At 44.0% G+C, this 135,005-nt stretch overlaps 1 protein-coding gene and 1 long non-coding RNA gene across 3 annotated transcripts; one reads left to right on the top strand and one right to left on the bottom strand.

Moving 5' to 3' along the window:
* Positions 1-14,513: 14,513 nt before the first annotated feature.
* YWHAQ (tyrosine 3-monooxygenase/tryptophan 5-monooxygenase activation protein theta) lies at positions 14,514-61,933 on the bottom strand. Its single transcript, XM_054474423.2, has 6 exons — positions 61,662-61,933; positions 60,875-61,250; positions 21,947-22,070; positions 18,716-18,879; positions 17,964-18,059; positions 14,514-15,882 (listed from the first exon to the last, which is right to left on the bottom strand). The coding sequence occupies exons 2-6, from the start codon at positions 61,166-61,168 to the stop codon at positions 15,823-15,825; spliced, it is 738 nt and encodes a 245-aa protein (XP_054330398.1). The 5' UTR covers positions 61,169-61,250; positions 61,662-61,933; the 3' UTR covers positions 14,514-15,822.
* A 7,630-nt stretch (positions 61,934-69,563) lies between these two features.
* On the top strand, positions 69,564-80,133 carry LOC134737822 (uncharacterized). Of its 2 annotated transcripts, none has more exons than XR_010123151.1 (7): positions 69,564-69,705; positions 75,336-75,394; positions 75,907-77,397; positions 77,939-78,033; positions 78,408-78,480; positions 79,174-79,813; positions 79,919-80,133. It is a non-coding gene; the product is annotated as an uncharacterized LOC134737822 (long non-coding RNA). The 2 variants fall into 2 exon arrangements; XR_010123152.1 differs by having other exon boundaries at positions 69,568-69,705; positions 79,663-79,813.
* Positions 80,134-135,005: the final 54,872 nt, after the last annotated feature.

The raw sequence follows: 135,005 nt of genomic DNA, 5'->3' as shown, positions 1-135,005 counted from the left end.
GCCTGGGCAACATGGCAAAACCTCATCTCTACAAAAAACACAAAAATTAGCCATGTGTGATGGTGTTAGCCTGTAGTTCCAGCTACTCGGGAGGCTGAGGTGGGAGGATCACTTTAGTTCAGCGGGTGGAGGTTGCAGTGAGCTGAGACAGAACCACTGCACTCCAACCTGGGTGACAGAGCTATACCCTGCCTCAAAACAAACAAAAAACCCTGGCCCGGCACGGTGGCTCACGCCTGTAATCCCAGCACTTTGGGAGGCCAAAGCGGGCAGATCACTTGAGGTCAGGAATTTGAGACCAGCCTGGACAACATCATGAAACCCCATCCCTACTAAAAATACAAAAAATTAGCCGGGCATGGTGGCAGGTGCCTGTAATCCCAGCTACTCAGGAGGCTGAGGCATGAGAATCGCTTGAACCTGGGAGGCAGAGGTTGCAGTGAGCTGAGATCATGCCACTGCACTCCCGCCTGGGTGACAGTGAGACTCGGTCTCAAAAAGAAAAAAAAAAAAAACCCCAAAACAAAGTAAAAAAAAAACAACAAAAAACCGCAGAAAGTAGGGGGGTGGCGCAGCTTAATTTGGGTATATAAGCTCTCTTCATCTGATTTTAACCTATAAAGGACTCAGAAGAAAATCTTTAGTACCCATTATTACATAAGAAGTAATATCTCCCCCCAAGCAATCAAGAAGTTTCTTCGCTTAGGACAGAATAGGTTAGCAATAGGCTTTCCTTCACTTTAGGGAAGCTGCTCATTCTGCTATCTGGACAGCAGGAAGGAATTCTTGGCTGAAAATTCATAAGTCAAGGGCAAGCCAAATCTTCCAAACCCTTTATCACTTAGGCCTTCTAGTCATGCACAAAAGGAACCAATTCACACTAAGCAGAAAAAGAGCTTACTGGAAGACTATCTAGCAGTTCACATAGTTGATGAGAAAGCTGAAACACCAGACGCAGAAAACAGGAGTCATAGGAAATGTGTAGTGGAGACTCAGCCAAAGCCATGCCCAGTGGTCTGGAAGGACATCACCACCAGCACTGCTACCATGAAATACAGCCTTCTAGACACCACTGGACTGTCCATATCACCAAGAGTATATCCTCAAATATTCCTGCATTTTTTATCCCTTCCCGTCAGGATTCTGAGTCCTGGGTGGGAGCATCCAGTCAGCTGAACTTAGTTCACAAGCCTGCATTCCAATGGCCAGGTGATGAGACTCTGGCTCTGTCTCCTGCTAAGACTCATACAATGGCACGGGGGAACAAAGTTTTCAGATGTTCAATAGGCAAATATCAGCAATGTCCACTAGAGTTCCTTCTAACTTTAAGTCCTACAGCCAATTGATCTGAAAACAGGAAAAGGATGCAAAATAACTTGAATAGCACTACAGGCACCAAGCTGTAAAGAATCAAATCCTATCTCTGGTGAAGCCCTCCAATCATTTCCTAAAGATCTTTAATTTTGCAAAACCATCACTAGTAAGGGAGACTAATATCAAAGTGAATTTCATGAGAATCCATTTCTCAGGCATTTCTTTTTGAGGCAGGGAAATGCATCAATCTAGCTATTTTTTTTTTTTTTTTGAAATGGAGTCTCACTCTGTTGCCCAGGCTGGAGTGCAGTGGCATGATCTCAGCTCACTGTAACCTCCGCATCCCGGGTTCCAACAATTCTCCTGCCTCAGCCTCCTGAGTAGCTGGGATTACAGGCACATGCCTAATTTTTGTATTTTTAGTAGAGATGGGGTTTCACCATGCTGGTCAGGCTCATCTCGAACTCCTGACCTCGTGATCCACCCACCTCAGCCTCCCAATTTATTTTAAGATGGAGTCTTGCTCTGTTGCCCAGGCTAGAGTGCAGTGGCACGATCTCGGCTCATTGCAACCTCCGTCTCCTGGGTTTGAATCTTGACTCTTCATAGTTGAGTAACTTTGGACAAGTCCCCTAATCTGTAAACTACGCATAATGCTTCAAAGGATCGTTATAGGACTATATGAGATCATTTATGCATTTTGCATGCAACAAATATTTGATTACTCTATGACAGACATTAGGCTAGGTGAACAAAACAGAAGGACCTTGTGCCTAGCACATAATAGGAACTCAGTAGATACCTCCTAAATGTACCTGGTTGTTTCATGCCTTTATAGTATTTTAATTTTTTTTTCTTTTTTTCTTTTTGAGATGGATTCTTGCTCTGTCGCCCAGGCTGGAGTGCAGTGGTGTGATCTCGGCTCACTGCAACCTCCACCTTCCGGATTCAAGTGATTCTCCTGCCTCAGCCTCCCGAGTAGCTGGGATTACAGGTGCGCACCACCACGCCCAGCTATATAAATATATTTATATACATATTTGTTTCACCATGTTGGTCAGGCTGGTCTCAAACTCCTGACCTCAGGTGATCCACTCAGCTTGGCCTCCCAAAATGCTGGGATTACAGGCGTGAACCACTGTGCCAGGCTGCATATTTCTTTAGCAATGTATGCTGAATTATGTAGTAATGAGAAAACATAATGTCTGTTACTTGCTTTGAAATATTTCAGCAAAGAAAAATACATTATCGCATAATAAAGAATTAAAGGCCGGTTGCCATGGCTCACACCTGTAATCCCAACACTTTGGGAGTACGAGGCAGGCGGATCATGAGGTCAGGAGTTCGAGACCAGCCTGACCAACATGGTGAAACCCTGTCTCTACCAAAAATACAAAAATTAGCCGGGCGTGGTGGCACACGCCTGTAATCCCAGCTACTTGGGAGGCTGAGGCAGGAGAATCTCTTGAACCCGCGAGGCAGAGGTTGCAGTGAGCCAAGATCACACCACTGCACTCCAGCCTGGGCGACAGAGCGAGAATCCATCTCAAAAAGAAAAAAAGAAAAATAAATAAAAAGAACCAAAATACTATAAGGGCATGAAACAACCAGATACATTTAGGAGGTATCTACTGAGTTCCTATTATATGCTAGGCACAAGGTCTTTCTGTTTTGTTCACCTAGCCTAATGTCTGTCATAATCAAATATTTGTTGCATGCAAAATGCGTAAATGATCTCATATAGTCCTATAACGATCCTTTGAAACATCATGCCTGTTTTACAGACTAGGGGACTTGTCCAAAGTTACTCAACTATGAAGAGTCAAGATTCAAATCCAGAGACATCTGACCTCATTTCCCTTCATAACAACCATCTAAGGAAGTTCCTATTACTTTGGGAACTCCTATTAGCAGGTGGTTAAAAAAAACTCCTGGACAACATACTATACTATTTGAATCATCCTACTTCTTACGCGTTCCTCCAGGATGCACTCTTCTCCCATTCTGAAACTGACCGTTCTCTTTACAAACTGTGTATGTTTCATTCCTGGATTCCACCTGAGCTGCCGCCATGGAACGGGCATTGTGTTTTAGCGTGTGTGATGTTCCATGTGTTCATTTTGTCTTCCCACGCTATAAACTTGAGAGGCAAGGCCAGCTCTTTTATGTCTTCAAATGCTTTGCTACCAAACACAGGATTGGAAATGGCCAACAAAGACTTAAATGCTACTTCTCTACCCTTTTCACTATTCCATCTACTGGAAATTTAAGCAAGACTTGCAGAGATCACTTCAGGTTATCTGTTCCCCTACAAGAAACACTTGTGGTTTGGCCTGAAATAGTTTTCTGCTGATTCTTTCCCTACAGCCCTGAACCCTAAAAACAAATGAAATGCATCAACACAATACTAAATGCCTACATATTATTTCTATTATGTCTTTAAAAAAAAGAGTGAAAGCTTTTTCATGTTTGCTTGAAATCAACCATGTAGAAACTGGAGGGACTGGTGAAGAGGAATAGAGGGAATGAACTCAAATGCTCTAACTTGCAATAGGACGGTTGGGCTCTTACTTTGACTCACCTAACCTTTACAACCATTAGCCAGCTCACATGATGCCCAAACAAGTTGCTGAGCCTCCTGCCCATCCTCGGGATGTATCCCTGGTTTCCCGTCTCAAGCTTCAGACCAATCTCCATCAACACTGACCTCACGTGAATACTAAATGCAGACGTCTGACCTCATATTTCTCTGCCAGTCAGATCCCTGGCCTCTTTACTACAGACCTTAAGGACCAGTTCTCAAACTCATCTCATTGGCATCTTTTCACATCATGAAACCTATCTGGGCAGGATTCGAATAAAACTGTATTTTTACTTTAATACAAAAGAGTCAACATGGGCAGTGACTAAAAGGGGGTAGGGACAGAGTTAACACGAGCCACCTATGCTGTTACATATATATATATATACACACACACTAAATATATATAAATATATATATAACATATATAACATATATATTACATATACATATATATATATATATATATAAAAACCCGATTAATTTCAGTTGGTGAAGAGGAAGACCCTCGGGCACAGATTTCAACACTGTGCTGGACTCAGACCCAAAATCCTTTGACTTATTTTTATTTTTTGGGATGAGTTCTCGCTGTGTTGCCCAGGCTGGAGTACAGTGGCTATTCATAGGCACTATCATAGTGCAGGGTAGCCCTGAACTCCTGGCCTCATGATCCTCCCACCTCAGCCTCCCTAGTAGCTGGTAGCTGGGACTACAGACACAACCAGCCCTCTGACTTATTTTTACTACTCTGCTGTGAAACTCACCCGATCTTTACTTTGGCCTTCATTATTGAGGCTTCCTTAAAGCAGGGGTTCTCAAAGTACCAGGTCCTAATCAGCAGCATCAGCATCAATTTGTTAAAAACACAAATGCTCTATGGGGCCCTACCTCAGACCTACCAAATCAAAACTCCTTAGTCAAGACTTAACTGCTGGTAAGTGACTGAGTTTTTGGTCAAAGGCATTTCCTTTTAGCACTTGTTCTCTGGGTCCTGATTTTTCTTCACTTATTTCAACAGAATGACCTTTCCCATTGTATGCCATCAGAGAGTGCTAATTAGAAGCAAAAACACGGCTTAATTGTTTTTTTTTTTTTTTAACTTTGCATTCCCAAGTTACACTGTCATTTTCTTTTTGTGACTATGTCCTTGAAAATCTAGGGCAATAGGTCTGCTCAGTGTTGTTGATTTTCTTATCCACAAGACTGGTTTCACTTTATTAGAACTTTCTAGTTCCAAAATTAGGCTATCCTGCTAACTTCCTTCCCATTTGAGTGTTCCACTACATACATTCCACAGCCCTTTACACTTGGAAATACTTTCACACATTGGCTTGCAGGCTAGATAGATTGTCCACCTTTTGTCTGTAAAAGGTAAAACAGAAACTCAGTGAGATTAAAGCCATAGCTATAAAGTAGTGAAGTTTAAAGTTCTAGTACCTACTTCAGTCCCTGACTCATAACAAGCACTCAATATATTTAACAAGTACGTGAATGACCACAGAAGCCAGATCTTTGACCTCTAGGCTGGTTTTCTTTTTCTTTTTTTTTTTTTTTTTGAGATGGAGTCTCGCTCTGTTACCCAGGCTGGAGTGCAGTGGCACGATCTCGGCTCACTGCAACCTCCGCCTCCCAGGTTCAGGCGATTCTCCTGCCTCAGCCTCCCAAGCAGCTGGGATTACAGGTGCACGCCACCATGCCCAGCTAACTTTTGTATTTTTAGTAGAAACGGAGTTTCACCATGTTGGCCAGGCTGGTCTCGAAATCCTGACCTCAAGTGATCCACCTGCCTTGGCCTCCCAAAGTGCTGGGATTACAGGCATGAGCCACTGCACCCAGCTTCAGGCTGGTCCTTTCTGTCTCTAGATCACACAATGTCTCATGTTACATAGTTGTGGGAATAGACAAGTCTAGCTCCAAAAAGCGTTAATAATCTTGTCCCACGTATTTTCCTAGCTCCCAAGTTGTGGTGTTGCCACCAGTATTAGAACACAGTGGTCTCCAAAATCTTGCCAATGAATCCTCCAAGGTGCATACCAAGTTCCAGAATAACTGAAAGAACATCACATACACAGGCTGGGTACAGTAGCTCACATCTGTAATCCCAGCACTTTGGGAGGCCGAGGTGGGAAGACTGCTTAAGGCCAGGAGTTCAAGACCACCCTGGCCAACACAGTGAGACCCTGTCTCTACCCTCCTCCCCAACCCCCCAAAAAAAGCACCACCTGTCAAGGAGAATGGCATGGCGACATGGCTGAAACACAGAGCCTTATCTAAAGACCCACGGGGCTAGAATGGAGAAAGAACTCTCAGAACAAATTTCAGATGGGTAAAAAACCTGGTAATGGCAGTAGAAAATGAGAAACAAATAGTCTGGCTTCCTTCAAGGACTAAAGGACCTGAGTTACTCCCATAAAATGGTGGAGAGTAGAGCCCACAAGATTACTGAATGGCAGAGATCTTTGCAATGAATGCCAGCTTCCAGTACACACTTCCACAGGAAAGTGAAGGTTAATCTAAGCCTAATTAAGTGCTTTAACTCCTCTACACCTCTGATAGGAGAAAGAAAACCAGGCTACACTGGAAGTTAAATCTCAGTTGGACTTACACTTTTTCTAGTTTTCTTTTTTTTGGAGACGGAGTTTCACTCTTGTTGCCAGGGCTGGAGTGCAATGGCACAATCTCAGCTCACTGCAACCTCCACCCCCCGGGTTCAAGCAATTCTCCTGTCTCAGCCTCCCAAGTAGCTGTGATTACAGGCACTTGCCACCACGCTGGCTAATTTTTATATATTTTTTTAGTAGAGACGGGGGTTTCACCATGTTCGCCAAGGCTGACCTCAGGTGATCTGCCCGCCTCGGCCTCCCAAAGTGCTGGGATTATAGGCGTGAGCCACCGCACCTGGGACTTTTTCTAGTTTTCAACATTGTTATCTATACATCCTCAAGTGTAAGCTGTCACAGGAAGAAAAATGTGCTTTTTTGTTTTGTTTTGTTTTTGAGACAGTCTTGCCCTGTCACCCAGGCTGGAGTGCAGTGGCGTGATCTTGGCTCACTACAACCTCCACCTCCCGGGTTCAAGCAATTCTCCTGCCTCAGCTTCCCGAGTAGCTGGGACTACAGGCGCCCGCCACCATGCCTGGCTAATTTTTGTATTTTTAGTAGAGACAGGGTTTCACGATATTGGCCAGACTGGTCTTGATCTCCTGACTTTCTGATCTGCCCGCCTCGGCCTCCCAAAGTGCTGGGATTACAGGCGTGAGCCACCGTGCCCAGCCAATTCTTTATTTCTTTCTTTTTCTTTTTTTTTTTTTTGAGGTGGAGTCTTGCTCTGTCGCCCAGGCTGGAGTGCAGTGGCGCGATTTTGGCTCACGGCAAGCTCCACCTCCCGGGTTCACTCCATTCTCCTGCCTCAGTCTCCTGAGTAGCTGGGACTACAGATGCATGCCACTACGCCTGGCTAATTTTTGTATTTTCAGTAGAGGCGGAGTTTCACCATGTTGGCCAGCTGGTCTCGAACTCCTGACCTCAGGTATCTGCCCGCCTCGGCCTCCCAAAGTGTTGGGATTATAGGCATGAGCCAGCGTGCCTGGCAAAAATGTGTAGTTCTTTTACATGGGCAAGTTTTTACTATTAAAAAAAAAAATAACCATGACAGGGCATCCTAAGTAGCCTAGCTAGCAGTGGCAGCTACTGCCCTCAGTAGCACGTCATAAGCAAGAGCAAAGTAAACATCCAAATAAAATGAACTAAGCCAGCTTGCCACAGCCTAGCATTGCAAGTCTACAGTATGCAATTTCACGTCAAATCAGCAAGAAAATTCCTAGTCTTTAGCTAAAATTACAGTAATTAAACAACTCTTTTGATAAGCACTTGAGTAAGAACCCCAGATATTCCTGAAGAAACTGTGTTACAGCTCAAAAGAATTTAGGAGCCTAGTGTAGTAAGGCCCGTTGTATTGCCTGACTTTTACTCAGGGCTCAACCCAGTTTCAAGCCTACTTAATAATTCGTATCCCAAGAAAGCCCCTATCAGTCTCTTTGCTAGCTGAATAAATTGTAACTCCGCCATGGCTTCTGTGGAGGCCCAGGCTATGATATGTTGCAGAAATAGTGTCTGAGGACAAAGAACAGATAAGAAAGTTAATCTCTTCGTAATCCATTCAGCAATGTGTGATGAAAATATCACTCTCAAAAGTGGAAGTCTCCCCTTTCTTCTAAAGGGCATTAAGGGATACTCATGGCTCAGCAAATTCTGAAGTAGAAATTGTCACAGTGCTGTAGGTAGAAGAGACTCAACAATGCCATCATGAAAAAAACTTCTGGAATTATTCACAACAGTAAAATTATGACCAACTTACAGTCCTAGCACATGGACTGCAGAAATCTTGAAGACCATCCATAAGAAATGGCTTTCAAACTTATTTGAAATCAATTTGACATCACAACCCACTTTTCATACATGTATAAATTGAAATTGGTTTCACAAAGTATTATTTCCCTTATAACATGCTACATATTTTCCCTTCTATTAAAAAAGTTGGCTGTCACCCATGAAGTTTGTTACCAGTTGGTCATGACTAGAGTTTAAAAAGCACTGATCAATTGCTTTAAAAAAAAAAAAAAGGCAACATAACACAGTTGCTAAGAGTACCAACTTTGAAGTAGGACTGCCCAAGTTCAAATTCTGACACCGCTACTTGGCTATGAAGCCCAAGTCCTAGGTCATGTCACTAACTTCGGTGCTTCAGTTTCCTCCTCCAGAAATCAAGAGAAACCTTCTAATAAAACTTTGTTATCAAACTGAGTTTTATTTGTGAAGATGCCTAAAAAACACGCCTATTAAGGAGTGAAGATGCTGGCCCCAAGATTCCATGCAGCTTGCCAGTGAGTGGGAAGCTTGGCCCGGGACCCTGGCTGATGGTCTTTCCACTATATTGCAGCATTGAGCATGCAAATAACATTGATTATATAAGGGCCTTTGGTGTAAAGCATGTAAAATAAATGTGACAAGCAATGCTGGATGATAAATGCTTATTTCCTGACTTTCAGAAAGTAACTAGAGGGCTCAGGCCTTAAAAAAAAAACAAAAAAAAAAACTTACCAGATAAATATGAACTTAAAGCCTTCATTTTCTGAGTGGCAGGGAAAAAAATAATTTCATTAAGAATTCTTTTTAATTTAGCCAGCATTGATTGAGATTTGGAGTTATTTGCCTCTGATTCTTGTCTATTTTAGGCCAAACACTAGCTAGTTGCTAGGACCTTGGGCAAGTCTGCGGTCTCTTTGGGCTCATTTCTATAATCGTAAGATGAGAGTTAGGCCCAAGATGTTGTAACATTGCCCCTTTCGAGGTTTTCCCCAAAGGGCAAAACTGACAGACTAATGGGAAAGTCAAAGAAAATAAAAATAAAAATCATCTCCAAAGATGCTAGGAAAAAAAAAAGGATAAATAGCGTTATTTACTTGCCATAGTAAGGACGGTGACGTACTCACAGCAGGCAATAGTGGCACAGAAATGAACTTGGTATGGCGTCTTGAGTTCAACCTCTCGTTGGCTACTTAATAGACACATACATAAATGTTTTTGTTTTAGGACAGGGTCTCACTCTATCACTGGGGCTGGACTACAGTGGTACAATCAGGGCTCATCACAGCCTTGACCTCCCGGGCTCAGGTGATCCTCTCACCTCAGCCTGGCAAGCAGCTGGGACTACAGGCGTGCATCACCATGCCTGGCTAGGATTTTTGTAGAGGCAGGGTTTTGCCATGTTTCCCAGGGGTCTCAAACTCCCGGACTCAAAAGATCCACCTGCCTTGGCATCCCAAAGTGCTGAGATTATAGGCGTGAGCCATGGCACAAGGCTCACATATATAACTTTGAGCTAATAATTTCATTTTTTTTTTTTTTGAGATGGAGTCTCGCTTTGTCGCCCAGGCTGCAGTGCAGTGGTGTGATCTCAGCTCACTGCAAGCTCCACCTCCCGGGTTCACGCCATTCTCCTGCCTCAGCGTCCCGAGTAACTGAGACTACAGGAGCCTGCCACCACACCCCCGGCTAATTTTTTGTATTTTTAGTAGAGACGGGGTTTCACCGTGTTAGCCAGGATGGTCTCGATCTCCTGACCTCATGATCCGCCCCCCTCGGCCTCCCAAAGTGCTGGGATTACAAGTGTGAGCCACCGTGCCCAGCCATAATTTCATTTATTTCTGATCAGATGTTCTGTCACTTAAGGGCACTTGAGATGATTAAATATGAATGTGCATAGTACATGACCAGGTATCCAAAGACTTCAATAAATGTTGGTTCCTTCTAACTAAAAGGGCTGTATAAACATGCTCAGGTGTAGTAATTTTAGGGGCAGTCTCTACCATTTCCTCCCGGGTATTATTACTTGCCCCTCTAAAGCATTAGCTCTGAAGGAATAACGTTTTTTTTTTTTTTTCTTCTGAAAGAGACAGGGTCTCTTTGTGTTGCTCAAGCTGGAGTGCAGTGGCTATTCACAGGCATGATCATCAAGCACCACAGCCCCAAACTCGTGGTCTCAAGTGATCTTCCTACCTCAGCGTACCTGGCAGCTGGGACTACAGGGTCATGCCACTGCGCCTAGCTGGCATAGAAATTTTATTTTTTGAGACACTGTCTCATTCTGTTGCTCAGGCTGGAGTGCAGTGGCGCAATCACTGCTCACTGCAGCCTCAATCTTTCGGGCTTGAGCAATCCTCCCACCTCAGCCCCCTGAATAGCGAGGACCACAGGCGTGCACCACTACGCTCCGCTAATTTTTGTATTTTTTGTAGAGACGGGTTTTGCCATGTTGCCCGGCTGGTCTCGAACTCCTAGGCTCAAGCAGTCCACCCACCTCGGCCTCCTGAAGTGCTGGGATTACAGGCACAAGCCACAGTGCTTGGCCAGCATAGCCACTTTAAAATGAGGTGTGAGTTAAGGAGTAAACTGGCAAGTCTGCCCCAAATTGGATTTCATGATGATCTTCACATCTACACAGCGGTGTCACTTAACAGGAGTATGTTCCGAAAAACGCCTTGTTAGGCGACTTCATCGTTGTGCAAATATCACAGGATGTACTTACACAAGTACATGGCAGAGCCTACTACACACCTAGGCTATGCAGTAAAGCCTATGTTCCTAGGCTACAAACACGTACAGCACGTTACCGTACTAACTACTGTAGGCAATTTCAACAACACTAAATATTTGCTAAACATAGCTAAACACAAAAGACACAGTAAAAATCACTGCTGTATATGCAGTTCTTGCTACATGTAAACTGTTTAGCTAAATAACATTAATTCCAGAGAAGGCAAAGCTTACCAAATACAAATTCTACATGGGAGAGTGATAGAGATATAAGGCAGAATAAAACATGCAAAATTGTGGCCGGGCGCAGTGGCTCACGCCTGTAATCTCAGCACTTTGGGGGGCCAAGGTGGGCAGATCACCTGAGGTCAGGAGTTCAAGACCAGCCTGGCCAACATGGCGAAACCCCATCTCTACTAAAACTACAAAAATTAGCCATGCGTGGTGGAGGGCACCTGTAATCCCAGCTACTCAGGAGGCTGAGGGAGGAGAATCGTTTGAACCCATGAGGTGGAGGTTGCAGTGAGCCGAGTTTGTGCCATTGCACTCCAGCCTGGGCAACAAGAGCGAAACTCTGTTTCAAAAAAAAAAAAAAAAAAAAGTAAACATGCAAAATTGCCTTCATCAGTTTAAAGTGGAAGTCTTTCTAAACCATAAACAATGATTGTTACTTTTAAAATATATCTAATGACATGAACCTACAGTGAGACTCATCATTGGACAAAAAGTCACGTCTGTTCCTGTAACAGGCCTAATATTTCTGAATGACTCAGCTCCTAAAAATTAGCCTATCTCAAAATCAGTGACCAAGATTCTGATCTTCTCAAATTATTTTACTCTTCAGTTGTAGTTTTTATGCATCTTTAAATGGCCTTCCTAATATTTTCACCACTTTTTAAGAAGTCTCTACTGATATATATTTAAGCTACAAGGTATGAGTATATTCTACCAACCGTATCAAAAGAACTTACTGATCTTTGCCAACCAAAGATTAACAAATGAATGTACAAATATGTTGAAATAAAAATCTCTCGATTCTATTCTCGTGTTAGAATGCAATTTAAAAAATTATTTTGTTATTAATATCTACCTAAATGCCATTAAGAAAAGCCTGCCAAGTTCTAACTACAAAATAGGTGCAATATTTAAAATTTCTGATCTCAGAAAGTAATTTAAAAACTTAAAGACAAAGCTGATAGATTTAAATCCTCCCCCCACCCCAAAACTTTACTTACACTCTTTTTCCTCAGGAAAGGTGTCCTCTCTCCTACTGAGTTCTTAGCGGTGTTCTACATCCTCTTCCTCTAGTGCAAGGAAGCCCAAAAAGCACAGTCAAAAGGAGATACCACAGGCTGAGCCCGCTTTTAAAAGATGCAGAGCTTTTCTAAAGCAAGGAGACGTTTCAAGTTGGGACTAAATGTTGAGAATAATCTATTTTTTTTTTTTTTTGAGACAGAGTCTTGCTCTGTCACCCAGGCTGGGGGGGGTGCAGTGGCGTGATCTCCGCTCACTGCAACCTCCGCCTCCCAGATTCAAGCGATTCTCCTGCCTCAGCCTCCCAAGTAGCTGGCATTACAGGCCTATACCTCCACACCTGGCTAATTTTTGAATTTTTATTTTCATTATTTTTTGAGACAGTCTTCCTCTGTCGCCCAGGCTGGAGTGCAGCGGCGCAATCTCAGCTCACTGCAACCTCTTCCCTGCAGACTCAAGTGATTCTCCTGCCTCAGCCTCCTGAGTAGCTGGGATTACAGGCACGTGCCACCACACCTGGCTATTTTTTTCCCCCAAGATGGAGTCTTGCACTGTCACCCAGGCTGGAGTGCTGTGGCGCAATCTCGGCTCACTACAACCTCTGTCTCCCAGGTTCAAGCAATTCTCCTACCTCAGCCTCCTGAGTAGCTGGGATTGCATGTGCCCACCACCACGCCTCACTGATTTTTTTCTATTTTTAGTAGAGATGGGGTTTAACCATGTTGGCCAGGCTGGTCTCAAACTCCTGACCTCGTGATCCACCCACCTCGGCTTCCCAAAGTGCTAGGATGACAGGCGTGAGCCACTGCACCCAACCATTTTTTTGTATTTTCAGTAGAGATGGAGTTTCACTATGTTGGCCAGGCTGGTCTTGAACTCCTGACCTCAAGTGATCCACCTGCCTCAACCTCCCAAAGTGCTGGGATTACAGGTGCGAGCCACTGTGCCCAGCCTAATTTTTGTATTTTTAATAGAGACAGGATTTCACCATATTGGCCAGGCTGGTCTCGACCTCCTGACCTCAAATGATCCACCCGCCTCAGCCTCCCATAGTGCTGGGATTACAGGTGTGAGCCACAGCGCCCGGCTAGAAAATAATCTATTCTTTAAGGCCACTTTGATAACATAATTCATTACTCAGCAGATACCATTTTACTGGTCTTAAGACATGATCATTTTTTCTCAATTCAAAATGTTATTTTTACTACGATTTTTATTTAAAAAGTAGTGTCCTGATTTAAATTTTGGGGTACCAGAGTCCTACTGAATTCTGCCTTTTCATTTCCCCTTAGAAAACAAGTATAGGTCGGGCGCAGTGGCTCATGCCTGTAATCCTAGCACTTTGGGAAGCTCAGGCAGGTGGATCACCTGAGGTCAGGAGTTCAAGACCAGCCTGGCCAACATGGTGAAACCCTGTCTCTACTAAAAAAACAAAAAATTAGCCGGGTGTGGTGGCGGGTGCCTGTAATCCCAGCTACGCAGGAGACTAAGGCAGGAGAATCTGTTGAACCCAGAAGGCGGAGGTTGTGGTGAGCTGAGATCGCACCACTGCACTCTAGCCTGGGCAACAGAGTGAAACTCTGTCTCAAAAAAAAAAAAAAAAAAAGAAAGAAAAAAAACCAAGTATAAATGAAGCCTTGTTTCATATTCACATTTTAGGATCAAGAAGAATCCTACATAGCTATTTTTTCAGATTATCTTCTGACTTAAAAATCAGTTCTCAAGTCATTCAGTCTCACTTATTCCACTGAGATTGGTTAGTAAAATAATAGCCATTGTGATACTATAAAACCAAAATTATTCTGAACTCACTAATAGTAAGACTGAATGTTTACAAACAGAAGCATAGAGTCCCCAACTTAATTTTTTGACTTTACAATGGGTGCGAAAGTAACAGGCATTCAGTAGAAAGCATACTTCAAGTACCCATACAATCAATGTTTTTCACTTTCAGTGTTCAACAAATTACATGAGAGATCCAACACTTTAGTATAAAGTAGGCTTCATGTTCTTTGATTTTGCCCAACTGTAGGACTAAGTGTTCTGGGCACATTTAATGTAGGATAGGCTAAGCTATAATGTTCATTAGGTTAGGTGTACTCAATGCAGTTTTGACTTCGTATTTTCAACTTGCAATGGGTTTATCAGGGTGTAGCCCCATTTTAAGTTGAGGAGTATCTGGGTCTGAACTCTTACATTCCTTTTGAATATCCACTGAAGCACAATTCTAATAACAGCCAAGGCACTCACAATCACATAATTAACTTTGCTAGTTTTAAAATGTCCACTTTATTCCATATAACACTTAACCAGATATCATTTACATCTGAGGAAGAGATGGCCCATGAGACTGATCTATAGTAAAACACTCTACGAAATGCAGTCCAATTTTATACATTTCCAGGCATCCCTAGACAAGTGTGTCACAATGCACAATGTGGAAATATAGGTATCACTACTACATTTTACATAAAAGGGAAGTATCAATAAACTTTAGAAAGTAGTAAATTCACCTGTCCCTTAAAATATGGGTACGCAATTGTTACAAAGCCATAGTAAATGGTTTATAAAATGTACTTTTATTTTATGTTACTCTGCTGTTACATAGGGCATAACATTTTCACAAGGCTTTTTTGGGACTACAGTCAATGATTAGCAACACACAATAGTGGTCCAACTCTCTAAATAACAATCACTAGACAAACTGGACACCCTCTCACATGTGCACAAATCTGCATGGAAAAGTACTAACGTTTTAGACTTGGACTTGTGTACTTTAATTTATTTCCCCTTTCTAGTGTATTAAGAAATGACATGCACTTTAATTTGCCAAAAGCAATGCTTGTATTCTGGCAGCAACATGCTACTTCTATCACATAGTAAAGTGAATACCAGAACTACAAAGGCAGGAGGTGTAAGTGAATTTTTATTGGGAAGGGAGGTTGGCAACTTAAACAGCAGCAAATAAAGAGTGAATAAGGAAACTCCCTGTTGCCACAGATACACAAGACCTCCGTATGTGATACAGGAGCCATTTCAATTTGTGACCCCTAGACAGAGATGGCAAGTGCTTTTCCATTCAATCTAATACTTCTGGATTCCTACTAAAAAGGAATACATTAAGAGCATGGAAAAGTTGCTTACTGAAAGGAAACCCCCGAAGAGTAAGGGAGGGAATGTAGAAATTAAGAAGTTATGTGGAACACTCTTTAAATTGTAATTAACTACATTTTCTTATTTTCACAGTAATACAAAACACAGTCACTTGCAGAACTGGTTCAGATTACTTAAATACCAGATACATTTTTAGTCCTCTACATAAGTGTTTGGGAGTTACTTATGTTTATATGAAATGAAGCTATTAATACTTTTCTACAGCAGTACTGCACACCAGGAAGGCCAAGACAAACACAAATCAAGGAATGAAGTTTTCCCAAAGCTGCAGTGTGAAAAGACTATAAACAGTTGATTCCATACACATGAATGGGTTTCTTTGCTATAGGAAATCCAAGTGGAATAAGGAATGGAGATGTGTAAAAAGGTTTCTTGAAGGAAAGAAGGATGACACCCTGTATGGATTTAGTTTTCAGCCCCTTCTGCCGCATCACATTCTTCTCCTGCACTGTCTGATGTCCAAAGCTAGAAAAAGAAGAATCATATTAAGTTACTATTTCTAGATTAGGCAATTACACTAAGTACTATTGTTATATCAAAATTAACTACAAGAGTAGTAAATTCCTCAAACAATGGAGATCTTGACTAAGACTGAAGTTCTCTCTCAAAACCCCAAAGACCATCTCCTTCCCAAAGTACATCCTTGCAGACCTTTCACTACGCATTTACAAAATGACATACATACATATACCACTGGGGCATGGTTTTATAGCTTCCTTTTTATTTAAAAAGCATTTGGCCAGGCACAGTGGCTCACGCCTGTAATCCCAGCACCTAGGGAGGCCGAGATGAGAAGATCGCATGAGGCCAGGAGTTCAACAGCCTGGACGGCATAAGCAAGATCCCATGTCTACAAAAAATTTCAAAAACAAAATTGGCCAGGTAAGGGGTGGTGTGTGCCTATAGCCCTAATTACTCAGGAGGCTGAGGCAGGAGGACTGCTTGAATCCAGGAGGTTGAGGCTGCAGTGAGCCATGATTACGACACTGCACTCCAGCCTAGGCAACAGGGTGAGATCCTGTCTCAAAAAAAAAAAACAAAAACAAAAAAGAAAGTAACTTTTTAAAAAAGGCACTCTACTTTCAGAATAAGCAAAGTGATAGCCTTAGAATTTAATGCTGTCTCTATTCGCAGCAGCCCAGTGCTCCTCTTGAAAGCACTACTGCAGTATTATTATAGACTCATAGAGCAAAACACTGTCACAGGGAGGAAAAAGCCACAATCATGGTTAACAACTTTCAAGTGTGTGAAGGGCTAAACTATAGGAAAAGCAGACTTACTTTGTGTTTCTCCAAGAATTAAATAGAAGTGGGTGATGGAAGCTACAGGGAAGCAATGTGTGCATGTATAGACAGGGTTCTTGAATTAGAATGTTAAAACTAAGTGGATCTTCCAGGATCTCTCTAATTTTAGGATAGAAAGATGAAGTGAAGAAGAGAAGTCAGTATTTATTGACTATAATTGCACTTTATTAGACCAACAGCAAGACATTAGTGTTAATTTCAGAAAAGCTAGAATCTTACATAATCCTTAGGTTATTATGAAGATACTAAATAAAAACAAACAAAACAAAATCCCCCAAAGACCTGTCTCCATAATAGAGAAAACAAAACCGATTAAAAGATAGGTAACTCCAAGGTATACATCTGGGAAGAGGTATAACTGCCTAATTTGCTCTTCCTCTGTAGAACTATTTGCTGATCATCTTCCATTGTCCCCTCACAACCACAGGCACTTCTCATGGCTAGAAATGCAGGGTCTTCATTCCCCTTTCAGTGGATTCATAATTACCCTATTCAGCAAAATTGAATAGACATGGTGCTAATATTTAAAAAATCCTATCTAGTAAATGATAAAGCACCAAACTAGGGGGCTGGGAGGACGAGACTTATATTAAAAGATTTGTTCCCTTCTTTTTCCTTCTGTGAAGTCTAAGATTTTACCTATCAAATTTACTTGAACCTACAAAAGAATGTTAAAGTAAAGCTTAAGCTGTGCTTTTTCTTGATTACTTCCTTTATCAATTACCTATCTAAGAAGCAGGGAGAAAAAGACAAACAAAACAGAAGCTTTTGCCTAGAAGCAGAGAAGGAGTAAGTTTAGGTACAGGTTCACTCCCTAAATGCTTGTAGAATATCATGCACAATTCACAAAGTAAACTTTTATTAGAGCAAGGTACTTCATGTGATTTTAAGAAAGCCTAGATATTTAGATAGTCCCTAACTGGCTATAGCTGATTTGCCCCAAAATATTGAAACTTTATAAGCTCTCTTTATTAACATAATTTATCAACATCTTCATCCCAATGAAATAGTAATATTAATATTGAGTTCCTATAATGTTAGTACCTTCTCAGGAAGGTCTGATAAAATGCCTATTCAACTTGAAAACCCGCCTACAAAATAATGTTCGTCCCATAAAATACTAACACGTATCTCATACTTTCAGCTCTTATGTATTTTCCCTAAAAGACACGAAGTCCAAAATAAAATATAAATACTTTTGTTTCTGAAAAGGAAATAAAATTAAAAGAGTAAACAACTCACTGTTAGGTTGTCTCTAAGCAACTGCATGATGAGGGTGCTGTCTTTGTATGAGTCTTCATTCAGTGTATCAAGTTCAGCAATGGCCTCATCAAAAGCCTGATAAATATTAATATCCATGGTAAAATATGTGCATTGACAAAAACTGGTTATTCTACAATTACAAACCATTGTTACAAAATAAGTGAACACCCACCTTATGTTCTACCATCAACAAACTCAACGGAACCATTCTCTCACACTCTCAGTTTAAGAACTTACGAGTATGACTGGAATTTTATAAAACTATACATTTAGTAAACAAGCATGTCTTGGTTCTTTCACAGGACAACGGAACAGCAGCAATGCTTAACAGACTTCTTTCCAGTAAGAAGTAGTACTTATCTGTACAGGGTCCTCTTTATTCTCTCGTTTTGAGCCACTTTGAGGAATGTGGCTAATGCACAGCTATTCTAGTGACCAAACCTGGCAGGCATGACTTTCTAATCTTTTATGTTTCCTTCTTAACATCATTTATCCTTCTTTGATTACTCTGCTCAGTATGCTCTGTAGGCACATCACTGCTTATAATCATAGGGTAGAGTAAGGTGTCGGGGTAGGAGTAGGTAATCATGATGGGAAGAAAAAGAGGAGATTTCAAAATAAATATAGTAGAAATCATTCCTGGGTATCCAAGTAAAATACCTATAAATTAACATACCTGGTATCTCAAATAACTGTAGCTAAAGTAGGTATTTCCTCGACACACATCTTACCGTTTTAGCCAGCGTGCAGGCAAGCTCTGGGTTATTAAGAATCTCATAGTAAAATACAGAAAAGTTAAGAGCAAGCCCCAGGCGGATTGGGTGTGTGGGTTGCATCTCTTTCTTGCTTATATCAAACGCCTCTTGGTAAGCTCCTTGGGAATTATCTATCGTTTCTGTGAAGAGCAAAAAATACGAAGTGCAATATTAAAAATAACCATCCAGTACATAGTACATTAACAACTTGAACATATGCTACTAGCTCTTGGTAGAACCAAGATTTTTCTCTGTATGGGTCTTTTAAAATCACGGTAGCTAACAAAAAACATTATCGTGGCCAGGCACGGTGGCTCACGCCTATAATCCCAGCACTTTGGGAGGCCGAGGTGGATGGATCACTTGAGATCAGGAGTTCAAGACCAGTCTGGCCAACATGGCGAAACCCCATCTCTACTAAAAATACAAAAATTAGCCAGGCATGATGGCGGGCATCTGTAATCCCAGCTACTCAGGAGGCTGAGGCATGAGAATCGCTTGAACCCGGAAGGCAGAGGTTGCAGTGAGCCGAGATCACACCACTGCACTCCAGCTTGGGCGACAGAACGACACTCTGTCTCAAAAACAAACACATAAAAACAATACTGTGTACTGGGTATTTAAGAATTTGTTTATGGCCAGGTGCAGTGGCTCATGCCTGTAATCCCAACACTTTGGGAAGGTGAGGCAGGGGGATCACTTGAACCTGAGAGTTCAAGACCAGCCTAGGCAACACAGGGAGACCTTATCCCTGTCTCTACAAAAAATAATAATAAAAAAAAAGCTAGGCATGGTAGTGCGTGCCTGTAGCTCTAGCTACTTGGGAGGCTGAGGTGGGAGGACCCCTTGAGCCCAGGAGGTTGAAGTTGCAGTGAGCCAAGATCATGCTGCTGCACTCCCAACCTGGGTGACAGTTTGTCTCAAACAAACAAACCAAACAAAAAACCAGTTTAGAATGTTGCTTACATATAAACAGCTTAATGGAAAAAAACATGAGATGTTATAGTAAATCAGACTTTTTTCCATCCCTAGGCTAAAACTATTTTCTTATTTTATGTCTTTTAATTCTATTACTTGGAAATGCAGCAATTAAAAATAATTTGACTGGAAGGGGCGCAGTGGCTCACGCCTGTAATCCTAGCACTTTGGGAGGCTGAGGAGGGCAGATCACCTGAGGTTGGAGGTACAAGACCAGCCTTACCAACATGGAGAAACCCCGTTTCTACTAATAATACAAAAATTAGATGGGAGTGGTGATGCATGCCTGTAATCCCAGCTACTTGGGAGGCTGAGGCACGAGCCTCACTTGAACCCAGGAGGCAGAGCTTACGGTAAGCCAAGATTGCGCCATTGCACTTCAACCTGGGCAACAAGAGCAAAACTCCGTTCAAAATTAATAATAATAATAATAATAATAATAATAATAATTTGATTGGAATACCCTTTCCCTAAATAATGTAAACTTTACAAAGATCATCAACACCAAAATCTCTATTTTTCTAATTTGGAGAAATACTGATTCTTAGTATTAAGAGGTATTATTTGAAAGGCAATATAAAAGTTTCAATACATAGGACAAAATCTGCTCTGATCAGAGTTTGATTACTGGCCTAATTAAAATGTTACTCTCCCTTCAAAAAATGTTCAGTATTACCAACACTAATCTGATTATACTCATGTTTTGAAAAGGGTAGTTTTCTGTATGAGGCCACTGGCCTATTACAGCTTTAGAGATACTGACATAAGAGAATTAAGCTATCCCTTTATGACCTGAATTATGTTCATTTTCCTTCCTCTGAAATGGCACATTTATTGATCTAATCCCTGACTGGTACAGCCCGCATGCAGTAAGAAGTTCTTGCAGCCTGGCAAATTAGGAAGCACCAGTGTCTCGGCAATTAGGCTACAAAGACAGCCTATCTATGAATCCCAGACTATCAGAATGCACACAGGACTACGTGTGAGACCTGAAAGTGCCAATGAGCTCCTAAGGGTTAAATCAGGTTAAAGCTACAGCTATGTCTCAATCTCCCAAATACTTCTCTTTGGCTTTCTGATACTTAACTGTACAGTTCCGTGCCAGTATCATGCCCAAATCTGCTTACCTTCATGGCAACAGAAGTTACACATCAGTAACAGAATAAGTAAGTTTAGTATATAGATTTTGTTACAGCAAGGTACAACAGTTTCTCAGGTACAAGTTCTCTTTATATATTCAGTTACACTGACATTTAGGATGGCAAAACTCTCATTTTCAGATCATAGTAACTATTTGTAGGGGTATATCTTTGCAGACAGGGCAAAATTAAGAACAAAATAACAAACTTACTGGAAAAAATAAGGACTGATACTTCTACTACCTAGAACTTGATAAATTTGGTAGCAAGCACATACACTAAACTTAATGAGATCTATCATCTTCAGCTGCCAGTATCCCAAGAGACATTCACTGCAAATAAATTCACTTCACATTTTTATTATCAAGTTAGGCAATTCGGTCACTTTTTCACATATCCATGTTTTCTGATAGTCTAGGTTAAAAAAAAGAAAGGTATTTAATACTAAAATCTATTTTTATGACCACTACTTGATTAATCAACAATTCCTGTGTATTCAACCTTCTCAAGTAAAACCTAACCATGAGTCATTCAAACTTACTGTGAAGTTGGAACAAGTTATACACCAGCAATAACACACTCATTTCAGCTCTCCTCAGAAATTTGATTATATGTAATTAGCAGTCAATGTTATGAACCCTTAAAATAGACGATAATGAATATGACAAACAGAAAAAGCACAACAACCTGTTTCCACGTTCTGTATGTAATTTCCAGTGATCTGAAGTTTTAAGGCATAACAGGCCATGTGAAATGCAGAATCACTCATAAAGTTTACACAAAAAACTCTGGAGCTAAAAATATGGTGAACCAAAATTCTAAAAAGCATAAAAGATTAATCCTGTTTTAAATAATACCATATGAGATTATAGAGTTCACAGATGAGCTTGATTTTTTTAAAGAGCATGTGATGTAAATTTATAATCCAATTTTCATTTTTGAGAACATAAGGTAATACTAATTTTCTTGACATACGTTCAATTATTAAGTCACAAAGAGTCTGAAGACTACGTATACTGTCATAATGTCCCATTTAACCCCATTTCTTTTTTTTATATTCTACTTTTGCCCATATAACAAATATACTTACGTTTTCGATCATCACCACATGCAACTTCAGCAAGGTACCGGAAGTAATCACCCTTCATTTTCAGATAGAAGACCTTACTCTCTGGATTAGTTGCATTGGCTATTAAATATTTATCCAACAATTCCTGAAATAAATAAGACAGAACATTAAGCACTAAACTTCTGCCTACTCTGCATTATCATTAAATGATAAAACTTCTGCCTAGCGGGCATTTCAATCATTAACTACTACAGTAATACTACACCATACCAGCCTGGACTTGAAGCATGTTCTTAGAGCAGGGGTTAGGTTGTTGCCACTAGTTGCCCTGGGAGGCTTTAAATGATGTAGCTTATAGTTTCTAATGGTAAGGCTAGATTCTAGATTACACCAAACATTGTAATTTGAAACAGCCTGTCTGTTCAGTCATCCATTCATTCAACAAACATTTACTCATACCTGCTAGGTGCTATAACGGATACAGAGAAGACTTAAAATCAGGCCCCTGCCCTCAAGAAGCTCACAGTCTATAAGTACACCAACTACACACCAAGAACTAAGAAAGATGTGAATATGGTGCTAAGGAAGCACAGAGATGGAGTAGCTCTGCTGGAGATGGCCCCCAGTTAAGACAGGCTTCCCAGGGAAAGAGTATTTGAGGTGTCAAGAAGGAAAAGTAGAAATGCACCAAACAGAAAACAGGGATGTGCACTCATTTTAGGGAGGGGTAACAAAATGTTTAAAACATCAAGTACGAGGGAGAATAGTGCTACTCAGTGCCCTCTGCAGTCAAGCATCCATCTAAAATGAGGTAAATACAGGAATCGAGAGTAAGAGGTTTAGAAACTTGCACAGCAATTTAAAAGAATAATTTTAGGTCTACGAAATCTAATTTTTTTTTTTAAAAAGTTCTTATGTCTTTTGTCCCTAATTTCATACAAAGAAATTTTCACTTCTAGTACATGGTATGCTATGCCTTGGAGTATAAAAAGTCACAAAAGACAAATATGATAGAAATCTTCTTAGATTCAATTTTTCTTGATGCTAGGTCATCCATTTAAAAACCTTTTTAGGGCCAGGCGCGTTGGCTCACGGCTGTAATCCCAGCACTTTGGGATGCTGAGGCAGGCAGATCACAAGGTCAGGAGTTCGAGACCAGCCTGGCCAACATAATGAAACCCCGTCTCTACTAAAGATACAAAAAATTAGCCAGGCGTGATGGTGGGCACCTGTAATCCGAGCTACTCGGGAGGCTGAAGCAGGAGAATTGCTTGAACCTGGGAGGCGGAGGTTGCAGTGAGCCCAGATCATGTTACGGCACTGCAGCCCGGGTGACAGTGCGGACTCCGTCTCAAAAAACAAAAACAAAAACAAAAAAAAGCCTTTTTGTATTAAATATTACAAAGCAAAATGAAATTCTCATAAAAATGTTAAGATACTAATACCTACTTCATTGGTTTGAGAATAAAACCAGTAACAGATGTCAAAGCCTGGAATAGTGTCACATGTTAAGTGCTCAGTAAATGTTAGCTAGTATCAGCCTAGGTACACAGTTTGAAAAGCACTGCTCTAGGAAAAGTGAAACTAGTGAACGTTTTAAAGCAGGGAAGAGAGAAGATCCTTTTTACATTTTGGAAAAATAACCACAGATACGATCAGTTAATATTACATAAAAATACCATCTATGATACCAAATTGGCAAGTCTGGAGAATAAACAAGGTTGAGTCAAATTCACATAACTGCTAAAGAAAAGGAAGGCTGTTTATAAATTTAAAAATATACAATTCTAACCGAGAACTTTCTTCTTGTTTATCTGACTAAAAGTGGTCTAACAAAATGCAATCACTGCATCCATGTGTTTCTTTTTTTTTTTGAGACAAAGTCTCACTCTGCTGCCCAGGCTAGAGTGCAGTGGTGATTCTCAAATGATTCTCCTGCCTCAGCCTCCCGAGCAGCTGGGACTACAGGCACACACCACCATGCCCAGCTTACTTTTGTATTTTTAGTAGAGACAGGGTTTCACCATGTTGATCAGGCTGGTCTCAAATTCCTGACCTCAAGTGATCTGCCCACCTCGGCCTCCCAAAGTACTGGGATTACAGGCATGAGCCACTGCGCCTGGCCCATAAGTTATTTTAAAAGAAAATAAACAGAGGCTGCGTACAACAGTTCACACCTATCATCCAAGCACTCTGGGAAGTAGAGGTGGAGGCAAGAGGATTTCTTGAGAGCCCAGGAGTTTGACACCAGCCTGGGCAACATAATGGGACCCTGTCTCTACAAAGAATTTTTAAAAAATTAGGTGTGGTGGCACACACCTGTAGTCCCAGCTACTTGGAAGGCTGAGGCAGAAGGAAGGCTTAAGCCCCGGGGGTGGAGGCTGCAGTGAGCCATGATCGTGCCACTGCATTCCAGCCTGGGAGACAGAGCAAAAGAGACCCTGTCTGTCTCTAAAAGAAAAAAACCAGAAAAACATTAAAAATCCTTTAATTTAAAAAATATTTTAAATAGATTAAAAAATATATATATATATATATTTTTTTTTTAAGGGCCTGAGGCCAGAGGAAGTTAAAACACACACACACACACACGCGCACAAAAAATTAGTATAAAATTATGTATCGAAGTCTCAGAAGTTTATGCATTATAGAAGTGATGAGTATCAAAATTGTGGCTCAAGTTGGAAAGTTGCTGAGCCAGAAGTGTGGCAACAGAGGTCATTAGGGCCACACCCAAACTAAAGGCAACCGTGACAAGTGCTGCTCCAGCATCACTACACTCTTAACTGTAAAAACAACAGACGAATCAGATTTTCAGAATTTATTGTGCTCAACATCACCAATGTAATTTTAATAGTTATTTAATAAACTGAGACACTCAAATCTTAAAAAATTATATTACTTTAACTTTTTCCTCTATTACCATTTTCATGTATTATGGATGACTTTCAATTTAAAAACTATTTTTATGAACTGAATTTAGGGTTGTGGTGGAAGGAGGGGGGTAGGAGGCAATAGTGAGATAGTCACAAAAAAAGTTCTAGATCTCAAACTGACTCAGTCATTGGTATCTTTAAATGAGTGGATTCTGAGAAGTAGTATCAAAGAAGGCAAACATAGTATTTATACCGACAGAAATACCACCTCTGCCTGTACCCACACCAAGGAACTCTAATGTAAAGTAAGATGCCTCTCACTTTTCTTGTTCCTCCAAGTGAGTCAGTCAGTTACAACGAAATTCCACAGGATCTCTGAAAAGGTGCCAGCTCTGGTGAAGATATTATTTATAGTCACAAAAAAAGCTACTCAGTACCTTTAAGACCTAGTGCTCTGTTAACTGTGGCAGATGTGTAAGAGCAGGGGTTGAGAAAAGTCTGACTAGAACAAGGGCTTAGGGTGAGGAGTAGGGAAGAGAGAAATTTTCATTCTAGCATTAGTCTCTCCTGAGTCACTCATGCTAGATGTGTGGGTGTTCTCAAGGACTGTGGACAAAGGGCCTTCCAAGTATTCAGAAAGCTGCCAAACAGCTACTGCATTCATTACAACACAGCCACTTAAAAACTAACCTTTCCTTTCTAAAATTATTAACTTTGACTACTAGTTTGCATAAAGCCATTACGTATGATTTATAAAAGTGCTGGGCTTTTATAAAGTGACTTGGGCATTACTTCCATCCTGGAGTTTCAGCCAGGTATCATGGTTCTTTGTCAGATGCCACTAGCTCTCTGTGAAGGAAACAACAGGTACAGAATAATTCTGTCTTTCCATACACTATCAGTAAGTAAAGATGTATACTTTAGCTCAACTAAAAGACATAATGGATTCTGCTTCATGTCCTTCCCAAATAATCAAGTCTGTATCTGTATTATCAATACCAAATATTATTAATACCAGATAGAATATAGCCTATAAATGTATAATATCTTAAAATTATTGTAAAAAACACAGATCAGAGACCAAAAACCCCAAACTGACACATAACTCCCTGAAAGTCTTTCCCAGAAGTCAGGAGGGAGGGCCAGGTGCCGTGGCTCATGCCTGTTATCCCAGCACTTTGGGAGGCCAAGATGGGTGGATCACTTGAGGTCAGGAGTTCGAGACCAGCCTGACCAATATGGTGAAACCCCCATTTCTACTAAAAATACAAAATTAGCCGGGCGTGGTGACACATGCATGTAATCCCAGCTATTTGGGAGGCTGACACAGGAGAATTGCTTGAACCCGGGAGGCAGAAGTTCCAGTGAGCTGAGATATTGAACTCCAGCGTGGGCAACAAGAGCAAAATTCCATCTCAAAAAAAAAAAAAAAAAAAAAAAAAAAAAAAAAAAGTCACCAGAAGGGAGTATAGTTAGATGTTCCCCCACTGATTTCTTCTGTACATTATTCTTATCATTTAAGCAGGAGCTCCCCCTTGTAAACTCGTTAGCAAATTTTATTATCTTGGGAGTTTTGGTGGGCTAAGATTGGAGGTCCCTCTGGTGCTGACAGTGTTACTTGATTGAGGGTAAAACGTGGATGGTAGTGTGTTCCTTTTTGAGAATTTGAAAACTAAGAGGTCAATGTACTATCCACAATAAAAGAGGAACTAGTAATTCTGAACACTCTAGACCAAAGAAACAAGGAAAGTGAAAGGAAAGAATCAAAGTTATTATAGAGGTTGCTTTAGGAAATGCTAAAGGAACTCAGAATAAGTTTAATCTTAGAAAAATAGGATGGGAACAATAATAGACTACAACACAAAAGCTGTAAAGAATAATATAAGAAATGAAACTGTCGAGAAATAATATTAATGCAAATTTAGAATAGTAACTATTCCTCCTTTCCCCCACCCCCATATCTTAGGGAAAAAAGGCTTCCAGAAGAACAACAAAACCCCCACACGATCTTCAAGAGTTAACTATTGTATAAAACAATCCTACTGTCACTTCAACCACTTTTTCAAAATAATTTATTTGGTTTCAGTGGTAAAATTCTGTTAACACTCAACAAATTAATCTTTTAATTCTAAATTCATTTATAAGCGATTTCCATTTTACAGACTAAATAAGCTACTCTTGTCTTACTATGCTTATCTATAGGACTGATTTATTTAAGAAAGAGTAGGTAACTGTTATGAAGAGGCTTAAAATACACACAAAATAACAGGAAGCAAAAAAATGTTCTAAGAAGTTTCATTTTCCTAATAGTTTACTGAGGTTCATTAGCAAACACACTATTAACATGCTGAATCTCTAACTTTAGGATACACATATCAGTCATTATTTCTATATTATCAGTTAGCCAGCATATTAATAGACCCTAAAACGGAGCATTTCTAAGAAAGATAAGGCCAAATCTAGCTACAGATTTTTTTTCCCCCCTTGAGACCGAGTCTCACTCTGCCAATCCAGGCTGAAGCGCAGTGGCGCAATCTCAGCTCACCTGCACCCTTCGCCTCCCGGTTCAAGCGATTCTTTGGCCTCAGCCTCCCCAAGTAACTGGGACAGGGTTTCACCATGGCTGGTCTCGAACTCCTGACCTCAAGGGATCCGCCCTCTTCAGTCTCCCAAAGTGCGAGGATTACAGGCCTGAGCCACGGCGCCCAGTTTAGAGATTTAATCAGTAAAACAAAAAAGGGACAGAGTAACTCTGTGTTATGTATCAGAATATATGAGTTTTAGAAATTAGATTATAATTTGTGGAACTAACTTTTATACTATCGTTAGCTCTATAATCTTGTAGGAAATCACACCTTCTCAAGTGTCTGTCTCTGTAACTATGTGATGAGACTATTATGATCTAAAGGTCTCTGGTCTCAGAAACTACCATTTTATGACTATATCTGCTAAAATTAAATCTCATAAAGGATTTGTTGCCTTAACCAAGGAGGCAGTGAATCACCTAAGACTTAATCCAAGTTGATCATATAACATCAATTCATCCATGGAAATATTTTCAATCATTAATAAAATGAATGCGTTAAACAGTCAAGTGTCCTTGTGTTATTTTAAAATGTTACACTAAGAATTGTTGGGCCGGACACAGTGGCTCACGCCTATAATGCCAGCACTTTGGGAGGCCGGGGGTTGGCGGATCACGAGGTCAGGAGTTCGAGACCAGCCTGGCCAACACGGTGAAACCCTGTCGCTACTAAAAATACAAAAATTAGCCAGGCGTGGTGGCAGTCACCTGTAATCCCAGCTATTTGGGAGGCTGAGGCAGGAGAATCGCTTGAAACCGGAAGGCAGAGGGTTGCAGTGAGACAAGATCACGCCACTGCACTCCAGCCTGGGCAAAAGAGCGAAACTCCTTCTCAAAAAAAAAAAAAAACATTTGTTAGGACTTAGAATCCAAGAATGATGAATCAACCCCATTCTGGTGCCCATGTTAAGTTCATTTTCAAAAAAATGAAATATGGAATGAAGTAAAAATTTTCAGAGATAGAAGCAAACCTTTTTTTTTTTTTTTGAGACAGAGTTTCACTCTTGTTGCCCAGGCTGGAGTGCAATGGTGCGATCTCAGCTCACCGCAACCTCTGCCTCCCAGTTTCAAGCGATTCTCCTGCCTCAGCCTCCCGAGTAACTGGGACTACAGGCATGCACCACCATGCCTGGCTAATTTTTTTTTTTTTTTTTTTTTTTTTTTTTAGTAGAGACGAGGTTTCTCCATGTTGGTCAGGCTGGTCTCAAACTCCCGACTTCAGGTGGTCCGCCTGCCTTGGCCTCACAAATTGTTGGGACTACAGGCATAAGCCACTGTGCCCAGCCAGAAGCAAACCTTATAACCAATGTGACTGATCCTATATGCTGTGGGATTTAGCAGACACCACACAGAAGACATCAGTCAAACTCAAGTTGCAAAGCCTAATCAGATCCTTACATCCTTGTATCCACAAGATTAAAACTTTTCACTTAATCCTATACCAAATTCCAAACCTCTACAACCACATTTTAACAATGAGGTATACTGGAGGAGTAAAGTGCCATGTGATCTGGCTGCCCAGGACCATTCCAGTTTAAGCCCACTGTCCTAGCAGACAGATCTCATTTTATTGTCTTTTGCTCTACTGCTCTTTTGCAGATACTGTGGTGTGTTTTTGTTGTTTTAACCAATTGAAGGTTTGTAGCAACACTGAATCAAGCATGTCTATCAGAGCCAATTTCCACCAGCATGTGCTCAATTTCATGTCTCTGTGGCACATTTTGGTAATTCTCCCAATATTTCAAACTTTTCATGATTATTATATCTGCTATGGCAATCTGTGATCGGTGGTCATTAATGTTACTACTGTAATTGTTTTGGGGTACCACAATGCATGCCCACACAAGATGGTAAACTTAATCGATATATGCTGTGTCTGTTCTGACTGCTCCAACAATGGGGTGCTCTCAATCTCTTCTATCTCCTCTGGCTTACCTATTCCCTGAGACACAAAAATATTAAAATTAGACCAATTAATAACTCTACAATGGCCTTTAATTAAGTGTTCAAGTGAAAAGATGAGTTACATGTCTTTTACTTTCAAAAGCTAGAAATAATTAAACTTAGTGAGGAAGGCACGTCAAAAGCCAAGACAAGCTAAAGCTGGGCCTCTTGTACCAAACAGCAATGTTGTAAGTGCAAACAAAGAGTTCTTGAAGGAAATTAAAAGTGCTACCCCAGTGAACACACAAATGATAAGAAAGCAAAGCAGACTTTTATTGATGATATGGAGAAAACTTTAAGTGGTCTGGATAGAAGCTGAGGCCAGCCACAACATTCCTTTAAATCAAAGCCTAATCCAGAGCAAGGCCTTAATTCTCTTAAATTCAGTGAAGGCTGAGAGAAGTAAGGAAGCCGCATAAGAAAAATTTGAAGCTAGGAGAGGTTGATTCATGAGGTTGACCGAAAGAAGCCACCTCCAGAACATAAAAGTACAAGCTGAAGGTACAAGTGCTAATGTAGAGCTGCAGTAAGTTATCCAGAAGATCTAGCTAATATCACTGATGAATGAAGATGGCTACACAAAATACTGTATTTCCAATGCAGAGGAAACAGCCTTATACCAGAAGATGCCATCAAGGACTTTCATAGGAGGTCAGTATCTGACTTTAAAGCTTTAAAGGAAGGCTGACTCCTCAGGGCTAATTGCAGCTGGTGACTTTAAGATGAAGCCAATGCTCATTTAGCATTCCAAAAATCCTAGGGTCCTTAAGAATTACGCTAAATCTACTCTGCCTGCACTCTACAAATGGAACAACCAACCAAGCCTAGATGACAGCATCTGTTTACAAAATGCTTCACTGAATATTTTAAGTCCATTGTTGAGACCTATTGCTCAGAAAAAAAAAGATTCCTTTCAAATTATAATTGCTCATTGACAATGCAGCACCTGTTTACCAAAGAGTTCTGAGGGAGATGTACAAGATTAATGCTGTTTTCATGCCTGCTAACATAAAACAACATCCATTCTGCAGCCCATAGATCAAGGAGTAATTTCAACTTTCAAGTAGAATTATTTAAGAAATACATTTCATAAGGCCATAGCTGTCATAGACAGTGGTTCTTCTGACAGATCTGGGCAAAATAAATTGAAAACCACCTAGAAAGGATTCACCATTCTAGATGCCATTAAGAACATTTGTGATTCATGGGAAGAGGTCAAAATATTAACGTTAACAAGAGTTTGGAAGAAGCTGATTTCTACTCTCATGAATGACTTTGAGGACTTTAAGATTTCAGTGGAAATCTTCCACCTGCAGATGTGGTAGAAACAGCAAGAGAAATACTAGAATTAGAAATGGAGCCTGAAGATGTGACTGAATTGCTGCAAACTCATGTTAAAACTTGAACAGATGAGAACCTGCTTCTCATGGATGAGCAAAGAAAGTGGTTTCTTGAGAAGGATCTACTTCTGGTGAAGATGCCATTAACATTGTTGAAATGACAACAAAGGACTGAAAACACTGCATAAACTTAGTTGACAGAGCAGTGGCAGGGTTTGAGAGGATTGCCTCTGATTTTGAAATTCTATTCTATTCTAGCTAAGATGGTATCAAACAGCATCACATGCTATAGAAAAATCTTTTGAGGGCCGGGTGTGGTGGCTCACGCCTATAATCCCAGCACTTGAGAGGCCCAAGCGGGCGGATCACCTGAGGTCAGGAGTTCAAGACCAGCCTGACCAACATGGAGAAACCCCGTCTCTACTAAAAATACAAAATTAGTCAGGTGTGGTGGTGCATGCCTGTAATCCCAGCTACTTGGGAGGCTAAGGAAGGAGAATTGATTGAACCCGGGAGGCAGAGGTTGTGGTGAGCCGAGGTTGCGCCATTGCACTCCAGCCTGGGCAACAAGAGCGAAACTCCGTCACAAAAAAAAAGAAAAAATAAAAATATTTTGTGAAAGGAAGCACCAATTGATGCAGCAAACTTCACTGTTGCCTTATTTTAAGCAATTGCCACGGCCACCCCCAACCAGTCAGCAACCATCAACATGGAGGCAAGACCCTCCACCAGCAAAAAGATAAGGACTTCTAAAGGCTTAGATGATCGATTTCTAGGCAATTAAGTATTTTCTATTTAAGGTACATACACTGGTTTTTTGACAAAATGCTATAGTGCACTTAACAGACTACAGTATAGTGTAAGCATGACTTTTATACACTCTAGGGAACCAAAAATTTCTGTGACTTGCTTTATTGAGATAATTCACTTAATTGTGGTGGTCTACAACCAAATCTGCAATTATTAATGCTATTTCTTTTCATTCTTAGAAATATCCCACTTTGGAAGACACTGTGTGGTCATCCTGTAGATAAGACATTAATATTATAATTCAGGCCGGGCATGGTGGCTCACGCCTGTAATCCCAGCACTTTGGGAAGCCATGGTGGGTAGATCACCTGAAGTCAGGAGATTGAGACCAGCCTGGCCAACATGGTGAAACCCCATCTCTACTAATAATACAAAAATTAGCTGGGTGTGGTGGCGCACGCCTGTAATCACAGCTACTCGGGAGGCTGAGGCAGAACTGCTTGAATCCGGGAGGCAGAGGTTGCAGTGAGCCAGGATTGCACCATTGCATTCCAGCCTGGACAACAAGAGTGAAACTCCACCTCAAAAAAACAAACAAAAAAATTATAATTTAAAATTATTACTTCAATACTTAAAAGGTAAAAAATGAATCATCCTGGTGTACCATTTAACGTTCATATAAAAGGTAATAAAACTTCCTTAGGCATGCACTGAGAACCACACACGTGATGCCATCCATAACTAAGAGCAGTTCTTAAGATTGTTTTTATTTTTTTGAGACAGAGTCTCACTCTGTCACCCAGGTTGGAGTGCAGTGGTGTGATCTTAGCTCATTGCAACCTCTGCCTCCCAGGTTCAAGCGATTCTCCGGCCTCAGCCTCCTGTATAGCTGGGATTACAGGTACCCACCAGTAGCTGGGATTACAGGTACCCACCACCTTGCTCAGGTAATTTTTTGTATTTTTAGTAGACAGGGTTTTGCTGTGTTGGCCAGGATGGTCTTGTTCTCCTGACCTCAGGTGATCTGCCTGCCTCGGCCTCCCAAAGTGCTGGGATTACAGGCATGAGCCACCACGCCTGGCCGGTTCTTAAGATTATTAAAAACAAAAAGTTGTCTATATATCAAATGAACAGACACTAATTCAAACAATGAACCATAATATTAACCTCATTAATGCCAAAAAATAAAGCAACTTCAGTAATGATACATTAGAGCTTTTACTTTTTAAATATCCTGTCCCTCCTCCTCTATCCAATTACCCTTTAATATGCTAACTCCTGGCCAGGTGTGGTGGCTCATGCCTAAAATCCTGGCACTTTGGGAGGCCAAGGAATGAGGATCACTTGTAGCCGGGAGTTCCAGATTAGTTTAGGCAGCTAAGCATGATCTTGTCTCTACCCAAAATTAAAAAATTAGCCAGGCATGGTGCCTCATACCTGTAAGTCCCAGCTACTTAGGAGGGTTGTTTGTACCCAGATGTTCAAGGCTGCAGTGACCTATAATCACACCACTGCACTCCAGCCTGGGTGACAGAGCAAGACCCTGTCTCAATAAATAAATAAATAAAAATAAGTCCTTTAATAATATTTTATGCCTCCTTAACTAAGTTAAAATGAAATTAGTAGCTAATAATACACCTATGCACATTTTTTTTTTAAATAGCTACTCCTGAGTAGCTAGGAGTACAGGTGAGTCCCACCATCCAGCTGTCTCGCCCAGCCTGGAACAGAGTGCAGTGCAGTGATCACAGCTTATTGCATCCTTGAACTCCTGGACTCAAGGGATCCTCCCACCTTAGCCCTACTATAGGCACGGGCTACCATGCTCAGCTAATTGTTTTTATATTTTGGAGAGACAGGGTCTCATCATCTCGTCCAGGCTGGTAACTCCTGGGCTCAAGTGGTCCTCCCGCCTCGGCCTCCCAAAATGCTGGGATTATAGGTGTAAACCACCATGCCTACTTAAAAAAAAAAATATATATATATATATATATATATATATATATATATATATAGTAAGGACACGGTCTTGCTATGTTGCCTAGGCTGGTCTTGAACTTCTGGCCTCAAGTGATCCTCCTGCTTCGGCCTCCCCAAGTGCTGAACTTACAGGCATGAGCCACCCCACCTGACTGAGGAACACTTTTAAAATGTACATTTATCTCCTAAGGTATAAGGAACAAAGTAATTTTTAATAAAACAGTATTTTCAATAGGTAAACATTCATATAAAGTATAAACACAACGTAGTCAGATACCTGCCTCTAAGAATCAACAACAACAAACAACCTTCAAATACAGATTTACAATCTGTTCAAATATCATGAATGGCCTGACCAGTCAAGTTACAAGCAAAACAAAGTACAATTCTCCCTTAATTTTTTTTTTTTTTTTTTTGAGCCGGAGTCTCACTCTGTTGCCCAGGCTGGAGTGCAGTGACACGATCTCAGCTCACTGCAACCTCAACTTCCCAGGTTCAAGCAATTCTTGAACCTCAGCCTCCCGAGTAGCTGGGATTACAGGCACGCACAACCATGCCTGGCTAATTTTTGTAATTTTTTTTAGTAGAGACGGGGTTTCTCCATGTTGGCCAGGCTGGTCTCAAACTCCTGACCTCAGGTGATCCTCCTGCCTCAGCCTCCCAAAGTGCTGGGATTATGGGCGTGAGCCACCATGCCTGGCTTTCCTTGATTTTTACACAGTAGATGCATTCCTGGTTAATTCTGTATGTTATTAAAACCATAAAATAGGCCAGGCATGGTGGCTCACACCTGGTAATCCCAACACTTAGGGAGGCTGAGGCAGGTGGATCATTCGCAGTCAGGAGTTCGAGAGCAGCCTGGCTAGCATGGTGAAACCCCATCTCTATTAAAAATACTAAAAACTAGCCGGGCATGGTGGTGTACGCCTGTAATCCCAGCTACTTGGGAGGCTGAGGCAAGAGAATCTCTTTAACCCAGGAGGAGGAGGTCACAGTGAGCTGAGATCACGCCACTGCACTCCAGCCTGGACGACAGAGTGACACTCCATCTCAACAACAACAAAACCCATAAACTAAAACTTTGTCTTTAAATGTAAAGCCAAATTAGGCTTTGGCCTCAGATAGCTCCTCTAAGTTTTTTACCTAACTGAAAGAACAGCTGGACAATTCCTTACACAGGCCTGGGCTCCTATGTGTTAAAGGATGTGTAGCACCACTGACCTCTGTCCAAAGTCAGTGCTACCCTCCCCCCCTGAGCAGAAACACCGAGAGAACGGTATATACAAGTGTTATGGGAGCTCAAAATAAAAAATAGTTATTTAATTATGGAGTTAGAAGAATTTTTCTTAAGACGGTAACAAATGAGAGACAGAAAATACGGGGAAAAAGGTATTCCAAGGCAAAGACTGGCATTTGAAAAGGTTTATCTGCACTAAGATGTAGAAAGTCACTGAAGGTGGTAATCTTTATAAAAGAAAGAAATTCCAATCACAAAGAGAACTAAAGACACCAATATTTCACAGTATTTACTATCAATTATGTTTGACTGACTCAGTGGAATAAGCACTGGGCCAGTAATTTGGTTTTAGTGTATGAGTTTAGATCAAGTTCCTCAGTTTCATCTCCTCTTCTACAAAACACATTTGACCCTCGAACACAGGTTTGAACTTTATGGGTCCACTTTTCTACGGATTTTTTCCAGTCAGGCCTCCCTATCGGCAGGTTCTACAACCACAATCAAACATGGATCACAAACACAGTATTAAGGAGACGCAAAACCTGCATATAAGCAGAGCCAGCTTTTTGTACCCACCAGTTCCAGAGGGCTGAAGGAGGAACTTGCGTATGTGTGGATTTCAGTATTCAAGGAGGTGCTGAAACCAATTCCCCTCAGATACAGAGTGATGGTTATAATAAAACATATTCTCTAGTTTTAAGAATCTACAGTAATTCTGAAGCACTAAATCAAAAGGGCAAACTCTTAAGCAGATGAACTCAATAAAAATGTTTTCTCAGTATTTTTCATTCACAAAATGTAGCACAGTGTCTATCACATAACAGGACTCATTATTTGTCAAATGAACATCAGCCATGGCCTGGCAACACGTTGAAATGGATGCAACAGAAGTGGAATTTCATACAGAATACTACTTTGAAATGATACGTGAATTATTTTATTTATTTTGATCAAAGTCATAATGTGTAATAGATAAGACTACTCAAAAATTCCTAAGAAAAAAATGATAGTTTCTCCATTCTGTTTTTTCTTTCTTTTTTTTTTTTTTGAGACAGGGTCTCACTCTGTTGCTCATGCTAGAATACAGTGGCATCATCTCAGCTCACTGCAGCATCAACTTCTAGGCTCGAGTAATCCTCCCACCTCAGCCTTCCAAGTAGCTGGGACCACAGGCGCATACCACCACATCTGGCTAATTTTTGTATTTTTTTGTAGAGATGGGGTTTTGCCATTTTACCCAGGCTTGTAACTCCTGAGCTCAAGTGATCCTCCCACGTCAGCCTCTCAAAGTGCTGGGATTACAGGCATGAGGCCACCACGCTCCAGCCTCTGCTCTGTTTCTAAGCTCCTTCAGGGAGTACTTTTCTAAAAAATCCTCACTTGATATGTCCAATTCTTGCCCTCTGCCCAAGGCAGCCATCATTTACTAGTTTCTTGTACATTCTCTTTGTTGTTGTTGTTTTGTTTTTGAGACAGGGTCTCAATGCATCACCCATGCCAGAGTGCAGTGGTGCGATCTTGGCTCACTGCAACCTCTGCTTCCTGGGTTCAGGCAATTCTCCCACCTCAGCCTCCCCAGTAGCTGGGACTACAGGCGTGCACCACCATGACCAGCTAATTTTTTTTTTTTTTTTTTTTTTTTTTTGGTAGAGGAGGGTTTTCACCATGTTGGCCAGGCTGGTCTCCAACTCCTGACTCAAGTGATCTGCCCGCTGTGGCCTCCCAAAATGCTGGTATTACAGGCTTGAGCCACCGCGCCCAGCCTCTTGTACCTTCTTTTAAGGATTCAAAACATTTAAAATCTATGTATGTTCCCCTCTCCCTCATGTTAGCACACTACACATTATTCTACACCTTAGCTTTTCCATATAGTAAGCGCTCTGAGATAATTCCATGTCCATATATTTAATAGCTGCCTCATTCTATATATAACACTATATGTACAGTATTCTACTGTATGGGCACCCTAATTATTTATTTAGCTTCCTCTGAGGAACACTTAAGTTGCTTCCAATCTTGGTATTTCCAACTATGCACCAAATGTACACTTGATCCACAAGATAAATTGTTAAACTGTCCTTCCTGGAGTTAATTTCAATTTATACTCCCACTAGCAATGCATAAATGTTCCCATTTCTCAACATCTTTCTGAACCCAGTGTGTAACAAACTTTAAACACCTTTTCCGGCTAGGCGTGGTGGCTCATGCCTGTAATCCCAGCACTTTGGGAGGCCAAGGTGGGCAGATTGCCTGAGCTCAGGAGTCTGTGACCAGCCTGGGCAACACGGTGAAACCCTGTCTCTACTAAAATACAAAAAAAACAAAACAAAACAAAAAAAACCACAAAACTTTTCCAATCTAATGGGTGAAAAATATCTTACTACAGTTTTATTAGCATTTTTCCTTACTATAAATGCAGGTGAACAGCGTGTGTGTGTGTGTGTGTGTGTGTGTGTGTGTGTGTGTGTGTGTGTGTGTGTGTGTGTGTGTGTGTGTGTGTGTGTGTGTGTGTGTGTGTGTGTGTGTGTGTGTGTGTGTGTGTGTGTGTGTGTGTGTGTGTGTGTCTTTTTGTTTTTGAGACAGAGTCTCGCTCTGTCGCCCAGGCTGGAGTGCAGTGGCGTGATCTCAGCTCACTGCAACCTCCGCCACCCAGGTTCACGCCATTATCCTGCCTCAGCCTCCTGAGTAGCTGGGATTACAGGCACATGCTGCCACACTGGGCTAATTTCTGTATTTTTACTAGACACGAGGTTTCACCATGTTGGTGAGTGTATATCCTTTGCCCTTTTCCTAATGAGTTTTTCCTTACTGCTTTGTAGGAACTCTATATACTAATTAGTTCATTTTTTAGCTGTCTCTCAGATGAAACTATATGTAAACAGCCTGTCTGGCAACACAACTGCATTTAATATTTCTTTTTTTTTTGAGACGGAGTCTCACTCTGTCACCCAGGCTGCAGTGCAGTGGCATAATCTTGGCTCACTGCAACCTCCACCTCCCGGGTTCAAGCAATTCTCCCACCTCAGCCTCCCAAGGAGCTGGGATTACACGTGCGCGACACCATACTCGGCTAATTTTTGTATTTTAGTAGAGATGGGGTTTCACCATGTTGGTCATGCTGGTCTCGAACTCCTGACCTTGTGATTCATCCATCTTGGCCTTCCAAAGTGCTGGGATTACAGGCGTGAGAAACACGCCTGGCCTAATATTTTTCTATTACTTTTTTTTTCTTTTTTTTTGAGACAGAGTTTCGCTCTGTTGCCCAGGCTGGAGTGCAGTGGTGCAATCTCGGCTCACTGCAACGTCCACCTCCCGGGTTCAAGTGATTCTCCTGCCTCAGCCTCTCGAGTTAGCTGGGACTAAAAGGCACATGCCACCATGCCCAGCTAATTTTTTTTTTTTTTTGTATTTTTAGTAGACTGAGTTTCACCATGCTGGCTAGGCTGATCTCGAACTCCTGACCTCGTGATCCACCCCCCTCGGCTTCCCAAAGTGCTAGGATTACAGGCGTGAGCCATCGCACCTGGCATTTTTCTATCACATTAAATCAGATAAAACAGTACCAACACTTCTGACCGACATGAGAAACGCAAGTGAATATGACTATGTGATTTCAGCACAAATAAAATACACAAAGAGGAGACTTTTAGTTGAAATGCAAATGTGAATTTGTGTTTATTGTCTACGTGGCCATATGAAATGGTAACACATTTTAAAGGTTACTAAATTCTTCCTCTTTTTTTTTTTTTTTTTTTTTTTTGAGACAGTCTTACTCTCTCACCCAGGCTGGAGTGCAATGGCATAATCTCAGCTCACTGCAACCTCTGCCTCCTGGGTTCAAGCAATTCTCCTGCCTCAGCCTCTCGAGTAGCTGGGACTACAGGTACCAGCTACCACGCCTGGCTATTTTTTGTATTTTTAGTAGAGACGGGGGTTTCGCCATGTCAGCCAGGCTGGTCTCAAACTCCTGACGTAATCCGCCCACCTCAGCCTCCCAAAGTGCTGGGATTACAGGTGTGAGCCACCAAGCCTGGCCAAATGTTACTAATTTTAGAGCAATAAAGAGCAGTGTATCAGATTAAAACACACTGCATTCACTTTCAGTATGGAGTACTTAAGAAATGTGTGACTCACAACCTTAAAATAGATTCACAGAAACATGACTTTCTGGTTCTGGCAACACAGTGAGACTGAGCTTACGGAGAATACCTCCCTCTTCTACTAAAAATAATCTAAATGCTAAGTAGAAATACTTTAAATAAAAATAGAAAAAACATACAGTAGAGCTTCAAAGAAAAGAGGGGAAATACATCCAGGCACTAGATAAGAGGACGAAAGAAAGCTACAGCAATAAGTCAAAGTTTACAACACAACAACAGTGTGGAGGACGTTGAGGACCCTAGAAAAACTTTGTCATCGCTGAAAAGTAGCCAGAAATCTACTTCCTGGGCTTTTTTTGGGGGTGCAGTCTCCCATGAAAAACAGAAACTTGAACCTATGTTCTTCTGTGCAGGTGCTAGTCAAACGTTTATTTCATGCATGATGTATGAAAACACAAGCTGAAAATGTTAAAAATGGGCTGGAGCACAGTGTGCCCAGCACAAATAATCAAAACTACTGTGTAAACAGAGAGATTCTCACAATCTAAGGTACACACAAGTGCCATAAAAAAAGCAACATCCACGCTATTAAAAATAACAGGCTGGGCGCGATGGCTCACGCCTGTAATCCCAACATTTTGGGAGGCCGAGGTGGGTGGATCACTTGAGGTCAGGAGTTCGAAACCAGCCTGGCCAACATGGCGAAACCCATCCCTACAAAAATTAGCCGGGCGTGTTGGCGGGTGCCTGTAATCCCAGCTACTCAGGAGGCTGAGGCAGGAAGATCACTTGAACCCGGGAGGTAGAGGTTTGCAGTGAGCCGAGATTGCACCACTGCACTCCAGCCTGAGCAACAGAGCAAGACTCCAAATCAAACAAACAAACAAACAAAAATAACAAAAATACTCAAGGGACGGATTCTCTATCATGAGGTGTCAGCAGACACAAACAGGATGGTCAGTTCCCAAGAACTTTAAAACTGTGTATAATAAAACACAAATATGCTGAAAATAATTAAATAATCTTTTAAATATGTTGAGGCTGGATACACAGGGTTACTACAGGATTTTCTTCACCTCTGCCTAAGTTTGAAATTTTTCCTGACTAAAACAATCAAAAAGATTTTAAAAGAAAAACAGAAGCCAGGAGAAATGAACCATATATACAGTGAATTTTAAAAGGCAGCTTGGAGATGGGAGAAGAGGAAGGGCTTTTAGAATAAAAAAAAAAAATGAAAACAACTTTAAAATTGGAGATGGACAAAGAAAATTAATAAAACAAAAGGCATATTTGAATAAACTACTCAGAATACAGAATAAAGAATAAGACAAAAAAAAAGTGGAAAAATTATAAGATGCGAATAGAAGGAGAAGGTCTAAGGTAATAGTCAACAGGTATTTCAGGAGAGAACAGAAAGAATGAGGATGAGATGTTATTCTGGGATAATGGCCAAGACTCCCAGTAATGGGATAAATACCTTCAGATTGGAAAAGCACAATAAATCCCAAGAAAGATTAAAAAAATTCATACCTAGATCATGGTAAAATTGCAGAATGCCAAAAACAAGAAAATTCTTAAAAGCAACCAGAGAAATGACACACTACCTATAAAGGAAGAAACAACAATATGACTGACAGTTGATTTTTCATCAGAAAACAATCAAGTAAGTATCTTCAAAGTGCTGAGAAAAACAACTGTCAGCTAGAATTCCGTAACCAATTAAAGTACCACACAAAAACAGGTGCAAAAACATAAAGACATTTCCAGAAAGACAGAAGTTCCCACTCATAGATCATTACTAAAAGAAACGTTTTTAGAGTGGGAAGGAAGAAGTAATGGAATAAAAGAAGTCATCAATTAGAGTATTAACAGTCCAAAATAAGAGTACTGCAAAGGACTGAGTTGGCTATTAAATCAAAGAAGTATGAAGAGGACACGTGTTTCCCACATCTCTTTCAGAGGATTATCTAAATTCTGGAGGACAGTTACATGATTTTTTTCCCCCTTAATCTACCAAGTGTCTGCCTTTTAAGACCATACTTTCTAAAATCTGACAGATGAAGTACTGATTATTTGCTCCAGGAGAAAATGTTTCACTAGAATAATCAAGGATCCTAAATATTTCAATAGCCCATTATCTATCTTAAGGTAAATGACAAGACAACATGGGTCCATTTCACTGGTATGATTTAACCAATATCTACATGCTAATAACTCACAAATTTGCTCCTTACCTAGTTGTATCTCAGTTTCTTCATCTGTAAAACAGTTAATGACAGTTCTTAATTCACAGGGTTGTTGTGAAGATTAAATGAGTTAACACAAACTCTGCTTGGTACATAATCCTCAATTGTGTCATACAGCATGACACAAATCTTTCTCTTACATACCAAACCAAGTGCCTCTGACATATATTGACATCTGGATGGACCACTGGAACTTTAAACTTTACTCAGAGTTTCACTCTTCTTGCCCAGGGTGGAGTGCAATGGCGCAATCTCGGCTCACTGCAACCTCCACCTCCCGGGTTCAAGCGATTCTCCTGCCTCAGCCTTCCAAGTAGCTGGGATTACAGGCATGCGCCACCATGCCCAGCTAATTTTGTGTTTTTAATAGAGACGGGGTTTCTCCATCTTGGTCAGGATGGTCTCGAACTCCCAACCTGAGGTGATCCGTCTGCCTCGGCCTCGCAAAGTGCTGGGATTACAGGCATGAGCCACCGCGCCCTGCCTACTCATTTTTTAAAAATTAAATTTACCTTCCTGACACGATCTACCATTGATTCTGCTCCCCTACTCAATTTTCTGTCTTAGGAAAAGTACTCAGTAGCCCTAGGCAGAAACCTAGGTGTCACCCTACTCTTTCTCTGGACTCATTCCTCCTGCCTTCTATATTTAGTCACCCAAGCCCCTGGAAGTAGTTTTCTCCAGGAAGTCAAGACTGATTTGGAAACTTTTCTCAGACAAGTAAGCATAGTATACTTTGAGAACATATATCTCCCTTCTCTTTATAGCCACTGAGAGAAAATATATTTTCTTGTCTGGGTTTGATACATAAGGACGCTGAAGGATCCAATGTACAGTCTAAAAAAGTGTGAACCACAATCAGTGCACTAACAAATCTACCCCCTACTGTGGAGACGATGGTCCCTCAACATTTGAGCAGCATCCAACTCTTCTCTGTCATACCACACTTACTAAGCAATTTCCTGATTATGTCTTGATTCCTACATGAGTCTATCTGCCTCCTGAAAGAGAACATACTGGTCATGTCAACACAGTACCGCAATCTTTGTGCTAGTTATGGCTCACTGTAAATGAATAAGCTAACTTTCTTGGTTTTATGCACCAGTCACATGAGCTTGATCACTGTGGATCTAGGCTTGAAAGATGGCTCCACCCTGGTATATAGTTCACAAAGCTAAAGGCCACACCATGAATTGCAGTAAACTCACAAGAGTAATGCTAACCCTCCCACTCCATCTTTTGGGAAATACCCCCCCACACATACACACTCCTAACTTCTCTGTAGTGTTACATGGCTGAGTATCCTTACATATTTTGAAATATGTATGTCTACTAGATCCCAAACCTGTTTCTATACTTTTTTTTTGAGGTTGGGTCTCGCTGTGTCACCCAGAGGCTGGAATGCAGTGGTACAATGTCAGCTCACTACAACCTCTGCCTCCCGGGTTCAAGCGATTCTCGTGCCTCAGCCACCCAAGTAGCTGGGATTACAGGTGTGCGCCACCACGCCCAGCTAATTTTCGTATTTTTAGCAGATGAGGTTTGGCCATGTTGGCCAGGTTGGTCTCAAACTCCTGGGCTCATGTGATCCACCCACCTCGGCCTCCCAAAGTGCTGGAATTACAGGCGTGAGCCACTGCGCCCATCCCTGTTTCTATACTTACATTACTTATTTCTACTAATTATTCCCTCACCCTCTGATCTCCCAGCCGCCTACGTTCATCCATAATACCTCTGAGTTTTCACTCTCCATTTCCCATTCCACCACAAATTGCCAAAGTCCTACTGATTTCACCTTTTCACAGTGTCACAGTATTTTTGAAAATCTATCTTCTCAGTCTCATTCCTATTTCTATTACCCAAGTCAACCGTATCATTTCACCTCAACTACTCCAATAATCTAACTCATCTACCAGGTTTTGGGTTCTTCTTTCTCGGATCCAGTTTACATCTTGCTGCCAGATTAATCTTAAATTCCATTGTGGGCATGTTAACTCCTTCTCAAAACGCCCAAAGGCCTGTTAAAGGATAAACTTAAAGCCAGACATTGTCCTGCAGACTCAAGGTCCTGCAGAATCAGACCCTAACCTAGAGCTTCCAGGTAATTTAAATGGTAAAGAGATATTGATCCCCTCAGTGACCACCACAGCAGGGTGAGAGATCCATTTTCCTCTGTACTATACAAAGATTGTTATTCTGTGTGCCATTACACAAAAAGAGTTGGGAAGCATTGTCCTAACTGACTGACATCAACCTTATGTCTATTATGACCTTTTCTGGACCAGTAGGAAGAGTGTGGAGCAACAACAAGGTGCCTCCCAAAAACGTAAGTGGCACTCTAAGAAGTAACATATGTAAGTATTCTTTATGTCAGGATGCTAGGAATACAGCAAGTATTGGGAGGAAAGTTTAAAAAGCAACACTAAATATCTCCAGCACTACTCAAAGATAAAGCCACCTGAGCCCATGAATACAGTCTTTCAACAGTAAGGCAGCTACACTGAGGCTAGATGCAGCACTGTTAGAGTGACTGGTCATTAAGGTCATCCAACTACAGCCTCTTGTTGATTTCTGTGTTCACCACGCAATCTTCTAGTGGTAATTTGGGTCCTCCTGTACATTTACCAACAAACAATAATCATGGCTCGATCATGTCTCTTTGCCTGACTTAATCCTTGCAGCTCCTCTCTCAATAGACCAACAAATTAGATATAGAGCCAACAGGATGAGGGAGGGACAAACCCTCAACCACGAATGTACACTATTTTACTCGTCTAGCACCCTACTACCTCTTCCTTATCCTGATAAGAAGAGGGAAAATCTTTCAAAAATATTTTTTTTAAAAAGTTTTATTGGGCCTTCATATGGAGCACTCATTAATGTGAATATGCTTTTCTGGATGAAAAAGGGTTAACATCAGTATTTGTGCAGACTAAAAATCACATCACATAAAAGGTTTTCAAACTTTTGAGATTTAAGTCTAAAAGGAACAAAAAAGGCATGAAACCCAACACTAACTGGAATATTTGTCAAATTAATGTCATGAATTAAACAATAAGTTGTCATGATGTCAGAGAATATGGGCTCCTCACACTCAGTGGGATATGTGCCACTGTAGTTATAGTGAAAGCAAATACAAGCCTAAGGGTAGGTAGTCTATGCAATCAAGTGGTTTATTACTTTTGTGGGCTAAAGAAAATAAGGAGCTAAAACCCACAGGATAAACAGGCAAAAGGGAAAGGGAAGCAGCAGATGAAGAGAATCCAAGACTCTAAATACAAAGAGAAGAAGCATTATCTCCATGACCCAAATATTTCTCAACATCTTTTCCCAGTCCATCTGATCTCTAGCCACCACCATCCCACAACCCAGGCAAAATTACATACAGTAATATTGCTATCAACATCTGCTATAGCACAGTGGTGTCTTACAGGGAAAGGGACAGCCTTTTTGTGAGCACAGTATTACCTCACCCCTGCCCCAATTAACCACGTAAAAAAAATAAAGATGCAGTTGAGGAAAAATGTTCATCCTGTCTTCCAACTCAGGTACTGAGGTGCTATGACTGCAGTGGTAAAGATACCTAACAGAAAGATGGTAGCCTCTGACAAGTCATGGGACAATAAAGTAAGGGTATGCGTGAGCTGCAATGTGCCAGTATTAGAGAAAATCAGAGTGTTTGTTCCTTCACTTCATCCAATGCAGCCTAACCAATTCCAGATGCTATTAGCAATAAACATAATGTCCAGTCTCTGAGCTCCTATGCTATATCCCCACATTTTAGCAGCTGGATACTGAGTGGCCATAACTGCAATATAAAATGTTCTATCTTCTGCTCCAAGATTCCCAGGATATTCAGGTTTGGAAGAAAAGTTTAATACCTCCACTGGTGACACATACTACATTCCAAATCTGTCAATCTGCATTAAAAACAATTACACATACGTCACCATCATTTAGCAACATTTCCAGGACAGTGCTACAAAAAGAACCAAGGCAAATAAATGCCGACGTCTATACATACTTTCTTCCCCTTAGAGAATTTACAATTTACTAGCATCCTCAAGCTGTTTTAGCTACTGATTTGGGAAGGGCATCAGTTTTTTAGCCATTAATTTGTGGAGGAAAAGGACAAATCATAATGAGGAAACAAAGAACTTTCCTTAAAATGGGGGGGAAAAGTCAAATATTGGTCTGGTCATAAAGTAATCAAAATGGACAGACATCCTGATATCTAATAAAAGAATGTTCCATTAAACAAAAATAGGTCAAAACTGCCTTGCTAGCTTAGTATATATGGGTCAAGTTTTGCTATATCCTAAGAAGACTACTAAAGATAGAAAACGGTTTATACTAGCAAGGACACAAGTATACTTTGAGTTGAGCTTTGCCTAAGTCTATGGCAAACTGAATTAAGCCACTACTACATTATAGAAATTATGTCATTATTTGCAGGCTAACTTTTCCATTTATAACTAACACATGCCATATACATTTATCTCTGCAGCTGAAGTATATACAACCCCTTCCTGCCTCTAGTCTATCAGCTCTGTTATGGGGTACAAAGGGAAGAACAAAGTCAACAGGAATTTAAGAGCCTACAGTTCTTAAATTATTTTGCATTTACAACTAAACTTATATGAGTTACTGATCATATTCAAATGAACCCCCAGGGACAACATAAAAACTCTGGAAATGAAGCAGTGTTTAACAGTACATAGAAGAAAAAATAAAGATGAAGTCCTTATTCTTATGCCCTTAAAGCTTACCAATACTGATCTGAACTGGGCATAATTTACTTTGGGGGCAGTCACAAGAGCAACTTAGGAAACTGGTAAACTCCAGACAATATAGAACTGAACTGGATCTCATTACCAAACTTGGTGAAAAAGAAGACACTATATAAACATAATCACACATTATTACAGAGGGTAAAAAATTAGAGCAGCCTGGTCCGAAGGTAAGGAGTTATCTTGATTGTTCAGTCAGTTACAAATCAAACTCCTTGTTCTACTCTTCCCCCTTTCTCACTACTGCACTTGACTAGTCTTAAAAACAATTTTTTTTAATTCAGAAAATAATAAAAAGGAAAAAAAAGAACTAGAGCAAAGGTAAGAAAGTGGGCAACATAGGAAAGAACCATAGGTAGTTTCATGTGGTTGGAGGACAGAGGGAACAATGAGTGAGAAAAGAGGCTGAAGAAAAACGCTGGAAGGTCTCAGAGGTCCTCTTAGGGAATCCAAACTCCATGTTACATGGCAATGACTGAGTGAAGAAGCAGTAAATTATTCCTTCCCCAAGTCTTTATGAGCAATACCAGTATATATTAAAACAGACAAAAGGGAGCACACTGGTTGAAGGGTGTATATGTTTAAAGCCTAGATTCTTCCCCACTTACACACAAGGGAATTCAGAGAAAGGAGAGATGATCTCAGAAGAACAGGGTCCTGTAAAGGAGGGCTCTACAATGAAAGGCAGTAGGAGAACTGAAAGAACATGATTCTAGAAAAGGGGAATTTGAGTTTCACAGCTAACTAGCTGTGGAACTGAGTAAGTTAACATGCCTCAATTTCCTTACGATTTCCTTACCCATGTCTTATCTATCCATAACTGCACACTGGGTGGTGCTAGGTAACAGAACTGAAAAGTATTAACAAGCTATAATTTGTAACTATAGAATGTAATGGTACCCAAATTGCATTTCGTAGGATGGGTGTGATTTCAGCGTGCAGAAAGGGAGAGGGAATACATCACAGTACAGTAATGGAAACAAAATACAGCGCTGTCAACTTGGCTAGAGCACAGGGAACAGAGAAATCATGAGTTTTCCTTATACCCAATTAGATCTGATTATATTTTCTATAAGTGTGAGAATTTCAGATCAAGGATAAATGAATTGTTATTTCAACAAATGGTGCCAGGGCAATTGGATATCCACATGCAAAAGAATAAAATTGGACCTTTTCCTCACTCCATATGCAAAAAGGAACTCAGAATGGACTAAAGACCTAAACACAGGAGCTAAAATGATAAAACTTAGAAGAAATCATAAGCATATATCTTCATGACCTTGGACTAGGCAATGGTTTCTTAGGTCTTATACCAAAAACACAAGCAACCAAAAAAAAAAGGACTTCAAAATTAACAATGTTTCTGCTTCAAAGGACACTAACAAGACAATCCACAGAACGGGAGAAAAACATCTGCAAATCATGTATCTGATAAAGGTCTAATATCCATAATATATTTAAAAAAAAAAAGATTACAACCTAATGATAAAAACACAAATAACCCAATTTTAAAACGAGCAAAGGAACTGAACAGACATTTCTCCAAAGAGCATATACGAAAGGCCAATAAGTACATGATACCATTTCATATCCACCAGGACTGGCGAGGATGTAGAGAAACTGCAACTCTCTTACACTGTGGTGGGAATGTAAAATATTATAGCCACTTTGGAAAACAATCTGGCAGTTCCTAAAACATTAAACGGGTACATACATAAGAGAAATGAAAACATGCCCAAGCAAATTCTCACAGCAGCATTATTCTTAACAGCTTAAAGGTAGAAGCAACCCAAATATCTCCATCGATGGACAAAATATTTTTAAAAAGTAGTATTTTGTTTTGTTTTGTATTTGGAGATGGAGTCTTATTCTGTCGCCCAGGCTGGAGTGCAGTGGCGTGATCTCGGCTCACTGCAAGCTCCGCCTCCTGGGTTCACGCCATTCTCCTGCCTCAGGCTCCCGAGTAGCTGGGACTACAGGTGCCCGCCACTACGCCCGGCTAATTTCTTTGTATTTTTAGTAGAGACGGGGTTTCACCATGTTAGCCAAGATGGTCTCCATCTCCTGACCTTGTGATCCGCCCGCCTCGGCCTCCCAAAGTGCTGGGATTACAGGCGTGAGCCACCACGTCCGTCCAAAAAAAGTAGTATTTCTATACAGTGTAATATTATTCAGCCACAAAAAGAAGCACAAAATTCTGATACATGTTTCAACATAAACATTATGCAAAATGAAATAAGCCAGACACAAAAAGACAACTATTCTATAATTCCACTTATATGAGGTACCTAGAGTAGTCAAATTCATAGAAAGTAGAATGGTGGTTGCCAGGGGGGAATGGGGAGCTTCTGTTTAATGGGTATAGAGTTTCAGTTTTGCAAGATGAAGAGTTGCAGACGATGGTTGCTGGTTGCATTGCACGACAAAATGAATGTACTTAATACCACTTAACTGTAGCTTAAGAAGGGTTTAAACGCTAACTTTTATGTTACGTGTATCTTACCACACTATAAGAGTTTTATTTAAAAAAGGTCAGGTGTGCTGGCTTACACTTGTAATTCCAGCACTCTGGGAGGCCATGCAGGAGGATCATCTGAGTCCAGGAGTTTGAGACCAGCGTGGACAACAAAGTGAGACCCCGTCTCTAAAAAATTAGCTGAGGGTGGTGGTGCACACCTGTAATCCCAGCTATTTGGGAGGCTGAAGTAGGAGGATCCCTTGAACCCAGGAATTTGAGGATGCAGTGAGTCATGACCGTGCCATTGTACTCCAGCCTGGGTGACAGTGAGACCCCCTGCCAAAAAAAAAAAAAAAGTTCTGATGCAAGCTACAACACAAATAAACCTTGAGGGCATTAGGCTAAGTGAAAGAAGCCAGACACAAACACTACATATTGTACAATTCTGTTTATATGAAACGTCCAGAAGAGGCAAATCTATAAGGATACAAAGCAGATTAGTGGTTGTCAGGAGCTGAGGTAAGGGAAGATAGTGAATGACTATTAATGAATATAGAATTTCTTTTTGTGGTAATGAAAACGTTCTGGAATTAATAATGATGGCTGCACAACTTTGTGAATAAACTAAAAACCACAGAATCATATTTAAAAAGGTAAAATTTATGGTATTTGAATTATATTTAATTTTAAAAATATGTAAACTGACACTCCAAGTTTTTACGTAAGGACAACGAAAAACAAGATAGCTTCTCTAATAAGGATAGTATCTGCAACTAAGCCAAATTATTTTGTAAACATTTCTTTGAAACTTTAAGGAAAGGAGATAAGTTTCCTTAGAGAAATGAATTCTAAAGAGGGAAATTATTTGTGTCGCAATCGTCACTATGACTTTTAAATATATGTGCCTATACTTTTTAGAGTTGTCTTTGTTTCATTTTGTTTTTTGAGACAGAGACTAGGTCTGTCACCCAGGCTTGAGTGAAGTGGCAGGAAGACGGATCACTGCAGCCTAAACCTCCTGGGCTTAAGAGACCCTCTTGCCTCAACCGCCAGTTAGCTCACAGGCACACACCACAACCCCAGCCAATGTTTTGATTTTTTTTTTTTTTTGGTAGAGACAAGGTCTCACACTTTGTTGCCCGGGCTGGTCTCGAATTCCTGGACTCAAGCAATCCTCCTGTGTTAGCCTCCCAAATTGCTGGGGTTATAGGTGTGAGCCACCCTGCCCAGCCTATGTTTATTTTAGATGTTCAAAACAACAAACAAAAATAACACACTAGAAAAAATGATCAGAGAATACATGTTAAATGAGAAATAGTTAAGGACTTTTATAAATTTGTGACCTCCACCCCTCCCCTTAGTTCTTTTTCTCCGTAAGCTCTAATTATAAATTCTACTACCACAGGAAAAGAGAGGAATACATCCTTCTGAAAAAATAATATTTGAGAATCTATACTCATAATCTTAGTAGGTCCTTTAAAGACTCAACAGACTTGGGGACTAAGTATGTTGCTTTGGTATCCTGATATAAACTTAAAAGAAAACTCCAGTAGTTTCATCAATAGCTAAAATAAGTTTATAAATATCTACCAGGCCATTTTGATTACAAGCAGAAATGTTCGGAAACCTGTCCTGGACAAAAAATAAATCACTAAGTGCTTTTTGGTATCTGTATAAGAAGGATCACCTTCCAGAGATGTACAGCTGATCGTAAACAACAAAATAGAGGTACACAACCTTAAATCCTATCTGCTGAGTTATTCAAACTGCATCAGTGTACACTGTACTATTTAAAACAGCAACAAATAAGGGATGAAAAACCCTAACAATAAATACAGTAATACCAAAAAAAGGTATTAAATGTTTAAATGTTATATGTGCACTTCAGCCCAGGAGGCAGAGGTTGCAGTGAACCGAGATAGTGCCACTACATTCCAGTCTGGGAGACAGAGGGAGACCCTGTCTCACCAAAAAAAAAAAAAAAAAAAAAAAAAGAGTTACATGTAAAAAAATTAAAAATAAAAAAATATTAAAAATTTAATTATGTAAAAAGTAACTTCCACAGAGCACAGCTATATTTAATGAGATATTCTATCCTTCCAAATGGTGGTCTCTGCAATCAGGCACCAAATAATCAAGAGTATTTTAAACCCGTAATGTAACCTTTCCAACCTCTTCACTAATCCATCAGAATCCCAAGAGGGCAAACACTAGCACTGAAGATCTAAAAAGTATATTGCCAAATGACTGGAAATAGTACCAGGCTGAAAGATCAGAACACCTAGTATAAATATGTTTAACTGCAGATGTTTAACAACTGTAGTTTTTAAGAGCAAAAATCCTGTGAGCTGCATTCAAGTAATGTTTGGTGGAATGTACAAAACAAAAAGGAAAATGGAGTACTAATTATTGAAGAACAACAGCAGTAAGAGTTATTCAGGAATAAAATGTCTAATCTGATGATCTGTATAGCTTATGGATTTAAAGCATTTTCACACACTTCTCCATTTATTTCCTCCAATCACCGCGACATAACATTCACAATCTATGACCATCCTTTAAGAAAGCATTTAAATTTATACAAGTTCTTATCATCATGGTCTCACCACCTGCACCATTATTTTTCCATTTCTCTAAGTAAAGCCTGTAGCAAAGGTACAGGAGAATGTTCAAATGAAGAGTATCGTAGAGAGTATGTATTTAGTACCACACTGTGCCAAACCCAACTGGATACTGTAGTAAAAAATCCAGATACAAAGAGACCATGAAATATTACTCATCTGGATAGAAAAACACGTAAACTGACAATCAAAGGTTGGTATGAAGACAAGTTTCACTGATAAATACTTTGACCAATGCTGGTTAACAGCTAACCTGACTTACTGCCTCCAAAAGCTGTGTATTTTTAAAACCTAAATGCAACCAGCTCTGAAAGACCATTACCCATATTTTTCATGGATGTCAACTCTGCTTTGGTCAGGTACTGGGAGGGGCAAGTTAAGAGATTAACTTCATATTATCCTTCTCAACACAAGCAAGCAGAAAGACATTCCAACATACCAGTTCTTTAGCTGGTTTCCAGGAATTAACAGGGACTTTTATTACCCAATGTCTAATATCAACTGTTCTCCTTTCTTCATTATCACATCTGTGATTTTCCTGGTCTTCAAACCTATACTCCTAGGGATAAGATGGGGTGCAGGGGTAGAGAAATGGGAAAGATGGGGAAGGTTTTACAAATTCCATTATCACCACATTATCACCACATCATATGTGGTGTGATTGAAAATAAACTGCTCAATCACCCAAACACAGCAATAAAATTCTCGTATAACAGCAGTTCTACTATTAACTTCAGTAATTAAATTCCCATAGGGCAAAGTATAGTCTGGGAATCCCTAGAGGTCTCCCCTATATCCTTTGTGGGGTGGAAAGGAGACAAAGTAAAACCACTTTCATAAGTCTAAGATATTTGCTTTTTTCCCACTGTCATTTTCTCACAAGAGGAGTTTTCCAGAAGCTACAGGAGGTGGAATACTACAATAGGTTGAATGAAAAGCAATGCTGCTATTCTCATTCAATTTTTTGTTAAAGTTATTTTATTTTCTAAAAAGGGGTCCTGAGATCAAGTTTGTGAACCACTGTCCCAGAGTGTGGCCAATTAAGAGGTCTTACACAGCATCTGGTAACTCCATCAATCTACTTAGCACTCATCACCCAAACAAAAAAGTGATGGTACCAGTCATGTCTCCAAAGTGGGGATCAATACCGTTCTATAAATTCTCATATCTTGAGGATAACAAGACACAGGCTACACTATCTTCTTGCTATATGTATTAAAGACACTCAACCAGTGATGTGAAATATCATAACCCCCAATACATGGCAACCAACAATTACAGTGAACACCCACATACCCACCACCTGGATCCTACCATTAACCTTTTGCCATACTTGCTTTATCAGATACCCATCCATTTCTAGCAGTTATAAGCTGAAGACATCAGTACATGCATATCACTAGTTTTTTTTTCAAAGCAAAATTTATATACAAAATGCACAAATCTTGGGTGTACATTTGCTGAGTTTTGACAAATGTATAAAACCCAAACCCATATCAACTAAAGAATACAATTATCCATACTACTATGAAGACACATGCACACGTATGTTTATTGCGGCACTATTCATAATAGCAAAGACTTGGAACCAACCCAAATGCCCATCAATGATAAATTGGATCAAGAAAATGTGGCATATATACACCATGGAATACTATGCAACCATAAAAAAGATGAGTTCATGTCCTTTGCAAGGACATAGATGAAGCTGGAAACCATCATTCTCAGCAAACTAACACAGGAACAGAAAACCAAGCACTGCATGTTTTCACTCATAAATGGGAGTTGAACAATGAGAACACATGGACACAAGGAGGGGAACATCACACACCGGGGACTGTCAGGGGGTGGGGGGCTAGGGGAGGAATAGCACTGGAGAAATACCTAATGTAGATGACGGGCTGATTGGTGCAGCAAACCACCATGGCACGTGTATACCTATGAAAGAAACTTGCACGTCCTGCACATGTATCCCAGAACTTAAAGTATTAAAAAAAAAAGTATTAAAACAAGTATTAAAGTATTAAAAAAAAAATACAATTATCCCAGAAGCTTGCCCCTTCCCAATCTCTGCCTATTCTCCCACAGAGGCCATTGTTCCTGATTTTTTTTTTCCTACCATAAACAGGTTGTGATTGTTCTAAATTTTCATATAAATGGAATCACACACACTATGTACATTTTCATGCAGTTTCTTTCACCTAGCATGTTTTTGAAATTCATCCATATTGTAGTATCAGTGGTCCATTCCTTTTAATGCTGAATAGTATTCCATTTATGAATACATCAGTGTTCATCAATTTTCCTACTAGTGGATTATTTCTAGTTTTCTGCTCTTAGAATAGAGCTGTTATTAACATTCTTGTACCTACGCGTCTTGGCCCCATGCATCATTCCCTCTTGCGTAAACACCTAAGAGTGGAATTTCTAGGGGAGGAAAAACTTATAATAGGAAATTTTAAAGGTACACGGGAGAACAGAGAATAGTACAATGAATTCCAATTAAAGCCAGCTGCAACTATATTAATTCATAGACACTCCTGTTTCATCTGTATTCCCCCAATTACTTTGAAGTCCTAGGTATTATCATCATTTTGTCTTTAAATACTCAATATGCAAACAATGCTTTCAAATCTAGTAATTTATCATATTTATCACTGACTTATCTATGGATTAAGAGTTTAAAGTAGCAATGGATAAACTTTGCTTCTCTTCACATCTTTTAAATGATGTCTCTCTACCACCCCCCTGATATCCAGAAAGTCAATGGTATGAACTCAGATATGTTTTCTGTTGCCATGTGGAAAGAATTAGTGCTAAATACAAAAACTTGTCTTAATGATAAAAATAGAGAACATTAACATAGCCAACCAGATTTCCCAACTGCCAAAACAACACCTTGACTCAACTAATCCCATGCTATGGTATCATATTCTAAATTAAACTACATGAGACTTAAAAAGACTAGTTCTCTTAAGCAGTCCTTTGTGAGAAGGGAGACGGTCCTCATACATCCAATACTGAACAAGGAGATAACATGTTAAACCTTCTGGTCACCCCATTTTTGTTAGCCTTAAAAACTTGCTTGTGCTGGAAAGCGTTAGGGGAAATGAATGACCTTCTCAACCACTGCTGATGACAGTGTATACGCACACCTTTTCAGAAGGCTATCTGGAAAAAAACGCAAATCTTTTGATTTGGAAATTCCACGTCCGAGAACTTAAGTAAATCCTAGCATAAAGCATGCAACAACAATCTTCTTCCCAGGGTTGTTTGGAGAAAAATTGTTTACAGTGTTCACCACTGGGTTAAAAGTCTAAACCACGGCCGGGTGCGGTGGTTCACGCCTGTAATCCCAGCACTTTGGGAAGCTGAGGCGGGAGGATCACCTGAGGTCAGGAGTTTGAGACCAAACTGACCAACATGGAGAAACCTCGTCTCTACTAAAAATACAAAATTAGCCAGGTGTGGTGGTGCATGCCTATAATCCCAACTACTTGTGAGGCTGACGCAGGAGAATTGCTTGAACCCGGAGGCAGAGATTGAGGTGAACCAAGATTGCGCCACTGCACTCTAGCCTGGGCAACAAGAGCAAAACTCTGTCTCAAAAAAATAAATAAATAAAATAAAATAAAATAAAAAAAGTCTGAACCACAAATGCCAAGCTACTATGAAGGAGGGGAGTATATTTGCCATTTATCAATTTTCACTGCATCTAATAGATTTCAATATAATTGCAGTCTGTGCGAAGTCTTTAAAAGAGCAAATTCTCAGGGCTTTGGAGACAGCTATGAAAAAGTGGCACTTTGAAAATACAGCACCCAGCAGGACACAGTGGTTCACGCCTGTAATCTCAGCACTCTGGGTGGACTGCTTGAGCTCAGGAGTTCGAGACCAGCCTGGGCAACATGGCAAAACTTCATCTCTACAAAAAATACAAAAATTAGCCAGGCATAGCGGCAAGTGCCTGTAGTCCCAGCTACTCCGGATGCTGAGGTGGGAGGATGGCTCGAGCCCGGGAGGTGGAGGTTACAGTGAGCCCAGATGGCGCAACTGCACTCCAGCCTAGGCCACAGAGCCAGACTCTGTCTCAAAAATAAAAACAAATCAAACCAAACCAAACAAAAAATAGGACCCACTGAATAAGTTTCAGTAAGGTGAACTGTAGAGTTTGAACAGCATACACACAATAATGACAAGGGGGAAAATGACAAGTCTAGCTAGACAAAAGATTCAGGTAAGATACCAACACGTTAGGAAGAAGCCAAAGGACAGCATGACACAATCCAATACAACTTAATACAGCCCATTTTATTTATGGACTAATCCAAGTTATCTCAACCTTGGCATTATTGGCATGGGGGGGGGCTAGGGTCTTTGTTGGGGAGTGTCCTGTGCACCGCATGATGTTTAGCAGCATTCAGGCCTCTACCCACTAGACATGAGCAGCACCTTCCTTCCTCAAGTCTTAACCCAAAATGTCTCCAGATGTTGCCAAAATTCCGCTGGGGGCAGTGGGGAGTGGGTAAAATCACCTGGTTGAGTAACATCAACCTAACCTTAAACTTACAATATTCTATTCCACTCGTTTTTTTTTGAGACAAGAGTTTCGCTCTGTCGCCTAGGCTGGAGTGCAATGGCACGATCTCGCCTCACTGCAACCTCTGTCTTCCCGATTGTAGCAATTCGCCTCAGCCTCCCAAGTAACTGGGATTACAGGTGCCCGCCACTACACCAGGCTAATTTTTTGTATTTTTAGTAGAGACGGGGTTTCATCATGTTGCCCAGGCTGGTCTCGAACTCCTGACCTCAGGTGATCCACCTGCTTCGGCCTCCCAAAGTGCCAGGATTACAGGCGTGAGCCACCGTGCCCAGCCCATTTCATTCTTTAAAAAACAACAACAAAAACCCTGGCCGGGGCGCATCTCTACCAAAAATACAAAAAATTAGCCAGGCATGGTGGTGCATGCCTGTAATCCCAGCTACTCAGGAGGCTGAGGCAGGAGAATCGATTAAACCTGGGAGACAGAGGTTGCAGTGAGCTGAGATGGCGCCACTGTACCCCAGCCTGGGTGGCAGAGCAAGACTCCATCTCAAAAAAAAAAAAAAAAAAAAAAACCCCACACCCCCCAAAACTCTTGCCTTTAAGCAGCCTACAATCTAAGGGCAAAACCTGCAACGTCAATGAGTTTTTAAATCTTATTACAGTATTGGGTGTATAAGACAGTCTTCAATATTACAGACTGAGAGTTTTGCCCATCACAGATCTACCTTCCTCGTTAGAAGCATTAATGTCTTATATTTATTAAAATGCACAAATTCCTCAAAACAGAAATTCACACCATGGTCTTAAGTGAGCTGCCATGTACTTAGGGCCTACTGTGTTTCATGTCATAAGCAGTTACGCCACTTGGGTTCAAATCCTTGCTCTTAACACTTACTAGTTTTGTAATCTTGACCACATTACTAACTTCTTTATGCCTCATTTTCCTCAACTTTGAAACAGAGATACTATCAACCTACCTTAGGGGAGCAAAGTGAGTATAAAGTGCTTAAAATAGTGTTTAGTGTACAGTGAATACCTGGTAAATGTCAATTATGAGTCATTATTCTAACTACAAGCCTATAAAGGCAGGCACCATCATCATCAATTTACAGAAGAGAGAGAGTCTGAGGGATTAAGAAATTTGCCAGTGTCCACGAAAATAAAAGGTAATGGAGCAACGATTCAAAAATTGATTCAGAGCCCATACTTTTTCCATTGTGTCAATAAAACCACATTCAGATTCATTAACTATGAAGAAAAACATATCAGTGTTACTAAAAAATAATGACCAGAGTAAGACTTTTTTATTAAAAGAGATTAAATTTAAACACAACTAAATTCAAGCATACTACTCAATTAAGGTTACAAAGCTTTTACACTAAGTCAGACAACTTTCAGAGATTCTCTACATACTATTTTAACTCTCATTTTTAAAAATTGCAATATGCACTTTAGTTTCTGAAATTGTTTATGCATTATGCTGAAGCAATTTACTGAAATTCTACTAGAACTGATGTACAGGAGAGGATAATACGATGTCTAAGATAGAAATTATCTTGTATACACTCAAACTACCTGGTTCTTATTCCAAGGTCACTGACTTTGTAAATGACAGAGTTTGTTCCCAAGTCCCAGAGGGGTTTTGTGAACACCTCTAACTTTTTCCATTTGCCCTTCCCTCACACCCAAGTTCTTCTTAATGACTCCTAAACATCTTACCTGTAATATTTAAGCCCAGGGTTTTGTTTTTGTTCTCAGAGTCTCGCTCTGTGGCCCAGGCTGGAGTGCAGTGGCGCATCTCGGCTCACTGCAACCCTTCGCCTCCCGGATTCAGGCGATTCTCCTGCCTCAGCCTCCCGAGTAGCCGAAACTACAGGCATGTGCCACCATACCTGGCTAATTTTTTTGTATTTTTAGTAGAGACGGGGTTTCACCATGTTGGCCAGGTTAGTCTCCAACTCCTGACCTCAGGTGATCCACCAGCCTTGGCCTCCCAATGTGCTGGGATTACAGGCATGAGCCACCACATCCAGCCAAAGCCCAGTTTTTTTGTCTAAATTTTGCTCTTCCCAACACTCAGTAAGATCACCAACGACTTCTGCCTCACTTCTTTCTGAAGCCATTTCCCTAAAGTCACCAGTTTTCAACCTATCATGTATTCTTCAATCTGGACTTTAAAAACTACTCATTTAAGAGGTGGAAGGATGTCAGAGCAGAGCAGAATGGCTAGGACCTACATCACTCTACAGCCCCAAACTATGAGAACTCGAAGAGACTTAGAAAGTTTAGCCCAAAGTCTTTGGTTTTACAATGACACTGAGAGACAGCTCTAACTGGATGAAATCTTCTCTCCTCTCATCTTACAGAGTTTGGTTCACTTATAGTTCTTTACTCTTGGATTTTAACATTTTTTTCTGCTTCCATGGTTCAGTAACCTCTTTCAATACTGTGATTATCAAAAGGGTTGAGAGTTGTTCACAGTTATTTTGAATACATGGTTCAAGTAATTCTGCCCCAACCTACTCTATGAAAGGGAAAAGAAGAGGCTGAGAATATCTGCTCTTTTCTATCAAAAATTTGGCTATCCTTTATGTTACTTTAACTAGTCTTCTATAATCACCAAGTTAGTCTCACCTCCTCTACACCAAATCTTTCTTCCTGTTCACCAAAGGAAAAAAAGAAAACCCTATATTAGCATGCATGTTCAAAAACTTTAGGTGTTACTCTACTTTCCTACACTCCTTATTAAATTACTAACTCATCAATTATCACTTGTCTTATAACTTCCTTGTCTGTCAGTTCAGATCACAGACTGGTTAGTCAGCACTCAAACCACGAATTCTAGATGCTGCTACATGTACAGTGGTGCTGACATCTGTAATCCCAGGACTCTGGGAGGCCAAGTCATGAAGACGGCTTGATGCCAGAAGTTCAAGACCAGCCTGGGTGTAACAAGACCCCATCTCTACAATAAATAAATAAAACTTTAAAAAAAACCAGTTTCCCATCAACCAAATGAAGAAACCCCCCTTACTCCAACCTTCTATAAATGATGCCTGCCTTCCTTTCCAGGCTTGTCTCCTGCAACAACTCTACACATGAACTCTGCTCCAGCCACGCCGACACATTTTTCCCTGAACAAGCCCTATCCCGGATATTCCTTCGGCCTTTAATACTGACACCTCCGCCAGCCTCTTCCCTCAATGTTCACCCCAAAAAAACGGTATCTTTGTGAAGCCTTTTCAAAAGTTTCTATTTCCTTCAGACTACATAGCACTGTGTTCATTAACCATCTGATGGGAATATTGTGTTATTTATGTTTGTGTATCTCTCACATGCTCTCTAAATTATAAATCATCAGAGGGCAAAATCCACGGTTCTGTTTTGTTCTTCCCCATATTGCTCAGAGCACAGTGCCTGGCACACAGAAAGCTCTCAATACAGTTGCCAACTTGAAGAAGTGCTTTCCCAAGATATTTTTTATAGGTTGGCCACCAAGCCCCAGTTAGCCTCTTAAGCCATTTTATGAATTTTTCATTTATGCCTTGGTGTCTCGGATTCATCAAGCTAAACTATTCTATTTCTTCTCAGCATATAAAAGAGACTGTCCTAAATTCAGGGGTTGTCCTCATTGAAATGGTCTGTATGAAAGTTCTATTCTAATAACACCTGGTCTCTCTCTCAAGCTACATATCAACTAAGCAAACCTCTTCCCCGACTTATGCCATCATAAAAAGCAGAATTTATAAGAGCCACAAAATAAAACGAATATTCCTTTGGCTCAGAGTCACCTTGCTCGAGAACAAGAAAAATCATGCGGTGATTCTGAATTGCTTCATGGTAACTAACTGAAAAGTAATAAACTGAACAGAAAGAGACTGAAATATGCTGTGAGAGCACCCAAAATACATATATAGAAAACCTTAACATACGGAATTCTTATGAGTCTTCCCTTGGTAACAGACAATGCTGTTAACAGCCATTACCATATGTTACTCAAGTTAAAGTCTACCATTACTTTCAAGTTGGCAAAATTTTTTAATACGAGCAATTCAGTCCAAAAACTTTTTACAAGTGCTTCTTCAATGCCAAGCAGGGACTGGAAGCTAAGAGCACACGGAAGAATACAACAAAGTTTTGACTTCATAAAGTAAATAATCTCAAGTTTTCTCCACTTTAGTACACACTCTGTCTACATTACTTTCTTTGCCTCTTTACCAGTTATTTCCATCAGCCATGATTTTGTCAGGATCGCCTGTCATCGTATTAGAAAAACAGATGGGTTAAAAAAGTTTCGTGGATTTTTTTTTTAAACAAGGGGTGGGGAACATATTCCCTGCCCCACCATTCTGATGAGATGAAGAAAGAAGGCTTGGGGGGTGGGGGAGGGGGCCAGGGAGAAATTATTTCTTCCATTCCCTTTCGAAAAATCGCCAGTCTAGTATGCTTGTCTATCAAAGCCCACCTAAAATATGATGTGCACAAACACATTAAAAATAAGTAGGCCTCTTGTAAAAGTGACACTTAAAGAAAGGCAAACCATATCAGATCATTTCCCATTTTATTCATAGAAATGACTCTTTGCAGCACTGAAACATTTAAAAACACTCCTGGATATAATGCTGGTATTTCAATTTTAAAAACTTATCCTACGGATCAAAAGATCCATGCAATGACAAAGCTAAAAATGTTCTCTCTCACTAATAAGAGTGAATCACAGCAGCCACCTACTCCACCCAACAATCGTCCTTGCTAAGACTGGACAGTTCAAAACCTGGAAAGCTTTCCTTGTCTGCTCCACACTGGAAACGAATTCACTTCAACACTCGTGTCTAAGCACAGGTGTGCAACAGCAAGGAAATGTTATTAAATGTTGAAATTTACCAGGACATTGTGTTCTTCAGATACAGCTGTGTCCTTTTCACATTTCTCGAACTCCCCTCCTCTCCTGTTTGTGGGGGGTGGGAGGGGGAGCGCAACAGATACTCTTACTTGAAAAATAAAGTATCTGTTCAGATTTTCGAAGTAAATTTCCATTACTGGGTTTGGGAAAAAATCTCTACTACATTGTCTGTAACAAAAAGGTGCCCGCGCCTTCTTTCAACTGCCTGAAGCTTGTGAACCGACTCAATACATTTAAAGGGCTCACAGATCTCAGGACGCAGTCTCCCCACACAAGAAACTTAAAAACGCCTTTCAGTCTCGCAAAGACCTACTTGGATGTTTCCAAGTTCTATCGTTTGGTAGCTACCCAGCATCTGGGCTGGGAAAAAAAAAAGGACTTATCCTTGGAAAAGCGGCTTCTTGAGTCTCAAGAACCGGAGGGACACAGTAGGGAAGTCAGGGCTCACCTGAAACCCTCCACCTCGGCAGACAGTCCGGCAAGCCCCGGCTCACGTTTCTTTCCGTGCCCGCGAAACTCTCAATGAAAAGCATCTCACAAAAGGCCTCCCTTGCTCCCCGCGCCGAGAACTCACCAGGACCGTGGTGCAGATGGATCTCAGCTCGGACTCCACTTTCTCCCGATAGTCCTTAATCAGCTGCAACTTCTTGTCGGAGGTGTCGGTCTTCTGCTCGATGCTAGAGATGACCCTCCAGGCGGACCTGCGGCCCCCGACCACGTTCTTGTAGGCCACGGAGAGCAGGTTGCGCTCCTCGTTGGACAGCTCGGCGCCCTGCTCGGTCACTGCCTTCATGCAGGTGGCCATGTCATCGTAGCGCTCGGCCTGCTCGGCCAGCTTGGCCTTCTGGATCAGCTCAGTCTTCTCCATGGCGGGCGCGGGGCCGGGGCCGGGGCGGAGGGCGAGGAGAGCGAGGGCTAGCGCCGACCCGGAGCGGGAGGAGCCTCGAGAGCTGCGGAGGGGCGGGGCGGCGAGGCGAGGCGAGAACAAAAAGCAGACAGGGAGCGCCGTCAGACAATGCGGCCCGCCGCCCGCTTTTGTCTCCCGCACACGCGGCCGCTTGAATTTCCCTCTCCCCCGCCCCCGCCCCCGCTGGGCGCCCGGGGAGGCCGCGGCCCGCGGCTGGAGGAGGCGGGGGCGGCGCGGAGGCCCCGCGCGCAGGGAGCCCGAGCCGCGGCCGCTCCCACCACCCCCGCCCGGCCGGCCCAAGATGGAAGCGACCGTTGGCCCCGCACCTTCCCGCCCGGAGCCGTCCCTGAGGGGAGCGGCATCGACAGCCGGCTGCTCTCAAGGGCGGCACCTCCGCCCGGCCCTCAATCCCAGCGCGGCCGGAGGAGGCCCACGGGCCGACCCAGGCGCTCACCTTCACGTCTCCGCGGCCGCGACGCGAGTCCCACCACTTTGATCTGCTTTTGGCTTTAGCTGAGGACCCTCCCGTCTCAGCCTACCCCGGAGCCGAGGGGCGGTCCACCGCCCAATGATGCGCCGAGCTTGCGCCGAGAGTCCCGCCCCCGGCGCGCCGCTGGCCAATGAGAACCGAGCGCGCGGAAGGGGGCGAGGGGAGCGGGGCGGGAGGGAACGCGGAGGCTAGGAGGGTGGGTCGGCGCGGGGAAGTTCGGTTGGCCGGCAGGCTGCGGCTTCGGCCACGGGGTTTCCTCCAATTAGATCCAGGGTAAAAGGACGTCACTGTTGCCATGGCGATGCCGTTACCAACTCCCCTCAGCCTCCCCGCCACCCCGGCACTTCTGGGTGCGGCACGAGACCCAGAGGCGCGCACGACCGACCTCCGAGGCGGCAGCTGCGTCTCCCGCTGCGGATGGTGCATTGCATCTTAAGGGCTCTGGCCGAGGCTGGACTTCGGAGGGTGACATATTCAGCTGTTTTAGAGCACGGGGGCCTTTCTTTCCTCCACCTTTCTATCCGTGACAAAGGTTTGGATCCCAAGACACTAAACCCAGACCTTAATGACGTTGCCATTAGGGTTCCGAATTAAGCAAACCGCATCCCCATTAAAGAAGAATTGATTCCTGGAGACAGTGGCTTCAGTATGGCATTTACATGATAAATTCAAGTTTTCAGGTGGGCATCCTAAAACAAAAAATTCCCTTGTGAAAAGGTAGGTCCCAGAACATCCAGGGGAGTTTCTCTGACAATGCCAAGTATTGTGGTTTTCTTTAAAATGGGAAATGGCATTAAGCACAATTTGCAGGAAAACACCTATTACTACCCCTTCCCACTCCCCCCAAAAAAACCCTGCCCATAACATCTCTCCCCGCAAAAAAAGCAATTTTTATGTATCTTTCAGGCTTTCCAGGTTATGCATCTAAATACATCATTTTTCACATCATTGTCACATGTGCACACGCTTTTTGTTTCTGGTATTATTTGTGAGAGGACACTTGAAAAGCTGAAATCCTCTCCCTGGATGTTGATTTCTGATTTTCTCCTCCTGGGGAACACCCTGCTGAAGTGAGAAAGATTCCCCCAGGCCCCTCCCATTCAGGGTCGTCCCTGGCAGCTCCCTTTCCTCTTAAACCACTCCTGTCTCTCCTGGCACTTCCCCAGTTCCCCAACTCCATCCAGGTAGGGTGGCTGCCCTGCCCGTCTGGCGCGTGGCCTCTGTGCCATCTTAAGATGAGAATTGCCCTCTGGGTTCACGCTGCTATGATCCTGATTCCAGCAGGTCTAAGGAGAATGGATCATAGAAGGCCCAAGAATGCCACAGGCAAAAAAGAATTTCCCATTTTGAGTGGAGACTGGAGCGAATCCGGAGAATCTCTAGAATGGGAGATTTGAGAGTGCAGACAGATGGGAGGAGAAGGTGCCGACTTTCCAGAAATTCAGACTCCCTCTTGACTGCCCCTCCCTGTCCTGACTTGTGAAGGTTGCTTTGTGCTTTGACAGACAGGAGCGGCCTGGATTGGAAAGGGCCTGTGTCTTAATGCAGAAATGCCTTACTATGTTCCAGCCTTCTAATGGAGGGCCCTGCTGTTATTTCTGGAATCCCTGGGGCCCTGCTACAGACACATGAGTGTTTCTGGCCCTGTGGGCTGGGGTGGAGCTGGACACCGAGAAATCCCAATGGAAAGAATTTGCATGTGGAAGGTCAGATAAAATGCCTTCTGTATGACCAGTGAATTTCAAGCTCACCAAAATTAGAGGCAACCCGGGCAAGGGGAGAAGCCAGTGGAGGTGGATGGGGGATAGAGACCCTGGAGAGGAAACTGTCAGGGGATGGAACCTCTGTGGTAGAGAGGGGCTACCAGAAGGAGCAAGCACACTAAATTCTTTGTCAGGAAGTCTAGGCTGTGCTGTGGTCTCCCCCAGTGACCTTGGGCAAGTTTTTTTGCTGCTTTCTATACCTTAGTCTCTGAAATTTCTGCTTTCATTCGATCAAGTATTTATTGAACACCAACTCATCTAGTTGCAGTCATCTGGAATCATGGGTAAAAACTGCTTCCAACCAATGACACAGTATAAAATTGCATTTTAGGAAGATTCAGAGGACCCTCTGCATAGCTAAAGGCTTCTGTGCCTGAAAGAACTCGAGTTGGAGAGAAATAAGGCTCTGGGAACTTGAAGTCCCTGGACACAGAAAGAGCTAACGTGTTGAGTGATTGCATGTGTCAAGCACTATTTTAAGTCTTTTGCAAGAATTAACTTATCCAATCTGCTTAATGCAACTACAAAGTAGGTGTTATTATGCTCAACATCTCTATTTCACAGACAAGGAAATTAAGGCACAGGGTAGTCAAGCATGACGTACAGGGCCACACAGCTAGAGAGCGGCAGAACTGGGATATGGACCCCATGCAGTTTGGGTGCCAAAGCCCATCTTTTTAACCACTGCTGAGGCTGCCTCACCAAGTCTGCCCAGATCTCTGCTAGATGCTATAGAGATCCTAGGACGGATCAGACCAGCCTCTGTCTTCTAGGAGTTGCACCCTAGTGAATATGAAACCTGTTAAGCATCACATCCAACATACTGGGAAGAAGTGCAGGGAACAGACAGCTAGCAAAGGGAGTACTGAGAAATTATTACTTTATTTATGAAGTTCTTATTATTTTTTCTAAGTTAACTGGTATGAAGAAGCTCCTGGAACAAAAAGGAGCACATTAACATGGAGCCAGAAGACCCTAAATTCCAGCCCTGCTGTTTATATGTGATTTGACCTTGGATACCTTGATCTTCTCTGAAACTCAGTTCCCTCTACCTGTAATCTATAAAAATAATCCCAGCTGGGCACAGTGGCTCATGTCTGTAATCCCAACACTTTGGGAGGTCGAGGTGGGTGGATTGCTTGAGCCCAAGAGTTCCAGACCAGTGTAGGCAACATGGCAAGAACCTGTCTCTACAAAAAATATAAAAATTAGCTGGGTGTGGTGGCGTATGCGTGTAGTCCCAGCTACACGGGAGGCTGACATGGGAGGATCGCCTGAGGCCAGAAGGTCGAGGCTGGCGTGAGCCATGATTGCACCACTGCACTCCAGCCTAGGCAACAGAGTGAGACCCTGTCTCAAAAATCATCATCATCATCATCATCATCATCATCATCATCATCATCGCTACATCAAAGAGTTGTTTGGAGATTAGATGAGCTGTCACATAGGAAAATGCTGAGCATATAGCAAGTGTTCAGTAAGTAGTGTTTTCTTTTTTCCTTCTTTCCCTCTGCTTGGGGATGGGGTACGGCGCTGGGGGGATGCTATCCTGCTGCAAGGAGTGTTAGAACTTTATTAAATGTTTAGTGAAAGCTTATCTCTTGAATCATTGTTGTAATTAGTGCAGTTAATGGTCTACAGAATGGCTACATTCCATGTACATTTCAGAATGAATGAGTCCTTCAGGTTGAGCTCACTCTCATAAATCGTTTCAGTGATTTATTTGCTCAGACCAGTGGATCATCAGAAACTTCTTCCTTTCCTGCCATACGGCAGCTAGTTTAGTGACAAGCAAACATCTGAGTGGGATTTTTTACCCAAACTCTTCATGTAATTATTATCGGTGCTTCTGTGCAATGGGCAGAGAAAGAGTTGCCCCCCGCCCCCCGCTCTGGCCTATGGGTGCTAAATGAGGTTTCGTAGAGTCACACACAGGCGGGGAAATCAAGGGAGCCTGGTCAAGAAAGTTCTTCTACATATTCCTTAGTTTGAAACTTGATTCACTTTGTTCAGGGTGATGGTTAGTTGCATGTGTCAACTTGGTGGGTCACAATGCCCAGATACTTAGTCAAACACTATTTTGGGTGTTTCTGTAAGGGTGTTTTTGGATGAGATTAACATTTAAATCGGTGGACTTTGTTGTTGGTGGTGGTTTTTTTGGTTTTGTTTTTTGAGACAGAGTCTCTGTCACCCAGGCTGGAGCGCGGTGGTGTGATCTTGGCTCACTGCAGCCTCCACCTCCCTGGTTCAAGCGATTCTCCTGCCTCAGCCTCCCGAGTGGCTGGAATTATAGGCATGAACCACCACACCTGGCTAATTTTTGTATTTTTAGTAGAGACGGGGTTTCATCATGTTGGCCAGGCTAGTCTCGAACTCCTGACCTCAAGTGATCCACCTGCCTCAGCCTCCCAAAGTGCTAGGATTACAGGCATGAGCCGCTGTGCCTGGCCTAAATCGGTAGACTTTGAATAAGCAGTTTGCACTCCCTAATGTGGGTGGGCCTCATCAAATCAGAAACCTGAAAAGAACACACAAAGAACATCCTTATTTGAGCAAGAGGGAATTCTCCAGCAGACTGCCTTCAGACTCCATCCGAAGCGGCGGCCCTTCCTGGGTCCCCCATAGATGGCTTTAGAACTGGAGAGGGAACATGAGCTCTCCTGGGTCTACAGCCTGCTGGCCTGCAGGTTTTGAACTTGCCAGCATCCATAACTGTGTGAGCAAATTCCTTATAATAAATCTCTCTCTCTACACACATACACATACATATAAATACATGTGTGTATTGTTGAATGCATTTAGTAACCTTTTTTTTTTTTTTTTTACCCAACAAATGATATGGATATCTTTTTTTTTTTTTTTTTTTTTAAATGGGTCCTCACTCTGTTGCCCAGGCTGGAGTGCAGTGGCATCATCTCAGCTCACTGCAACCTTTACTTCCCGGGTTCAAGCAATTCTTCTGCCTCAGCCTCCTAAGTAGCTGGGACTACAGGCACATGCCACCACGCCTGGCTAATTTTTGTATTTTTGGTAGAGATGGGGTTTCACCATGTTGGTCAGGCTGGTCTTGAACCCCTGACCTCAGGTGATCCACCCACCTTGGCTTCCCAAAGTGGCTGGGAATACAGGTGTTAGCCACCATGCCTGGCCAGATATGGATATCTTTTAATAGCTTTTAATGTGTGTCTGCAACATATCAGTCTCTCTTCTCTCCCTTACCAGACCATGAGCCTCTTGAGGGTAAGGTTTTTTTTTTTTTTTAATCTTGTATTTGGTGAACGCTCAACAGCTGGGTAAACTTAGATATTATAGTTCCCACTGGCTGACTAAACGGATGCTCAGAGAGGTTCAATTACCTATCCCAATTGGTAAACTTCAGAGTTAAGACTTAAAAACAGCTCTGTCTGATTTTAATCTTCTACTACAACAAACAAGAATCTGTGCTACCTGCAATGGAAGACAGAAGCTCCAGTGTTTGCTGGCCTGGGAACAATGTTTAGTTATTTGAGGCTGGTGGGTGGCTGAATATATATCTACCCATGAGTCAGCAGCTGATTTTATTTTCATATGGAAGTCTCTGTTTTTACGCTCGGCACATCCAGCAGCGAAAGAGGTGCCTCCTTGTCCCTTGTCTGTTCCCTTTAATTGTCTACATGGTTCCCCTCCTCTCCCACTGCCACCATCAGACTGCTACCTCCCAGTGGGAGAAGTTCCATCTGACCTCCATGTCCCTGGTGACTTTACTGGGCCACAGAAGGCATTCAGTGAAGGCTTGTTTGGAGAGTGGATCCAGACCATTCGGGACGCATTTCCACTAACGCTGACCATTGGCATTGTGTGCTTAGTATGTGCCCAACCATATGCAGAGTCACTAGAATAGTAAAGTCACGGAAGGGAAGCACGCAAGGCAGAGCTGTGTCCTCAGCAGATGTTCCGTAGATACAGGATTGCATCTGCTTGGAAGAGTACACCCAGAACCTTCAAGCCAGCACAGAAGGTCCCTGAGCCATCAGAAAGCTGTCGCAAGATCACACACTGATGCTCACACATGCAAGACTTAGAGGAGTGTTCTCCAAGCCCTAACTCAGACTCAATTTCCTGCTAATTCATTCCACAAAATATGTAAAGGTCTTCAACGTGCCAGGTGCTGTCCTAAGGGCTGGGGTTTCCAGCATGATTAAGACACAGTCTGTGCTTAGAAGGAGCTTGACTGAGAGCACACAGGTGGGTGCCTAACCTGGAGGTCAGCAAAGGCAGGGAAGATCCCCTTTCTCTTCAGTTGCAAGATGTTCAGTTACCGGGTTTCCTGGTCCACAGCAGTCTAGAAGTGGCTACTTAGAAGGTGGGAGCGAATTAGTCCTGATACTTCATCTGAAATCTTCTCCACATTTCCGCAGATGATTTTGAGCAGAGTAACAGCTAGGGCTTTGGGGAGCCCATTTCTATGGTCTATGCAAGGCAATCAGTGGACAAGGCAGGGACAACAAACCCATAAAGAGCTCATGAAAAAGCCGGAGAGGCCAGGGCCAATTAGCGTCGGGGTACATGGCCCATATATCCCAGGCAGGCCCTAGGTGCGCAGCAATTAGCCTTAATCATCACAAAAAAAATGGTTATTATGTTTCGTATTTTTATGCTTCATATTATATGTAGACATATACCTTCTCTCTCTGTCTCTCTGGACATATATGAGAGTTGGGATTTTTTTAAGTTTCGGTACATAATCATCTCCCTAATTATGACTCATCTCCAGACAATTCGAGATAGTTGAAGAGATGAATGACCACAAAACAGCTAGAGAACAATGCACACAGGAATTGATTGTGTGCTTCTCACAATAAGTGCTATGGGAGTTGAGAGAAGGGAGACATGAGTGTGGGCTCCATGAAGGCTATGGAGTGAAAGGGACCCCTGTGGGGACAGCCACTGAGGTCATGCCAGTCTGTGTTTCCATCCTTCCTGCTGCCCAGTGGAGGGGCCCCTGGGAAGGGGAGGAAGGCACAGGTGTTTCTGTTTGTGCTGGAGTTGCGTTTGGACAGGGCTGACTCCTGAAAAGGTGGATCTGGATACAATGTCGGAATGTGACCAGCCAGGAGAGCTAGGCAGCCATGGTGCAGAGGACTCTTCCGCCTCTCCCCCTCCTGCCCTAACCAGCTCAGCACCAAGCACATGGGCACTTTAAAAGCACAGGCCATGCTGGGAGACTCGCTGTGCTACCCTCAACCCCTTCAGCAGGAGCAGCTCTGTAAAAAATGCAAGCGTGACCTTCATTTTGCTTTGTGACTTAAAACCCTTCACCGTTATTCAGCTGTAGCAGAGCATGGTGGTTGGACTCAGGAGCCAGATGACCTGGGTTCAAATCATGGCTGCACTACTCACAAGATATGTGACTTTGGGCAGGTCAGCTGGCCGCTCTGTGCCTCAGTTTCCCCATTTGTAAAATGGGGATGATGGTAGTAAGAGTCCTACCCCGCAGGGTTGTTAGGAAGCTCCATGGAGGAAGGCTGGTGAGGAACTCCCCCACTCCTCTCCTGTCATCTCTCCTGGCTCCATTCCTTCTCTCTGCTTCAGCCTCTTCTGGGCTTTGCTCTGCTGCCATCTTCCCCTGGCTACCTGCTCATCTCTCAGGTCTTTGAAGAAATGGCACTTTCTCCATGGGGTGTTCTAGGGCTCCGAGGCCCTCTCAGCTAGGTGAGCTTCCCCATCCTAGATTCCCCAAGCGGGTAGTTACTTGATGTTGCTTTCCCTGGTCCACTTGTCCAATAGCTGAAGGTGTCTCAGAGAGGGCGTGCTACGTCCATGTGATTTGCCTGTGTAGCCCCAGTGCCTAGCAGAGTGCTTGGCAGATACGCTGGGTGCCAAGAAAGCAATGGCCAAATGGACGAATTCACAAAGGATGGAAGGAGGAGTCATAGGCCAGTGCACAGTGCCCAAAGGACAGAGCTGAGGCTGCTGGTCAGGACAGCTTCAGGCTCTGGCCAGGCTCCAGCACACAGCTGGAAGCACCCGTGACTCTAGCTGGGAGGGGCTGGAAGATCCAGGCAGCCCCGACCGCCCTCCTTCCCCTTAGTCATGTCCAGTTCTGTAAACAAATTCTCAATTGCACCAGAAGGCCTGGCAGTTAAGAGAACCCAGTGAAGAAACCTTTTGCAGAGAGAGAAAAGAACCCTTTTGAATGTGATCATTCACGCTGATTTATTTGGATGATTTCTCTTCTGGATTTCCTTAAACCAGGGAAAACCCAGGTAAGATATTTGGGGATCTAGACAAAATACATAAAAGCTTGTTACATCAAAAGTCACCCCTGGAAAAAAAAGGAGTTTCGCCAACCCACTCAGCTATTAATATGAGTTGCTCTCTGCCTGGGGACAGCAATTGCTATAATTGATGCAGACTATCCCAGCCACACTCCCTGATCCTGGTTCTGAAACTCAGAGATGCAGCTGACCAGACTGATGTGGCCAGCCTCACTGAAGGATCCTGCAGCAGGCAAATTGCTAGAATGTGTTCAGATGGAATCCAGCTGCTATAACTGTCACACAAACTTCCTAAAATAGAGGACAAAAGGTAGCAACTTGTCGCTTCTTGAGCCAAGAGATTTAGAACATGAGACCAAATGAGAGAAATTAAAATAAAAAATGCAAGAAGTCAGTGAAATGAGGATTTACCTCACCAGGCCAAAGCAGTCAGTCTTGGGTCTTTGCTGGACAGTTGTAGCTGCCATATAAGCTGTCCCTGCCAGGGCTGAGATTTGGAGGCTGATGCTGAAACCTCAGCCTGGAAGTGATGCTGATGAAGCAGGGCTCTGACAGCCCCTACACTCTCAGAGGTCTGGGCAGCACAGATGAAATTATCACTCCAAGATCCTCAAAGCATCCAGGAAAAAAGCACATCTAGGAACATCAGCTGAATTTTGTAGAACACTAGTAAGCACCTAGTGGATGATCAGAAAATGCATATTTTCTTTCCCTTTCCTGAATTCCAGGGGCCTAGCTTGGTCTGTGTTAATTACTATATCAGAGTCCTTATTTGCAAGTGAAAGAAACCAACTCTAGTGGATTGAAATGTAAGACTATTACTTCTTACTGATTGTGAGGAAGGCTGGTGAAGCAGGCTTATAGAATGAGCAGGCGCTGGGAGGGTGTGCAGCTGGAACCACGGCCAAAATCACCCTGCAGACCTCTCCCAGGGAGATCCCTGTTGCTTCTGCCACTGAACAGCAGACATCAGACCATGCTGCACTGACTCCGTGGCACCAGGTCCCGGAACCTGGACGCCGACACGGTCCAGGACCCTCTACTCTCATTGAAATCCATGACACTAAGCCTTGCTGCTGTCCCACAAAGGAATTCTCCACAGTCCCTGCTGCTTCGGGTCATTCACTCCAGATTCAAAATCCTGGCTGTGGTGTCTGGCCAGGTCTGAGTCACGTGCCACGCCAAGGTTCAAGATAAGCTAGGGGGAGTAAGTATCTAGAATGTACACCTTTCAAAGAGAAAAGTGGGCTCCATTTCCCACTAAGGTTCATAAAGTGGGGAATTCTTCCAACAAAGGAAGGGGCTTCAGAGGCTGGGCAGCCTAACAATAGAACATCCCCTGCAGTTATACTTGGGTTTCCAGTCTATGTGGCAGAAAAAAAAAGCAAAAGCCATGCATGGACAGTGTGCAAAAACTGGAGCCTGGGAAAAGCCTTAGCCTGGATCTCGTCTTTCTCTCTCTGGAAAAGGTTGGGGGAGCTTTGCTGTCATTGATGCCCTTACCTGGAAGGCTTTTCCCTCCCCAGACTTGCCCTCCTTCGTGACCCACAAAGATCTCTCTCTTGTTGAAGATGTGATTTTACCTCTAGATTGCATCACACTTTTTAGAAATGAATTACTTTGTTTATGTAGGTCTTGTCAAGCTCCCCCAGGATGAGGACAAAACTCGTATTCATTAAGCAGTTAATAAACATTCACTGAGTGTCTGCTAGGCCTTGGGGAGACCTAGGGGACAAAGACATGGCCTGTGCCTTTGAGAAGAAGGTCACATCGGGTGCCAAGTGTGTGGAGGTGTGAAGGCTTTGCAGAGGAGGTGACTTATTTAAATGGGTCTTAAGATGTTCCCAGGCATTGGTAGAGGGAGAGGTGCATCCCAGAGAGAAGGAACAGCATGTACAGGGCAAGGAGTCATGAGAAGGCATGGCGGTTTTGGAACAGATTTGTTGGGATATGGTGTGCGTGTGGGCAGCAGGCAAGGAGGTGGGAGGTGAGGTTGCTGCTGAAGATTGGGACCACATGGCTGGGCACGGTGGCTCACGCTTGTAGTCCCAGCACTTTGGGAGGCCGAGGTGGGTGGATCACGACGTCAGGAGTTCGAGACCAGCCTGGCCAAGATGGTGAAACCCCATCTCTACTAAAAATACAAGAGTTAGCCAGGCGTGGTGGTGGGTGCCTGTAATCCCAGCTACTTGGAAGGCTGAGGCAGGAGAATCGCTTGAACCTGGGAGGCAGAGGTTGCAGTGAGCCGAGATCGCACCGCTGCACTCCAGGCTGGGCGACAGAGCGAGACTCCGTCTCAAACAAAACAAAACAAAACAAAGATTGGGACCACATTCCTTTTACCCCAATCTTTAAAACCTACTGAGTTTTTTTTTTTTTTTTTTAACCCATTGAGTTTTACATTTTGTTTTATTTTCTTATTTTTGTAGAGACAGAGGTCTTGCTATGTTGCCTAGGCTGGTCTCAAGCTCCTGGCCTCAAGTGATTCTCCTTCCTCAGCCTCCAAAAGTGCTGGGATTACAGGTGTGAGTCACTGCGCCTGGTCTGAAACCACATTCTTAGGACCCTTGAGTATCTCCCTGAGGAAAAGACATTGTATCCTGAGACCTTTAGAAATCATCAGATACTTTTAAAATTGATTTTTTATTGTGATAAATATACATAACATAAAATTTACCATGTAAACCATTTTTAAATGTACAGTCCAGTGGCACTAAATACATTCAAAATGCTGTGCAACCAGCACCACCACCCATCTCCAGAACTCTTTCATCTTGTAAAACTGAAACTCTGCACCCATTTAACACTAACCCCACATGCTACCCTCCCCCTAGTTCCTGGCAACCGCCACCATCCTACTTTCTGTCTCTATCATCAATGCTTTTAAGCCCGAGGGGCACCTGATGGGATTTTTAAGAAAAGTCCCCCCAGCTACATTGTAAAGGATAGGTTGGAGGATTTGGGGTAGGAGGCGGCTGCAGAGAACTTCAGAGGTGATGATGACAGTGGCAGTGGGGTGGGGGGTGTGTGCAGGAGGGTGGTGAGAGAGATTGCAGAGATATTGATTAGATGCGGAAGTCAAGAGGCATCCAAGGTCACTCCAAGGCATCTTTTTATTTTTATTTTTTTTTTATGTTTTTGAGACAGAGTCTCACTCTGTTGCCCAGGCTGGAGTGCAGTGGTGTGATCTGGGCTCACTGCCACCTCTGCCTCCTGGGTTCAAGCAATTCTCCTGCCTCAGCCTCCTGAGTAGCTGGGACTACAGGCACGTGCCACCATGCCCAGCTAATTTTTCTATTTTTAGTAGAGACAGGATTTCGACATCTTGGCCAGACTGGTTTTGAACTGCTGGCCTCAAGTGATCTGCCCGCCTTGGCCTCCCAAAATGCTGGGATTACACATGTGAGCCACTGCACTCAGCCCTAGCCATCTTTTTCTATTTTATTTTCACAATGTTAACCCCCACACCCATTGTTGTGTGAGACAGAGAGGCGATTATGATCGTACAGGAGTTTTACATAATCCTCTGATCCTATCAATTCATAAATATTTCAAAATTACAGCCTATTTAGATGGTGAAGGACATCCTCCCATATCATTCCCGAAAGGTGTGTGAGAGGACTTTAGGGCAAGTTTGACCATTGCATGCTCTAATCCATTTTATAAAAGAGAAATCATTTACAAAAGTAGTTTATCGTCATGAAATGAGCAATGACAATTCAGAACAGTTCCTGTGCTAAGAAAAATTATCTGAAGCTTGCATTCAAAAGATAGCTGACTAAATACAGGATCTGAAGTGATCAGAAGACCTGGGTTCCAGTCCAATCGGCCATGAACTCAGTGACCCTGGGAGAGCGGCTTAACTTCTCTGCATCTCTGTTTCCTCTTTAGCACAGCGGTTGCTGTGAGGATTAAATGAGATACTTTGTGTAAAGCCCTGCGCAGCGTGTGACCCACAGTGAGTGCTCAGTTCATAGTGGTTGCTGTTTTCTGTTATGGTAACACTGATCATCATCATCTCCAAAGACTCATTCAGCCTCGACGCCCTGCGCTTTGCAGTTGTTCTTTTTTTTTTTTTTGAGACGGAGTCTCACTCTGTCCCCCAGGCTGGAGTGCAGTGGTGCGATATCAGCTCACTGCAACCTCCGCCTCCCGGGTTCACGCCATTCTCCTGCCTCAGGCTCCTGAGTAGCTGGGACTACAGGCAACTGCCACCATGCCCGGCTAATTTTTCATATTTTTAGTAGAGACAGCATTTCACTGTGTTAGCCAGGATGGTCTCAATCTCCTGACCTCGTGATCCGCCCACCTCTGCCTCCCAAAGTGCTGGGATTGCAGGTGTGAGCCACTGTGCCCGGCTAATTTTTTTGTATTTTTAGTAGAGACGAGGTTTCAGCATGTTAGCCAGGATGGTCTCCATCTCCTGACCTCGTGATCCGCCCGCCTCGGCCTTCCGAAGTGCTGGGATTGCAGGCGTGAGCCACCGTGCCCGGCCTGCGGTTGTTCTTAAGAAGGAGATGGAACTGTCCATTCCTGGTTGTTCTGAAGAGAGTGTCCCACCCTCCCTGCAGGGCCTCCCCTGTCCCTGTAAACTCAGCCTCAGCTTTTCTGGAGTGTGACATTTCCGCTAGCCTCATTCTCTTCCTTTCTTACTTCTCCCAACTTACTCTGGTCCCAAATCACCCTGCCTAGTCTTCCTTAGCAGCGTGCTGTTTCCTTTTCTACCCCAGTGATGCGAAAATCTCCTCTGAATCTGGGAGCACTGGAGGTAGAGAAGGGGTGAGACCCTCTTCTCTCTCCTCTCTCAGGCCATAGACCCCTCCCTGAAGCTCCTCTACCCCCTCTCTCTGAGCCTCAGAGCCTTCCTTGCCACTCGGAGCTCCCCTTTGGCTGCCCTCTTGAAAGCTGTGTTCTGGGTACAGAATCTTGTCTAGAGCCTCAGATAATGGGACTTTCCCTGTGGGAGGCCAGGCTGAGGGACACCACTGAGTTCTGAGGGGGCCGCTGGGCTGTGATTAGGTGCAGGGCTGACATCTGTATTTGAAACACAGAGTGGGCCAGTGTGAACTCTATTGATTGAGAAGAGACACAGGTGCTAGAGTGAAGGTGCATGGATTGGAGCCATCCTGGAAACCCACACAATAGGAAATGGCTCCAGCCCGGACTGTTCCCACAGGGCTAGGCTCTCCCTACCGAAGAGAGAACCCATGTGTTTTTCTTCTTCACAGTGTGTAGTTTAAAATCATTTGCTTTGTAGGCAACAATCCACAGGGCTGGGCACATACCCAATTGACTGATTGGTAAGAGAGTCAAATATTTGTTGATGGAAAAAGCTTCAAGGTGCGTTTAGAAATTGCTCATGAGGATAAACATCTATTTTGAAGTTACTTTGGTTGTGAGGCTTGAGATTTTATATCACTGTATATTTTTAGGGTCCTTTACATTTTTCAGTGTTGTTGAAAAGCAATTTATTGTTCACCATGTGCCATGGTAGTTCCCCAACTTGAAGGCAGAGACTGTTTGTGTTTCTCCCAGCACCTAACAGTGTTGAATGCATAGCGGATATTCAACAAATATTAATTTCAAGCATCTTTTGTAGCAAAAATTATTTATTCTAGATCACTAACCTCAGAAATTCCAACTTAAGTCACCTGCCGGGCCTAATTCCTCATTTCAAGTAAGTGAGACACCGCTTGGGGCTGCCTGTGATCAGTGCATGCATGCTGTATGTTTTCGTGCATGTCTGCCTGGATTCCAGTGTGGCCAACTGATGATGATTGAAAAGTGAGTATCCAGCAGGCATTGCAGGGACCAATGTCTCATCAGAGACCCTGTTCACACATGCTCTTCACTTGGTGACCGGTTTTACAGGTTTCTGATGATAGCAAATATTTGTCTGTATTTCCTCGTGCGGAATTCTAGGCTCCTGACAGCTTTTGTGAAAAAGCATAGGCAGGAAAACCATTGTGTACTCCAGAGTTCTTCGAAAGTGAGTTTCATCGCTGGCCAGAGTTTCAAGTACAGAGTCATTCTCTTGGTTAGCGCAAAAGTAACTGCGCTACAGTAACTGACCAACAAAAGTGCCTTCCAGTTCAAAGTCTTGTTTAGTGTCACTTTGAGCCCTCCGTCACTTGGATTAGGGGCCTCCCTGTCATTGCTGGAAGGAACTTCAGGAAGCATCTCTTCTAGGTCTTTACCTAAGGGCCGATGTGGACGGTGTGTGCCCCGGACAGGTGTGTGGGTTGTGAACACACTGAAATAGGTGCTCCCGTGAGTAAAGAGCTGCTGTCCTCAAGCATGATGAATGCCCTCTTGTTGCTCCCGTTCTTTCCTGGAACCCTATAAACTCTCCACACCCTGATCTAGCAATGAAAGGGTTAATGCCTGGCCCAGCCCTGGGAGTGGTGGGTGGGGGCCTCCAGCTCTGCTGCTGCTGGGACTCTGCCATGTTGGGTGGGAGGTGAGGTATTTTGACTGTCACTCCTGGCAGTGGGGTTCAGACTCAGTGCACTGGAGAGCTGCATTGATGGGTTCCCCGCGAGGAAAGCTGTGTGAGGACGTGGCTGCTTCAGGAGAGTGAAGTACTGCTGCGGCTAATCCTGAGGAGGCTGCAGGAGGCTGGGAAACTCAACACAGGGCACGTGAGTAGTGTTTGTGGCTCTACCTACAGAGAGCCTAGAGGTTCTGGGGGACATAAGTAGAAAGAGAGGCAGATGATGTCACTGCCACATATGCACCCCTTCCATGGCTGTCCACCTGCCCAGGATAATTAAACCCCTGGGCGTGGCATCAGGCCCCCAGTCCTGGTCCTTGCCCGCTTCTCCACTCTCTCTGGCAGTCCTCCTGTTCACCAGCCCCTCCTCCGCCCTCCTCAGCCCTCCTCCCTCCTTGCACCATGCTCTTCCCTCTACCTGGAATGTCCTGCTCTTTATTACTGATGAGGGTCTACTCATCCTTTAAGACCAAGGTTCTTGGCCAGGCGCGGTGGCTCATGCCTGTAATCCCAGCACTTTGGGAGGCCGAGGTGGGCAGATCATGAGGTCAGGAGATCAAGATCATCCTGGCTAACACAGTGAAACCCCATCTCTACTAAAATTACAAAAAATTAGCCAGGCGTGGTGGTGGGCGCCTGTAGTCCCAGCTACTTGGGAGGCTGAGGCAGGAGAATGGCATGAACCCGGGAGGTGGAGCTTGCAGTGAGCTGAGATGGCGCCACTGCACTCCAGCCTGGGCGACAGAGCGAGACTCCATCTCAAAAAAACAAACAAAAAAACAAGGTTCTCCTCTTCTAAATTTTCTCCAACTCTTTTCCAAACAGCCCTGACCCCAGGGCCACCACTGCCCACCATGGTGCTTTTGCAAGGTTCAGGAGACACCCAGAGAAGAGGCGTGGCAGAGGCAGCCCACCAAGGGTGCAGGCTGTTCTTGAAGCTCCCTCCCCCGTTCAGCGAGGGCCGGGACAGGGCACCATCTGTACAGTGTCTGCCCTCGCCCTGCCGCTTGCTCTCGCATTGCAGGCTGGCACCTGGTGGACCTCAGCATTGCATTTCCTGCCCTGCCTTGCAACCATGGGTTTCCTTCTGTGCTTCCTCCCACTGGCCCATGAGCTCTCCCAAGGCAGGGCCTGTGACGTTGGTTTCTGTATCCCAAGTTGCTGTGATAAGTAATGTGGATCCCATGGTAAGCTGCCCACAAATGTTTTTTTTAAAGGAGAAAGAGAGCTAGAGGGGAGGAGAGGGAATGGGTGGAGGGGAACTCCCTATAATCTGTCTACTTCTTCGGCTCTCCTGGTCCTCTGGGGCAGTGCTGCTTTAATGGACAATGGCAGCAATGGAGGAAGAAGAGGAAGGGAGGGCTTGGTGTGTACTGGCTGTAAAGAGGGCTCCTCACCAGGCTCTCGCCAGCGCCTAGCCCCTGTAGACCCAGCCTCGTGTTTAGTTGCAGGGAGAACATATCTCTGAGGAGTGTTTGGGGAAGGGATCTCCCAGATATAGGAAAGCCTGGATTCTTCAGGGGACCAAAGCCCCCCAGATAGGATGTCCGGCACATCCTCAGGCCTTCTCAGAGGAATAAGGTGCTGTGGGGCATGTTAGAACCATACCCATCTTCCTGAGCATGGTCCCAGGCTGGGGCCACAATGAGGAACAAGGAGTCCCTGCCCTTGGAGAGTCCCAGTTCAGTGGGGATAAAAATCAATTACAGTACAATTCTGTACACACAGGGAAAAAAGTCTCCACAGTGCCGAGGCAGCCCCAGAGAAGAAGAGATCAATGGTGTTTGGGAATGGAAACTCACTCATAATGTGCGGGAAGGGGGGTCAGGAGTAATGACACCTACCTTGGGTTTTAAAAATGAATAAGGGTTAGGCAAGCCGGTGCAGGATGGAAGGGAATTTTAGGCAGGAGAAACAGCATATGCAAAGACAGTCATACATGAAAAGCAGCATGCACAGGAAGACACAAACAGGGAGATAATGCTGGGAGCTTCAAGTACCAGGCAGGGAAAGTGAGAGATGGGGCAGAGGAGGTGGGTGGGAGTGACAACACAAAAAATGGTAAACGGAGCTCAGAGGGATCTAGAATTTACCTGTTACCCTCATTCAATTTACAATCACTTATTAAGCTCCTTCTATATGCAAGATATTTTTCTTCGAATTTTCCCAGCAATCCTTATTCCCCCTTGTCACTAAGGAATGGGCACACCTTGGACACCACGTGTCATCTGGACCCACTTTATAGAAGGGGAAATTGCAGCTCAGACTAGGTAAATGTGGTATGTGAGAGCTCCCAGTTGGCTAATGGCAGAACAAAGACTTGAATCCAGATCTCTAAATTTCCCAGTCCTGGCTCTGGTTTCAGACCCTTGCACTATGTGTGTAAAGCAGGCCCTTCAGAGCTGAAACCATTTCTTATTTATTGAGACCTGAAGTGGTTCGTGAAATGATACTCAGGTCAAAGGAATCCAGATCTCTTTTGAAGCTCTGAAAATCAAAGAGACTCATGATTTGGTAAAGAGACTTCCATTACATGTGCATAAGCAGAATTCTCTGCTTGAAAAAAAAGATGGGTTTTGGGGCTTGTAAGCACCTCCCTTTATGTTCCCGTGGTTGCCCACTTCTGAGGCTGGCTTGTCAGTTGCTCAATAGTGGTTCCAGTTTGCAAACGGTTCACCTTCAGGGTATTGATCCCTCTCTAGTTCTCTCATTGATGTCCCTGTCATTGGGTGAGCCGTTTCAGCAGTACTCCTGTTCTTTTTCAAAGTCACCTCAGATGCCATTGATTCCATCAGCATTCTTTGCAGGCTGCGGCCTTATTGATTTGCAAGAACAGCAAATATTGGGAGTTTGGAAACAGCATGCTCCTGGCTTTCCTGGGGAGGGCTGGGCCCTGCAACCAGGTCGGCTTTGCTGAGACAGGAATGAGTGGCAGAAAATGACTGATTGTCTCTGGGTTACAGCCTCAACCACTAGGGATCCCTTGGCTTCTTGGGTGCAAGTCCTCCCTGCAGGACATACAGACTGCATCTTTCTGCCTCCCTGCCCGACCCTGCACCTCCTGAGTGCCATCTTCATATCTGGGAGGCTGAGCTGGAAGTCAGCAGGCAGCCCCTCTGGCCAGGCTGTGCAGGATGTGATGTTCCAAACCACGCCCAGATCTGCACCCTGAGGCCCCTCGTTGTGTGGGGTAGTGGGCAATGCCCAGGTTTGGTGTCAGACAGGCAAGGTTCACACCTCAACGCTGCCATTTCTAGTTATGTGACCTTGGGAAGGTTACCTGCTTTTCCTGAGCCTTTGTTATTAAAAATTTATTATGAAATTTCATTTCAAAATGCACTGTCTAATATGGTAGCCACTAAGCACACGTGGCTATTGAAGGCTTGAAATGTGATGAGTCTGCATTGAGATGTGCCGCGAGTATAACACACCTGGATTTCCTCCCTCCCCAGGTGCAACAGTGACCTGTGACGCAGTAGGGAGGGCTGTTTTCCATGCCCAGTGAGGCCTGCTCAGCTCCCATGAGGCCTTTATGGATGGCCTGCCTCCCAACTGGTACCTGGTCCCATCACAGTCCCAGACTCTAGACCTCAAGGCAGCCAGGTGGGTGCTACAGATGGTGACCTCTCAGTGGCACAGCCTGGCCCTGCAGCAGAATGCGGGGTTGGGGGCAGGGTGAAGAATGGAGTCTGGATTGTGCCAAAACAGGAGTTTCTATGTCTGGTCCTGCCACCGACTGCACCTGCATTGCTGCGTGACCTTGACAGCTACTCCTTCCACACCTGAACATCCTCATCTGGAAACTGGACTTGCCTTCTAGGGTTCCTGCAAATATAAAATGAGCTAACACCTTTGAGGTGTTTGGTATAGTCCTGGCACTTGGCAAATAATAATAAATATTAGCGATCACTTGCGAGGGGGTGTGGGGTTCGGGGGAGCTTTGCCCCTCCTTCCCCTCTCCAGGGCTGAGCAGCAGTGAAGAGCTTTCTGCATAAGAGAGAGCAAGAGAGAAATAAACCCACATCTTCCTCTGAAAGAGGCTCCTGCTGGCTGGCTGCTCACCTGACCAAGTCTCCCTCCCAGCCTCTCTTCACTCTCTGGTCCACCCTCAAGGGAACCAGGTCACACAGCCTCAGCACTTCCTGCATGCCAGTCTCTAGCTGGTGCCTTCCACTGGCTGAACCCCATAAGAAACTAGAGGGCGGCCGGGCGCCATGGTTCATGCCTGTAATCCCAGCGCTTTGGGAGGCCAAGAGTTCAAGTCCAGCCTGGGAAACATGGTGAAACTCTGTTTCTACAAAAAATACAAAGATTAGCAGGGTGTGGTGGTGCTGAGCTTGGCAGGTAGAGGTTGCAGTGAGCTGAGATGGTGCCACTGCACTCCAGCCTGGGTGACAGAGCGAGACTCTGTCTCAAAAAAAAGAAAAAGGAAAAGAAAAAAAAAAAAAAGAAACTAGGGCCAGGCACGGTGGCTCACGCCTGTAATCCCAGCACTTTGGGAGGCTGAGGTGGGTGGATCATCTGAGGTCAGGAGTTTGAGACCAGCCTGGCCAACATGGTGAAACCCCACCTCTACTAAAAATACAAAAAGTAGCTGGGCGTGGTGGTGCGCACCTGTAGTCCCAACTACTCGGGAAGCTGAGGCAGGTGAATCACTTGAACCTGGGAGATGGAGGTTGCAGTGAGCTGAGATCACGCCACTGCACTCCAGCCCAGGAGAGAGTGAGACTCCATCTCAAAAAAAAAAAAAAAAGAAAGAAACTAGAGAGCAAGGGATGCATTGATGTAGCTGGTATGCGCCAGCCTCTCTGGGCACAGTGGAAGAAGGGTGGGGACAGCGCTGGAGGGGCATAGCACCTGTCCTCTGATCCAGATGACAGAGAAAGAAGTCACAGTGTAGGGGTCAGAAAACCTGAGCCCTACCCCCAGGGTTTCCCTTGACTGATTGCGTGAATGTGGGCAAGCCCCTGGTCTGCTCTGAGCCTTCATTTTCCCATCTAGAAAATGACAAAGTTGGAGCAGTGACATCCAAGTTCCCTCCAAACCTAACACACTGTCTTTTACTGACACTGCTGCAGATGAAGTAACAAGGCAAAACTATGTTTGCCATTAGCTCTCAGGGAAATGCAAATGAAACCTACAATGAGACACCACTTCACACCCACTAGGATGCATCAAAAGACAGCTACATATCAAAAAGACAGATCATAATGTGTTGATGAGGATGTGGAGGCACTGGAGCCCTTGTGTGCTGCTGGTGGGAATGTTAAATGGGGCAGACACTTAACAGTGGCTGGAAAATTGTCTAGCAGTTCCTCAAAAGGCTAAACAGAGTTACCACATGACCCTGCCATTCCACCGCCGTATATATTTCCAAGAGAAATGAAAGCATATGTACACAAAAACTTGCACAAAAACTTGCACAAAAATGTGCACAAAAACTTGCACACAAATGCTCATAGCAGCGTTCATGATGCATTCCAGATAAACAAGATGTAGTACATCTACAGGATGGAATGCTATTAGACAACAAAGGAAATAAAGTACAACATGCATAAACCTTGAAGACATTATGCTACACGAAAAAACTCAGTGGGCAAAAGGCTAATATCCAGAATCTACAAATAAACAAATTTACAAGAAAAAATCAAACAACCCCATCAAAAAGTGGGCAAAGGATATGGGCAGACACTTCTCAAAAGAAGACATTTATGCAGCCAATAGACACATGAAAAAATGCTCATCATCACTGGCCATCAGAGAGGTGCAAGTCAAAAGTACAATGAGATACCATCTCACACCAGTTAGAATGGCAAACATTAAAAAGTCAGGAAACAACAGGTGCTGGAGAGGATGTGGAGAAATAGGAACAGTTTTACACTGTTGGTGGGACTGTAAACTAGTTCAACCATTGTGGAAGACAGTGTGGCGATTCCTCAAGGATCTAGAACTAGAAATACCATTTGATCCAGCCATCTCATTACTGGGTATATACCCAGAAGATTATAAATCATGCTGCTGTAAAGACACATGCACATGTATGTTTATTGCGGTACTATTCACAATAGCAAAGACTTGGAACCAACCCAAATGTCCGTCAATGATAGGCTGGATTAAGAAAATGTGGCACATATACACCATGGAATACTATGCAGCCATAAAAAATGATGAGTTCATGTTCTTTGTAGGGATATGGATGAAGCTGGAAACAATCATCCTGACCAAACTGTCACAAGGACAGAAAACCAAACACCGCATGTTCTCACTCATAGGCGGGAATTGAACAATGAGAACATTTGGACACAGGGTGGGGAACATCACACACTGGGGCCTGTCGTGGGGTGGGGGGAGTGGGGAGGGATAGCATTAGGAGATATACCTAATGTAAATGATGAGTTAATGGGTGCAGCACACCAACATGGCACATGTATATATATGTAACAGACCTGCACATTGTGCACATGTACCCTGGAACTTAAAGTATAAACAAAAAAAAAAAAAAAAAAAAGAAAAAAGTCAGTGGGAAAAGGCCACACATTGTATGTGTGACCTGCCTACTTCCCTCTCCCTGATGCTTCCTCTCTGGTCAGCTCCTCTCTTTGGGTTCTAGTCATTATTTTTTTCCCTTTGTCCCTCAGGACTAGGGGTGGTAACTGCTCCTTCTGTTTCTTACCCCAGGGAACTGCATCCATTACTGATTGCCATAAACATTTTCCTCCACTTTGTGAATAGTTCTTGATTAAACTTTCCTCCTGTTTCCCAACTTGTGCATCTGTATCTTGATGCAGTGCCTTACTCTCCATCCATCCATCCATCCATTCATCTATCCATCCATCCACCCATTCACCTATTCATCCATCCACTCATCCATCTATCCATCAATCCATCCAACCTCCCACCATCCATACCCCCATCCATCCATCCACCCAATCACCCATCCACCTATTCATCCATTCACTCATCGACCTATCTATCCATCCATCCATCCTTCCACCCTCCATCTAGTGCCCCATCCATCCATGCACCCATCCATTCACTCTTCCATTCAGAAGCACAGTGCAGAGTTCATTCTGGATGCTCAGTATATTTAGCAAACTCTGAGTCCGTACTGCTCAGTAGGTGGCCAGTGCTAGGCCCTCTGCCAGGAATATAGGTAATTAAAGCACAGCCTCTGTTCTCCAGAAGTTGGTGATACAGTCTAGGGATAAAAATAAAATATACATATCTCATGTCCTGTCTAGTGGGGCAAAAAAAAGAAAGAAAAAAGAAAAAGCCTTAGCAATTACTTAGCAAGATTAGCAATTACTTAGCAAGATTTGGAGACTTAGAGGGTACATTATGGGTTCTATTATTTTTAAGTTTTGAAGCAGTTTGGGAGCGTATGATGCTTCACCCTCCACAGGCTCCAAAAACCACCAAGAACTGAGCCTGCTATGAGCTGTCACTAGGCAGGGACCTAGCCTACTATTCTTTGTATATCCGGGGCCCAGCACATAGTAGGTGCTCTGGGAAGTCAGCAGAATTTAATTAACTGACCTGAAGACAAGGCTCTACAAAAACGGAGATGTTGGGAACAGTCTGTATTCAAAATGTTATAGTAACAAGCAGTCAGCCAAACTGCATGGTGGAAAGACTGCTCCGCCTCTCTCTCTTCTCCATCTCTATGGTGACTGTTAACGGAACTGGTCAAGGTCGAACATGGTCAACCAAGCAGCAATATCCCAGGGACTCCGGCAGCTGCAGCTTAGGTTTATACCACTGCGTGGAGGTCTTCTGTATTTCATATTATGAATATTTATGCATTATATGAGAGTCTTTTTTGTTATTGCACAAATATGATAAAGACATTAAATATATCTTTAAGAAAGAAAAATAAACCATCCCTTTGCCATTGGACTGATTGAATATTTGCATTTCCCTTCCAGCCTTTGTCTGTTTCCATATGCATTTCATCCTCCTCCGTGGTAATCACAGTGAACCTATAATTTTGTATTCTGCTTATAATGCCTTTTTTAAAAAAGCATTGTTCTTTCATGGAGATTCCGTGCTTGGGGCCAATCTTTGTTGGCACATCAGTTTTCCTCTTAGGAGCACATCATGGAAAAGACAATGGGAGATGTTTTCATTGCTTCTATTGGGTGTCTGTGAAATGCTTTGTTTCTACAGACTAAGGAGTTAGCATAAGAACAGAACAGAACAGACTTTTCATACACATGATTCGTATTGTTATCTCAATGGGGTGTTTTATTTGTATGGGAGGAAACCTCCCAAATAAATCAAGTGGACACAGCATGGATGTTAGCCTGAACAACCAGGATTTTTATTCTGAGATAGTCACTAGCTGTGTGACCTTGGGCCGCTAACCTAAATCTCTGGTCATCAGTTTCTATCTCTGAAAGTAAGAACAACATCTATCTACTAGGACTGGGGAGAGGAGAGAATGATGTGAGATAGAGATTGCGTTCTGTGTGTGTGATTCTATAGAACTATAGTTCTCTGAATGATACTGAGATTAACCTTGGGCAAGCCTCTCTGATCCTTTGCTTATATATATGTGAAATGAGAAAATAAAGGTCCCAGTGAGACTGAATGAGATCATGAGTATGAAAGTGCCCTGTTAGTGAAAATGCATCTGGTCATCATTCCACTACATCTTCCCGTCTCTGTTTTCTCTTGGCCCTAGAAAGTGGTGTGAAAGTTTGGGGGTGAATTCTAAAATGTGTTACACAACTGGAACCAGGGCAGCCACTGACTGCCTTGGGCCAGCAGCTTCCGGAGCCCAAACTTGGACCTCTGCATCCCTCCTGGGGCCCCAGCTCTAAGTACTGGGGTACGGTGCTGAATGGGGCTGGAAGGCTGTCAGCTTTCCTAGCTTCCTCTGTGTGCTGCGCTCTCTCCAGGGCCCAGTTCTCCAGGAGCAGGAGCAGGAGCAGGTGTGCTGAGGACTCCATGAGAGCCAGCCTTCTGAATAGCAGCAAGTTTGTGGGGGCACCTGGGGACAGGGTCTGGGACAGCCCAGTCCAGCCCAGGCAGGGGAGACGGCAACAGCAGCAACTCTGCTAGAAGTGACATGCAGATGTTGGCTGAAAGCCATCTACCCTCCCTCCTTCCTTTTCTTTCATCTTCCCTTTCTTTCCCACTCTCCCTCCTGTCTTCTCTACTCCACTTTTCTCCTTTCTTCCACAGTGCTTATGGCTGCCTAGATGATGCCAAGCACCATGCAGTATAAGCAGCCACACGCTGCTTACCCGGAAAACTGGACTTTTGTGCTCACAGGCTTTAAGAGAGATGGGGACAGCCTGGACTGCATGCAGAGGGAGCCACTAGGGCTGCTGGGGAGGTTCGAGACACATCACAGGGGATACCTGAAGGACTGAGGCTATAGCTTGGAGGAGACTCTGAAAACTGTTATCATATATTCGAAGAACTGTCCACTGAAAGAAGAACAAAAAAAATTTTTTCCCAGCCAGGCATGGTGGCTCACAACTGTAATCCCAGAACTTTGGGAGGCTGAGGCGGGCAGATCAACTTGAGGCCAGGAGTTCGAGACCAGGCTGGCCAACAAGGCAAAACCCCATCTCTACTGAAAATACAACAAATTAGCTGGGTGTGGTGGTGTGTGCCTGTAGTCCCAGCTTGGGAGGCTGAGGCCCGAGAATTGCTTGAGCCAGAGAGGTGGAGGTTGCAGTGAGCTGAGAGCATGCCACTGCACTCCAGCCTGGGTGACAGAGCCAGACCCTGTCTCAAAAAAAAAAATTTTTTTTCTTTTTTTCTGTGAAACCCAAAAGGAACAATTAGGTAGACAGTTTCAGCTCCACATCTGAGAGTTCTTTCATAATCTGAATTGTCCCAAGGTGGAAGAGGCTTCCCTGGAAGGTGAGTTCCTTGCCACCAAAGACCCTCAAGGACAGCAGGGACCACTTGGTGGCCAGAATGCTGGAGAGGGGAATTCAAACTTCTGCTGCGGTGGGAGCGCGTCAGACTAGATGACTGTCAGACTCTGGTCTTCCTTTCGATCTTTGAGCTGAGAGTGGAAGAAGATGAAGTGTGACTCAGCTATTCAACCATGCCACAACCCCAAGCATCTTTAGTTTTTGTTCTGATTTTTATCTTCAGTAGCTGGCTGACTGGGCATGAGTTATTCCAACTCCCCGGGCCGGGTGCACTTCACAGGCATGTTTCAGAATAAAATAGAACCTGTGGCTCCAAGCCCGCCTTGACTGTGGTCACCAAAGATGCTTACCCTGACCCTGGGGTAAGAAATGAGCCCTTGGAGGGTCCTGGGTGTGCCCAGCCCCCACTGATGTGACTGGCAGCCACCACCGCAGTCTGCAGCCCCAGGCAGGGGAGCCTCCCCCTCCAAAGTTCTAGAGGGTTTTAAAAAATGTTTAAAGACATTTACAACAAAGCAAAATCAAGTATCAAGTTTTGAGTCACCTCTCTTGCAAATAGCAACTTTTCTGCAAGAACTGCTTCTACTAGGCTGGGTGTGGTGGCTCATGCCTGTAATCCCAGCACTTTAGGAGGCCGAGGTGGGCAGATCATGAAGTCAGGAGTTCGAGACCAGCCTGGCCAACATAGTGAAATCCCGTCTCTGCTAAAAATACAAAAAATTAGCTGGTTGTGGTGGCGTGCGCTTATAGTCCCATCTATTCGGGAGGCTGAGGCAGGAGAATCACTTGAACCCAGAGGCGGAGGTTGCAGTGGGCCCAGATTGCACCATTGCACACCAGCCTGGGCGACAGTGTGAGGCTCTGTCTCAAAAACAAAACAAAACAACAAAAAAACAAAGAACAAAAAACAAAAGAACCGCTTCTACTGGGAAAGAAAACCAGAGAGAAAACCATTTATAGATTATCTCAGATTTACAAGTGAGACCCACAGGCCTGACCCCAGTTCACCTACGCCAGGGCTGAGTCTACACAGTCAACAGCCTCAGGATGCAGGGATGAGTCAGTGTGAAACAAAGACTCATCCCCCATCTAACGGAGCCCCTTCCCTGCTGTGCTCAGCCTGCACGGAGTCTGCTTCTAGACAACCCAGACAGCCAGAAGCCAATGCATCTGACTGAGAGGAGTGGATAGTAACTTCCCTTTTTAAAAACTTTCTTATTGGCTGCGCACGGTGGCTCACGCCTGTAATCCCAGCACTTCAGGAGGTCGAGATCGGTGGATAGACTTGAAGTCGGGAGTTTGAGACCATCCTGGCCAACATGGCAAAACCCCATCTCTGCTAAAAATACAAAAATTAGCTGGGTGTGGTGGTGCATGCCTGTAGTCCCAGCTACTTGGGGTGCTGAGGCACGAAAATCACTTGAGCCTGGGAGGCAGAGGTTGCAGTGAGCCTAGAAGACAGAGCAAGATTCTACCTCAAAACAAAAACAAAATAAACAAAACACCTTTCTTATTGAGGGGTAGCACATCTGCCACCAAGCATGCTTCTGATGGTCCCTCTAGAAGTCTCTTCCCTGGTATCTGGATTTGAGTGGGGTGACAAAAAGGCTGAACATGGCTGGAGCCTGTCCTATGGCTTCTGTCCCCTAAGTCCCCAGAGCTCCTCTGGTGTCTGTCCTCTCTGAAGCTTGGTTCTTCAGCTTTTCCATTAGGACTGTGAGTTCCCTCACATTCCGGAGGTCGCTTCTGTTGTTTACAATCAAAGAACATTGACAAAGAGAAAGTGCCCACTTGGTCTTCATAGCTCCAGGGCCAGCGTGTGGCCTGACACACAGTAAAGTTCAAAAATGTTTAACTAAGTTGAACTGTGATGACTCCCCCCTTTCAGTCTGGGGATCAGAGACAGAGTTGCCTGGGTGTCCTTGATGGAAGGAGCTCTTCCTGATCACTTTGGCTTGAACAGCACTTGCAGGAGAACCTGCTCAGTGCCCTTGGCCCCAGGCCGGGGGTACCACATGACTCTGTGCAAAGCTTTGCAGAAACTAATGGGACCCTCACCCCATCTTGAGAGCTTGCTTCCTCCTTCCTGTTAGGCATGAGCCCGATGCCAACGCCCTGTGGAATTCTGACCCAACTTTCCCACTTCCAGCCTTCCCAAAACAAAGTTTCTACTTCTCTCCTGCTTCTCTGTTCAACCCCTAACCACCCAATTCTGCTTCTTCTAGGAGTTCTCAAAATACTAATAACAGTATTTGAGTGTATTAGCTGACTGAACGTACAGGAATGTTAAGAATCAGAAATCAAATTGAATTTTATAAAAATGAGGGTTTAGAAGGAAGGTTTTAATATAGGCGATTAAGCTGTAGGCTCCAGAATGGGGGAAGGTGTGAAGCTCCTTCTCCAGTGCAGGCTCCATCCAGCACTCACTGTCATATTACTCCCATGAAAGTTGGTTAATCACTGCTGCGAGGTGGCCTCCAGGGGTGGTGTGGTATTGTTTCTTAACTGCGTGCAAGGCTTGAGGACTTAATTCCTCTTTGTCCCTCCACCTTCTGCTCACAGAGGGCAGAGATTGTCTCACTCATCTTTGAACACACAAAAAAGCTACTCAGTAAACGAGCAGTGGATAGATGATGCCTCCTGGAGCCTATTATTGCTTTCCTTTTTTTCCCAAATGTAACGTTGTTTATAGACATTTCTCACAAAAGTAGAGAAAATTGCATACTACCATATTATACCTACCACCCAGCTTCAACAATGATCATCATTTTGCTATTTTTATTTCATCTACACTCGCACCAACATTTTTTTTTTGCTAGTCTTTTAAAGCAAATCTCAGTCATCATGTAGTTTCATCCATAAAGATTTCAGTATAGATTTCTAATAGGAAACGACTTAAAAAAACAAACGCAACTACATGCCATTCTCAGACCTAACAGAACATATTTCTTTTCCTTTTCTGAGGGGTGTGGGCGGGGGGGGAAATGGCGTCTTGCTCTGTTGCCTAGGCTGGAGTATCACAGCTCGCTGTAACTTCAACCGTCTGGGCTTAAGCAATCCTCCCACCTCAGCCTTCTGAGTAGCTGGGACCACAGGCACATGCCACCACGCCCAGCTAATTTTTAAATTTTTTGTAGAGACAGGGTCTACCTATGTTGCCCAAGCTGTTCTTGAGCTCCTGGGCTCCAGTGATCTTCCCATCTTGGCCTCTCAAAGTGCTGAGATTACAGGCGTGAGCCACGGCGCCCAGCCAACAAATTTCTTAATATTATCCCACATGTAGGCCACAGTCCGTTTTCCTCAGTTGTCTGAAAACAGTCTTTTTACAGTTGGTTTGTTCAAATTAGGATCCTTAAAAGAGTAAGTGTGGCGTTGGATGAGTATGTTTCTTATGTCTGTTCCCCTTCTTTTTTTTGTTTTTGTTTTTTTAAATGCCATTTAATTGTGGAAGAAACCAGGCCATGAGTCCTGCAGACATTTTCCACAGTTGTTTGGATTTGGCTGACGGCATCCACACGGTGACACTGAGCACACTCCTCCATCCCGGGGTAGCAGAGGTTTGTATGCCACACCGCCTGGGCATGCCTGGTTTCAGCATTGCTTACATTCTGGAAATTGTGGCCCCACGTTAAGCACTGCAGCTGTTATTCTGCTTCACTAACTCATGGTTTTCTCCTGAACATCGTGTGTGTTCGTCGGGAGAGGGAGGTAATGGGGGAAGGACTAACACTCCCGGGACAACCATTAACCAATGAAATGGCTGGGCACAGCGGCTCACGCCTGTAATCCCAGCCCTTTAGGAGGCCGAGGTGGGAGGATCACTTGAACTCAAGAGTTCCAGACCAGTCTGGGCAACATAATGAGACCTTGCCTCTACAAAAAAAAATTAAAAATTAGCTGGGCATGGTGGCATGTGCCTGTAGTCCCAGCTACTCAGGAGGCTGAGGCAGGAGGATCCCTTGAGCCCAGGAAGTTGAGGCTGCAATGAGAAGCGATTGCACCACTGCATTCCAGTCTGGGCCACAGAGTGAGACTCTGTCTCAAAACAAAACAAAGAACAAAAAAAACAAAAACAAAAATCCAGTGGGGCTGAGCATGGTGGCTCACACCTGTAATCCCAGCACTTTGAGAGGCTGAGGTGGGTAGATCACTTGAGGCCAGGAGTTTGAGACCAGCCTGGTCAACATGGTGAAACCCTGTCTCTACTAAAAATACAAAATTTAGCCAGGCATGGTGGCACATCCTTGTAATCTCAGCTACTCGGGAGGCTGAGGCAGGAGAATTGTTTGAACCCAGGAGGCGGAGGTTGCAATGAGCAGAGATGGTGCCACTGCACTCCAGCCTGGGCAACAGAGCGAGACTCCATCTCAAAAAAACACACACACCAAAAAACAAAAAACCCAGCGGTACCTACATTCTCCAACTTCCCCATCCTCTGGTTGGATAACTCTGAGGCGCATTCTGCATGGTTCTTCAGAGGATCCCCAGCAAGACTGAGCCTCTATTACCCACAATAGTAACCATCCTTTGTGGGCCTTTATTATTATTATTATTATTATTTATTACATTATACTTAATCTTTATCATTAATGTATTAAAACAGGGTGCCCACCCTTTGTCAGTAACACACACTCATTGTCTTTTCTTCTGGGTTTTCACCCTCCCACACTCCTTCCTGAGACCATCTCCCAAATAAATGACCTGCTCCCAAATCCTGGTCCCAGGCTTCCTGTGTCTAATAACTCATGGTTAGCTCCAGAGCTCAGCTGGATGCAGCTTCCTCGCTTTCTGGTTTTGGCAGGTTGGCATCTCCGGCACTGCTGTGTGCTTCCCACTGTGTTGCGTCTGCCCGGCGGGAGCCCGCTATTCCGTCAGTGGCAGTGCATCTGTGGGAGGGGCCTCTACTTGTCTTCTGTGATTTCAGCCTCATAATGCTAGGGGTCTGCCTCACACAGTCAGGGGCCTACCTCTCACGTTTCTTTGTCACCTGTTAGGGGCTGCTCCCTGTCTGAACCTTTCCAAAGCTGGTTGAATTCCTTCCTGCAGGTAGCGCGAGGGTCGTTCAGCAGCAGGAGCCTGGGGTCTGGCTGCCCTCATACCAAACTTGCGAAGCAGCAGTTTTGTTCCCTTTACTTCACCAGGGTCTCAATGTGTGAGTCATTTCAACTGAGGGCGTTAGGTTTTCAAGTCCGCAGGATGGAATACTTAGTGTCACAAAAATAGAAGCTCATCAAAGGTGTGCTTTGCTGGGCTGGGTGGCTGCTCACCAATTCCTAGGAGGCTTAGCACATCGTAATGGAAAAGCAGAGAGGGCGTGTAAGCTGGGTGAGTGTGTGTGAGTGTGAGTGTGTGAGTGTGTGCATGTGAATGCGTCTCCAAGACTTCTTTCCCCCTCAACTGGCAGAAATCACTGCTTGTTCTATATGCCTACTCCTTCTAATTTCTCCATCTGAGAAGCCTCCCCCGTTCTGTATTCCCTCTCCCTATCCCCAGTTAGTTTCCTGCCATCCTGCAATGCCTGAAATCGAGCCTGTTGAAGTGGGAGGTAGCCTGATAAGTGAAGATAGCTCGGAATTTCGAGTTAGAAGACTCGATGATTTACTGTGTGACGCTGGATCATTCACTGAGCCACTCTGGGCCCTATTTTTCTTATCTTTCAGTTGAACATAATACATATAGGTAAGTTATAATGCTTCGACTTGACAAATCAAAAGACAGCACGCATAATGAAAAAAGAATATTGTATGTAGTAAAGCTTTGTATGAATGAGAGAGAGTATTTTTCTGCCTCAGTGGAAATAGATTTTCAGTTCTCTCTTGGACAGGCTCTGATAGGAATAGAAAATGAGGATTGAACCAGTCTGTTTCTGTTGTCTCTGCAAACAACAGAAACAGAAACAGACTCAGCCTAGTTGACGCAGAAAAGAGATTTATTGACAGTATATTGGGTAGCTCTTAGACTTGCCAGACGGCTGCAGAGACAGGCGTGGGAAATAAACAGGAGCTGAGAACTGGGCAATGACCACAGCCTTGGCCAGGGCCACAACATGAAGGGACATGTCTGTGACCACTTCTGAACACACGGCAGCGGGGCTTGCTGTTCTGCTGCTGCAGCCCTCTGGAACCATCCATGGCTCCATGGTTGCCATTCCTTTCAGGTCTGCCGGGAAGGGGCTGGGACTGTGGGCCTCTAGGGTTTCCCCACAGAGACAAGGCCTCACTCTGTTGCCCAGGCTGGAGTGCAGTGGCACAAACATGGCTTACTGCAGCCTTGACCTCCTGGCCTCAAGCAATCCTCCTGCCTTGGCCTCCCGAGTAGCTAGGACTACAGGTACGCACCACTGCACTTGGATACTTTTTTATTTTTTATAGAGACAGGGTCTCACTATGTTGCCCAGACTGGTCTTGAACTCCTGAATTTAGGTGATCCTCCTGCCTCGGCCTCCCAAATTGCTGGGATTGCCAAGTGTGAGCCCGTGTGCCCACCTGGGATTTCCACTTCTGCGTAGGAAATGGGCTGAGGGAGGAGAGACCTTATTAATAGGCGGAGGCAGCAGTGGGATGAGGTGGGAAACCTTGGAGGATGACAAAGGCCAAGATGAGTAACTGATGCTGTCATGCTATTGATCATTGATCTTGGACATGATGTCCTGACAGGTCTGTTGAGTTTCCATTATGACAGAGCACCATGGTGGCCACAGTGGTAGGTGGCACAGAGCTTCTGCTTTGAACTTAAAAATTACATGGTGTAAATCATGATATGACATATGAGGAAATAGACTGTAGCCATTATTCATCTTTTTTTTTTTTTTTTTTTTTTTTTTTTTTTTTTTTTGAGAGAGTCTCACTCTGTTGCCCAGGCTGGAGTGCAGTGGTGCGATCTTGGCTCACTGCAACCTCTACCTCCCGGGTTCAAGTGATTCTCCTGTCTCAGCCTTCCTGAGTGGCTGGGATTACAGGCATGTGCCATCATGCCCGGCTAATTTTTGTATTTTTAGTAGAGATGCGGTTTCACCATGTTGGCCAGGCTGGTCTCAAACTCCTGACCTCAAGTGATCTGCCCACCTTGGCCTCCCAAAGTGCTGGGATTACAGATGTGAGCCACCGTGCCCGGCCCCATTATTAATCATCTTTATGAAAATGTGGGAAAATGATTTTGACATATCATTAATGAAAACAAAAGGGGAATACCATACTGTCTATACACTTGATTACAAGGTTGTAAAACAAGTGTGGATGTGGAAGGTAATGTGCAAAACAGGAAAAGGCTGTTTTGAGTTAGACTATTGGGATTATGGGTGATTTTGATTTTTAAACATTTTTTTTCCTTTAAGGTTGCTATCACGTACCCTTTACATTGAAAATAAATGCAGTAAGCATTTCAATGTACATATGTGAAGGCAACATAAGAACTGTTTTGGATGATGTTAACAATCCTGAAAACTTCAGTAGTATCCCCTTACTATATGAAGAATTAGTTATCAGGTTCCAATGAGGGAGGAGCAAATGCAAGACAGTCAGGAGAAGGTGCTGGCAGTGTGGTCACCCGCCTCTCTTTCCTTTCAGAAAAGCTGGTTGCTAATACTCCAGCAAGCAGCCTGTCTCTCTTTTCAATCCACTGCAATGTTTCTTTGCAACTAAAAATGACTCCCCTACTGCTGGCTCTCTCAGTTCTCAGAGCATGAGTTTCTGACCACATTTGTGTGAATTGTCCTCAGTCTCAGAGGAGAAAGTAATGGAGACAGTCTTGTCTACTCCTCCTCTGTCTACTGGAACCTTGATTCTAAGCTCTTCCTGTCTTGTATCCTATTAGCCAACAAACTCAGCTTCCACTAGGATAGACACAAGAGCTGCACACTGCATGATGATACGGGTTGTGAAGTGTTGATCCATCTCCAGTTTATGGGCTTGTTTCTTTCAGAGTTGAGGAATGAGCTAGGGAGAGACAGGGACGTTAGCCCTCAAGATGGAGAGCTGCTTATTGCAGAGTGCTAATTAGTGCTGGATGTTTGCCACCTGTAACCCTGCTTCATCTAAGAGGGAGAGACAGATGTTCTTATTAACAGTGGCTTTAGCAGAAACAAGAGACATGCACAGGTTCACCACATTCTGTAAGATTATTGGGTTTTCTAGGTACAATTTGAGGGCATAGCCAAACGTTGGCCCAGTTTTCTGACCCCATAGCTTCCTGTTTCTTCTACCTAGTTCATAATTTGGTAGAGCAAAATGTAACTCACTGCCACTCAGATGTGCAGAGGAAAGTGAGTGCAATTTAAAAATTTTCCATCCTTAACATGGTCTGTTCTCCTGAGGTCCACCCACCCCCACCCACTTTAGTGGAAAAAATTAATTCTATATTCCATCTTGTTTAAACATGGTCTGATCTGTTCACTGAATTGGCCCCTTTAGGAAACTGTCTTGCATTTGGATACAGATATTCAGTCTCCAAGACTGCCTGTCCTTCACCTCTTCTGGCTCCAAGATGGTGTCTGGTGATATCAGAGAAGGGTTTACGTTTTCTTACAGCAACAGCAAACACTTGCAGTCCTTGATGATGGTGTCCACTCCCACTCTGTTCCCTGGGTGATGAGTTTGGCCCACCTGAATTCCTCTTGCCCCACTGATGTCTGAGGCTGGAGTGCCTTGTGACCTTGTCTTCCCTTACGTGATTAGGATTCAATAGGGGCACGCTAGCTGCAGTCGCTGAGTGTCTGCCCTGTCCTGCCCCTGCCTTCCTGCCCAGCTGCCCTCCCCAGCTTCTGCCATGAGCCACCTCATCCTGCCATGGCAGGCAGACTGGATATGATCATATGATCATCTGTCCTTGATGTCAACCTTGAACTTATTTAATGCTCCCTTTCCCTGTCCGAGTGCAAGCCTTGACGGAGATACGGGGCGGGGGGGTCCCACATCTGCCTGCTTTGTCTCCTCACTCTCTTTTTTCTCTCTCCTCCATCTACCAAGCCAGAAAAAACGTGGGCTTTTCATTTACTTCTCCTACATCATATCTTCCTTCATTCTGCTTCCAGCTAAGCTTTAATGATGAAGTGGGATCTCTCCTATGCACTGCAGGGGAACTCTGTGGGCTGAGTCCTCCAAGCCCACATGCTGACATGCCAAAGGAAGAAAGAAACTTGGGGGATCCTTTCTTTAGATAACAGTCTGGCTTGCAAAATGTGTTTTTGCTGCTTAATGCTATTTTTGAATATAGCAGCACAATATTACCTTTTTACCCTTCTCTTGGAGTTCCATTTATGACAAATTCTAATCCCCCTCCACAGACAGACAGATGCCTAGGGTGAACTAGGGCAAGAGTTTTTGTATTTGTGGAAACTCTATTTATAATTCTATTCTGGGAATCTTTTACTTGGCATTTGATCTGCCTAAAACCAGACTCTTCTTCCACTGCCAGCTTAGTTTTCCTAAAGTCATACTTTGATTGTATCACTCCCGCCCAAAAGGCTTCCATGGCTCCCCGTTGCCATTGCATGAGCTCCTTTGGCTCTAACCCTCTCCGTCTTCACCTCCCCAGAGTCTCCTTCATAGCTTTCTCCTTAGCAGGCCTGTCCCCTCTTTTCTTCTTGCCTTCTTCCAAGTCTCTGCTCACCTAAATATACCACCTCCCTCTTCTTTCTGCTTATTCAAATTCCAGCATCCTCCAAAACCTATACCAATTCCACCCGTTCCATGAAGTTCTTTGGATCAGCTGAGTAAAGGCTCTCCCTTCTGCTGTTCCACAGCACTTATTGGACATGTAGCCCAGCCTGCTTTGTTGAGTTGGCACAATGGAGGTCCTGCCTTGGAGGTGGCCCATTGGTGACTGGGAGACATGTCCAGAGACCAACAGTCAAGCTAGTTAGGCAGTGCATGATAGATAAAATCAACTTCAAAGGCAAAATGTCTTCCAGAAAAGGAGCAGGCAGAGAAGGACTTACTGACTTAATTAACAAATCAGTACTCCTAATAGATTAAATAAGAAAATGTGGGCCAGGCGCGGTGGTTCACGCCTGTAATCCCAGCACTTTGTTGGGAGGCCGAGGCAGGTGGATCACAAGGTCAGGAGTTCGAGACCAGCCTGGCCAATATGGTAAAATCCCATCTCTACTAAAAAATACAAATATTAGCTGGGCATGGTGGCAGATGCCTGTAGTCCCAGCTACTTAGGAGGCTGAGGCAGGAGAATTGCTTGAACCTGGGAGGCAGAGGTTGCAGTGAGCCGTGATCACACCACTGCACTCCAGCCTGGGCGATAGAGTGAGATGTCATCTCAAAAAAAAAAAAAAAAGAAAAGAAAGAAAGAAAAAAGAAAATGTGTCAGTGGAAGTGAAGGGTTAACATGGACTGCAGAGCCATGCCCAGGCAGCATGTCTCTGGCCCTGACCAGGTGATATGACCCCATGGTCTCCAGGGTAACCTGTCCCTGCAGGGGGAAGTGAGTGGCTGTGGCAGTCATTGTGGATGACACCAGCTCAGTCTCTGGCTCCTGCCTTTCACTGACATTTGTCTTCCATGTGGACACCCCTAGGGGTGTTGACTGGTTGATCTAAACATTCCAGTATGCGAGTCCTCTTTCGGCCTGCAGCTCACACATTAGTGACCAGCTAGTCCAGCCGTCTCAGGAGCTCAGCTGTATGAGTCAATGTCAAGGGCTTACCTTGGATCAGAGCCTGGGATGCGATGGCCACGTCAATATCCTGTCTCCAGGGGGCTCTGTGTGAACTAAGGTCATCTTCCCTGGGGGTATCTCTGCACATAGGGAAGCATCCCCTCTGTTTCCCTAACAGACTCTAGGTGGGACAGGGCGGGCGATGCTTCCACTATTGGTTTGTACCTTCATAGCGAGTAGCCCCATCCCCTGCATTCAGTTATAGACATACAATAAGTATTTGTTGAACTGGACCTGGAAACTGCTCCCCAAGAAAAAAGACAGAGAAATTCTTAACAACAACAACTTATGGACCTTTGGTCCAGAGGTGAGACCTGCAAAGAAAAAGGGTGAAAATTGGAAAGAATGCAGGTGTGTGTCCTCATGGGTGTGTCCCAGGGAAAGTGGAAATTACTGAAGAAGCTAGGGGAACTCCAACAATATTCCCTGGGCACTGCGCCCAGAAGGGGCACAAAGATGAGTAGCATATGGTCTCGAGCTGGGGACTTTAATAGCTCACAGGCTACTTGAGACAAAGAAATATAGAAATACATTCTCCAGGCTGAGGACTGGTCCCCTCAGTGTATGGACAGGCCGTGTCATGTTGTCTACATATCTCAGGTGGGCTGATGACAAGTCCTCATAGATTAACGACTGGCCCCCTCAGGGTGAGGACAGGTTCCTTCAGGCTGGGAGGTAGGGGACATATCTCTTCTCTTCTACTCGGTCTCCCAGTCTCTTGACCTCAGTCAGGCTGTCTCCTCCAGCTGGGGCCTGGCTTTGCTTCTAGTGGACACTCATGGCCTTGTCTCTAGAGAAGGTTTCCTCTTTAAGACAATGCACTATTAAGCCAGGCGCAGTGGCTCATACCTGTAATCCTAGCACTTCGGGAGGCCAAGGCGGGTGGACCACCTGAGGTCAGGAGTTCGAGACCAGCCTAGCCAACCTGGCGAAACCCTGTCTCTACTAAAAATACAAAAATTAGCTGGGCATGGTGGGGCATGCTTGTAATCCCAGCTACTCGGGAGGCTGAGGCAGAAGAATCGCTGGAACCCGGGAGGTGGAGGTTGCAGTGAGCTGAGATGGCACCACTGCTCTCCAGCCTGGACGACAGAGCGAGACATCGTCTTAAAACAAACAAACAAACAAACAAAAAACTCTATTAGAAAAACACAATTCACAAAACCTAAAATATAGAGGGATTAAGCATTTGTACAACAAGGTATATTTAAATCTAAATAGACTGTCTGCAGGGTTCCTGTCAGATTTTCAATTTATAAAAATGTTACTTACATACAACTTTTCAGGAACCATTTTATTGATAGAAACAGCTCACCTGATGAACCTCCAAATGTTCACTGTGGGGTCTGGTTGTGTGGAGGAGTCTCCCACAGGGGAGATTTGACCAAGGGTCTTCAGTTTCTTGCTGGGACCACATGGGCTGGTGCAGAGAGGATATCCCAGTTGATCAGGGAAGGAAATGGCAGCACTACAAAACCCTAGTGAGGCAGAAAAGGAATGGGGACGGTTTCTAACCCTAACTGTCCCAAAGAAGGGACAATTTGATAAGGGAACACAGGAAGAAATCATGGGTCAGGGAGGTCTCCCACTTAATTCCAGAATGTATCTTCCCTGCTTAAAGCCAAAGAGGTCTATAAAAATATCTTCCAACCTCTGCAGATGTAACAGACATTCATAGAGGAAGATTTTCAGACTTGTTCCCATGGGTAGAGAGTGCCTGGAGAAAGACACCACCATTTCAGCTTCATATGAACCCTGCAGGAACAAATGGACACAGGAACATCCAGAGTGACAGGACAGTGGGTTGAGTCTGTGCCATTGACATGGGACTCTGCAGACAGAGAGAATGAGACCTCTCTGCACTCACTGTTGTTGACACCAACAAATGGCTGTAATATCACAGAACTTGTGAGGCTGAAAATGACTCAAGCACAAAGAGAATGGTGAGAAAAGTTGATCTGGACCAGAACCAGGGAAGACTATGCAAGACATGCTCAGTTAGGGATTGAAGTAGCACCTAGTGGGTGAAATTGGCTGTGAACTCCAGACTCCCTCTGGAGTGTTTTTTTTTTTTTTATGTTGTTGTTTGTTTTTGTTGTTGTTGTTTTTTAGACAAAGTCTTCCTCTGTCACCCAGGCTGGAGAATGCAGTGGAATGATCTCGGCTCACTGCAACCTCTGCCTCCCGGGTTCAAGTGATTCTCCTGCCTCAGCCTCCCGAGTAGCTGTGATTACAGGCACCCGTCACCATGCCCGGCTAATTTTTGTATTTTTAATGAAGACAGGATTTCGCCAAGTTAGCCAAGCTGCTCTAGAACTCCTGACCTCAGGTGATCCGCCCTTCTTGACCCCCCAAAGTGCTGGGTGGAGTGGCATTTTTATATCTGGAGTGACATTTTTATTTTACATGTATGTTTATATCCAGAATGATCTTTTCATTTTCTATGTATGTTTCTGAGCCTAGGTGCCTCTGAACAGTTCATTCTATAGCCTGGGTTCTGTTTTCTGCAAGTGAACTCTGGGATCCAACTGCAGTTGTCCAAAATGCAAGAACATCTGAAGGAGTGTTCAGGCAAAGACATGTCCTGGCTCTACTTTGCTTTCTAGAGAGGAGCCTGAAAGGGTGGACTCTGTCAGAAGAGGCCATGCCTTGTCCCTGCTCATGATTGCCCTGCATTCTCTTTTCTTGGGCTGGTGCCAGCCTGAGTAGGAGAATTGGGTTTGCTGCCTGGCAGACTCCTGGTTGGGGGCTGTTGGCACAGAACTTGACACCTGTGTGGAGACACTGAAGTAGCACCCAGGCCCAGCTGCATCCAGTCATGGTGACTTAAGCTCCAGGGCTGGATAGCTACCTGGAACCAGTTCTTGATTTTGAACGTGTAGATAGGAGACTGCAATCAGCAGATTTGCAATCTTCTGCCTGCTTGCTTTGACTCCCTAAGGTTTCATTTACTCTTGAATCTAAAAGATGTTTACTTAAAAAGTAAACAGGTTCACGCAGCTGAGTAAATACCGGCAGAACATTTCACAAAATCTTCCAAAAGCCCAGACAGACTGTCAAGATGAAGGCTCCTCTGTAACAGAAACACCCGCCAGGCCCATTCATTCACTCTTGAGGAAAAAGTGAATGATACGTATTTTGAGCACCGACTTAGGCTTCTGAGGCCCCTCTACCTCAACTGCCTGGACTTGTTGGCTTCTGCTGCCCCCATCTTTGTCTGGCCCCCGCCCAACCTCGCTCTGACCCCCAGCTGAGCTTCTACTCCTGGACTTCAGATTTCTGCCTCTTTCTGAGAATATGTCTCCAAGCCTTCTTGTCAGCATACTGAAATAGAAGTTTTCATTTCTCATCATGACAGATTTAAGGCACTGTGAGTCTTGAATTAGAATTACTCCCTTGATACTCTTTAATCCTTCATAATACCCTTCTGGGCAGCTGTAGCCCTGGGGCGGAGCCATTAGTTATTTTCTGGATGTGACAAAAAGTAGCTGATGGATTTCTCACAGCCCCTGTCATTTTTTTTTTTTTTTTTTTTTTTTTTTTTTTTTTTGAGATGGAGTCTCTCGCTTGGTTGCCCAGGCTGGAGTGCAGTGGTGCATCTCGGCTCACTGCAAGCTCCGCCTCCCAGGTTCACGCCATTCTCCTGCCTCAGCCTCCCGAGTAGCTGGGACTACAGGCACCCGCCACCATGCCTGGCTAATTTTTGGTATTTTTAGTACAGACCGGGTTTCACTGTGTTAGCCAGGATGGTCTCGATCTCCTGACCTCGTAATCTGCCTGCCTCGGCCTCCCAAGGTACTGGGATTACAAGCGGAAGCCACCGTGCCTGGCCTGTCATTTTTTTTTTAAGCCACTTCAGTAGCCAGTGAATTTTTTTTTTTTTTTTTTTTTTGAGATGGAGTCTCTCGCTCTGTCTCCCGGGCTGGAGTGCAATGGCGCAATCTCGGCTCACTGCAACCTCTGCCTCCCAGGTTCAAGAGATTCTCCTGCCTCAGCCTCCAAGTAGCTGGGATTACAGGCTTGTGCCACCATGCCCAGCTAATTTTTGTGTTTTTAGTAGAGACAGGGTTTTACCATGTTGGCCAGGCTGGTCTTGAACTCCTGACCTCAAGTGATCTGCCTGCCTCGACCTCCCAAAATGCTGAGATTACAGGCATCAGCCACTGGGCCCGGCCTTCACTATGAATTTTCGCTTTGTAACAGTTCGATTTAAGTGCAACTTTCCTAAAATGTGTTGATTTTATAAAGTGACACCAACACATTGCATATCAACCCCCTAAATACACAAAAGGCCTTCCTCGTAAAGGGCAGATGAGAGAGGCTTGGGGTGGCCTACAAGTTCCCTGGTGCGTAACCAGGTGGTTGCCGCTCAGCAGCATTTGCAAAACAAACCCATTCTCTAGGTTTCCCTTTCCTGGATTTTTTTTGAGGGGTCATGTATCTATTTGTGTGTCAGGCCACCTCAGTGCTCCCTGCACTATTTATCATTTTCTCAATACATTCTTTATCTTAAAGGAAAACTTCCTATCAATACTATATATGTTACCCATATTTATTCTGATACATTTTAAAATAAATAGTAGAATAAAAACATTCGTTTGTGTATCACCTAAAATCTTTTCACATACTCCTAACATTATGCTTACCTCAGTTGGATAAAGATCTATGTGATCACTCCAATGATAGAAGTTTGTACAAGGTGTAGGCTGGGCGTGGTGGCTCACACCTGTAATCCCAGCACTTTGGGAGGCCGAGGCAGGTGGATCATTTGAGGCCAGGAGTTTGAGACCAGTCTGGCCAACATGGTGAAACCTTGTCTCTACTAAAAATACAAAAATTAGCTGGGCGTGGTGGCGCAAACCTGTAATCCCAGCTACTTGGGAGGCTGAGGCAGAAGAATTGCTTGAACCCGGGAGGCAGAGCTTGCAGTGAGCCGAGCGTGCCACTGCACTCCAGCCTGGGTGAAAGAGCAAGACTCTGTCTCAAAAAGAAAAAAAAAAGTTTATACAATATGTAGATTTAGTAAATAGGAAGGCGAAAAATGATTATTACACAGAGTCTATTCCTGGACTACCTTGTTTTAAGAATATTGTAGCCCCGGCCGGGTGTGATGGTTTACACCTGTAATTCCAGCAATTTGGGAGACTGAAGTGGGAGGACCGCTTGAGTCCAAGAGTTTGAGACCAGCCTGGGCAACATAACAAGATCCTGTCTTTAAAAAAAAAATTAGCCAGGCGTGGTGGCACGTACCTGTGGTCCCAGCTACTTGAGAGGCTGAGGTGGGAGGATCCCTTGAGCCTGGGAGGTCAAGGCTGCGGTGAGCTGTGATTGCATCACTGCACTCCAGCTTGGGAGACAGAGTGAGACAGGTCTCAAAAAAAAAAAAAAAATTGTAACCCCACCCCATATCAATTCCATATTAAGTATATATATTGTTATAGAGAGAGATTTTATTTTTTAGAGCAGTTTAGATTCACAGCAAAATTGAGCTGAAGGTACAGAGAGTTCCCATATACCCGCTCCTGCACAGACCATCAACATTCTGCACCGAAGAGGTTGTTACAATTGATGAACCAATATTGACACCCTATTATCACTCACAGTCCATAGCTTACATTAGGGTATGTGTTTTGGCAACTGTATAATGACAGTATCCACCATTATGACATCATACAGAATAGTTTCACCGTCCTAAAAATCCTCCTTGCTCTGCCTATTCATCCGTTTCTTCCCTCAAACCCTGGCAACCACTGATCTTTTTACTGTCTCCGTAGTTTTGCCTTTTCCAGAATGTCATATAGTTGGAATTGTACCGTAAGTAGCCTTTTCAGCTTGGATTCATTCACTTAGTAATATGCATTTAATTTCCCTCCATGCAGCTTGATAGCTCTTTTTTTTAAAGCACTGAATAATATTCCATTGTATGGATATACCACAGTTTATCCATTCACTTATTAAAGGACATCTGGGATGTTTCCAAGTTTTGGCAACTATGAATAAAGCTGCTCCAAACATTCTTTTATTATTATTTTTGAGACAGAGGGAGTCTCACTCTGTCGCCCAGGCTGGAGTGCAGTGACATGATCTTGGCTCATTGCAACCTCCATCTCCTAGGTTCAAGCAATTCTCCTGCCTCAGCCTCCCGAGTAGTTGGGATTACAGGCATATGCCACCATGCCCATCTAATTTTTTGTGTTTTTAGTAAAGATGGGGTTTCACATCTTGGCCAGGCTGGTCTCGAACTCTTGGCCTCAAACAATCTGCCCGCCTCGGCCTGCCAAAGTGCTGGGATTACATGCATGAACCACATGCCCAGCCTGCTCTAAACATTCTTGTGCAAGTTTTTGGGTGGACATAAGTTTTCAATTGTTTGGGTAACTACCAAGTAGGGTGATGATATGTTTAGTTTTGTAAAAAACCCAAACTGTTTTCCAAAGTGGCTGTACCATTTTGCACTCCCATGTTCCTGTTATTCTACATCCCCATCAGCATTTGGTGTTGTTAGTGTTTTGGATTTTAGCCATGCTAATAGGTGTGTAGTGGTATCTCGTTGTTTTAATTTGTAATTCCCTAATGATGTATGATGTTGAGCATCTTCTCATACACTTATTTTTCCATCTGTACATCTTTGGTGAGGGGTCTGTATAAGTGTTTTTTTTTTTTTTTTTGAGATGGAGTCTCGCTCTGTTGTCTAGGCTGGAGTGCAATGGCATGATCTCAGCTCACTGCAACCTCCACCTCCCGGGTTCAAGCAATTCTCCTGCCTCAGCCTCCTCAGTAGCTGGGACTACAGGCACCCACCACCAAGCCTGGCCAATTTTTGTATTTTTAGTAGAGACAGGGTTTCACCATGTTGGCCAGGCTGGTCTCAAACTCCTGACCTCAAGTGATCCACCCGCCTCGGCCTCCCAAAGTGCTGGGACTACAGGCATCAGCCACTGCACCCAGCCTGTTTGAGTCTTTTTCCCATTATTTAGTTGGGTTGCTCATTTTCTTACTGTTGAGTTTTAAGAGTTCTTTGTATATTTTAGATAACAGTTTTTAATCAGAAGTGCCTTATGCAGACATTTTCTCCCAGCCTGTGGCTTGTCTTCTCTTTCTCCTGACAGTCTTTCTTTTGAAGAGCAGGCCAGGTGCGGTGGCTCACACCTGTAATCCCAGCAATTTGGGAGGCTGAGGTGGGTGGATCACTTGAGGTTAGGAGTTCGAGACCAGCCTGGCCAATACGGTGAAACCTCGTCTTTACTAAAAATACAAAAATTAGCCAGACATAGTGGCACATGCCTATAGTTCCAGCTACTTGAGGGGCTGAGCCAGGAGAATTGTTTGAACCAGAAGGCGGAGGTTGCAGTCAGCCAAGATTGCACCACTGCACTCCAGCCTGGGTGACAGAGTGAGACCCTGCCTCAACAAAAAAAAAAAAAAAAAAAAAAAAGAGAGCCACATTAAGTATTTAATTTGGGGTTTGATTAAGAACACTAAGGCTGGGTGTGGTGGCTCACACCTGTACTCCCAGCACTTTGAAAGGCTCAGGTGGGAGGATCCCTTGAGGCCAGGAGTTTGAGACTGGCCTGGGCAACATAGTGAGACCCATCTCTACCAAAAAAAAAAAAAAGAGAGAGAGAGAGAGAGAAATTAACCAGGTATGGTGGTGCACACCTGTAGTTGTAACTGCTCAGGAGGCAGAGGTGGGACAAGCCCAGGAGTGTGAGGCTACAGTGAGCTATGATCATGCCACTGCACTCCAGCATAGGCAACAGAACTCTAAAAAAAAAAACAAAAACCCAGAAAGCTGATGTCCAGGGAACAGCAGTCATGCCATGTCATTGTTGCCATCACCACGATCACCATCACTGTCAACCATTTATCTAACACCTACCCAGTGTGCGTGCTGAGGCTGGAGAGGATAAGAGGTGGTCCTGCCCGCGGGGCTTGCAGTCGGCTGGGATGATGAGTCCTGCAGGAAGTTAGTGGCCGAGCTGCCACTAGAGCTCAGGTCTCTCTCTGGACTCCCGGACCAGGGCTTATCCTGTTATATTGTGGCCTTTTCTATCACCACAGTCACACGGGGGTGAATGTCCTTAGGTGAGATGCTAATTTAGACTATAGATCCTAACACATAAAAAGATTATGTTTTGGATAAGAATGGTGATTCTGGCTCAATGCCCAGTACAGGCATTGGGGTGTTATCTGAACTGGGTGCCAGACAAAATGAGATATTAAGAATGCCTGGAGAAGGATCTGATAGGACCTGGCTTGGATCAGGTGTCCACCTCTGGGCCAGTCATCTGTGGCCAGGGGCAGAGTCATATAAGAGTTGGGAAGCTCATGCTAAAATCAAAGGGTTAGAGTCAGAGGAGGAGCAGTTCCCCCAAGAGGGCATGCTTCCCAGAAGGGAGGAGGTGTCAGGCAGACCAAGCAGTAAGTGTCCTCTATAATCACAGAAGCTCATTCAAAAACATACTAAAGATATTTTAAAAGGAGAGAGGGTCTGTCCTCCCAGGGTCAAGGATGTCATAGTACTCACTCACTTAGAATGGAAAGTGAAGGAGAACAAGTTTGCAAAGAACCAAGGGCAAGAAAGCAAAAGACAACACACTGTGTGGGAGGTAGTCGAACTTGTGTGGAAGCTAAACTGAGTACAAATAAGGGAACAGGGAGTGGGAAATGAAGTTTCGGGAGGGAAAAGTTAGGAAGGGGCTAAACCCTGGAGAACTGGATGCCAGAACTGATGCTTTAAATTGTAGACTTTGGGATTGGGTTGCGGGATCAAATAAAGAATGCTCAGTTAAATTCAAATTTCAGAAACACAATGGATATTTGCATGAACATACTTATGCTAAAAGAGTATTCATTGTGTATCTGAAATTCAAATTTAACTGGGCATTTTTTTTTTCTTAAACCTGTTAATCCTATTTGAGGAGCCCGTGAAGGGTTTTGAGCCAAGGCTTGCCTGAGGCCATTGACTCAATCCAAACTCCAGAACCTCTTACCTCCAAAATCTTGGGCAGTGAAACTGATGCCCATTACAGTGAATCAGGCTTTGCCAGCTACTTGGTTCCTTTTGAATTCTCCCAGAAAGACTGAATCCCCAGCATGGAGTGTTAAGTATAGTCTTTTAATGTCTCAATGCTTTCGGCTCTGGCACATCTATCCTTTGTCACCGTGGTAACTCAATCGGAGCCTCAGAATTCAATTAACCAAATGCCCCATTTCCTTGAGGATGACTAAGTAGTCAAACTCCCCAGGCTTGCTGACATCATCCTTGATCTATTCCTTCAGTGAGCTTGGTTATAAACACAGACGGAAATTAAGAAAAAAGAATCACAGATTTGCAAACGTGTTGCTGTCTTTTTCTGTCCCCATCCTTAATCTATGGCGGAGAGGTCGCAGGGCGGGGCCTTGGGAAGCCACACAGCTCTGGCTTCCCGGATAGCTGTGAGAAGAAGCACAGTGCGTCTTCACAGCCAGGACCCCGGGGGAGTTGTTATAGCACACCCAGGAGCGCACTCCCTCAGCAATTTTTACTTACAGCAGAGAGGAGTCTGTCGGGAAAACATGCACCCTCTACAAAGGAGTGATTCAGATGACCTGGTCTCAGCTTCCAGCTCCTCTGCTCTCCAGCCCTTCACACACTCCCCATCACAGGAAGATTTGTTAAAAGCCAACCAAGAAAGAGAGAGAATTTGAGATCCTGCGCAAACGATCCTAGAAGGTGCCAGAAGCTGCCGGAAGCTTCTTCTCTTCCAAGAAGCCACCACTTTGACTGCAGCCACAAATGACTGACCACTCCTGCAGGAGGGCAGGAGGACCCCAGAGCCCTATGTGCTCTGCCCGTCTATAGACCTGTCTCTCACCGCATGCCCACAGTCACCACATGTCAGCCATAGCAAACTACCTGGGGACCCCCAAGCGCCCTGCTTGTGGGGCTCCGCACCCTGGTGCCAGTTCTTCTTTCAGCCTGGGGTCCTCCACCTGCCCTCTGCCTCAATGGCTCAGTAGAGCCTTCAGAGCTCACACATCAGCTCCTCCAAAAAGTGGTGCCGGACCCTGCCTCCTGTCCCTGAAAACCGAGCTCACTCTGTCACACTTAACACGTTGTGCCCGACCTATTCTTCTACACCTCTGTCCTTGTGATGTGGGGGCTGCTGGAGGCCAGTGAATGTGAATTTTATCTTCGTACTTGCAGGGCACAACACGGCACTAGGTATGGATTAGATGCTCAGTAACAATTTTAAACTGGTTTAAAAGTAATTCCAACATTGCAGAAGGGTCTAAAGCAAAAAATGAATAAAAGTTTCCTGCCACTTCTCAATCTCATTCTTCAGAGGCATCCACATACACGAGGAGAGCAGCCTTCTAGATATTGACTACGCCTGAACGACCATACTACATGTGCACTCAGGCACCGTGCACATAAGCATATGTACAGGGCCATATAAGCCATGCTGTCCCATGCTTGCCTTTTTCATTTTAGCAATGTTTTTTTTTTTTTTTTTTTTTTTTAAGAGGCAGGGTCTTGCTTTGTCACTCAGGCTGAAGTGCCGTGGTGCAATCATAGCTCACTATAGCCTTGAGCTCCTGGCTTTGAGTGATCCTCCCACCTCAGCCTCCTGAGTAGTTGGGATTATAGGTGAGCCACCATGCCTGTCCAGCAATTGAGCTTTATTTTACTTTTTTGAGATGGAGTCTCCCTCTGTTGCCCAGGCTAGAGTGCAGAGGTACAGTGCAACCTCTGCTTCCTGGGTTCAAGCGATTCTCCTGCCTCAGCCTCCTGAGTAGCTGGGATTACAGTTGCCCACCACCATGCCTGTCTAATTTTTTGTATTTTTAGTAGAGATGGGGTTTCACCATGTTGGCCAGGCTGGTCTTGAACTCCTGACCTTAAGTGATCCTCCTGCTTTGGCCTCCCAAAGTGCTGGGATTACAAGTGTGAGCCACCATGCCTGGCCTGGCCAGCAATATAGCTTTTAAAACTTTCCATGGCAACATGTATAGATCTACATTAATCTATCGATGCATAATGTACCATAATAGAAGACTAGAAAAGTCTATTTAAACAATCTCACATTTTAAATTGCTTTTTTTCTATTTTAGACAGTGCTGTATCCGTATCCCCCCTCTCTCTCTCTCTCTCTTCTTTTTTTCTTTTTTTTTTTTGGAGACAGGGTCTCACTCTGTTGCCCAGATTGGAGTGCAGTGGTGCTGTCTCAGCTCACTGCAACCTCCACCTCCTGGGTTCAAACGATTCTCCTGCCTCAGCCTCCCTAGAAGCTGGGATTGATTACAGCTGCCTGCCATCACGCCTGGCTAATTTTTGTATTTTTAGTAGAGACAGGGTTTCACCATGTTGGCCAGGCTGGTCTCGAACTCCTGCCCACAGGTGATCCACCCACCTCAGCCTCCCAAAGTGCTGGAATTACAGGCCTGAGCCACCGCGCCTGGCTGTGATAATCTCTTTTTATATGCACCTATTTGCTTTTGTACATGGGTAGTTATAGGACAAATTTCTAGAAATGAAATTGGTAGGACATAGAAAGGGCATTTAGAATTTGTCAAAGGTCTCTGAAAAGGTGGCAACAAATCAAACTCCAAGCACAGGGCAGGAGTCTTTTTCCAGAAACTCTTGCCAACGCAATGTAGTCACCTTTGTAGTTTGTACTAGTCTGAAAAATACAATTCACTCTTCTGACTGGCACTAATTTGAGAAAAGTTGTATTTTTAAAATGTTATCATTGGTCATTTGTATTTCTTTTCCAGTGAAGTACTTAGTTACAATATCCTTTGCTCATTGTCCTATCTGGTATTTTTCGCTTTCATATTGATTTGCCTAGGTCCTTTAGATTTTAATGAAATTAGCCTGTTAGCCTGTATACACACACACACACACACCCCCACACACACACACATATATATATAAAATCACTTCCCCCCCAGTTTGTTGTATATTATTTCTTCTTATTTCTTATTTGTTTATTTATTTTTGCCTCATGAAAGTTTTAAATTTAAATTTAGTAGTCACATTTAACAATCTTTTCCTGGCTTCTGAGCAGATATGCTCATTAAAAGACACGAGTAAATAAAAGAATAAACAAATTCCTATAGCTCTCATTAATTGTACTATATTTTAGAATATACACACTCATTATTATTATTCTTATTTTATGTAAGGTAATATTACTTCCTCACTGAAATTGAAAGCAGGAGTTATGATTTGGACTTCTCAGTAGGCTGATATCCTACTAAGTTCTTGAGTTCTGCCAAGCACCACCTGTATTAGTTCGTTCTCATGCTGTTGTAAGGAAGGCCCAAGACTAGGTAATTTATAAAGGAAAGAGGTTTAATTGACTCACAGTTTCACGTGGCTGGGAAGGCCTCAGGAAATTTACAATCATGACTAAAGGGGAAGCAAACACGTCCTCCTTCACATGGCGGCAGGAGAGAGAAGTGCAGAGCAAAAGCGAGAAAAGCCCCCTATAAAACCCTCAGGTCTTGTGAAAACTCATTCACTATCATAAGAACAGCATGGGGGCACCGCCCCATAATCTAATCGCCTCCCCCAATATGTGGAGATTACAATTCGGATTACAATTCAAGATGAGATTTGGGTGGGGATACAGAGTCAGACCGTATCACACCCATGCCTCAAAGCCCAGCTCCCATGTCTCAGGCCCACACAGACATAAGACACCCTGAAAACCAAGCCCAACCCAGTGCCTGCTTCCAGGCCTTCCTCCATCTATGGCCTGAAAGTCTGCGTTTCCCCCAAAATTCATATGTTGAAATCTAACTGCTGAAATGATGGTACTTGGAGGTGGGGCCTTTAGTAGGTGATTACATCATGAGACCACACCCTCACGATGTGATTAGTGTCCTTAGAGAAGAGACCCCAGAGAGCTGCCTTGCCAGAATACAATGAGAAGATAGCTGTCTATGAACCAGGAAGTGGGTCCTCTCCAGGCACTGAGTCTACCAGCACCTTAATCTTGGACTTCCCAGGTTCTAGAACTGTGAGGACAAAATTTCTGTTGTTTACAAGCCTATGATATTTTGTTATAGCAGCTGGAACAGACTAAGACACTGCACATGACAGGAGGCACAGCCCAGCCCAGTCCATAGGACCCATCAGATCCGAGGCTGAAAGAGTCCTAAAAGCTCTGCCCAACACCCTGGCTATAGCATGTGGTGGGACTGCAACCTCGTGGGGGTCCTTCACCCATTCCTTCAGGCCCTGGACTGAGTGCATGGAACTCGGGGAAGAGGGGCAGCCTTCCTGCCTTCGGGCTGAGAGCACGTGTGGGTGCCTGCACAGGTCTGTCCAGCCCTGCCTGCCACAACCCCACGATAGGCTGCCTGCCGAGTTATCTTGCTTGGGTCACAGGACCCTGCCTCATTTCCTGGGCCTGGGCCTGGGCTCTTTCCTGCTGACCTGCCTCATGCTCTGGGACACTCCAGCCCTCCCCTTTCCACCTCCACAGGTGCTATAATTCTGTGTCTGAACCGCAGGCTTGTTCCTGGAGCCCCAGTACCTGCCACTCTTCTTGCTGGCCTCCCGCAAAGTGGCATGTCAGTGACAGTACCCCAGTAGGACCCTTCTGTCTTAGTCTATCTGCTGTATTATCTGCTGTAATACAAGGCCATTAACTGGGTGGCTTATACACAACAGAAATTCATTTCTCACAGATCTGGGGTCTGGGAAGTCCGAGGTCAAGGTAGATTTGGTGTTTGGTGAGGACCTGCTTTCTGATTCATAGAGGTGTCCTCACATGGTAGAAAGGGGAGGGCACCTCTCTGGGGCCTCTTTTATAAGGGCATTAATCTCATTCTTGAGGGTTCTGCCCTCATGACCTAATCATCTCCCATAGGCCCCTCCACCTAATGCCATCACATTGGAGATTAGGTTTTGTAGGCGCTAAAGCAACTCCATCTTGGATGCTAGTCTGCCATTCTGACTTCTGATTAATTCCAGTTCCAGGAATGCCTCTAAGATTTCTGCTTTATCTGCTGTTTACTGTAAATCCTCCACATAGGCAAACTCTGAAGCACATATATCCTTTCTTTATGGTACATAAGCCCTGGGTCTGGGAGATGATAATGACTTGGAGATCCACCATCTTGCCTAAGACATGCTTTCTGTTCCTAAGCCTCTATTAGATGTTTCTTTCTGAGAAACTGGATGTTGTCAGCCTCTTTCTTTGGCCTCTCAGCTGCCCTGGCCTGTAGGGGTAGGTTTGCATAGATCTGCCTGCCACAGAACGGATTTCAACATATGGATTTTTGAGGGGACACAGGAGTTCAGTCCATAGCATCTTCTCCTACATTTTGCCTGATTAACACTTATTCTTAGGATCATACTCCCATTGAATGAGTGCTATGTGCTAGACTCTGCTTGATCCCCTGCACATTATTTCCTTTACTGCTCACCAACAACATTTTGCGAGTCGCGTTATATCCCCTATTACAAACCAGGAAGCCAAGAGTCAGGGAGAGGAAGCCAGTTGCCTGAGATCTCCTAACCTTGAAGGAGCAGGGCCAGCAGTTCAACCGTCTCTCCCTGAGGCTCCTGCAGGCCTTAGCTCCATCTGCTGCACTGTAATTCCTTCCAGCCACAGGCCTGCCCCCAAGACCTTTCTCCCATAGACAGTAGTTCAGGCCTAGCCCTTCCCAGCCCACCCTCAGCCCTTCCCAGCCCACCCTCAGCCCTCACAGCCATCCTGAGGTAGAAGTTACTTCAGGCCAGACGTGGTGGCTCACACCTGTAATCCCAGCACTTTGGGAGGCCAAGGTGGGAGGATCACTTGAGCCCAGAAGTTTGAGACCAGCCTGGGCAACACAGTGAGAACCCGTCTTTACAAAAAGTTTTGTAAAAAATTAGCTGGGCGTGGTGGCACGTGCCCGTGGTCCCAGCTATGCAGGAGGTTGAGATGTGAGGAATGCTTGAGCCTGCAATGTCACAGCTACAGTGAGCCGTGATTGCACCACTGTGCTCTAACCTGGGTGACAGAGCAAGAAGCTGTCTAAAAAAAAAAAAAAAAAAAAAAGTTATTTTACCTCCCTTATTGCAGATTGCTACAAATACGAACAAAAAGAAGTAAAGGCATTCCCTTCTTCCTCTGCTCCCACCTAGGGAGAAAACCGGGGCTGTTTGGTAAAAGCCTTGGCAGCAGAATGTGTGCATTTGCCTGATCTCTTCAAGGCTGTCCACGCCACCCTCCTCAGAGACCGGTTCAGTGCCCACACTCCCTCCCCAGTCCCTCCCCAGGAAACAAATGTGGTGATAGTTTCCTCCTCTGCCTGCCGTGGGCCCAGGCCTGAAGGAAGCAGCCATTAAGCTGAGAGAATGGGCTCTTTCCTCTCCCTTTGTTTCATTTTAAAAAATTGTTGAGTCATTGAATGAAACAACATATGAATACATTATTCTAGTAGATGGATACAGACATATAAAGTAAAAACTTAGGGCCGGGCACGGTGGCTCACGACTGTAATCCCAGCACTCTGGGATGCCAAGGCAGGAGGATCACCTGTCCTCAGGAGTTTGAGACCTGCCTCACCAACATGGTGAAACCCCATCCCTACTAAAAATACAAAAATTAGCCAGGCGTGGTGGCACATACCTGTAATCCCAGCTACTCGGGAGGCTGAGGCAGGAGAATTGCTTGAACCTGGGAGGTGGAGGTTGCAGTGAACCGAGATCGTGCCATTGCACTCCAGCCTGGATGACAGAGCAAGATTCTGTCTCAAAAAAAAACCCAAAAAACAAAACAACAAAACCTTGAAGCTCCCCAAAAGAAATTACTAACAGTATGGTATACATCACACACATACACATACACACACACACAAACACAAACACAAATGTGACGTCATAGTACATAAAATACTATCGTCCCATCACTTGCTAGTTTAAATTTTTATTTTTACATATTAAATTTGACTTAGAAAAAGTTCCACGTGAGGATATACAGCTCCACTTCCTTGTTTCTAAGGGTTATGAAATATCTTATGGTAAGATTTATTTATTTATTTATTATTGTTTTGAGACAGGGTCTCACTCTGTCACCCAGGCTGGAGTGCAGTGGCGTGATCATGACTCACTGCAGTCTCAACATCCCAGGCTCAAGCAATCCTCTCACCTAGCGTCTCAAGTAGCTAGGCACACAGGCACGTGCCACCATGCCTGGCTAATTTTTAAATTTTTTTGTAGAGACAGAGCCTCATTATGTTACCTAGGCTGGTCACAAACTCCTGGGCTCAAGTGATCCCCCCGCCTCAGCCTCCCAAAGTGCGGGGATTACAGGTGTGAGCCACTGCACCCGGCCTAGTAGGGTTTTAAAATCTTAGCTGGACTGGCTTTCAAATTGTGGTCCTTGAACCCCTAGCGGAATCCAGAACCCTTCAAGGAGTCCTCAAGGTCAAAATTATGTCTATAATATAATAATACTGAGCTGTCCTGCCCTATTCACTGAGGTGGCCTTTGCACTGATAGTACAAAAGTGATGGTGTGTAAACTGCTGGCACCTTGGCATGGATCAAGGCAGAGGCCCCAGCCTGCTCTAGTGGTCACTGTGCTCCTCATCACCTGGCAAACACAGACTTAAAAAAAAAAAAAAAAAAAAGAACAAAAAGAATGTCCTTGGTGAAGCTGTAGAAATTAGTAATTTTATAAAATATCAACCTTTGAGTACATGTCCTTTTAATATTCTACATGAGGAACTGGGAAGTGATCAAATGAGATGTTTGAAGAAAAGCACTTGCGTCACGCAGGTGCAGGCTGAACTAGCTGCATTTTTCAGAGAGTGTCGTTTTTATTTGCAGAGGACAACTGACAAACAAGTGCTGCTTATTCCGACTTAGATGTGTGACAAACATTTCCACAAAATCAACCGAGGAGCCTGTTGCTTCAAGGAAAACAACTGACAGTATTTGTCAGCAAAAAAAAACCAAATTGAGTTTTCAACTGAAAATTAGAATTTAGAAAATTTGTAAATGCCACCTTCAGCTAAGTTTCCCAGTACTTAAACAACGATGAGCCATGGGTAAAGACGAATGAGGGTGGTTTTTATTTTTTTATTTTTTATTTTTTATTTTTTTTTGAGATGGAGTCTCACTTTTGTCGCCCAGGCTGGAGTGCAGTGGCATGATATCAGCTCACTGCAACCTCCACCTCCCGGGTCCAAGTGATTCTCCTGCTCAGCCTCTCAAGTAGCTGGGATTATAGGTGCATGCCACCACAGCTGGCCAATTTTTTATATTTTTGGTAGAGATGGGGTTTCACCATGTTGGCCAGGCTGACCTCGAACTCCTGACCTCAAGTGATCCACTCACCTCAGCCTCCCAAAGTGCTGGGATGACAGGCGTGAGCCACCGTGCCCATCTTGTTTTTTAATATTGCATGATGAAACACGTCAACATGTGGAAGCTCTATATCACTGAGTGAACCAATACTTTGCAAATAACAAATGCATTATGTTACAAAATCATGCATGGATAAGAGATGCATTGAAAGTAGCAGATAGAATAATGGATTTTAATGTAACTGAGCTAAAAAGTTCATTGATAGGAACTCAGATTCTCCACTGCAACTACCTCTAAGAAACTACCCTTTTTTTCAAACTGCACGTCTCTGTGGGCCAGCTATTTTTTCTTTGTGACAGAGTCTTGCTTTGTGCAGTGGCACGATCTCGGCTCACTGCAACCTCCGCCTCCTGGGTTGAATCTATCCTCCTCTCTCAGCCTCCCGAGTAGCTAGGACTACAGGCGCCCGCCACCACACCCAGTTATTTTTGTATTTGTCATAGAGATGGGGTTTCACTATATTGGTCAGGCTGGTCTCAAACTCCTGACCTCAGGTGATCCACCCGCCTCAGCCTCCCAAAGTGCTGGGATGACAGGCGTGAGCCACCATGCCTGGCCTAGCTATTCTTTAAATTCTGCAAACAAACCAAAATATCACAATGGATTGAATTTAAAAGCAGGTACAGGTTTTCCAACTGTAAAACAGTGCCACTCTTCTCAGGAAATTTATTTTTCTTTTGAAAAATACAATTATATTTCAGAAGATATATTAATGTGTAGTGGATAATCATTATTTTCTTCTTCGTCTTTTTTTTCTCTCACCCAGGCTGGAGTGCAGTGGCGTGATTGCTGCTAACTTCAGCCTCCACCTCTTGGGCTTAAGTGATCCTCCCACTCCAGCCTCCCCAAGTAGCTGGGACAACAGGTGGGTACCACTATGCCTGGCTAAGTTTTGTATTTTTTGTAGAGATGGGGTTTCACCACGTTCTCCAGTCTGGTCTCAAACTCCTGAGATCAGGTGATCTGCCTGCCTCACCCTCCCAAAGTGCTGGGATTACAGGCATGAGCCACCATGCCTGGCATTATTTTCAATTCATTAATAAACACACATTTTAAAACTTTTATCCATTTTAATTTCCAGTATGGTAAATATTGATAGATATAACCTGCATAATTAAAAGCTCTTTGGATTTTTTGATACTTTTTAAGAATGTAAAGATGTCCTGAGACCAAAAAATTGAAAACAATTGCTATAGATAATGCACTCTCAGACCTGGAGGCTGGTTGTAACACTTGACCCTGCTTTGGCCAGAACAGGTAACTTAAGAGTCATTCAGGGACCAGATATCTCTGACAATTATCTATGTCCCTGTCTCTGGCAGACCCTCCTCTACCCAACAAACACACACACTCCTACTCTTTTGTGTTCTAGGAAATCAGGTAAATAGATTTGTTAAAATTAAGTGTAAATTTGAATCAACAGACTTCTAACAAGGAAAAAAGAGAGTAAAGTGCTTAAATTTTATAACACCTATTTAGGAAACTTGGAAGCACTGTTTAACAAACTTAGAGATTCCCAATTTTTCTAGGCAAATGTCCTCTATTGCTTTCCCACGCAGAATAGTGGTCCGTGAAGCAGTAAGACCAGCAGCGTCTGTAGCTTATTAAAGATGCAAATTCATGATTTCTCACCCCAGGCTAAGTCAGGATATACATTTTAAGAAGACACTGGCCGGGCGCGGTGGCTCACTTCTGCAATCCCAACATTTTGGGAGGCCGAGGCGGGCAGATCACTTGAGGCCAGGAGGTTCAAGACCAGCCTGGCCAACATGGTGAAACCCTGTCTCTACTAAAAAAAAAAACAAAAACAAAAAAAACCAAAAATGAGCTGGGCGTGGTGGCACATGGCTGTAATCCCAGCTACTCGGGAGGCTGAGGGAGAATTGCTTGAACCAGGATACGGTGAGTGGAGATGGCACCACTGCACTCCAGCCTGCGCTACAGAGTGAGACTCCGTCTCAAAAAAAAAAAAAAAAAAAAAATCCCAATGTAATGTTTATGTACATTAAAGTTTGTGAAGCACTGCTCTAATATGAGGATTTTATAATCTAGAGTCTAAAATTCAAAAACACTTCTAATTTCCAGGATGGTTGACAGGCTATACGGAACCATCTTCCTACTGAAAGAAACTAAAAAATATGAGTAAGACGTGTCTTGATGAAAGCATTAAAGAAATATTAAGACACCAAGAAACCACCACATCAAAAATGAAGGGAACATTCATTCAGAGAGGTAAGCCTGAATTAGAATGTTCTTGCCCTGAGGTCATTTGCTAAATCCAGAAAATTAGAACCTAAGATTCTCAGGATGAGAAATATAGAATTAAAATCTGTAAATGGAAAAACCCCTGTGTTACTAGTGGAGAGTCTTGACTACTAGTTGTCCAGGTTCTTGGCATTTTGAACAAAAAATTCGACAAAGCACACAAAGCAATGAAAGAATGAAGCAACAAAAGCACAGATTTATTGAAACAAAAGTAGGCTCCACAGACTGGGCCATCACTCCAATAAGCAGCACTCAAGAGTTGGGGGTTATAGACTTTTCTGGGGTTTAAATACCCTCTAGAGGTTTCCCATTGGTTACTTGGTTTACACTCTATGTAAATGAAGTAGGGGCCCACAACCAGCTGATTGGTTGTGGAAGCGACCAATCAGAAGCTGAAATGAAGGTACAAAGTTATACCCCTATGCAAATTAAGACTAGGCCCGCGACCATTCTCATTGGTCACAGGAAGGGACCAATCAGAAGTATTTTCATTTTTCATCTGTGAGGCAGAAAAAGGGGAGAGGGGTTACAAAAAGGAGTTTTTCCTTTTGATTCAGTTCTGGGAAACCAGCGTGAACCCGCCTTAGGTTCCCTGCCTCTAGACGGTATTCTCCTGCCTCACCTGGGTCAGAAACTCTCAAGCCTTGAACCTGGTGCCTAGAAGGAACAAATATATATCCTCTTTGGGGAGGCGTCTTTATCAATGGGTGGCAAATTATTCCTTTAGAATACAATGAGCAGACCTGTCATAGACAATTAGGCTCTCACAGAAAATAGGCAAGAACCAGAGTATAAGAGGCTATAGTGACTAACAAAATCAAATGCAGGCTTGAAGATTCTTTAGGCGATAGGAATCTATCAGAAGTCACACAGAAAATTTGAGAAAGAACCTCATAGAACTTGTAGAAATAATAAAATGCAATAAGTGAAATAAAAACCAAAAGGACGGATTTCATAGCAGTTTGTACATAGCAGAAGAGATATTAGTGAATTGTAAAATAGGTTAGAAAAACGTTTCCGGAGTGCAGCATGGAAAGACAAAAAGATGGAAAATTCCAGTGACAAGGCAAGAGATATAGAGTGAAAAAGCCCAATATAGGCTGAAAGCCTAGAAAGAGAAGAGAAAGACAGTGTGGCAGAGGTGATATTTGAGGAGATCATGGCTGAGAATTTTGTGGAACTAATAAAAGGCATCGATCCGCAAATTAAAGAATCACAGTGAATCCCAAACTGGAGAAATAAAATGAAATTTGCACTGCAATATGTCACCGTGAAACTTCAGAAAAAACACCAGAAAGTGATAACCTAGGAAGTAGCTAGAGAGAAAAATGCACACAAGCCACAGAGGGACTGAGAGCTGACTTCTCAAGGCAACTCTAGAAGCCCAAGATAACAATTCAACAGGCTGGCAATAATTGCTGACTTAGACTCCCACACTCAACACAAACGTCTTTCAAAAATAAAGACAGTTTCTTTAAGTTTTAGGGTACATGTGCACAATGTGCAGGTTAGTTACATATGTATACATGTGCCATGCTGGTGCACTGCACCCACTAACTCATCATCTAGCATTAGGTATATCTCCCAATGCTATCCCTCCCCCCTCCCCCCACCCCACAACAGTCCCCAGAGTGTGATGTTCCCCACCCTGTGTCCATGTGTTCTCAATGTTCAATTCCCACCTATGAGTGAGAATATGCAGTGTTTGGTTTTTTGTTCTTGCGAGTTTACTGAGACTGATGATTTCCAATTTCATCCATGTCCCTACAAAGGACAGGAACTCATCATTTTTTATGGCTGCATAGTATTCCATGGTGTATATGTGCCACATTTTCTTAATCCAATCTATCATTGTTGGACATTTGGGTTGGTTCCAAGTCTTTGCTATTGTGAATAGTGCTGCAATAAACATAGGTGTGCATGTGTCTTTATAGCAGCATGATTTATAGTCCTTTGGGTATATACCCAGTAATGGGATGGCTGGGTCAAATGGTATTTCTAGTTCTAGGTCCCTGAGGAATTGCCACACTGACTTCCACAATGGTTAAACTAGTCTACAGTCCCACCAACAGTGTAAAAGTGTTCCTATTCTCCACATCCTCTCCAGCACCTGTTGTTTCCTGACTTTTTAATGATTGCCATTCTAACTGGTGTGAGATGGTATCTCATTGTGGTTTTGATTTGCATTTCTCTAGTGGCCAGTGATGGTGAGCATTTTTTCATGTGTTTTTTGGCTGCATAAATGTCTTCTTTTGAGAAGTGTCTGTTCATGTCCTTCGCCCACTTTTTGATGGGGTTGTTTGTTTTTTTCTTGTAAATTTGTTGGAGTTCATTGTAGATTCTGGATATTAGCCCTTTGTCAGATGAGTAGGTTGCGAAAATTTTCTCCCATTTTGTAGGTTGCCTGTTCACTCTGATGGTAGTTTCGTTTGCTGTGCAGAAGCTCTTTAGTTTAATTAGATCCCATTTGTCAATTTTGGCTTTTGTTGCCATTGCTTTTGGTGTTTTAGACATGAAGTCCTTGCCCATGCCTATGTCCTGAATGGTAATGCCTAGGTTTTCTTCTAGGGTTTTTATGGTTTTAGGTCTAACGTTTAAGTCTTTAATCCATCTTGAATTGATTTTTGTATAAGGTGTAAGGAAGGGATCCAGTTTCAGCTTTCTACATATGACTAGCCAGTTTTCCCAGCACCATTTATTAAATAGGGAATCCTTTCCCTATTGTTTGTTTTTCTCAGGTTTGTCAAAGATCAGATAGTTGTAGATATGCGGCATTATATCTGAGGGCTCTGTTCTGTTCCATTGATCTATATCTCTGTTTTGGTACCAGTACCATGCTGTTTTGGTTACTGTAGCCTTGTAGTATAGTTTGAAGTCAGGAACTAACCTGCACATTGTGCACATGTACCCTAAAACTTAAAGTATAATAAAAAAAAACAAAACAAAAATAAAGACAGTTTCATACAAGGACAGTTGAGAGAGTTTGTCACACAAAGACTTAAATTCTAAAGGATGTACTTCAGTTAGAAAAAGGATAATTCCAGTTGGAAAGTCTGTGGTACAAAAAGAAATGAGGAACAAAGAAACTGGTGAGTGTGAATAAATCTAAATGAACACAGACTACACTAGGCAATGATCGTAACGTCCTGAAGGGCTTAAAAATAGAATTAAAATACATGAAAACAGTTGCAGATAAGTTGAGGGAGGAATAAATGCAGTTAAATGGAGAGAGGAGGGCAAAAATATTGATTAATGTTAGACTTGGTTAAGCTCAGAATGTATGTTGCAATTTCAACAGTAAACTCTGAATAAATGGAAACAGTGTATGTAACTTCCAAATGAATAAAAGGGAAAAGTAGAATGCTAAAAAAGAATGAATCTAAGAGAAGGCAAGATATGAGAGAAAAAGAAACATAAAATAGGCAGGACAACTAGAAAGTATAAAATAAGATAGCAGAGAGCCAGGTGGCCAGGTGCGGTGGCATACACCTGTATGTAGTATGTACTACTTAATGGCTGAGGCAGGAGGATCCCTTGAGCCCAAGAGTTCCAGGCTATAGCATGTGCCATGATTGTGCATGTGAATAGCAACTGCACTCCAGCCTGGGCAATATAGCAAGACTCCATTTCTTTAAAAAAAAAAAAGGCTGATTAAAAAACACTTTTTATTATAGGAAATTAAGTACCACAAAAATAGGCCAGGCATGGTACCTCACACCAGTAATCCGGACATTTTGGAAGGTTGAGGTGGAAGGATTGCTTGAGCCCATGAGTTTGAGACTAGCCTGGGCAACATAGTAAGACCTTGTCTCTGAAAAAAAAAATTAAATTAAATTAAAATTAGCCAGGTATGCTGGTATGGGCCTGTAGTCTAGCTACTTTGGAGCCTGAGGCAGGAGGATTGCTTGATCCCAGCAGTTTGAGGTTGCTGTGAGCTATGACTGTAACACTGCATTTCAGCGTGGGCAACAGATTGAGACCCTGTCTCTAAATAAATAAAAATAAAATATACAGAATAGTATAATGAACCGTATGCATCTATTATCCTAATACTTAACAGTCTAGTTTCATTTATCTTTCACACTTTTTCCTAAAGTATTTTAAAACAAATCTCAGACATCATGTTATTTTATTCATAAACATTGTAGAGTGTATTTTTATCAGATAAAGACTTAAAATTACAATACCAAAATACCATTATCACAAAAATGGTATATTTAAATAGAAATATATCAGAAATTATGTAAAATGTAAATAGATTAGATAATCTTGTCTTTTTAAATTTGTTTGTTTGTTTTTTTTGAGATGGAATCTTGCTCTTGTTGCCCAGGCTGGAGTGTAATGGCGTGATCTCGGCTCACTGCAACCTCCACCTCCTGGGTTCAAATGATTCTTCTGCCTCAGCCTCCTGAGTAGCTGGGATTACAAGTATGCACAACCAAGCCAGCTAATTTTTGTATTTTTAGTGGAGACGGGGTTTCCTTGTCGACCAGGCTGGTCTCAAACTCCTGACCTCAAGTGATCTGCCTGCTTTGGCCTCCCAAAGTGCTGGGATTACAGGCATGAGCCACTGTGCCCAGCCTAGATAATCTGGTTAAAGACAAAAATCATGAGACTATTTGTTTTTTTTTTAAACCCACTCTATGCTATTTACATCTTAAATAAAAGGATTCAGGAATGTTGCAAGTACGTAATGGAAAAAGATATGTAAATATTAACCAGAATAAAATATGTGCAGATAATGAAAGAAAAAGATGTTTTACATACATGATAGAGAAAAGGTGGGCAAAGTTCTAACGTCAACAGCTTCTGTTTCCCAGGAGTTGGATCACATTTTTTTTTTTTTCATTTTACTTTTATTTTTATTTTTAGAGACAGGGTCTATGGCAGGAGGACTGCAGTGGTATGATCATAGCTCACTGCACCCTTGAACTCCTGGGCTCAAGTGATGCTCCTCAGTAGCTAGGACTACAGGCATGAACCACCACTGAGTTTTTTCGATTTTTTGTAGAGGGCGTCTCGTCAAATTGCCCAGGCTAGTCTTAAACTGGCCTCAAGTGATCCTCCCGCCTTGGCCTCTCAAAGCACTGGGATTGCAGGCATGAGAGGCTGCATCTAGCCAGCTAGGAGTAAACCTTAGCTCTGCTCACAAAGGAAGAACAAGGGCTTAGGAAGCTGACTGGCTGGCCAGAGATGCTGCTGGTGAGGGACAGAGGCTCCAACACTCAGAGAAGTACCCCTTCCACATGCTGCGAGGCCTTCCTAGGCCTGAGAAGGGGAAGGTAGGGGGGTTTCTGGGAAGGAGATGGAGGCTCAAAATTTTGTTAACAAGATGGACTTCTTGGTCCCTGTTATAGATAGAGCTTGGGGGTCATTAAAAGCGAGGGCAAGGCCGGGCACGGTGGCTCACGCCTGTAATCCCAGCACTTTGGGGGGCCAAGGCAGGTGGATCACCTGAGGTCGGGAGTTCGAGACCAGCCTGACCAACATGGAGAAACCCCGTCTCTACTAAACATACAAAATTAGCCAGGTGTGGTGGCGCATGCCTGTAATCCCAACTACTTGGGAGGCTGAGGCAGGAGAATTGCTTGAACCCGGGAGGTGGAGGTTGTGGTGAGCCGAGATCACGCCATTGCACTCCAGTCTACTCCAGTCTGGGCAACAACAGTGAAACTCCGTCTCCAAAAAAACACAAAAAAACAAAAAACAAAAGCAAGGGCAAGAGTGAGGAAGCACTGGCTCCAGTGTCCCTTAACAAACGGCAACTGGAGAGGGACAGGAAGAATAAACGCTGTGGACCCCCTTGGTGTTCATGCTCCTTGAGCTCTTGTTGGTGAGATCTTTCCTGGTGGAGGGCAGTGGGGAAGCAGTGTGAGAAGGGGGTGCTCAGGCCTTGGCCACTGCCAGGAAGAGTGCAGCTGAGTTCCTTTGGCTCCTTTGTGGACCATGTGGCCCTGACACCCCAGGACCCCAGGGAGGTCCTGAGGCAACCTGGGAATATTTTGTTTCAGGTGCTTCCTGCAAATCAGCCTCAATCTGATTTCACTCTCGCAGTTTAACAACAGAAAGGGATTATAGGAAGGAAATGTGGCCCCTGGGGGATTCAGAATTTGTGACTCATCCAGACCTGTCCAGATCCATCTAGGAGGAAACCAATGTAGCTTCACAGCAAATCCCAGCAGATTCCTCCCCAGTTGCGCCAGCCTCCTCATGCTGGCCAGAAGGAGCTGGGATGCAGGATCCTGAGTTGAAATTCAGCCTCACGGACACAAACAAAATTAGGTTACACACACACCAACACACACACCCACGTACACATCCCCACTTGGGCCTAGTCAAATAAATATACAGACTTTTTAGTTTCACTCCCCTCCCCAACCAAGACTTGAGTTTTAGCTACACACAGACACACAGACACACACATACACACACCCACTTGCATACACAGACATACTGGGCTATTCCAATAAGCTTCCCTTCCTGGGTTGGTGGTGGGGACCAGCTAGTGATGACAGGAGCGGAGGTAGCATAGCCTGGGGCTCCCCCTAGCCTACCAGAGTGATGAGAAGCAGGACCCATCCAGGAAAAGAGTCACCCACACACTGCAGCCAGCAGCCTCGCTCTTCCCGGTGGGGAGGCACATGGAACCCATCATGCTTATTTTTTCCTAAAAAGGTTTCTCTTCAGATTGTATAAATCTTTTGCCTCTTACTAAAAAGCCAAGTGCAGTGAGATCGCTCTCACATGAAAGCTGTCATGAGTCCAGTTTACTGTGTGTGTCCTTAATTTGACGCCTGAGGGCAGTCGGTGCTGTGGAAAGCACAGGCTTCGGAACTAAACTCACCAGACTTCTGACCTGGATTTGATGCTCGATTTGGTGCTCTCCACCCTCTGAGCCTCAGTCTCATCACCTGTAAAATGGGGATAGAATAGCAACCTCATTCATAAAGGATGGTTCCTGGAACACAGTAGTTGCTCAATAAATATTGATTTTATGTCTTCCCAAATTTCTGGCCTTCAAATGACACCGGTTCACCTGGGTCTTTAGAGCCGAGAATGGAGTCCTGAGACTAGCAGAGACCTCACCTTTGACAGTTCAGGAATTGAACCTTGTCACCCATCTCCCTCCCTCCCACCATTGCCTCACCTGGCTTGGCCACCATCTTCACCGTCCCTCTCTCTAGCCCCTCTCCCAGATTAAACTCTGTGGTTCAGTGTGAAAGGGCCAAGGGGCAGGAGGCAGTTTGAGGAGCAAGCCCAGGCCTGGCTGCCACTGGGAGGGACAAATGCAGGCTCCCCACAGCCAGACCTGACCCACGAGGGAGGGAGTGGGTGCGACACAGACTCTGGTGGTGTGCCCCCAGAGGTCACGTGAAGCTCTCAGGAGGCAGCGAAAAAACAGTCCCTCCAATTCTTCTTCTTCTTCTTCTTCTTTTTTTTTGAGATGGAGTCTGGCTCTGTTGCCCAGGCTGGAGTGTAGTGGTATGATCTTGGCTCACTGCAACCTCCGCCTCCTGGGTTCAAGCAATTCTGTCTCAGCCTCCCAAGTAGCTGGGACTACAGGCGCTCACCACTACACCCCGCTAATTTTTGTATTTTTAGTAGAGGTGGGGTTTCACCATGTTGGCCAGGCTGGTCTCGAACTCCTGACCTCAGGTGATCTGCCTGCCTTGGCCTCCCAAAGTGCTGGGATTACAGGTGTGAGCACCGTGCCCGGCCTCAGTTTCTTTTGACATCACTGGGACACCTGACTTCAGGATCCAAATGCAACACAGACTTGAACGCACAGGCACATCGGGAGCAGCAGAATGGTCAGGGACTTTGCATGAAAGGAGACTGCTGGATTAATGAAATTGCACCATCTTTTGAAAGGGCCTCAAGGAGAGTTCAGTCCTGAGTTAGCCTTGGCATTAAAAATAAAACCGGTCTTCTGTTCAGACTCATCCATTGCAGTGAGAACGATCTGGGTGGGCTTAGAATATCAAAAGCCTCCAAGAGGAATGGCTTAGAGGGTGACCAATCTGTGATCTCATGTGACAAGCAGTTCAGAGCCATAGACTCCAGTTCTTTTCTTTTTTCTTCTCTGCTGTCCTTAGCCCTCAGGTTGAGGCCCTTCCTGGCAAAGCTGCCCTAGGCCCAGATGTCACATCTGCATGACAACGTCCGGGGATCATCTGCCCCAGCAGATTCCCTTTCATTTCTGATTGGCCAGTGAGTGGCTGAGGATCATCTTACTTGCACCCTGGTGCTGGGCGCTGACCACCTCCCGAAGCACTTGGCCAGGGGGAGAGGATGCTGGACACAATCAGATTATCCTGGGGGGAGGAGGGAGGGAATGGCTGCTGGAAGGGTTCCATCTGGGACTCCTACAGCAGCTTGTTAGATCTCCTTCCTCCCAATTCCCTGAAGTTGGTGGAACAGGAAGAGGACGAGAAGTCATGTTTGTATGTTGTCCCCTTGGAATCTCTCAAAAATCCGCAATATCCCGATTTGAGAAATGAGCATCACAGAGAAAGCAAAGTGGTAGGTGGAAGCTGCCAAGCTTGTGAGCAACGAGAAAGAATCCACGCCCAGGGCTTTCTAACGGCGGGGCCACACCCTCCACACTCCACCTCGGCCCTCTGCCCTGCGGTGGTGCAGAGACAGGGTGTGGTCAAGGGGCCTAGGGTGAGGGTCCTGCCAGCACTTTACAGGAAACTCCCCCTCTTTTAGCCTCATTTGTCAAAGAAAGGGCTTAGACGCTAAAATCTTTTAAGTTCCCTTCTAGCTCAATCTCTCTTTGATTTAATACCTTCTAAAAGAGATTTGGGGCCCCAGAAAAAAAAGAAAGCAAGAAAGCAACTGGCACTTCTGTAGTTGACTCAGCACAGAGGCCTGGACAGGCATCAGGAGGCTGGGCTCCTCCTATTTTGGGCCTCGTGAGTTCATCCCGAGGCCTGTGCCAGTCCCTGCGGTTTCTCATCTCTCCATCCTGGTCTGTATGACAAAATGACTAAAAATACCGGGCTCCCCGCGGGCCCACCACCCGGCTAACGCCCTCCCTTGAATCAGCTCATTTTTCAGTCTTAGGTATGCTGCAGATGAGAGTCCAGGACAAGCCACCTTCGGAAGGTTTGACTCCCAGGAACCCCGCTTGGGTTGGTCTGTGTGCTCTGGTGGAAGAAGCTTGGGCACTGTCCACTTCCCAGGCAGGGAACTTGGCGTGTCTGCGCCTCCGTTTCCAGGTCTCCTCATTCCACAAATACACCCACAGATTGTGTGAGTGACAAGCCTAACCCCGCTGAGGGCTTGATCCACGTCAATTCATGCTCACCCTGGACCCCTCGTCTGCTGGGTCCCTACAGGAGAGCTTTCTCCCAAGGAAAACCTGGGCCTGTCATCACTCAGGCCTGCACATTGACCCAGTTTCTCGCAGGCTTTCCTAAATTGCTTTCTGAAACAGTCACGAAGGTGAATCGTTGTGTGCAGCCACTGCAGGGACAAAGGCCAGCACGCTGGTCATCCCATTTCAGGTCCGTGTGTCCCATTTCACTGCACTGTCCTGTGCCAGCACTGCCCAAGTCTTCGAGTGCTCCGTGGCCTCCCACCCCCGCCTCTCCGTGGGTGGCTTCTGTGAGGCCTCCGGGAAGCAGGAATGAAAGGTGACGTGAAAGGAAGCCCGGCTTGCTGTGCTCAGGTGAGGGCCAGCACAGTGAGTTTGAGAACATCTCACCTCCACAAGCAGGAGCCCTGCAATCTTGGGTCATTGTTTCATCTGCTGGACTCTCAATATTGGCTTTGAAAAAAATAAAAACACCTCCTTTATCTTGTCTGAAGAAAGGAATATGAAAAAAAAATCCACCTCCTTTACATGGAAGATGTGAGGACCAGAGGAAAAAGACACACATACGAATTTTATTATTTTTTCTTTTGAGACGGAGTCTTACTCTGTTGTGCAGGCTGGAGTACAATGGCACGATCTCAGCTCACTGCAACCTCCGCCTCCCGGGTTCAAGCGAATCTCCTGTCTCAGCCTCTTGAATAGCTGGGACTACAGGTGCCTGGCACCATGCTTGGTTAGTTTTGTTTGTAATTTGAGTAGAGATGGGGTTTCACCATGTTGGCCAGGCCGGTCTTGAACTCCTGACCTCAGGTGATCCACCTGCCTTGGCCTCCCAAAGTGCTGGGATTACAGGTGTGAGCCACTGTGCCCGGCCACACATACCAAATTTGAGAACTCAGTGTTTTGTCCATGACATGCATTTGCCAATGTTCAGAGCACCCAGTGGGTGCCAAGCCGGTGCTCGGGGCTGGGGTGGGCAGGGCGGGGGGAATTGCTCTTCGCTGGACTGCGTGGTGCCCCCTTCCCTGGGAAGAGAGACTGGAACTGTGCAGTTCCCATCACCGGGACAGAACCTGCACGTCCTGTGCTGAGTGGCCTTGTATGCTCAGCGTGGTCAAGGGCTGACGCTGCGGGGCCAGGCTCAGGGGCTTGATTCTCGCTGGTCTTAGGCCTCCGCGCTGTTGGCTGCCACTAGGAAGCTTGTATGGCAGAGACTCCGGCTCTGAAGTTGGACTCCAATCTGCCCGTGCCCCTCAGGTTCCCCAAGAGCTTTCCATATAGGAATGCAACTGTTCTCACGGAGCAAAGACAGAAGTGAGGGCCACCACCCTCTTTTCTCCTTTTCCTTTGTGTTTTATGCACATATATTAAAGAGAATAGCTCTAGAAGGTGTCTTGTAGAAACACAACAGCAGTTCCTGCCCCTGCTCCCTATTTCCCTCCTTGAAGTAGCCTCTTTCACTTTGCTTACCGATTTTTTTGTTGTTGTTTGTTTTTTTTCAAGACAGGGTCTCGCTTTGAACACAGCTCACTGCAGCCTCGACCTTCCAGACTCAAGCGACCCTCCTGCCTCAGTCCCCCAAGTAGCTGGGACCACTGGCATGCACCACCACTCCCAGCTAATCTATTTTTGTACTTTTAGTAGAGATGGTGGTCTTGCCATGTTGCCCAGGCTGGTCTCGAACTCCTGAGCTCAAGAGATCCGCCCACCTCTGCCTCCCAAAGTGTTTTTAGCTGATTATCGGGACGGCCTCTCTATCTCTAGAAGACAGGCTTGCATAATTACTTTTTTTTTTTTTTTTTAGATGGAGTCTCGCTCTTCTCACCCAGGCTGGAGTGTAATGGCGCAATCTTGGCTCGCTGCAACCTCTGCCTCCCGGATTCGAACGATTCTCCTGCCTCAACGTGTCAAGTAACTGGGATTACAGGTGCCCACCACCACGCCTGGCTAATTTTTTTTGTATTTTTAGTAGAGATGGGGTTTCACCATGTTGGCCAGGCTGGTCTCAAACTCCTGACCTCAGGTGACCCACCCACCTCCACCTCCCAAAGTGTTGGGATTACAGGCATGAGTCACCGCACCCGGCTGCATAATCACTTTTTAATTTTTCAGTGTGGACCCCATCACTGACTTCTCATCCTGGAAGGTGAAAATTGAGCTCATTTTCCACCCTCTGCTACCCCTAGACAAGAATCCTTCAGTCAGACCAAACCCTGTTGGCTCCAAGGGATGGTACCACACAGTGTCCAGGAGGCCAAAGAAGAGACCCGGAGCCAGAGAACAAGACGTAGGGTTTATGGAGGGCTTACATACAGGGCAGTTCAGGAGTGGCAGCTGAACAGGAGAACTGGTACTGTTTGTAAAAATTGTGCAGTTTATGTAGCATTTTCACTTAGCAACCTCCACCTAGCAACCTTCATTCAACCCAGAACAAAGGGCCTCGATTCCTTGTACGATCTGTGTTCAAAGGAACAGATCAGGGGTTCAGATGCCCTTTATAGATAAGGAGGGAATTTTCAGGTTGGCCACTCCCGGATTCTTTAGCTCAGAATGCGGAACACACACAACGTCATTCTCAGGGTGTGCTTGAGTTATTGATGTCAGGTGCATCTGCTATATACCTTCCTACACTCTTTCATCCCTATGGAATTATGATATAATTTTGGTTAGATTCATAGCCACCATATATCATTAAGCCATGGAAATACTTTAGATCAGTTTAAAAATATAGTACATATCATGACTACTTTTCCTTCTCTACTCAAATTTTTGTTATCCTTGAAGTTAATGATTATCTCTTTTTATGGTTTAATTTTCTGTGTGCTTATCACCAATTCAATTCCAAACTTTTCACCAGTTGTCTCAAGGTCCTCTGGAGACATTCCAATGTATCAGGCACTGCTAGGTTCATCTTCCTGAAATGGTCAGTCTCTCCAGGCACTTTGCTACCTGCACCCTGTATCCAGAGTGCACCTGTCATCCCAGCATCCATCTGCTTGTGCCTCATCTAGGGACCACCCTCAGCTGCCTTTCCATGCGGGGGTGCTTGTTTTCTGTGCCCAGTGACTCTTTCTTGGGTTACCCCTCCTTTTAAAGGGGGGCATTCTCTAGAGGTTTCCCGAGAAGGGAGTCATTGCAGGTAACCCTTTTGGGTCCTTGCATGTCTGAACGTGTCCTGTTCTAACCTCTCCCTGATGAACAGGTTAGCTATTTGTAGCGTTCTAGATCATAAACCAGTATCCCTCGAATTCCGAAGCCATTGCTCTCCTATCTTTTAGCTTCCAGGGTTGCTATAGGATATCAAGCCCATTCTTGGCTGGGTGTGGTAGCCTGTAATCCCAGTAGTTTGGGAGGTCAAGGCTGGTGGATCACTTGAGGCAAGGAGTTCAAGACCAGTCTGGGCAACATGGCGATACCTCATCTCTACTAAAAATACAAAAATTAGCTGGGCGTGGTGATGCATGCCTATAATCCCAGCTACTCTGGAAGGCTGAGGCATGAGAATCACTTGAACCCAGGAGGTGGAGGTTGCAGGGAGCTGAGATTGCACCTCTGCACTCCAGCCTGGATGACAGAGCGAGACTGTGTTTCAAAAAACAGGAAAAGAAAAAGAAATGAAGCCCATTCTAGTTCCTAGCTTTTGGAAAGTGACCTGTTCCTATCTCTGGAAGCTTGCAGGATCTTCTGTTTGTCCACAGAATTCTGAAATGTCCCAGAGATGAGCTCTGGTGTGGGTCTGAATGCCCAATGAGGAAAGGTGCACTCCGTGGCTCATTTCTCTAGAGAAGACATTTCCAGTCTCTTCACTGAGGCAAAGACCCAGCTTCAGACCTCAGGTCTGCTGTGGGGGTGGTGGTCTGAGCATTCAGCATTCATATATTTGCTTAAACTTGCCGTCTGTGGTGAGAGTGTATGTCCTCAACTGTGCCTGCATCCCCCAATCCCAAGAACCACTTTTACTCTTCTCCTGAGAATAGACCTCCAATCTTCTCCTGGGGAGGGAAAGGGCAGGTGCTCATGAGTGAAGAGGGGACCTTGGGACCCAGCTACTTTTCTGGCTCCTTTGAGTCAATCTTCCTTATTTTAGTAACCCGTTTACTTGAGTGCCAGAGGTTCTTGATACTGTTGATTTCTTGAGAATTCCAAGGCGTGCATCTAGTTGGTTCTCAATTTTCTCTAGTGTGGGTTTGAGATTTTGTTTTCTGGGGTCTGCTAAGTCTGTTACCATTCTTCCATCTGCTTGCGAACATCGTGGTCTGCTCTCCTGTTATTTATGTGTGTGCACATATGTGTGTGCATGTGTGTGGGTGCACGTATGTCTGTGCATGTGTGTGTGTGTGTGTGTGTGCGTGTGTGAGTGAATCTGTTTACTATCATTCTGGTGGACTTTTGGGACGGAGTGAAATGAGATGTGCTGTCTGCCATCTTCCCCAGCAGCCTGGTTTCAATATTATGAACAAATTCCAAAGACCTCAGAGCACAGAGTTCACACCATGAACCACCCAGTGGTTTTTCCATCACAGAGAGATGGTGAGCATCTTTTCAGGCTGGGGGAAAGAGTTTAGAGAGAGTCTGAGAAGGAAGTAAGTGGGTTGCTTTTGTGAGTCCCTGAGAGAAGGGTCAGAAGGCTGGCGAGGGTGAGGGTGGGAGCAGCACAGACCCCAGGTAGGTTGAGCAGGTGCTCTGCATGCTGTCTGGAACTCTGGGAGGAGAGGGCTGTGCAGGGCCTCTGTGCTATCATGGAGCAGGATGGCAGGGAGACAGGGTGGCATGGTAGGAACAGCAAGATAAGGGCCTGAGAGATCCCTGCTTGCCCAGCATCCCACAGCTGAGTGTTCCAGAAGACCGAGGGAGGGGACATCAAGAGGAGAAACTAGAAAACCAAGCAGAGTGAGCCCCACCTTAGGCTGAGGCCAGTGAGGGCAGAGGCCAGTGCCGGCATCAACAGGTGGGGACATACACTCTCCAGGGCACCAGATGACCCTCAGGAGAAGAGAAAGGGGACCCAGAGTCACGAAGGCATAAAGTTGTCAGAGCTGGGGGACCTGTAAGAAACATCCAGTGTCCCAATTTTTATTTATTTATTTATTTATTTATTTATTTATTTATTTGTGTTTGTTTATTGAGATGGAGTTTCACTCTTATTGGCCAGGCTGGAGTGCAGTGGCACAATCTCGGCTCACCGCAACCTCTGCCTCCCAGGTTCAAGTGATTCTACTGTCTCAGCCTCCCAAGTAGCTGGTATTACAGGCACCCTCCACCACACCTAGCTAATTTTTGTATTTTTAGTGGAGAAGGGGTTTCACCATGTTGGCCAGGCTGATCTCGAACTCCTGACCTCAGGTGATCCACCCACCTCGGCCTCCCAAAGTGGTGGGATTACAACAGGCGTGAGCCACTGCGCCCGGCCCTAATGTCCCCATTTTAAAGAGGGGATTCGGGGGTTCAGAGAGGGAAAGAGACTTGTCCCAGGCTACTTAGTCAGTGCAAGACACTGTTCTTTTTGCGATGTCTCTAAAGAGGGTTGATAGAGTAATGGTTTACTCGTCCAGGATTCCTATCCTTGGACTGACCCAATTCTGTCTGCCCTGCTCTGTCTAGATCTTCATCAAAGTTATTTAGCTAAAGCTTATTTTTTTTTTTCACCAGTTGCCCCAAGCATACATCAGTATGGTCACGTGACTATAAAAGGAGCTATTCTATATGGACCTTAGGGGAGGGGCAGGCGTTCACCAACCAGAGGAGAAAGGACACCTGCAGCAGAAGGTGTTCAAAGGTGTGCACAGAAGTAGGGAGATAATGAACAGTATGTTTAGGGAACATAACTACCTTGGAGCCAGGATCTCGTATTGTTCGGCATCCGGTGTGACACCCTGAGCGGCCTGGGGCAGAACCGTGTGTTGTCGAGCTGTATGCATCATCACGGGCCCACCTGGGGGGACTTCTGATCTACACTTCTGCAGAGAACTTTCCCTACAGCCATGAACCAAGGCATCTGAAGAAGGCACATGCCTATTTGTGACTGGTTCCACAGTGACTCATCAGGTCTTAAGTTTTTTTAAAAAAGGCTGACTGAGGAGGTTTCCAGACCTGCACTTTTCCAGATGGTTCTGCGGGCTTTGGCCTGAGGTTGGGCTGAACCCTGCTGGAACATGGGCGATTGGAAAGATTCACCGAAGAGTGAGAACAACTCCAAACCTTCTTCTACCCACCCCTCCAACATGAAAAAGTAAAAAGACTAGGAGAGGAAATGGAAGCTCTAGCACTTCTCTTTTGGTGAAACCTTATGAAAATAAGTCAATTTCTTGCCTTTGTGCTTCCTTTGGAAAGACTTTTTAGCCTTTGGAGTCTGATGAAGCTAAGTATGAGTCTGGCCCCACTGCTGTCTGGCTAAGAGATCTTGGACAACTTACCTAACTTTTCTGAGCCTCAATCGTTGGGAGAATTGAGACAATGTAGGTGAAGTGCCTTCTGGGTCTATACTTGAGGTAGGATAGGGTTTAATATCAGTGTTCCTCTTCGTATTCCACTAAAGTAGCTTTTTAGCTTTCTTTGACAAGTCAGTTCTCTAGTTCTCCGTTTTCTCACTTGTAATTAGGACATTGGACTGGACATTCTCTAAGTTCCTCTCAGCACCAGTATGCTATGACATTTTTTCTAAAATAAGGTTTGTGGACCACTTAGAACAGAATAATTTTAAGTGTGTTTTTAAAAACACAGATTCCTGGGTTCCTCTCCAGACCTGCTGAAACATGCACTTTCCTTGTGCTTCCTCATGCTTGGCAATCTCTGTTCTGTTTTACATCTTGTCTATCTTGCCCATCTTTATAACTCAATATAAAATCTCAATGCTGGGCTAATGGTAGGGCCTCAATATGTCCTTGATTACTACATCTCGCTGCCTAGACTGGGAACTACCTTTGCTGCCATCTTGGTTTCTTCGAGGGTCAGTCCTCTTGTCTTCAATGTGTGTAGTGATTCCCCCAAAATAGAAGACAGCTCAGGTCAGAGAAAAAGCCTGGGCGTCTATGAGGATGAGTGGGAAATAGGGAGTCTGGAAAAGGAGAGTTTTGGATCATGGACCCTCAGAGGCTCCTTCCCAGTCTGGAATCCTGAGACTCTAGTTTCCATTGAGGGAACTGATTCCATTGTGCTTGTTTACATCACCTCCTCTGTTTGTCAACTCCCAGCTTCCATTTCCAGTTTATTCCTTTCTCTTCATTACTACCTACGTGACAGACTGGTGCTGTGAGATTAGTGTGTTTCATGCGCATCCATTCTTTGTTACATCTTGAGATCTACTCTTATTTGTGCTCACATAACCCTAGTCTATCCCCTTGAACTACTGTCTGGAATTCTTCTGCAGGACCATTTCACAATTTATTTATGCCTTTTCCTATTGATGGTTATGTACATGGTTTCCAGTTCTTCCCTATTACAAACAACACTGTGATCACCCCCTCATACCTGTCGCCTTGTGTACTCAGGTACAAGCATTTATCTAAACACCTAGAAGGAGCCTTGCTGGGTTACACTTGCAGTTTCCCTAGATACTGCTGAATTGCCCTCCAAAATGATGGTGTCAATTTATACTCCCATCCGTTGTATACGGGAAGACCCATTTCCCTCAACCTTTCCAACACGTGATATTGTTAGACTTTGTTTTGCTGATCTGATGGGTGACCGTGGTATCTTGTTGTAATTTGCCTGTTTCTGATTCCTAATTCTGTTGAGTAAACCCATTTGGGTTTCTTCTACTGTAAATTACCTATTCATATATTTTGCCCATTTGTCTATTCCTTGTTATTTTATGGGAGTTCTTTAAACATCCTTGATACCAATCCTTTATCTATCATGTTTTGCATATATTTTCCTCCAGTCAATACTTATGTTTTAATTTTGTCTATGGTGTCTTTTATCAGTGACTTTTGAACAGGGGAGTTACACAGGGTTAAATTTAGAAAGACCTCTCTCTTAAACCAGAAGTGTATTGATAGCACATACATAGACCCACAGAGCAATAAAACAGAATCAAGTCCAGGAAAAGACTTGTGCATATATGGGAACTGAGTTTATGATAGAATGGTATCATACATCAGAGAGGAAAGGACATACTATTTGATAAATGGTATTGAAGCAATTAGCTATTTATATGAAGTTTTAAATTCTGATGTGGTCAAATTTGATAATTTTTTAGCCTATAATTTTTGCTTCTGGTGTCTGATTTAAGTATATTTTGTCTATGCCAATGTCATAAATATTGTCTTCAATGGATGTAGTGATTCCTCCAAAACAGAAGAGAGCTCAGGTCAGAGAAAAAAAGCCTTGTGGTGAAACTACAAGTCTATGCTTGATTTAAATTTTCTTCTAATTATTTTACAGTATTTTTGTCACATTTAGGTCTTGAATTTATATTTTGGATATGGTGTGAGGGAGGGATATAATTATACATTATTTCATATAGATAACTAATTGCTTCAATAACATTTATTGAATAGTATGTCCTTTCCTCTCTGATGCATGATGCCATTCTGTCATACATAAACCTAGTTCCCATATATGCATGCGTCTTTTCCTGAACTTGATTCTGTTTTATTGCTCTGTGGGTCTATATATGCACTATCAATACATTTCTGGTTTAAGAGAGTGGTCTTTCTAAATTCAATCCTGTGTAACTCCTCTGTTAAAAAGTTATCAAAGTGTTCAATCAAATGGCCCTTTATCATCTAATCCCTGCCTATTTTTGGCCATCTTCTCTCTCCTATCTTTCCCCAAGTCCCTGTGGCACTATCAAAATCATTTACCCTAGGCTTTATCTCAGTTGATCTACTTGCTGTCCTTCCAACCCATGCTGAGGTTTTGCCTTCCTGCCTTTGTATACATTGTTCTCTGCCTGGAATGCCTTTCCTACTCGTTTCTTGTCTGATGAAGTTTAACCAAAATGCTTTTTCAACACCTTCCCCAACCCCCCAGTTGGGGTTCTCCTAGGTGCTCCCCAGCACTTTGCTCATCTCTACCATGGCTCTCCAGATGTTCTACTCACTAACTTAGGACTCTAGTCAGGCTCCTCCACCAAATAGGCTAGGAGAGCTTCCCAAGGGCAGGAGTGCATCTAATTCATTTCCATGTCTGCCTTCCCCTAGTCACCCACCCCAGCTGACCTAGCTTGTGTCTGGCATGGAGCCAGCTGCATTCACTGAATACTGACTATCTGCCATCTACTCTCCTATTTCATACTTATGGCAACCTTTGAATGTGGTAGAATAATTCCCATTCTTCAGATGAGAAAATTGAG

Source organism: Pongo pygmaeus, chromosome 12, assembly GCF_028885625.2.
Source record: "Pongo pygmaeus isolate AG05252 chromosome 12, NHGRI_mPonPyg2-v2.0_pri, whole genome shotgun sequence".
Classification (NCBI taxonomy): Eukaryota; Metazoa; Chordata; class Mammalia; order Primates; family Hominidae; genus Pongo; species Pongo pygmaeus.
Note: the sequence above shows the minus strand (reverse complement) of the source record. Positions and strands in the feature narration are given on the sequence as shown.

Coding starts and splice junctions, on each gene's coding strand:
- YWHAQ (XM_054474423.2), bottom strand. CDS start 61,168: ATGGAGAAGACTGAGCTGATCCAGAAGGCCAAGCTGGCCGAGCAGGCC. Junction 22,071..60,874: donor CCATCTGCACCACGGTCCTG/GTGAGTTCTCGG, acceptor TATTTATTTCAG/GAATTGTTGGATAAATATTT. Junction 18,880..21,946: donor ATGTGGTGATGATCGAAAAC/GTAAGTATATTT, acceptor TGCTCTTCACAG/AAACGATAGATAATTCCCAA.